Raw genomic sequence first — 123,342 nt, 5'->3', positions numbered from 1 at the left:
GATCTCTTTGCAATTCACACTTGTATTATCAATATTGACATGAATGAATTTAATATACACAAGCATATATTATCCAATGGAAGCCACCACAAACGGATAATACCCCAAATTTGAAAAACAAATGTTGTGGTTTATAGAGAATGATAACCATGGATGGTTTGATCTTGAGCTTGTTTCTGAAATAAATTTCGAATCAAACAACTGCACTTTCTTTAGCTTACCTGGAAAATGACATGCTAACCTATGCACTTTTATTGGATAGATCGGACGCTGGCTGGTGGCAGCATTTAATGAAGTTGTCTCAAGATAAGATAATGATCGATCTAGACCACTTCTTTTCAAACAGCAAAATTTAAAAATAATATTAAGGAGATCACAATTTTAAATCGAGTTTTGTAAATCAATAATATGGATTTTGTAAAGTAAGTGGTCCTTTACTATAATGGTGGAAATGTGTTGTGTTTTTACATTCTGGCATGGGTTGGAAATCTGTTGGCTCTCTAATCTAACATCTAACCACCATAAAAAAATGAATGTGATGATTAGATTATTAGTGTTGATGATTAAATTATTATTTATGTGTTGATTAATATGCTTTTGTAAATTTAGTTTAAAAATTTAGGTTCCCTATCATTATTCAAATTTAAAACTTTAACAAGAGGGAAAATATCATTTTTTTTTCTTCATAACCAATGTATCATTAGTAGATTAGATAGTTAAATATTAAAGTAAAAGAGAATTGGTAGTGATTGAACCCTTACAAGGTGCATAATTATTAGAGAATTTTAACGAAAAGTTCCATGTACTGTTTACTTTAACGAAAAACCACATTTTTACACTAAAAAGTTAATCCTGGTACTATTCACTTTACCCTTTATTTTATCCTTATCGTTAAAATTCAAAGTTTTTAAACATTTATCATTAATTTTCTTTAATTATTATTCTTTTCTCTGAAAAAAAAAAATATTCTTTTCTACCACCACAGTAAACTACAATCCGCCAATAAGGAAAGTATTTGACATTTTACTCTGTCTGCATTAGGGTTTAGGATTTAGTTTATTGATTTGGGCTTAATTGTTTAATTATTTGCAGTTTCATTTTAACTTCATTCAACGAAATGTGGTTTTTTTTTTTTTTTTTTTTGCAAAAGATTGATGACCCAAATTAATAGTTTTAAATTTGAGCGATTTGTTTTTGGCAAAGATAACCCTTGAATAAAGACTTAAAATAAAAGCAATTTCGCTTGTTTAGATACATTACGTGATAAATGATGTCTTGTACCATTAACTTTTGCTATGCGATTATTTGCAGGAACCCTTTTGGCTGGCATGGCTAATGAACCATCCTTCTTCAAACTACAAGTTGACTTTATTAAGTGACTTATAAGAAAATTGTAAACCAAAATATTACATGGATACGTTAGAGCCAAGTATTTTCGTATTTGCATGCCAGTCTCTGGTAATATCGGGAGCATTCATGCATATATCCAGCAACTGAAGAAAGAGACATGAAATGTAGCGTCCATCCTGAATTTAATTCGCCAAAAGCATCTTTACATATGAAGTGAATCTTCAATATTGAATAGCATATCTTAGATGGTTGTTTTCAACTAATAATTATAAGATTTCAGATGTGACACAACACAACCCTACCTTTTGTTCAATGATATGAAAAAAATAATTGGGTTTGACCTAGCCTGCCCAATTTTCTTCAAAACTTCACTGGCCGCCAGATGAGGTTTGGTTTAAGAACTTAAGAATAGGGCTGGGCATTTTAAAAAAAAAGAAGCCGAATCAACTGCTCGAACCGTATCGACGGCTTATATTGGTTTGGTTTGGTTTTTTTTTCTTTTTGTTTTTAAATTTTCAATGATTAAATCGAACCACATCGACCTTAATCAATTTGGCAATCGGTTCTTAAAATTCTTAGGATGTAATTAACTGAACCAACCCGCATATATTTAATTTAATTTTTTTAAGCATAATTAATACGTGTAATAATATAAATGGTTAGTTATTTATGAGTTACCGTGTTTTCACCACATGAAAAAAAAATCTAATTAGTTTAAGAGTCCCTTTGGAGAAGGACAAGGGGACCATTTGGAGAAGGTAGTTGTTGTTGCTTTGGTGCTCTTCTTGGGCTGCTTCATTTGTGATTTCTTTTAAGCAATCACTCATATTGATGCTGCATTCTGTAGCTTTTAGAGGAGAAATTTGTTATGTATTTTCGTCTTCATACAAACCGAGAACTGATCAAAACCAACCCACCAATGTCGGTTAACCAACCTGATTGGTCTTAGACCCAGCTTGGTCGATTTTGGCTTGCGATTTTGACCCAAACGACTAGATTTGTTTGATTTCAGTTTTGGCCCAAAACTCGACCACACCAACTCACGCTCCACCCCTACTTAAGATATACGGGTTCGTCTGTTTGGGTTCTTAATACTTTATATGGGAGAGAGAGAGGTCCTGGTGAAAATCATAACCCTATACGATGTGGGAGATGCATGATTTAAAGCATGAGCCTCATGGTGGAATGCTCAATAATAAAGAGGTAGGGCTTCACCCATACGTAAGATGGTTTATTGTTATCAGTTGATGCGACAATTTGTTATTTATCATAAATAATAAGATTCTAATGAATTCAGATATGCATGAACAAATGAAACCTACTACCACGTTAGTTTGGATAACAAATTGCAAATACGACTTGTACCAATTCACCACAACCATCACATCACCAATGCTAGCATATGCAAACAATTCCACTGAACTTTTTCATGGATTCATTGTGAAAACAAGTACCGAAATTAGGTAACATGTTTTAATAGAAACATGAAAGGGCGTGGCCACACATGGACATGTTCATGGAGAGGCATGCATGTAAGATTGCATGGAAAATGAGTGGACGTAGATCACCTTTGTTGAAAGGGGATGACAATTTTGATTGACTGTGAAAGTGGAAGACCAAACCATGCATCACATCTGTACGTGGGCAGACACCGTCTCTTCTGATAGGTACTTGGTGGAAAGAAACATTTAGCTAAATGTTTGCCCATCTAGGTTTTCCAGTACAGAGCTACCAATAATTACAATACATTACGATGAAGGTCTTCTCCCTTTCATTGTTGTTTATCCCCATTTAGATTTTGGATCTTGAACTTCACTTTTTCCTTTCTCGGGTTCGACTTCATACTTCATAACATGATATAATTTTTAATGTCGGTAGATTGAAGTTCCCTAATCAGGTCTTCCAATCCGCGTCAACTAAATAATTCTAATGTGAAAAAAAGTGTTTTCTCAAAAAAATTATTTTATCCCTTAATTTGAAAGAAAAAGTTGAATTCTTGCACAAGGCCGAATCATTTCCATTTTTGCTCATCGTACATATTTCTAGTGTAGTATTATCCTCTAAGTCCTCTTCATAATAGTGTCACATGTTTAAAAAATTAACCATGATTATTTTGTATTTAATTAATTCAAAATTTAAATATTTTATGCCCAGAAGGACTAAGGGCTGATTTGGTATTGTCGTGTTTTGAAAAAAAGCTGCTTCTGCTATGCTGTGAGAATAAGCAGCTGTGAAATAATGCAACAGAGTGTTTGGTAAACTTTTTTGTAAAAGTGCTTTTGGAAACAAAAAAAAAAAAAAAAGCAATATGATAGTGTTTGGTAAACTTTTTTGTAAAATAGCTGTGACTGTGTGAAATGACCAAAAAGGTATAATACTAGATGTGCTATGACAAGCCACGACGTCGTTCGCTGGCAACCTTTTCACCTTCGTCTTCCTCTCCTTCCTTGTCTTCTCTTTTCGCACGGTCGTCGAAAATGGGACCCACCTCCTCACCTCCTTCGTCGATCGCGACCCTTCTCTCAAATCCCTCATCTCCTGCCTCGACCTTGCTGGTGCCGACAATACCAACCACCGCTCTCCCAGATCTCCAACTAAGTCCTCTTCTCCGATCTCTCTCCGCCGCCGACACCGCCCATTTCTTCACCTTACCTGCATCAAAACCTTAGATGACGATTTCTTATCCGGCGATGACGACGACGCTCGCTCCTTTTTCGGCCAAATCGGATCGCCCCAATCCTCATTTTCTCCTCCTCCTCTCACTCCACCTCCAAATTAGGGTTTAATGGAACTTACGGGACAAGGGTTTCTAAAATTGTGCGCTCCAGCCTCACGTTCAAGGTTGAGAAATTCACTATTTCTGATGACAGAACTTGAGGCAAAAATGGCGACGGAGAAAGCAATGAAGGGGAGGAGAAAGGCGGTGATGAAGAAATGGACGATCGGGCCGTCGATTTGCAACTCTTGATCAACGGATTGGAGCTGGGTCGCCGGGACGTGGCGATGTTGTTCTTCCTCTTGAAGATGTGAGGAATCAGGAGAAACTTTGAAAATAAGCCACTTTTTGAAGCTGCTTTTTGCAGCTTCCACTTTTTAGCTTTTTTTCATCTGAAACTTTGAAAAAAAGCTGGTTTGGGGTGTTTACCAAACACCAAAAACTCTCCCAACTTTTTTTCATACCAGCTTTTTTTAAAATCACCTCAACCCTAAATCATACCTAAGTAGTATTGAGATTTTGACATGCACCTGCCTTACTCTGGAATACCATTATTCTCAAATGTGAAGTCTAGATTTATTGTTTGGTTTCCCTTGTCAAATATTGTAAATTGTACCATCATGCTCTAGTTAGATATAGGGTTAAAATGCTACTTTGGGATCTTGCTACTGGAAATATCGTTTCAAGAGCTTAACTTCTCACATCAAAAGTTTGTTCATTCATATGCATTTCACGCTATTATTTCCAGTTTATTCTGTCTAGTGGTTCTGCCTCGTCAAAACTTTTCGTTGTTTTCACGTGAGTTGGGCACACACTTTAAGACAACCCACGTGGGCCATCTAAAAACTTTTTCTCGAAAATGGTTTTTCAACCCTAGATCTTTCCAGATTGATTTTGCACATGACACGTGGCTTTTATGGTCCTCTTTTTTGTCTAAACATCAAGCCCTCTTTAAAAGCTAATCTAGGGTTCATTTGTTTTGGGGTTTGAGATTGGAAAATTTTTGAAAGCTTTATTTTTCATCTCCATCTCAGATCTCCTAGGAGCATTAAACATATTTTATGAGTAATGTTCTTCATTGAATATTTCTAAACCTATCTTTGAAATTGCTTGCTTAATTCGTTTTATATGCTCATTTGTTTTGGCTAGAGTTTTACATTTTCAGAAAAGAGTTGTTTTAGCTGTGAGTTGCCTCTTTGAGTTCCTCATCAGAAACCCTAGCCAAAAAATCACACTCATGCATTAAACACCCAAATTGTTGCATATTAGGTAGCATGGTCATTGTGATTTTGTTTTAAGTTTGTGGTCAAGTTTTTCAAGTTTCAAATCTTTTAACAGACCTCTTTTTGGATTCGCGTCAGTTTCATCTTTCAAATGTTTGACTGGTGAAACTGACTAGACATCGAATCTAGATTTGCATCAACTTCATTATAACATAATTTGTATAAGTTGATTTGATTTCGGTGCCATAGGGTGAAGAGCTCAGGAAGAGCTACCACTTCGTGAAGACCAAAGGAATCCATCACATGACAGGTAAGGTTGTACAAAGGTACAAGCTGCTTTGTAGATTACGATCTCGGAATTGAGCTTGTGTGGTTACTTTGTAAGAATATTGATTTCACTAGTGGATTGGACTCAGTGGAGAGTCCTCGGTTTTTTTTTAACCCAAATGTGGGTTTTTTTGGGCCAAAAACTTCTTGCGTTTTTTGTCTCTTAAGCTTGTCCACATATCTTATTTACTTTCATATGTTTCATGCATCCTATGAATTGTTATTTGATATGTGTTAGAGACTAAGTTTACACTGCATATTATGAGCAATGAATTGATTTGTTGTTGACTAAGATAACTTGTAGTGAACTAAGTTTGATCCATAGATTTGCGTTTGATTAACTGACGAGTCTGTACTTAGTTGATTGGTGAGCTTAACTAGTCAATCCAACATACTTTAATTCATAGTTGCTTTGTTATTGCTATTTGCATAATGACCCTGATATATAAATGTGTTCAAGCTTAGGAAATTGTTGTGAAACTAATCTGGGCAAACTCTGATTAGTTGAACGTACTGGTCAGTTAGGTTTTGTTCTTACAACTGCACTTTATATCACTAACTAACTCGTAACTAATTGACTAGCTCGTTTGACTAGTCTACTGTGCAAAGTTAATTTTTATTTGCAGGATATTCCGCCTAGTACCCAATTTCATCAACCCAATGATGTGTCTAAAAATTAAATAATTAATCTAAACTTTTGATTATGTCAAAATGAGCTTATACATGCATGAAGAAATGAACATGCTAACATAATGTCCTTTATTAGAGCATCTCCAACAGAAGATGCAAAATGCCCTGAATTTTTTCTTAGATAGAAAGCTCTTCAATGGCGGATGAGATTCCAAATTTTCATCTCTCTATTTGAGATGCTCTTAAATAATAGATGGGGATCTTTAATACCTTAACACATTCTCCTCCTATCGGAATGCAATGCATAGACTGATCACAGCCAGTTTTTTAGAGACCTTGGATGATTCTGGAGCCCCAAAGTGAGATGGTTATATTGCAAGAGTTAGGGGAAGTGAGCAAAACTGGACCCCCAAAGTGTCATCTAGTTCCAACGTAGATGACCATAACTTCTTTCCCAAAATGAAAACCACAAACTGAACATCTCAGTCACCGGGCCTTTACCTTGGCTTGAGGTCGGTCCTAAACAATGGCGGAGCCAGAAATTTTTTACCGGATGGACTGGTTTAAAGATTTAAATCTTTATAAACAAAGAAACTTGATACTGTATTTTTCACAATATCACTTAGCTTAAGAAAAATTTCACAAGGTGAGCCAGGAATATTTGTTATCAAACAAATAAGTGTTAAGATTCAAACAAATCCAAGTGAAGAGAAAAGGATGTAAGAAAAAAAAGATCGTTTGTAAACTATATTACGTAATTTTATATAATAAAGTGAGATAATTCGGATCAGTAACTAAATATATTGCGGGCTACATTCGAAAATCAATAGAAATTACTTATAAAATTTCAATTTTCACTGAAAGCTACCTGGGCTATAGCCTAGGGTAGCCCTTAACGTGGCTCCGCCAATGGTCCTAAACCTTTTGGAACGTAACTTTCATAGACAATTTCCAGTCCTAAAGTCATAATGTTGGAACTGAAACCTTGGATTCTAATCTGACTCACTTAAAAAATCGCCACCACGCCTTCTATACCGTGCGAAGAGGAGGATTACTACTTTAGCCAACTTGACTTAACCAAATTTTCAGTTATATGCATCAATTAATTATCGATATAACAATATCATGACACAAAATGTCCTTCCATTTTTTTTTTTTTTTTTAAATATAGAAAGTATCCCACCACAAATTAATGGTGGACTAATCCCTCTCTCCATGTCGGCCTGGTTCCACATGAGACGTACATTTGTCTCGGAAGTCAAATGTACGCCAAAGCAAAGGTAGAATTGGAGGTTCGACGCTGAATTAGGTGTTCCAAACCTTTGCACACTTTCAACTCGACGCCCTTAGGGTCAAGTAGAACGTGAGGAAAAAAAATTGTTAATTGAAAGGTCGTGATTGCTATCTAAACCATTTTGTTTCACCAAGCCCAAATAAATTGTATGTACACTTAGGCCCACGGGAGGAGTTTCCATGGCTCACACACAGAAACCATCTTCAACTACACATTTTACAAACCTAAATACCCAGGGCGAAAATATAATAGCAAAACTATCATTCTTGGCAATTTAAAATTGATGTAATTGCACAATTTTGAACTATAAAATTGTAAGCAATCAACATCCACATCCACATTTCGGAACCGCTCCTAGCACAAAAAAACTTACATGACACGAGTAGTAGTGCACAACCAACATGACTTTGTGCCATGTAAGTTGATGAGTCGATATTATACTATATATTTTACCTTAATTTTAGTATTAATTTATTAGTTATTTTCGTAGAATTTTGATACTTTGTTATATATTTTCAATATAGGACATTCGACTTCATCTGAAGCAAAAAGTGATCAAACGGATGAATTTTGAAGTGATTCTAATTGGAAGATGTTTGTGTGCCTTTCAAGATGATTGTGTCAAAATTCTAGATTTTTCTACCAAGTCGTTTGACCGTGACGATGAAATAAAGGTCCAGCGCGCAGCTTTCCCAGATTAACGTTTTTGGATGTTTTGGGTATTTTGGAGGTCAAGATGACATATTTTGAGGAAGATTCCTTCTAAGGATTTGTAGGGACGTCTTCAGCTTTCAAAAGAGACATTTTGGGACCAAATCGGAGTTGATTTGGTCGGTCAAAAATGTGATTTTCTGAGAACTCCGAATTCTAGTTCAAATAGGAAACCTTTTATTTTCTGTTTTATCATTTAATTATGTTTCCTAGTTTTATTCTAACACCTTTCCAAGGTAGGGTTTTATTTTCTAGTAGTATAAATAAAGCTTGTTAGCCATTAGGATTCTCTACGCAACAAACAAAGGGGGGAGAATGCAATACTTTGGCTTTAGAGAGCTATTCAAGTTTATTTTCAAAATGTTTTCTATCTATGTTTTTAATAATATTTTGTTTTATGGTTGTTAGTAACTAGTTTTGTTTGCTAGGGCAAGGCCACGAGCCTTAGCAAGAATATGTAGTTTTTTTTCAATTTACTTATGATATTATGCATGCAAGTTTTGAATTATTAATCATTGTGCTTTAAACTATCTATTTGTCTTGATGATTGGTCACCATTAGGATATTTAGAAAAGTAATTTGATGCAATTTTGGCGGAGGACTGTTCCTAAAATTAGCGCTGGCTTATTGTGGTTAATATGTGTAACTTTTTAAGATGGACAACACATCTTAAGGGTTGTACGGCTTTTCAAAAGGTTTTCACAAAACTTAATGAGTCTTGCATGTTCACATTCGATCTGGATGCGACGAGTTGCATGTTAGATATACGTTCTATATTGGAGGTTCCAAGTAGGGCATACTTTAGGAAAACCTAACTTTCGAAATATGCATGTCTAATTCATAAAGAATTAGAACTACGTAAGATTGTTAGGATGACGATTGAACCCTAGGTTTTACAAATTGACTTTCATTAAATTGTTCTCTAGTTAATTTCTTTAATTGTTTTATTTTAAAATTTATTTTTATTATATTAATTCTAGAATCAACATTTTTCAAACTTTGTTTTTAATAATTAATTAAGAGTTGGTTTTAAACATAAATTATTCATTCAATCCCTATAGAAAACGACCTTGCTTGAGTTGCTATACTACGACAATCTTGTACTCTTGCAAGTATTTTTAAGTATTTTTATCCCTACTTTTGCAGGTGGTAAAATACCCATCATAAGTCATCCTTCCACTGCATTTCATAGCCAACAATAACCTTGCTACAGCCTACAGAAATAATAAAGGGCACCAAAACCTAGGCAACCATTCTTGGTGGCCATAAAGATGGCAAACATAGGTACTGAGAGAAACAGCAAAACTCAAATCCATTTTGATCCAATCATATTTTACTCAACACGAGTATAAGGCAAAAAATGAGCATTATAGAAAGAATTCAAGAACCGTTGTAGAGAAAGCAGCTTATTGCAATCAAACGTATTAAAGTTGAAAGTTGGATCACACATTATTATTGGAAAACCGACTCCCAGAATATGACAACCATGAAGTAAGTCTCAATTTCGATCCTCAAATGGCCAACAATTTGGAAAAGCTTCTAGGACAGAACACAATCTTTCCTTAGGTATTGAAACATCTATCATAAACAATGCTAACATTTCATCCCAAGACTCGTTCCAACAGAGAAATAGCTACAAGAAGCAATAACATACTTATGGAATGGTGCGCTGATAGAGTGGCAAAGCTCCCAAAGCCTCACGCTCTTCTCTCTCCCTCTTGACCTGCAGACATATGCATAATTAAGCAGTTTGTGACAAATAACGTACCTAACATATTAAGCAGTAGAACATTCATCAATTTCAAATCAATCTCTATATTGGTTATTCAATGTCTTCTGTCAAGGGCATGTCAGAGAACAGAAACCATAACAAAAAGGGAAACTGATGTTTTTTTCCATCGCCAAGTTACACACATGTAGCAAATTAGCAAAAAACATGTACAAAAATACCCTTCATGTAAACAAATGAAAATGTGATACACAAAGTACTCTTCCCCATCAACTTGTTTCAAAAAATAAAGAGTCACTGGAAATTTTATGTTTTCGTTAGACAATCAAACACAGTTGGTATATAGGACTTAGGAGCTTCATGGATGATGATACAAACACAAGCTGAAGCAACCAAGAAATAATTGTAGTGAAGGAGAAAATGAACGGTACTTACCAGAGCCAGCATTTCCTGAAGGTAGCTCCTGAATGGTGTTTGCTGTGCCTGCAAAATAGCAAAACAAAGGCAGTTGTTTACAATGCCATTTCAACAGCATACAAAAATACGGTGAACACGAACTTTACAATATGCATTGGAAAACACATTCAAACACAAGACTCTACGCACACTACTACAATATGCATACAAATTCACAAAAATGATAGAATTGTTAACATAACCATTCGAAATACACAATCTTTGCTTAACATTATATCATTCATGATTCTGTTTTGAGTCGTATTAAATCATTATCGATCATAAAAATGCAAAATTGGAATCAAATTTCTCATAAGACAATCCGGTACCAATCAAATTAGGGATTCGATTCTTGAAACGAAATTAATAAGTGAAATGAAAAGAGGTAAAAGCAAAAGGCACCTGAAGATGCTCGGGGAGGTATTCGTGCTTCATGGAGAGGTCCATGGCGCGCTTCAGGCGCTGGTTACGAGCGTCCACAATCTCCCTCGGCAGACGACTCAGAGCCTCCTTTATGTCCAAATCGTAGTAGGGATCGTACAGATCGTCGTATCGAAGCCCTAAATTTTCATTACCAATTTAGCATAGTTCAAATCTAATCCAATAAAATCGGTCTATACATACACAGATACATATAGAGAGAGAGAAAGAAGATAGGGTTTGTGAAAGAGGAGGTGTACCGTAATGGCGGAGGCGTTGGGAGACGGCCTTCATGTGCTGGCGGGCGAACCAGTTCTTCCTTGGATCCACCAAAGATTTCAGCAACGATGCCATTTTTGCCTTCTCCCTCTCTTGCTCTCTATCTCTTTCTCTCTCTAGGCTGAGTTTCTGGACGAATCGTCTAGTTTCTGAGGGCTGCGATGTTGTGGTGGCTATGGCTATGATGACTCCAGAGTTGACACGTCGTCGTTTTGGGTCGGGTCCTAAATCGGGTCGTTTTATGGGCCACCGAATAAGCCTATTGGGTCATGCAAGGATATTGGGTCTCAGGAATGGTGTATGTATACATCACAACAGAATGGTGTAGCGAGACGGAAGAATAGAACTTTCACCTAGTAAATTCTAGGGCTGGGCCCAATTTTGGACGAACTGGATCGTACCCGTTTTAAACAATATCGAGGCGGGTCGAATTAGGTAAAAGGATTTTGAGTTTGGGAATCGGACCTAACCCAGCTCGTTTGAAACGGGGTAGTTCGGGACAAGTTTAATTACTCTTTTTTTTTTTTTTTTTGATACAGAGCTCCAAAACGTTCCACTGTTCCAAATTGCTCCCTTTACTCACACCAACAGTTGAATGGTGGTGAATCGGTGAAGGTGGTGGTCCCCGTCTCTCTTGCTTATCTCTCCCAATCCCAAATCAAGGTCTTTGTCTCTCGACTCCGATTAACGACGATGGCGCGAGGCGAGGAGATAATCTGGGTAGAGTTTCCTCAGTGTCATCAAATAACACTCTGGCCAAAACTGGTATATCATACTGGTACGCTCTTTCTCACTCTGGATTGCTCAGATTTTCAGCTATAGATGTAGTCGTTTAGGACACTCTGCTCCTCCACTGCCTTCCTGCGAGAGTCGTTACACTCCGGTTCTCTGTGCCCAACCTACCTTTAAGACCAATTCTCTTCTATTTATGGCCTGCCCCATCCACCAGATTAGGCACCAACAACAGCCACTCGCATCGGAAGTGGGAACACTAGGAGGGTGGTTTCTTTGGGCTACCGCACAGTGATGAGAATATTTCGTCAAACTGGTTTGCGGCACTGCAAAAGAACAAGGAATATGCTGGCCCCTTTGCAATCGCAGGGATTATCGACAACAATTCTGGGACATTCCCTGACCCTGCTGAGCCCCTTGACACCTTGGTCTCCCACGACTAAGAATTGCAAGCTGGCATTTCCCCATCTGCACAATTGCTCTCGAGTTCGGATTATGGCCACATGTGGCACCTCGACAACTTTGGGACCCTGTTTACTAATGGAACCTTAACCATTGTTGTGAATGGGCTATCGCTCGGTAAGGATTAGGTCAACCCAAAACGTCTTCCCTTGTGGGATCTTCTAAATTATTCGGGCCTTCTCCAAGCTGCTGAGGAGGTTAGGGCCATTTCAACAAAATTTACTCTTTTGGACTATTTCCCTTTTAAAACCAAATTGCAAGATTTGGATGCCTTATCCATCAAGGCCGCGTCACACATTATCAGGCAATTCAACGGTGTGGACCCAAATGTGGAGCCTTATGTTGCTCCAGGTAAAAAACTCAAATCATCTCCTAACCTTCGACGTGGCAGCACACCTAATAGGCGTGGCTCCCTACCTCATGAGACTAGATGTGATGGTGGAAAAGTAACCCGATCTTTGGCACAGTGCACTTTGCCGAATAGGGATATCCAAAATGAAATCTTGAGTGATGTCACCATTAGACCTTTAAGAGACTTGGCTGAGGCGGAAGCAAGATGAATGCTTAACAGGAAATGAAGTTCATCGTTCTCGATATCGGCGGAGGCTAATGGGTGTCAGTCTCCCCATCAGCTATGAAAATCTTAGCTTGAAACCGTCAGAGGCTTGGGAAGCTTTTGAAAGTCCAAGCTTTGCATGATCTAATATGACAACAAGGACCCACTTTGGTTTTCTTGTGTGAAACCAAAGCTAATATTGAGGCTGTCTCTATTCTGAAGTTAAAATTGGGGTTTGATAAATTTTTCGATGTCCTATCTCTTGGTTAATCAAGTGGTTTATGTTTATTTTGGGTTAATGAACTTAATCTGTAAATTCTCGGGTCATTTGATAGATATATTGATTTAGAGTTTGGCGGAATTGGATATAATCGTCATTGGCGATTCACGAGTTTTTACAGGTACTTGGCAACAGAGGACCACCACCTATCTTAGAACCTCTTTCAGTCTCTTGCCATTGCTAACTTGCTCCATTGGGTTGTTGGCGGTGATTTCAATGAACTTTTCCAGCTCAATGAGAAAGTTAAGGGCTCGAATCAACCCATAAATCAAATTCTTAGGTTTAGGGAGGCAGTTAGTGACTGCAACCTCCATGATCTTGGTTTTGATGGTCCTTCATTTACGTGGGTCATCACCAGAGGTGGTGGTATAAAAGAAAAACTGGACCGTTTTCTCGCCTCCACCACCTGGAATGATCTGTTCATCGGTGCTAGGGTTTCCCATCTCGACCCCTCCAAATCTAACCATGTGCCCCTTACTTTATCATTTGATGGTACTCGGGCCAATTGACAGAGCTTTCTTTTTAACTTCCTCTTTGAGGAATTTGGGTTAACCATGATGAATGTGAGGATGTTATCCATTCAGCATGGAACCAATCGTTCAATGGGGTACCCATGTTTTGGGTTGTTCAGAAAATTAGAGCTACTCATGTTACACTCCTGAAATGGAGCCAGTCCGTGTTCAAAGTTTGACAAACTGAAATGGTCACTATTTTCTCTAAGCTAGGTGTCTTGTTCTTTTAACCATTCTCTGCGACTGCCATTGAAGAAAGAAACAATCTTATGCTCCGACTTGACAGCTTACTTAGGAAAGAGGAATCTTACTAGAGACAAACATCTGGGTCCAATGGTTTCATGATGGCGATCGAAACATAACTTTCTTCAGTTACTGGGCTTGCAATCGTAAGACCAAAAATCGAATTAATAGCTTGTGTGATTGACATGGTAATTGGGTTTCGGGGGATTCTGCCATCGATGTCACTATTCTTAACTACTTTGGTGATTTGTTCTCCTCTATGGATGGGGGGAACCCAGAATCAATCCTCAATTTAATCGAGCCACAAGTATCCCCTAAGATGAACCACTCACTGAGCATGGATTTCAAGGGCGAGGAGGTGAGAGCGACTATTTTCCAAATGTCTCATTCCACTGCTCCGGGGCCCGACGGAATAAATCATTTCTTCTATCAACAGTTTTGGCACATAGTTAGAGCTAATGTCTTGGCTACTGTCATCTCTTTTCTGTCTTCTAGAAAACTCCTCAAGCAAATCAATTTTACCATGGTATCGCTGATTCCGAAGGAGAATAACCCGAGGGATATGTCACAACTTCATACTTACTTCGGAGCTTTCTAATTACTTGTTCAAATGGCGGAGAGGTAACAATGGTTTCTTGTCTCTCAAGTTGAATATTAGTAAATCATATGATCACATTGAGTGGGCATACCTCAAAGGTGTCTGTAGACATCGAAATTTCAGTAAAACAAATGTTCACCAATGCATTAAAGTTTTGACGTGTCAAGGCATACATGGCATACGCCACGTGTTGTACAAATTGTACACATGGCGTGTGACTCAACAAAATAGGAAGAAATACCCTTGAAGGATTAAACAAGTTTTTTCTTCTCATTTTGGGCAATGACAAGGCAAGTACATTTCAATCCATTGAGGATCAAAACAAGTTTTTCTTCTCATGTTGGGCAATGACAAGGCAAGCACACTTCAATCCATTACGGATCAAAGCAAGTTTTTCTCATTTGGGCAATGACAAAGCATACACATTTCAAGTTTAAAATGGTGTTAAGTGGGAAATTAGGCCATAAGTTACACCACTTCAAGTTTAAAATGGTATTAAGTGGGAAATTAGGCCAGAAGTTACACCACTTCAATTTCAATATTGCATTAAGTGGGAAAATTAGGCAATGGTGCTTGGAAAGGAAAAAAATATTTTTGTGGTGGTGATTCATTCTCAAAGCCTATAAATAGGCTTCTCCATCAAGGTATCAAGCATCAAAGAATTCACAAATACATTTCTCTACTCCAAAATTAGAAGAGGAATTCCCCAAATCCTTGAAGCTTTGAAACTCCAAAGCTTCCAACCATCCAAATTCCCAAGAATTCCGAAGGATCAAGAAAGCTCTCTTCGTTCTTCGTTAAATCCTCTTTCAAGATCAAGCCCCGACGGCCCTTGAAGAAAGTGTTCATCCGTTCATCCTAAGCATAAGCCCCCAACGGCCCTTTGGATCAACAACCTCAACAAATCCACACATCCAATCGTTCTTCAAGATTAAGCCCAAAAGCCCTTGAAGATCCGCTCATCCATCAACCTTTAAGATCAAGCCCAAAAGCCCTTGAAGAAATCCACACAACCATTATTCAAGATCAAGCCCTAACGGCCCTTGAAGAAAGCGTTCATCATTCATCATCCGTTCATCCTAAGCTCAAGTCCCAACGGCCCTTTGGATCAACAACCTCAACAAATCCACACATCCAATCGTTCTTCAAGATTAAGCCCAAAAGCCCTTGAAGATCCGCTCATTCATCAACCTTCAAGATCAAGCCCCGAAGGCCCTTGAAAAAACTTCCATCAACCTTCAAGATCAAAGCCACGAAGGCCCTTGAAGAAACTTACAACTGTTCATCCAAGATCAAGCATCGACGGCCCTTGGATCAACAAATCTACATCTTACGGAGATAGAATCAGAGGATCAAATTACAAAGAGATCGTAACCCCAAAATCATTAAACACAAAAAATATTATTTTGTACACGTTATTCTTGTTTCTTGTTTCAAGGAATCTTTCGTGTTCACAAATTTGGCACGCCCGGTGGGACATTTCTACCTCTCATCTCTATCCTCAAATCATCGAAAAACGCAAATGGCATCAAGAAAGGATCAAGCTGTTCCTGCAATCAAAGTAAAGAACAAGAACATCATCGCCGCAAGTGGTGATATTTCGGGCACCATAACCCAAAGTAAGGCAATAGCTCTTTTTGCCGCGGCTTCCACCCCTGCATTAACTCTGTCAAAGGAACAAGAGCACCTGAGGCATGAGCCTGTGATCACCCTAGCCTCGCTAAGGGCATCAAGAGGGGAAAGCCTGAGGAAATACTCAGAGTCCCTACTCTCCGACGCTGATTCGAGCGGCAGTACAACCATGCAAGTCATGACCACTGGAGTAACTTCAATCGAGGAGCAGCTAGCTCAGATGAATGAAGCAATCGCAAAGCTCACACGGACTGCAGAGGAGAAAAACTTGCAAACCGCCGAACTCATCAACCGTCTGGAGGCACAGCATGGCGTCAAAATGAAACCAAGCTCTCTTCCAACTAAGAAGACCGAAGAAGGCTTTAACCTAAATGCCTACGAACTCATGTCAAAGGCTAGGCATGACTTTGCTTCCTCTTCAAATCTTGGAAAGAAGGTTTCAAACACCGTCAATGACAAAGAACGTAACCTCACCAAAACTCAAAAGAAGTTGAAGGAGCATGGTTACGGAGTTGACAACAACAAAGCCGGACTTGGCTTCACACCAAATGCACCCGTGAAGATTTCAAGCAAAGTGAAGAAAGCTAGCGCTCAACACATCAGCGTGAGCATTGAACAAAATCAAGAGGAGCCTAAACCTCTTATTCGAGTGTCAGTCTTCGATAGGCTGAATCATTCAAAACCTAGAATTTCAGCACTTAATCGCATTGGTAGTCAAGACCGAACCTCTGTCTTCAAGAGGCTTAGCGCGCCAACATCCCAAAGCTCTGTTTTTGAAAGGTTGTTAAAGCCTAAGAAACAAAGCAACACAGCTGTCTCTCCTCTGTGACGATCAGCTTCGGAAAGATTTGAAGATAATGAGAAGCCTTTTGGAAAGAGGAAGACAACACCAAAGGAAGAAAAGTTTGATGGGTTAGCAGAAAAATGCGACGTTCGAAGCTTGATTCCTTCAAGGATGAAGCGCCAAGCAATCCTAGAGGTCGACACAAAAGGACCACTGAAGGTAAAGAGGCGCATCATCGTCCACACTGGCAAATCTTCATGCCAACAAACCCAAGAGGACGGCACCGAAGATGAAATCCCTAAGAAAGATGTCACTTCTGGCTCTTTCGACTCAAAGTCTTCACCTCGACTGTTGGGGGCATGCTCCAAGTCAAGTGAAATTGAAGGATGGACTCATGTCACTCCGAAGAAACTGCACGAGAAACATATGTCTTCTCCACAAGTGCACCAATCGGAAAGGGGGCAAAGCAGCTACCGTCAACCTTCAAAGCTACATGAAAATGTTGAGGATAATGAAATTACAACACAAAGATCGTTCATGCGGGATCTTTTCTTCCTCGAAGACGTCTTCAATTACTCGATCAAGGCTCCTTGCTATGAAGATTGTGAGGAATGCAGTTCGAAGATCGCTTCGAAGAAATTGGACAGCAGCAACCATCTTGTCCACAAGTTTATCAGTCGAAAATAGGGCAAAACAGCTCTTATCAACCTCCAGAACAATGTGAAAGTGTTGGAGATAATGAAATTTCGACACAAAGATCGTCCATCCCCATCACAATGTGCGACCTCTTCCCAGAAGACTTCTTCAATTACTCGGTCAAGGCTTCTTCCTATGAAGATTGTGAGGAACGCCTCTCCCAGATCACTTGACAAATCCACAACAACAACCAAACGCTCCTTGCCTGCACGAGCTGAAACTGCAAACGGCACCAAAAGCTCCTCGTTCGCACGAGCCTAAAAGGTGACAACCACGCTCCTTGCCTGCACGAGCTGAAACTGCAAACGGCACTAAACGCTCCTGGTCCGCACGAGCATAAAAGGCAACAACCAAAGCTCCTCGTTCGCATGAGCCTAAAAGGTGACAACCAAACGCTCATTGCCTGCACGAGCTGAAACTGCAAACGGCACCAAACGCTCCTGGCCCGCAAGAGCATAAACTGTGTACGGCAAAATCATCATCAAAACCATCACTCATTTGAACTACGTCATGACTTGATCCCTCCTCAACCAAGGGTACGTAGGCAACTTGAAACTTCAAAACTTCAAGTACAGTCACATCATCAAAATAAAAAAAAAAAAAAAAAAAAAAGGAAATAACACATCTTGGTGATGTATATGTTTTATCTGTATTTAGCACAATACACTGAATAAAATAAAGCATGTTCATTGATCTCCGAGAAATTACAAGTGCGTACAAAAAAAAAAAAAAAAAAAAAAGACGAAGCTTTCACAAAGGTTGTTCACGTGAAGACCCACTACGTGGCAAAACTCTAGAAGCGGAAGACATTGGAGCATAAGGCATCGGAGCGGGAGGCATTGAAGATAGAGCATTCGAGGCCTCAATACTGGGTGGAACGCTAGATGACCCAGGAAAAAGGTGCCTCTGGAGATAAGTCGCAAGCCTTTGACGGTCACTTTGAATTCGACCTTCAGATTCTTGCAGCTCATCAAGCTTCCTCTTCATGCCCGTCGAATAGTTATTTGCAAGCACATGCAAACTTCTATTCTCGTACTTAAGCTGTTTGATCTCTTGCTTAAGATTTTCCACTTCTGCCATCAATGATTCCACTTGACGGGATCGAGCAAGCAGGCGTTGGCCCATGTTGGACACAGAGCCCGCACACTGAACACTGAGAGCGAGGGACTCTTGAACGGCCAACTCATCGGACCGTCCTGAAAGCAGCCTACTATCTTTAGGAGTGAGGAGGTTCCTAGCTACTATCATAGCTGTTGTTGCATCCGTCATCATGGAGTCTTCACCTGTAAGAGGACCATTAGAAGATAAGAAAGATGGGCACCATACCTTAGCCTGACGCGGCGTAACCGGATCACTGCTGAGACTCAAATCTAAGCAAATGTTCGATGGGTTAGCCATTTTCAAAGGTGTTAAAAGAGAAGGGTGGATGGAGTTAAATCTCAAAGGGCCGGAGACGATTTTCACAAATGGGCAATCTTCAAAGCGTGCATGTTGGAGGTGATCGATACCTCTATTAAAAGGAAAGGCGACGCTCTCTCGGCTTTTCAGAAAACGCGTGCAACTTTGTCAAAAGATCTCTGACAAAGCCGCATCCGCACTACTGTTTGCCATTCAGAAATCAAAGAGGCGCTTGCTCAAAAATCGAAGAAGCATTTGTTCAGAAATCGAAGAGACGCTTGCTCAAAAATCGAAGAAGCATTTGTTCAGAAATCAAAGAGGTAACACCCTCCGAACCTCAAAAGCTGGGCCGCTTATTCAAGGATCGAAGAGTCATCACTCTCTGAATTTCAAAAGCTGGGCTCTTCCAGATTTGTCATCACCCTTCATATGCAACCCCAGCTTTGCAGAAATCACGGGCAACTTTGTCAAAGATTTCTGACAAAGTTGAGAACGCGTGAATCTTACTGTTCAATTACCCAACAATTGTCGACAATGGTAAAGGAACAGTACCACCACTTGCTATTGGGAAATCCCTATATATGTCAACCTTCATCTTTTATGGCAAGGCAGACCTGCAAAAAAAAAAAAAAAAATGCCCAACTCTTCCTCACCTCTGAGGGCGCACTCCCAGCCCTGCTCTCAAGTACTCATCTTCAACTATTGATGTACCCCCAAAGAAGATACCAGATGCCTGGAGTACAGATGAGGCAGAAGGAAACGGTAGATCGAAGCATGTGGAGATAAGCACAACAAATATATGTGCTGATTCGTTCGCTGCTTCTTCAAAAGCAAAAGTATCTCATATCATCAAGGGCGAAAGCAAAGGTATCTCATATCATGCTTTTTCCCTGTCTTTTCCTTTGCCCTTGTTCTCACCTGCCAAGACAAGAACAGAGAAAACAATATGTCGGAACCTCTACTCAAACTTGCGCTGCCACCAAGAAGTGATGGTCCATTCAAATGCAAGGTTTGCATTCCACTCCTGTATCAGAGGACAAATACTACAAGAGAAGATGCCAAACCTGCATAAGGAAATACCACTTCTGCAAGGGGAGCAAGTAAGGCAAGTGAAAATGATACATCGAAGCATGTAGAGACAAGCACAACAAATATATGTGTTGATTCGTTCGCTGCTTCTTCAAAAGCAAAAGTATCTCATATCATGCTTTCTCCATGTCCTTTCCTTTGTCCTTGTTCTTACTCGCATGGCAAAGTGAAAGAGAGCAATCAGCCGGCACTTGGAGTCAGTCTTCCGATCTGGAACCGACTACCTGGAATCTATTCCCTGGTTGCTTACCTAGCGTTGCTCTCGAGTAGTCATCTTCAACGGTTGATACACTTCCAGAGAAGGGACCACATCTGCTTGGAGAACAGCTAAGACGAGTGACAATGAAACATCAATCTTGTGGATCGTCAGCAAACGCAACAAACTGCATATGCTGAGTTATCCTCTAACCCTCTTCAATACGAATTGGAAAGATTGAACAAAGAAACAGGTCATCACCTCCACCTCGTGCTTGCCTGCCATGTGTCTGAATCCTGAAACCGCTCATGGTCCTATTTTCACTCAAGATCAAGCCTCGATGGCCCTTGAAGAAATCACAAGCCCGATTCAAAATCAAGTGTTCTCCACCCTTGAATCAAAATCAACTCCAGATAAAAGGAGTAAGTTCAGACCTTCGGGGAAGACCAAAAGAATCCTCCAGCCCAATTCAAGATCAAGCCTCGATGGCCCTTGAAGAAATCACAAGTCCGATTCAAAATCAAGTGTTCTCCACCCTTGAATCAAAATCAACTCCAGATAAAAGGAGTAAGTTCAGACCTTCGGGGGAGACCAAAAGAATCCTCCAGCCCAATTCAAGTTCAAGCCTCGATGACCCTTGAAGAAATCACAAGTCCGATTCAAAATCAAGTGTTCACCACCCTTGAATCAAATTCAACTCCAGATAAAAGGAGTAAGTTCAGGCCTTCGGGGGAGACCAAAAGAATCCTCCAGCCCAGTTCAAGACTAAGCCTGTGGAAAATCAACGATTGGAGGAAACCAGAAAATCTTCCAGTCGAACTCAAGATCAAGCCTCAATGGCCCTTGAAGAAATTTCCAGCCCAATTCAAGATCAAGCCTCGACGGCCCTTGGGTTGACATCTACATTAAAGGACTTCAAAACGCATCTTCTACACGTGTCAAGCACATGTCTACGACGCGCCTTGAAGTGGGGGCATTTGTAGACATCGAAATTTCAGTAAAACAAATGTTCACCAATGCATTAAAGTTTTGACGTGTCAAGGCATACATGGCATACGCCACGTGTTGTACAAATTGTACACATGGCGTGTGACTCAACAAAATAGGAAGAAATACCCTTGAAGGATTAAACAAGTTTTTTCTTCTCATTTTGGGCAATGACAAGGCAAGTACATTTCAATCCATTGAGGATCAAAACAAGTTTTTCTTCTCATGTTGGGCAATGACAAGGCAAGCACACTTCAATCCATTACGGATCAAAGCAAGTTTTTCTCATTTGGGCAATGACAAAGCATACACATTTCAAGTTTAAAATGGTGTTAAGTGGGAAATTAGGCCATAAGTTACACCACTTCAAGTTTAAAATGGTATTAAGTGGGAAATTAGGCCAGAAGTTACACCACTTCAATTTCAATATTGCATTAAGTGGGAAAATTAGGCAATGGTGCTTGGAAAGGAAAAAAAATATTTTTGTGGTGATGATTCATTCTCAAAGCCTATAAATAGGCTTCTCCATCAAGGTATCAAGCATCAAGGAATTCACAAATACATTTCTCTACTCCAAAATTAGAAGAGGAATTCCCCAAATCCTTGAAGCTTTGAAACTCCAAAGCTTCCAACCATCCAAATTCCCAAGAATTCCGAAGGATCAAGAAAGCTCTCTTCGTTCTTCGTTAAATCCTCTTTCAAGATCAAGCCCCGACGGCCCTTGAAGAAAGTGTTCATCCGTTCATCCTAAGCATAAGCCCCCAACGGCCCTTTGGATCAACAACCTCAACAAATCCACACATCCAATCGTTCTTCAAGATTAAGCCCAAAAGCCCTTGAAGATCCGCTCATCCATCAACCTTTAAGATCAAGCCCAAAAGCCCTTGAAGAAATCCACACAACCATTATTCAAGATCAAGCCCCAACGGCCCTTGAAGAAAGCGTTCATCATTCATCATCCGTTCATCCTAAGCTCAAGCCCCAACGGCCCTTTGGATCAACAACCTCAACAAATCCACACATCCAATCGTTCTTCAAGATTAAGCCCAAAAGCCCTTGAAGATCCGCTCATCCATCAACCTTCAAGATCAAGCCCCGAAGGCCCTTGAAAAAACTTCCATCAACCTTCAAGATCAAAGCCACGAAGGCCCTTGAAGAAACTTACAACTGTTCATCCAAGATCAAGCATCGACGGCCCTTGGATCAACAAATCTACATCTTACGGAGATAGAATCAGAGGATCAAATTACAAAGATATCGTAACCCCAAAATCATTAAACACAAAATATTATTTTGTACACGTTATTCTTGTTTCTTGTTTCAAGGAATCTTTCGTGTTCACAATGTCCTTACCAAATTGGGGTTTTCTCGGAAGTTGATTAAGTTGATAATGACTTGTGTCTCTTCCATCTCCTATTCATTTATCATCAATGGTACCCCACGAGGTTATCTCATCCCTTTTTATAAACTCCGTCAAGGAGACCCTCTTTCCCCTTACCTGTTGCTTTTCTATGCCGAAGGCCTCTCGGCCAAAATTTCAAATTTGGAACAGGATGGTCTGATTCGTGGTGTCTCTTTGCTCGGATGCTCCACCGATTAGCCATATTCTACTTGCAGATGATTGTTTGATTTTCTTCCACACAAATGAATCGGAAGGCCGTCACATTACCAATGTTCTTGTTGACTACACTCTTGCCTCGGGTCAGAAAATTAACATGGTCAAGAATGAAGTTTGTTTTAGCAGGAACGTAAGGCCCCCCCTTCGGTCTACTCTATCGCAGCTACTGGGTGTGTGGGTTGTGGGACGCCATGATAAATACCTGGGCATGCCTATGCTAGTGGGAAGAAACCGAAGTAATTACTTTGGTTTCATCAAAGAGCGACTTTGGAAACACTTCCAATCTTGGAAATGGAAGCTTCTGAGCTCGATGGGGAAAAAAATCCTTATCAAAACCATGGCCCCAAGCTATCTTGATTTATACTATGGGATGCTTTCTCTTTCCAAAAGTTTTTTGTGATAATCTCAATCATCTAATTGCTTCCTATTTTTGGAATGGGGATGTGGGGAATCAGAAAATCCATTAGTGCTCGTGGGATCGTCTATGTGCTACAAAGGCGAAGGGTGGACTTGGGTTTCGTAACATTTTGGCATTCAATTATGCAATGTTGGCCAAACAAGATTGGCGAATCCTCTCTGAGCCTAACTTTTTAGTGGTGAAGGTGCTGAAAGCCAAGTATTTCTTGAATTCGTCGTTCTTGGATGCTTGGGTCAATCCTGATGCCTTGTATTGTTGAAGGAGTATTTACTCAACCCAACGCATCCTTTCCCTTGGAATCCATTGGCAGGTTGGTAATGGTTTGAACATTCAGGTTTGGGACGACCCATGGTTACCTTTGCCTTCCTCATTCAGACCCCACACTCCTAGACCCTCGGAGTGTAATCGGTCTATGGTTTGCAACCTCATCAATGTCAACATGAAATCTTGGCTCACCGCACCTATCAATTCCATCTTCTCACCCGAGGAAGCTAGGTTGATTCGCACTATCCCCTTAAGCTTCAGGTCTCCCCCCGACACCCTTATGTGGCACTTTGAGAAATCAAGGAAGTTCTTTATCAAGAGCGCGTACCACCTTGCTCAAGGCTACTTGCATCCACCCAACGGTGGGGCATCTTCAACCTCTATGGCTTCTAGGATGTTTGGAATTGGCTATAGGGTGCTAAGGTCCCGCTAAAGGTGAAAATGTGTGTTTAGAGTCTTTGGCATGATTTCATTCCCTTCAGGGTCAACTTGGTCAGGAGGCTTATCGCCTCTGACTCCTTTTATGTCTTCTGCAATGGACCCCTTGAATCCGTGATCCACTTCATGTGATTCTGCCCTTTCGCGAAAGCGGCTTGGCTCGTCCTTCATAGGGGTGCCCCTTTGGGACCTCACTCCCTTATCATTCATGGACTGGATCGCTAATGTCACCAGGAACTCCCCTCCGAACCACTTTAAGGCGCCTCTGATGATCTGTTAGGTTATTTGGAAGGCACGAAACTTGCTTTGGGAGGGTATGTGTGATCTTTCATATTCTATCGTCTCTCAAACTCTGTCTTGGTGGTAGGACTTTATCAATTTGGAGATGTCTCGATCCCTATGCCCTGCCCCTTCCTTGATTACATGGAACCTCCCTCCATTTAGTTCTCTAAAGATAAACATCAATAGGGCTTGGGATTCTTCTGGGTCATGGGTCCCATTTGGTTTTATTGCTCGTGATGCTGATGGTCTTTTTGTGGCAGCTATGGCCGGTTCACTGAATGATGTTCCCTCTCCCCTCCATGCAAAGGCCCTCGCTGTTTGTTTGGCTATGATTTGGGTGACCACTAGGGTTTCTTATAACTATTGTTTTGAATTCGACTCGCTTCAGATCGTCAACTCACTTCGTGACTTTGCTGTTAATCTTTCCTCCATTGGTCATATCATTGAGGACATCAAAGCACCGCTCTTAACGATCACTGCAGTCTCCCATGTTCGCCGTCAAGCCAATGGTATTGCCTTCCGACTTGCTCGTTATGGTCTTTCGCTTTCCAATGACTGTAATTGGGTTGAATCCCCAACCTTTTTCATTATGGACTTACTAGTCGATGAAACTCCTCAGCCATAGTATGGCTCTTTTGTAACCCGCAACTACTTGAATCTAATAGTACTATCGTTTCTCAAAAAAAAAAAAAAAAGGTTCTGTTCTTAATGGTTCATACCCAGTCAAATTATTGCTTGTACTTTTCTCTTGAAATTTATTTAATTGCTGATTTTTTTTGTTTTCTTGTCGAGGATAGATGGTCAGCCAAAATATTCGAATTTGTTATCACTTTCAATTTTGATAAGAAAAGCACTGCTGCACTAATATGCTTGATAAACTTATGTCATTTTTTCAAGAAATTAAATAAGCTTTTCAGCAAGTGGCTCTTTATCACAGTGGTGGAAATGAGCTGAGCCCTTACATGACATCATGGGTTTGAATCCCGTTGATGGCTAATCTAACAAAAATCTATCGTTTGACAAAAATAAAAAACCATTTTAGATTTTTATTTAGAAATAATATTTTAAAAAATTTAAATCGACGACCCTTTGTTTGAACACTAAAACAAGATGATCAAAAGGCAGATGATCTTATTACTTTTTTGTTTTAACTCTTCAAACGAATAAGATATTTGTTCAAATTATCCTCTTTCAGACCCAAACACTAGTTTGGATTCTATGTGTTTTCCCTTTAGCACTTGAAAAGTAGAAATCAACCATTCTATAAGATCATAAAATATTATGTTAAATTCATCAATATACTAACAAAAAAAATCTCCTTCACCAATCTAAACTTAAATTCAAACTTCTTACTTAAATCGTTGACATTCGATGCATGCCTGGCTCATGTAAGATCACTGATGCAATTAAAGTTTACAGGAACCTGTCCAAAGACAAATTAATGGACTTAATTTGTAGACGATGCTTTAAAACAAAGAGAAAGGTGAACTTGACACTGATATCTCATTCATCCATTGGTTCAAAATTCAGATTCTTATTGCCTTCAATTAATTCATACATGTACAGCATTTATGTGTATATACTTCTCCAATCACACTCAAGAAAAATATTTTTTTAGTGTAATAGTTTTATCGTCACGTGATATTACTAGGTCATGCACGTCCTATAAGTCAAATGAACCACAACTTTTAAGTATACTATTAATAACAAATGCACGTGGGTTTTAGAATTTTTAGTGTCCAATTTGTTTTATTTTTCCTAAAGGAAAATGATTTTCACACACCTTTTTCAGCCTCTCACATCTTTTAGTCATTAATTTGAACAAATCAAATACCATCAACGAACAAAATTAAACATGAATGTGTGAGAAATAAAATAATGTAGGGTTATCATTTGCCTTAAAAGATCCAATAACTCTTTTATTTCATTTCCCTTCAATCGATATCTTTTCTATATGAATAGCAGAATATTAATTGAATTATAGTCTAGATGAATTTGATATAATTGTTTAGATCTAGAGCAGGTTACCTTCTCTCTCCACTCACGGACTCACTGATGAACACCATGTATATTAACGGGCAATTGGCATGTAACTTAAACACTGTATTGATGCCACTTAGTGCGCTACGGTCGAGTGGTGGAAAGTTTGAACCATATTATTACTAATCCATTGTAAGGCTAAGCCCATTCCTCACTTTAGTGTAAATAATATTGTTTGTTGTAAAAAAAAAAAGCACCATATTGATGGACTATTTGTTCATCGTCTTTATAAAAGCTCTTAGTTGTTGTCAAATGAAAGCGTAGGCGCGGAGCGCCAATTGGGAGGTCTTGTGGTATTACTAATATACGTGTTATTGATGAGAGTATGAATTCTACATTTTAAAAAAGAAAGAAAAAAGTTAAAATAAAATCTTGCATGTATCAGAATATGTTGTCCCACGTGTAAAGTCCAACATCAACATGTGCTGAACATCGCACAATTTATGTTGTGCACGTGTTAGACTTAAAAATTCATCACATCTGAGAGGGTGTGTCGAGAGTATAAATCATATATCGAGGAAAGAAGGAATCTTGCATTTACAAATAAGTTTGGGCCACTCCTTATATTACCAATTGGTTTTACATTCAATTCATAATTAGTCATATTACTGTGGAATCGTCTAATAATAATAAAGTGGGGATAGTAATTTCTTATTACGGTTAAGTTGTACGAGATCATCAGGGTGAGCCCTTGATCTGTGTTAGTCCTTCAGCCAACGTCGTGTAACGTTGTACACACTACAACACACAAAGGCTCTCTCCACGTAACGTCCGGGAAAAAAGAGAACAAATCACAGAGAAACCGAGAGACAGAGATAAAGTGAGCCAAGAATCCTAGAGAGAGAGAGAGGCACACACAGACTGGGAGAGAGAGTTAGCAGCTTCCATTGCTTCTCTCCTTTTCCTTCCGTGGTGGGTCTTCACTCTTGTCCAACATTGCTGATACCAAAGAGGAGAACTTTTGCGTTAAATCTTAGAGAGACAGGAAAAGTGAGCTTCAAGGGACTGAAGGGAGAGGAACATGGAAGATGATGACTGCTGAACCAAGTGGGAATAATGAGGAAGGGGTCAATGGCAATGTCGATGTCAATGTGCGGGCAAGGGTGTGGTGGAGGAAAACAGGAGAAGGCGGAAGAAATGTCGAGGGACGGCAGCCATGTCAGCCAGTTTAACCTCATCGATGGCATTTTGCCGTCTCTTGGCGCCACTGCTCCAAACCGTCCCAAACACAAGTTCCGCCGTTTCATCATCTCCCCATTTAATTATTATTACAAGTGACAAATCTCTCTCTCTCTCTCTCTCTCTCTCTCTCTCTCTCTCTCTCTCTAGCAATTTTTCAATTTTTCTTGTTGTTTTTACACGTCCATGTGTGTTATCAGTTGGGTTGATCTGATATGAATTGCACGTAGCAAGTTTTAAATTTAGGCTGTGTTTGAATCTTGGACTGTATTTGTATAAATTCATGGCGGCACAAGATCATGAAGAACTAGAATTTATTGCCCAATTTTGTTCTCTTTAAATGATGTTTCAATCGTTCATGGTTTTTTTTTTTTTTTTTTTTTTTGGTTTTGTTTTGGAGACTTTAATTTTCTAATTGTAGTTCCATTATTGTTTTATGAATAATTGCGTGATGTGCGTTAGGCCACTTGGTCAACCAATGTACCTTGCACTTAGTTTGATCCCCGCTCTATAAATCAGAGCAATTTAGAATATCGTCCTACCAAAAAAAGAAAACATTATTCGAGTATAACATTTTCTTTTGGTTTTTAATTTGCAGACTTTGGCAGTCATTTCTTATCCTCCTGGTTTTCTACACTGCTTGGGTGTGTCCCTTTGAATTTGGATTCTTGGACAGAGCAAAAGGACTTATTGCCATTGCTGATAATGTTGTCAATGCACTTTTCGCTATCGACATTGTATTGACATTCTTTGTGGCCTACCTTGATAAAACTACTTATCTCCTCATTGACAACCGCAAGCTCATCGCTCTGAGATATGCCAAAACATGGCTGGCCTTTGACATTATCTCCACAATCCCTTCGGAACTTGCTCAGCGTGTTCTGCCTCCTCCTCTCGAGACTTACGGATACTTCAATATCCTCCGCCTTTGGCGTCTCCGAAGAGTCAGTGCAATGATTTCCAGGTACAAATTACATCAATAGAAGTTCCATCACAGCAATCTTATTATGCATTTGTATTTATTTTTGAATTGTGAACTGCATTCATCGTTATTTTACTCATGTTTGAAGTCAGCTTAATCCAAAGGCAATGCAGATTATATTTTTCATATTCATTTGCAGGATCTGATCATTAAGCTCTCATGTTGTTTTATATTTTCTCTGATATTCTAGATTGGAAAAGGACAGGAATTATAGCTATTTTTGGGTTCGATACTGCAAGCTTATTTTCGTGAGTACTTTTCGACTAATATCTAGTCTTTTTTTTTTTTTGTTGAAAGAGAGGTGATTGTCTAATATAACTGTGATGTGTATCTCATGATCATCAGGCTTTTGATGTGTTTGTAGGTTACACTCCTCACAGTTCATTGCGCAGGCTGCTTCTTCTATTTCCTTGCTGTGCATTATCGTAACCCAAGAAGGACCTGGTTTGGGCTTATCGAAGAAAACTTTCAACAATTGACTTTATGGGACCGGTACGTGACCTCAATGTACTGGTCCATAATCACTCTCACAACCACCGGCTATGGGGATTTTCATCCTGTAAATTCACAGGAGATGATATTCGATATCTTCTATATGCTCTTCAATCTTGGGCTGCAAGCTTACCTGATCGGTAATATGACCAACTTGATTGTCCATGGAACTGCTCGAACTAGACAATTTGTAAGTACAAGCTTTTGTTTTCACACGAGTTTTATACTTCTTACTACTAAATTATGTAAAGTTTAACTCAACAATTTTAGATATGAACTTCATTCTTCTGACAAGTTTGCAAGTATAGCAGTTTTCATGTTTTGGTTTCCCATTTTTTGGACTTGTTTTCTGGACTCGCAGAGAGACACTATTCAAGCTGCAACAAGTTTTGCTCGTAGGAACCAAATACCTGATCACCTGCACGAGCAGATGCTTGCTCATTTGTGTTTGAAGTACAGAACTAATTCAGAAGGGCTGCAGCAGCAAGAGGCTCTCGATGCGCTCCCTAAAGCCATTCGATCTAGCATCTCTCATTATCTCTTCTATCCACTTGTTGATAGTGTCTACTTGTTCCAAGGTGTATCAAGAGATCTACTTTTCCAATTGGTAATTATTAAGATTACACTATTGGTACTAATTGGCGGTGTTTGATACAGCATTGTCGTTCTAGTCTCCTGCAATCTTATATGTAAGAAATAAACTTTGTCTAACTTCATTTTTGGTGGTTGAATTTTAAGGTCTCTGAGATGAAGGCTGAATATTTTCCTCCAAAAGAAGTTGTAATCTTGCAGAATGAAGCACCCACTGACATGTATATCGTGGTTACCGGCTCTGTGGTAAGAATCAGAAAATAGCAGTCATGCAACTCCTCTTTACACTTGAATCACAAGGCACCTATTACCTTTCTTTTACTCTTTGGTTTCTTTTTATTGGGAAAACTAGCTTCTGATTCTTGCAACTTGCTAACAGGAACTTATTATGCATAGGAATGGAGCAACACCGGCAAGTTTAATGATATAAAATATGTGATCAACGTTGTCTTCCAAAACATGAACTTGGTGCTTTGTCTATGACTGATGGACTTCTTGTTGAATTGAATGACTGCAGGTTGTTCATGAAGTGAAGACAGGAGACGTTGTTGGTGAAATAGGTGTGCTTTGTTACAGGCCTCAAATGGTCACAGTTCGGACGAAAGGACTCTCCCAGCTTCTGCGTTTGAACCGTACAGCTTTCTTAAACCTTGTTCAAGCAAATGTTGGAGATGGAACGATAATCATGAACAATTTTCTTAAGGTTTGTACGTTACGTTAATCATTTTTGGTAGTCTTTAATATATGGGAATCAGAATTTTGATAACAGTTCTTTGCGTCTTTCTTATGCATATTGATGCAGCATTTGAAAGAAATGAAGAATCCGCTGGCAGAAGGAATTTTGAGGGACATAGAGCATGTGCTGGCTAGCGGTAGAATGGATCTGCCTCTTAGTTTATGCTTTGCTGCACAGAGGGGTGATGACATGTTGCTGCATCAATTGCTCAGGCGGGGTTCAGATCCAAATGAGATGGATGATAATGGACGAACAGCTATGGTGCGCATACTCTATCATTATTGTGCAAACAGACACCATTTTGTCCGCGATAGCCTTTGAATTTGAGAGTTTGGTGCTTACTTTGTATGCGTTATTTTCTTTTGTGTTTCAACAGCACATTGCAGCATCTAATGGAAATGAACGTTGTGCCCTTTTACTTCTAGAGTATGAAGCCGATCCCAATATACAAGGTACGAACATGTTTTCTTGTCAGACAGTCTGGTGTGCTATCTTTCTATTTAGGTGACCTTTTATTTGAGATGTGGTATGAGATTGTCACGCTGAATCAATTGTTCGTTACTTTGCATGCAGATTCGGAAGGAAATATTCCTCTATGGGAAGCAATATCAGGGAAGCATGAGTCCTTGATTAAACTTCTCTTAGACAATGGAGCGAAGATAAATTCTGGCAATGTGGGAAATTTTGCTTGTTCTGCTGTTGAGCAAAACAACTTGGAGCTGCTTAAATACATTGTCAAGTATAACGGTGATGTAACACATGCCCAAGAACAATGGGACTACAGCACTTCACACGGCAGTATGCGAAGAAAACGTAGAGATAGTTAAGTTCCTCTTGGAACAAGGAGCTGAGGCTGACAAGCCAGATAGCTACGGATGGACTCCTAGGGCTTTGGCAGAGCATCAGGGACATGACAAAATAATTGAACTGTTTCAACAAAAATCGGAGAGTAAGAAACCAAGCAAGAAACAAACTGTTGTTCCTATGCCAGAGGATCCGATACTATCACGTCCTGGGAAGTTCAGAAGTGAACCTACATTACCTCCCTACGCACGGGATGGCAGGCCATCCAACTCAGATATGACATCAGAAAATACTTTTAGAATGGATAAAAGCTTTCGCAATTCACTGTTTGGTTTCATGTCAACTGCCAATACTAATACCGGTAAGCATATATCTTCAAATTCTACATAAATTCTTAGAAAGATGAGATAATTTCCTCATTTTTTTCTCTTAATAAATCACGTACATAATGTTTTGTAAATCCCATAATATTATAAGTAAACATGCGTGAGTAAATCATTACTCGACCTACTAGAAACTGAGGCCTTTAACCGAACTTTGATTTTTTTTGAACACTAGGTGATGAAAAGTTTTGACAAGGTGAATTTGAAAACATGCAGGTGAGAAAGATAGAGACAATGTCGCATCTGCAGGCAGTTTGACAAGGAGCACAAGTAGGAACAGCTATCCGGCCAGAGTGACACTTAGCTGCCCTGAAAAAGGCGAAACTGCTGCGAAGCTTGTGCTTCTGCCTGACTCCCTTCAACAACTACTTGACCTTGGTGCCAAGAAATTCCAGTTTTCAGCCACAAAAGTTTTAACCAAAGACAGAGCTGAAATTGAAGATATAGAGCTTGTTAGAGACGGCGATCATCTTGTTCTTGTTGGTGATTCTGAGAAATAATTATCCAGAAGGCCAGAAAATCATCCCCCAGATGGCATGTCTATCTTCCCTTTTTGCATACTCTTTTTGCATATTACAATTTTACATTGCAATATGTCATTGAACCGATTGGAAACGTGTAAAATGATGTAAAATTGATTAAACAAAGACGGATGGAAGGTGATTTTTTCTTACATGAGAAAACCTGTCTTCAGTCTTCACTACTGAAGCTGGTTCTGAGCTTCAACTCTCCTCTGCTTCTTGTCATCTCATCCAATATCTCAGCATCATAGAAATCATCTGTACCGTCGTCATTTCCAGGTCCGGGTGGTACTTTTTCCTGCTCACACATTTCAATGCCATGAATCAGAATCATTTAAACACATTCATACAAGCCAGAAGAAAGTAAAAGAGACTTACATATGGATCACAGGGAACTTCTTCCCACTCACAAGAATCGAGTTCTTGAAGACGGGCTGGATGAAAGAACCTGGGCAGCAAATGTTCCCTTATGCTTATAGAAGGAAGAATGGCAGAGGGAACAATATTCAAGCTATAGGTATCCATGTCACTCTGAAATATATCAGGAAGTACACGAGTTGGAAGAGCGTAAATGCAACTATGTACTTGAACGGTACTAACTCCATGAATGAAGCATGAGAACTTTCCAAAATCCTGTCCAAGAAAATTACAGAATTAGAAGACGAAACAAGATTATGATAAGCTACTAAATACTCGTAAATTGCAGTATAATGAACTTTCTGAAACTTACTTGTACGTCGGTTAGAGCTGATGGAGAGTAGCAAGAGCCTCTCCCAGAACTGATTACCTGGGAGATTATCAATCGCCATGTAGGCAAAGTATCCCCAAAGAACTGAGGTAGCAATTTTTTTATTACAATGATTGCGAATATTGAGCCTCCCACAAAGAGTGACTGCAGCAGGTTACTCACTCTGAGTTGGTTGCGTTCAGTTTCATGCATTCCTTGGCACTCTACCGTTTTCTTTCAGATCACCAGACGCCTTAGAACAGCAAGACTCTTGGTGTGCATAAGGGACTGTGGAAGAACCCCATTTGAAGGAGGAAGTCCAAGCAACTCACACATCAATGTCTGCAACATTGAAAATGTTGCAGCAGGTTATAAACATATAGATTACAAAGAAAAAGGAAAAGCAAAAGAAGATTTGAAGTCGAAAGAATACCATTATTCCCAAGAGAAGCATGTCATAGTGGTATGCAGATGGTTTCTGAAGATTAAACTACTTTTGTGCAAGCTGCGATACTACACTGTGATAAAAAATAAAAAAAAGTATAGACCCGCTATCATCACAGTCGGCATGAATGCAGCGAAGATGTACATGACGGGTACATTTGGCACATCCTGCAATTTAAACATGGGAGATGGATATACTTACATATTAATTACTCCGGTTTCAAGCCTTCGATTCCAGCTAAAGGCGAAGGGAAAAAGGTAAAAACAAAATGATTACCAGACTTGCGCTAAATCTAACAATACCTTGACCACTGTCCACTGGTAGAGTGATTGAGGGTCCCAGGGAAACGGACAAACAAGCCTCCTAGGAACTCCATGTGGAACTTTACCAGTTAAATCATAAGACAGTGCTGTCCACACCAAGACCGTATGAGGAACCCCATAATCTGCTAAATAACTTGGAAGCCAGCCTGTATCAATCACCGAAAAAGACCAGCATAAGAACTAACCAAAGCCGTTTTAAGTGCAATTTGATTGTGCATTCTTTAACTCATCTTCCGTGACCTTGTTACTAATGGCTTGACCGATCGCAATCAAATGGAACGTCATCACCGTACACTAATTCACGTCTTATAAGATTGTTTATCGACGAGTTTAAATAACATCCCCACCCTACTCACATGTTATAAGATCGGTTGTTGACTGTTAACCGACGAGTTTAAGTAACATCCTCACCTTACTCTCATGTTATAAGATCGGTTGTTGACTGAGTTGCATCTTATTGTTGGCGTAGTATTGCGGAAGCCAGGGCCATTATTCGCCCAGGTTCGAGATGGAGAGTCGGCGAGGGAGAGAAGGTTAGAATATGGGGGGACAGCTGGTTACCCCGTGCACAGTCCTTTAAAGTTCTAAGCCCAGTTCCGACGGGTGTTGCGCCTACCACTAGGGTCAATGGGTTATTAATGGACGATGAGGGTTTCATATGGACTGACTTGGTTAATAGCATTTTTAGTGAGGAGGAAGCGGCACTAATTTTGAGTATCCCTCTTAGTTATTTCCGGACTCCGGATACTTTAATTTGGACTAAAGAGAAGAATGGTACTTTCACAACGAAGTCTGCTTATCATGTGGCTCATTCAAGCGGTGAGGACTATGGGACGGGACCTGCAAGTTCTAAAATGGATGCAGGGGTTAAATGGCTATGGAAGGCTCTTTGGAAAGCTTGTGTGCCTACGAAAGTAAAGAATTGTGTCTGGCGGTGTTGTACGAATGCTTTACCGACTCAAGCGAACTTGCAAAAGAGGAAAGTTATCACCACTGCGACTTGTATTTTTTGCAAGTGTGAGAGGGAAACGGTTGAACATGTGTTACTTGAGTGTCCAAGGTCGGTCTCTATTTGGTTTTCGAGTTCGTTGAGCTTGAGAACGGGAGGCATGGGAAGTGGAGGATTCCAAATTTGGATGATTCAAATGGCGGGAGAACTTTCGAAGCAAAGTTTTGATCTTGCTTTGGTGTTGATTTGGAGCATCCGGAAGGAACGAAACTCATCTCTGTGGACGGGTAGCGGATATCCATTGTCGAACCCAAGCATGGCTCCATGAGTATAGAAAATGGCATGAAGTAAAGAAGGGCAGCAAGATTTCCGTTCCACAGCCATGGAAAAAACCTGAGGTAGGTTGGCTTAAATGTAACTTTGATGGTGCGTGGAATGAGCCGGATGGGATTGGAGCGATTGGTGTTAAAATCCGAGACGACTGGGGGATTTTTTTGGCAGCCATTGTAAGATTAAACTAGACTTAAAAGATGAATACACTAGCCAAGAATACAAGGATTAATCGACCAAATCAAAATCCTTAAATTATGTATGTAATATAAGTGCAAGAACTGTAACAATTATACCAACACATACTTGCAGACACGTTCATGGATAAGAAACCATGAAAACCTGCACACAACCTTCTCTCTGCAAAACTCAATGCTCTCCAAGTTATAGGTAATTGGAACAATAAGAGCGTGTTCTCCTCTCTACAAAACTCAATGCTCTCCAAGTTATAGGTAATTGGAACAATAAGAGCGTGTTTTTGTGAGAGCAGGGGCTTGTGGTTTTTATACTGCAAAATTTGAATTACCCTATAATAATCCTACAAGGAATACAAGAACAAATCCTTGTACGAGTTCTATTCTTAAGCTTATCAACACAAAGTTTCAATCCAAACCAAAGTCGAATTAACTCTCATAAACATATTAAGACTTCTTTATAGCAATCTAAGATAACAAGGATTATTACCAAACTGTATGAATCACACTCATACTCTAACATTCTCCCACTTGAGTATGATTCATAACAGTGAATAATCATCTCAAATTCAATATAAAGGTGATCACACAAGTCATTCTTCAACACACTAGTACATAGACACAACCAGCTTACATAAACCAAAACAATGAATTTATAATTGCCTTTGCAACACAAAATACAGATTTAACTTACAAATCACAATGTCCAATTCATGTTCATAGCAATGTATATATCTAAGCTCAAGAGTAAACCAAGACGTCTACTCCCACTCATATAGCCCAAAATTGATATCAAAAATACCAAACATTCTTGACAATAGGGTGTCAACATAAAATTATTCATAATTATATGAATAGCACAATTATATCAATCAACACCTTTATCATATCACCAAATCTTTTGGATAACAAAAGCTTAACCTCACATACAACTTACCTATGCATTTTAAAGTATTGAACTCAAGAATCTTTTTTGTTACATTGCAGAATTAACTCAAAAGTCACAACATACTTAATTTGCACTTTGTAATTATGTGAACCAATATAGCAAAACCAAACCAATTTGCTCCCACTTTTCTAGGCCATACTTAACACAACCAAGTTAAGTACAAGTTAATAGCAACTATATTAACTAAAAAATCATTCCAATACAATGAATGACTAATCAGAATCCATATGAAAACCAAATTCGTTTCCTTTTGAATGCTAACCGATATAATAATTGCTTCAATAAAACCATAAAACTGGTTTTAAGCATCCAAATGAATTATAATGGCCGGCCTAAATACTCTTAGCCTTATGCTTACATTCAAACATATGATTCTCCCACTTAAGCATAAGCAGAATGTATTGCATATTCTTAGTTTAGTCATATACACCTAAACCATTATGCAAATAGTCTATGTATCAAAAGATAGTCTCAATCCATTCGGAAAAACTTATCTCACATAAACCCAAAATCACCAGTTTCAACAATGATCAAAATCAGAATAGCAAGCACAATATTTTTGCATTCAATTTGATCGTAACTAGTTCAATATCCATTAAGCAAGATCAACCAAATTTTGATAATGTCTGGATATATATCACAACAATGTCTTGATTAAAACGAGATAATCAAGACCACTATTTGTTCTGGAGAACTCAAAGTTCATCTTCCTCCCTATTTGTGATTTCAATCAAAACATAATAGCGGAAGCATGCATCACAAATGAAATCACAAATATACATATACAATAAGCATGCATCTTAAACTCCATGATTTTCACAATACAATAAACACAGGCTTCCTTATGAATTCATAAATTAAATCAATATGCATTCGGCAATGTCAATTTGTGTTGTACAAAAATATAGACAATAGCTCACATAAGCTAATTTGTTTATCATCCTTGTATATGGATGACACAAGCAAATTCTCAAAATTTATAGCTTGATCTATATAATCATACAAGTAAATATTTGAGGCTAAGATTAATATATATCGCCACAAAATCTAATTTGGGTCAACTAATGAAAATAAGATCATTACAAAATAAAACCCAAATTACACCAATGTATACAGATCCGCCATATATGAACAATAACGATTCTACCCAAAACATATTTTACATATATATATGTTCATTCATCTGTTCATATATTTTCTTGTATGCATGCATCAATATGCAACGTATATGCACAAATGCTATCTCCATGTACATATTCAATTAACAAGAAATTCCCTACATGATACTCGAACCAAAACTGATGCATTTAGTTTATGTATCATAAATAGGAACAATGCCATCCAAATTCCATTAGTTTAATATTTAGAACCACCTAGTCATTAATCATATATACTTGCCAAAATTCATTTAGACAATACCAATTTATGGAGTACACGTGCAGTCAAAATGATTCCATCCCAAATTGATGTTCATCATATATGTCTCAACACCAAACAGACAAAATAGAACAATAGGTGCTGTATATGAACAAGTTTTATCCTCCACCAAGACCAATTTTTAATCATAACCATAGACTCTTTAAAAATAGAAGAGTATATATATAGACCAAATGCTACACTAATTAATTAATTAATTAATTTATTTATTTTATGCAGTAAAAGATGATTTCAAACATCTCACATAAATCACAAGTTGGCATCTATATAGGGATTTCAAGTTTAATCATGCGTTCACAATATATATAATAAACAGGCACACTCGAAATAACAAAAGCCCTAATTCATCATGCTCTAACTCATCACACTATAATCATGCATATAAGAGAACAATTAATCATGCATGAAATAGTGGACTGAATTACCCGAATGCATCACTGGACCCATATTCGTCAACCGAATGCACTTCCTCGGCTCCAAATCAACGAAACAAATTATCCATCAATGCTCGAGACCCATCCATGTGGATTGCCATCACCAAAGTCATCGGCCAGAATCCCATCGACACCAATTCCCAGAGAAGGACAATTCTCATTCAGATTTCAATAAAACAAGAGAAACAATAGAACAATGAGTGAGTTAACGTCAATATGTGATATGACCCAACTCTCAGATCATATAAATATGAAGGACCAGACATAAATTCTCAATATGCATATAACATGATCTTTGTTCAATGGTTCTTAATAACACAATTAGCATATCAGAATACAAGTTTATTCATTACACTAATAATACAAGGAGGATTAATAAACCAAAATTATCTCAATCCACAGACATCATAATCATCACAGCGGAAGCAATAATTTCGAAAATCAGAATTATGATGTTTACGAGAGTTGTATACTGCTAAATTACTATACTTATCATCAAAAAAGCAAGCATGAAAAAGTTCTCTCAACCCCAGATTGAGAAACACGGATTTCTCACCTTCCAAACTGACAACGGTAAAAATTTAAAAATAATGAAAATCTAGCTTCTGCCTTTTATGCAGCCAACAGTCAAAATTAAACTAAAGTTATACCTTAAACGATGTCATATCACTTGTCTTTAAAACCAATTGAACAAATTTGTCCTCCAAACCAATTCACTATTGTTTTTTTTTTTTTTTTTTTTTTTTATAATTTCTTTTACAGATTTTAGGAACCAATTTTTGATCGAATTTAGTTGTTAAATTCAATGGCTCTGATACCACATGTAAGATTAAACTAGACTTAAAAGATTAATACACTAGCCAAGAACACAAGGATTAATCAACCAAATCAAAATCCTTAAATTATGTATGTAATATAAGTGCAAGAACTGCAACAATTATACCAACACATACCTGCAAACACGTTCATGGATAAGAAACCATGAAAACCTGCACACAACCTTCTCCTCTCTGCAAAACTCAATGCTCTCCAAGTTATAGGTAATTGGAACAATAAGAGCGTGTTTTTGTGAGAACAGGGGCTTGTGATTTTTATACTACAAAATCTGGATTACCCTATAATAATCCTACAAGGAATACAAGAACAAATCCTTGTACGAGTTCTATTCTTAAGCATATCAACACAAAGTTTCAATCCAAACCAAAGTCGAATTAACTCTCATAAACATATTAAGACTTCTTTATAGCAATCTGAGACAACAAGGATTATTACCAAACCGTATGAATCACACTCATACTCTAAAAGCCATGGCTTCGAATTTGCCGGGGGTTCTTTCTGCACAGATGGCAGAGATTATGGCAGCGAGAGCTGCTGTATTTTTGGCACAGATGGTGACGTCCCATGCTGTTGAGATACAAGGTGATGCAGCAGTAGTGATTAATGCATTACAAGCCGAGACAACAAATTTGAATGGTGAGTTTTGGCATGTTATTCAGGATGCTAGACATATCTTGGCTTCGTTTTCACAATGGAAAGCTACGTTTGGTCGACGAGAGACGAACACGGCAGCACACAGATTGGCACGATTGGGCCTAACTTTGAGTAGTCAACTTTCTTGATTTGAAGAACCACCTGAAGTAATTTTTAATATTCTTCTTAAGGATAATATTAATACTTAATATGGTGCGAGACACTCTTTTTTCTTTCGATTGGGTTGAAAATCCCAACAAGATTTTTATTATTGAGACCCATTGTTAGCACCATATCCTCTGCTTTGTACGATTTATTCCAAATAAATGAATATCGTACTTCTTCTCCCAAAAAAAAAAAAAAAAAAATCTTCAATTTAATGCACTATATATAACAACATGGTATTAAATTTAAATTTAAATTTCAAAAATTTGCTGCTGTGCATTTACGAACATAAACTTGCATACTAACTACTTTTTGGTTTCCCAAAGTGTCCCCAGGCAAAGCCCAGGACCAATCCTTCGAGGTACGGTCGGGCGCATATGCGGTGACCTTTCCCAATAAAGTTTTCTGCATCCACAAGGGCTCGAAACCAAGACCACTTGCTTAAGTGACCAGAGCCGCTTCCACTCTGACCAACCTTCATTGGTTGCATACTAACTACTTTTGACAAAAGCACTTCTATACAAATTGATACGGTATAAATTTTCGGAACATTTCGGTCGAATTAATGCTACTTGAGCTTTGATCTGTATTTCATATTTTTCCGCTAAGAAACAGTCTCGGTGAAAGGGCAGAGAATAGCAGATGCCTAGCACATCAAGTGAAGGGCTTCACGATTCCGGCCAAGCAGAGTCAACGCCGTTGCTGCTATGTGGTGTCCAGTTAATCCAGCAATAGCTAGCTGTTCATTTGGCGATGCATGCTCAATGTAGTTGTCCGGTAAAACAATTGGTCGCCACTGGAATGTCGATTTCAGGCAGAGAAAACAAAATATGAGGAACGATGTGTTAACATATAATGAGCCATTGACAATCAATATTGAACTGAAAATAAATATTACCTTAATGTTTCCATCAAGCTGTCCGTCGAGAGAAAAGAACTGTGCAACATGGGATCCAAATCCTCCAATAGAACCTTCCTCAACCGTGATCAGATATGAATGGTTTCGACAAAGCTGCCTAAGAAGCTTGACATCTAAGGGCTTGCAGAACCTTGCATCAGCAACTGTTACATCAATGCCCAGTGTTGAAAGAAGAGACCGAGCCTTGAGGCAGTTCTGAACCATTGATCCATATCCAAGCAATGCCACATCTTTACCCTCCGCAAGAATTTTCCCTTTTCCAATCTGCTCAGCAGCGCAAAGAAGTTAAAAAACACATAAGAAGTAATCCTCTGTATTAAATATACCAAGTTTATATACTTACTGGGAATGATTAATGACGGTATACTCGTTTTTAAGCAATGAAGCGGAATTACCTCAATGGGGGTCCCACTGCATACGGAATGGTCCTTCACAACAATGGCGCCCCTTGGATATCGGAAGCAAACTGGACGATCATCAATGTAGGCTGCAGTGACCACCATGTTGGCAAGCTCATCTTCATTGGATGGTGCCATGACGATCATATTTGGTAAGCATGACATAAATGCTATATCGAATGCTCCACAATGCATGGGACCATCAGATCCTACCAACCCTGCACTTGTAATGACAAAACGCACTGGAATTCTTTGCCGATCTACGTCATGAACTACCTAAACAGGCCATGAGAAGATATCAGAGACATTATCATCATATTATTATATTATATCATAAATTATTTATTCCAAAACTAATTAAAATATAATTATCACCTGATCATAAGCTCTTTGTAGGAATGTAGACGGGATTATGCAAAATGGCTTAAGTCCTCCACATGCCAAACCAGCCGAAAATGTTACTGCGTGTTGTTCAGCCATTCCCACATCAAAAAACTTGTCAGGAAATCTTTCACGAAATAGCTGAAATGCTGTTTCCATATGCATTCCTGCATGAACAGTTACGATATCTTTGTCCTTCTCTGCCTCCATCACCAAAGCCTCCACAAAGCAGTCGCTATAAGTTCTACGGTGGATTTTGGACGGTAAATCATCAGAGTTATTCAAACCTGCATGTTTGGGAAGTGTAAAATAGCATATATGTCAGATCAAACTAAACGTGGCTTTTCATCCTGTACAAAATGAGAACCAATCATTGTAGTCAGCAACTTCTTATACTCGCTAAAGGCCCGAACAAAGGCAAAGCCTCAGATGAAAAATATAAAACCAAAGTATATTGGGCTGAGTTAGACTATGTTCAAGTCAACTCATGAATCCTTAAATTTAGTGCAGAGTTTTGTACAGAATATGAAATGAACACCAGAGAAGGAGGGAGATCAGCGGTAATATACCTTCTACCCCACTCTTTGGGTTGTTTTCAACTTCCCGATTTTCTTCCGTTATCACATGAACCAAAACAGGACCCATTGAATTTAGAGATGCCACTTCTTGTAGAACGCAAATCAGGTCTTCAACATTGTGTCCATCAACAGGGCCAATATAATACAATCCGAGCTCTTCAAAAAGAGTTGATCCTAGTGGACCGACCATACCACGTGCATACTCATCAACTTTAGCTGCCAATTCATGCATGCCTCCACCAATTCTTTTAGTAACACCCTGAAAAAAAAGGGGGAAGAAAAATAAATATATATTCATAGAACAAAAAGCACAAGGCACAAAATCTCGCTCATAGCAACAGAAAATGTTTGATAATTTCAAAATCACCAAAGCCCAATACATAATTCTCTCAGATGCGTGCCACACAAAACCAAATAACTTTTTTATACTCAGATTGTCTAAAGCATTGCCAAAAGTTAAATATATTTTTCTGTAAAGATATCTCTCATTTCAAAACTTCCAATATATCTAAGTTCTAAGAAATCTTTAAATAACGTTTAATGTCTCAAAATCTTCCAGTCCTAGAGGTATGATAATAAAAAACACGACAATACCTTAGCAACTTCTCTAAACCTTCGAAAGGATTTACTTGACTGGAGCTTGCTTAGGGTACTAGACAGTGCACTAATAGCTGTCTTCGGACCCTCCTCAGTCTTTGGGTGTAAAGAGTGCCGGCTGTCATTTAAAATAACTACCATATTTGAGTCCAAATAACCTGCATTACCCATTGCCTCATAGACCTGTCCAGCCATCGTAGTCCCATTGCTGATGACTGAAACAATACGTTCCCGTTTTCCTTTAATATCCCGTGCAACTGCCATGCCTGTAAAGATTATAATAGCAGTCCAGTTAAAAAATAATATAGTTTTAAATCCAATGTAGCTGGCCAAACTTGAAACAATTGCTCTTACATCATAATAAATAACGCTCCAAGGAATGACCATATACTATCACTAGCTGCATAAATGCCATCGGGTCTAAAGCAGCATATACGGTTAAGAGAATGTCCAGATAAGGGTGTTGCACGTTATTTTGAATAAAAACATGAACTTTTTCCGAAGACGGCAATTTCATCACAGGATAAACGAAAAAGAAGCATACTGGAAGTAGACATTACCCAGTCCAGCAGAAACGCTACTGCACCCATGCCCTGGCCCGAATGGATCATATTCACTCTCAGGTCGAGATGAAGGACCAGAAAAACCATTATTCCGTCGAGCTGTATGTACGAGGCCCCGCCTTCCTGTAAGTATTTTATGAGCATATGACTGCCAGAAAAAGAGAAAACTTTCAACATTTATATCATCCAGTGACAATGTATAAATGTGCAGAAACTGCCCATGACTGATTTCATTGCGTTCTGTTTTAGATGTGTAATTTCTGTTATGAACTATGAAAAGCCTAATGGAAACAGTATCGCAAGTTCTCCATAACCTCAACCGCCTTTCTTAGAATTAACCATTTCTACAAAGAGAAAGGTATATATTTATGATCTTACTTGTTCTACAACATCCCAAATTATCTTGTCCACGGAGCATGAAAAACATGGTGTATTGCAACCGTCAACTCCACCACTGCCAAACTGGCTCTGAAAGACTTTCGCGTTCTCAACATTATAGATGATAACTCTGAACGGATTTCATCAGATAACTGTTTCAGTTCCTGCACTGATCATTCTGTGATGAGTAAAGAAGTTGTGAATGGAAGTGTAAGCACACAAAGCAAGTATTAAAATGCCTCAGAACTAACTTCAACAGACAGGTTCTTCAGGTGGATAGGATTTTCAACTGAATCAAGAATGGGGGTTAACATTTCTTCCAAGAACCATTCGTCATCGTCAGGTAGAGAACATATTCGACTTGCAATTTCCTGCATCGAGGAAACAAAACACGTTACTGCCTTGTAACGGCAGAGACACTGAATAACTATTTTAATGGATTCATCAATTCAGATCAACCCGTGTATGTGCTTAGTGTGAGACTACGAAATCATACGACACATGATCTAGACTTAAATTAACTTAAAAGCAAAACACTTGATGATAATGGCGATCATAAGATTCGGGTTTTTGGGTAATCAATACTTTAGAATTGCCATTTTAACTCCAAACCATTTCAAACTACTCAGTATTAATCACTACATTGCCGTATCTAAGCATTTTCTGTTTTAAAAACAATTATTTTCTAAAATTAGTGCAAAGTTAAAAATAGTTACAAACAAAACTTAAAATTCCACTCAAGAAAAATCTCTAATTACCAAATCAATAATTAACAAGCACCTTACAAATTTACACAAAATTTAACAATTCAAACAAATCATAGATTTTGCTTACTCTGCAACCACAAATACAGTTAAATCATGAAGTCTCCAAATTCTAAATTTTTTTCCTTCTTTTTTCTCCTCAGTTTCTGCAGCATGTAAAGCAGGTAAGAAGGGAGGTGACGGAGATTACCTTGGATGCAGGGGGAAAAACGGAACTTGGGTACAATTTATGTCCTGGAAATTCCACATGCAGTGGGAAATTAGAGCCAAAGAACTCCACTTTCTGAGGAAAAGCCCCCAACTTTCCATGGCAATGGGAAGTGACTCCAAAAGGGTACCCAGCAGAAGCAGCACCCATCAGATAAAACGCAAACCCGGCAACCCAAATTCAATGAATTTCAAGAAACGAGCTGAATCTGAGAGCTCACTTGCAGAAAAACACACACCCAGCTACCCAAGTTCAAAGCATCTAAGAGCTGAGTATGTAAAGAGATGGGATTTTGAAGGGTAAAATTGTCCGAAATCGTCACATGAGACACCAGAATAGTTGCAGAAAAACAGGGCGGGGGCAGCAGAAGAAGAAGAAGAAGCTGATGGAAGGGAAGTAAATATCAACAGGAAGTGAACAGAGGATCCGGAGGAGACGCAAGAAGCATAAGTTGGGAGAGTATCATTCTGGATAAGTCCAAAATATATGTGAGGCCAAAGCATAATGACCTCAAAAATTAGAAACCTTTAAATTAATAATTAATCCCATTATTTAATTTTATAATTACAGACGATAATTTCCATTGCCAACTGAATTGTAATTTCTTAGTGTTGAGAACTCCGAAGGTATCACAGCGGCTCACGTTGGTTTTGTTAATCCAAACACAATTTTTGGTGTGTTTTGTCGATTAACTAGGAGTTGGGGGAATATTTATGTGTTCTCTTGGTTTAATTAGATTGCGAGATTCGTACACAATCATATCATTGATGTTCAATTTGTTAGAGAGTATGTCGATGGAAAAAAACCTTTCTTTGTTAGTTTATAACTGGGTTTTTGTTTATTTGTAATAACGGTTTGAGTCAGACATAGTTCGTTTAGTTAGTACACTTGTAATCTGAAATGTCTATTTCAAAATATTTTACATCTCTCATAAAATGTAAAATTGTGAATTATAAAGGAGAAGTTTAGAGTTCGTATAAATTTCTTCATTTAAATGATAAATGTGTTATGATTGTAGATAGACTTGGCATTCTTGTCGTGTTTTCCATGTTTGTGTTATTTTTTTAACATATTTAATATCTTAACAGGTCGTGTCATATAACATCCGTCAAAATAAACGGATAATATGACACAACCCATTAATATTAACCAGTAATATGACCTAACTACACGATTTACCCGTTAAAGAGAATATGTTTTTAATCAATAAATAATCAAATGAAAAACGTAAGTGATATAACGTTCAAATTTTACAGTTAGTGAAAATATTGCTCGGAGTTTAAAAAGTCTACAAAAATTATATATATTGACTCATATTTCAGTTAATCGTGAACACTGGAACGTGATATCAACGATCCGAACGGTTCATTTTTCTACATCCACTAAAAGATCATGATTTCAAAAAAGAAAATCTAAAAAACGAAATCTGGTAAAAAGAATAGATCGTAAATGACAACCGACGATTAAATTTCGAAGTTAACCCCCTTATGGAAGTTGTGAAGATTGTCACTACAAGTGATTATATGGTTTTTTTTTTTTTTTTACATTTTTCACAATTTACATTAATTATTATGATTTTTTTTATTAACTTTGCACTCAAACAATAAATATTATTCATGAAGGTTTTAAAGGGTTTTAAAAATATAAACAACAATGTCACCAACGCATATGCATGGAGGATGCAATCACGAGTGTTTTAATGTTCTTTTCATATTTTTCACACTTTTACATTAATTATTATGGATTTTTATTTATTTTGAACTACCCTAAAAACATTGTTCACGAGAGTTTGTAGGCTTTGAAAATCTAATGTGCTTTAGTATAAATGAATTAAATGAAATTTAGTATGCTTTAGTATTTTTAAATGCTTTGGTATTTTTAATGTGCTTTTGTATTTTTTAATCTCACTTATGTGCAATCAAATTCTATGACTATTCTATTAAGCTTTTTTAGTAATTTAAAAATATCAAACTATTTTTTTCTTGGAAAAATTAGGTTCTCATCCCTACTTGTCCTATACTATCGATCAAACCCTTATTCATTTTCAATTTTTCATCAAAGTTCTTAGATTTTAATAAACATCATTAATTATTTTAATAATAAAATATTTTTTATTTCTAAATATATTTATTTAGTGTTAGAAACGTTACATTTGGTATATTTATATTTATGACTAAATTTTTTATCATATATTTTTATTTAATGTGTACCCATTTTAAATTTGCAACCCTTTTTTTATGTGTACCAATTTTCTTTTTAGTTTTATTGTTTACCCATATTTAATTCCTTTTTGTGCCCATGTTTTTTAAACTTTTATTTGTATTTGTACCCATATTGTTTAATTTTTTTGTACCCATTTTAACTTTGCTAAATGTACCCATGCTAATTATATGTATTTATTTTATGTTTTAAAATATATCAATAGTTATTTTTTAGAATATGTTAATAATTATGTGGGTACATTTATTTTTTTTTTGCTATAATTTTTGTGAAGAACAATATTACTCTAAAATTGATTTTTAAGTATTTATTATATTTAAAAAATATTATTTGAATTTGTTTAAATTTCATAATTTGTGAGACATTAAATGTATAAATGTATGAGTTAAATCTCTTAAATGAGGCTAAGGACCTCGATCAAAAAATTTAAACAAACAAGGTTTCAGTCTAACAATTATGTTGATTAGGAATCGGAACCAAAATGACATTTTTTTTCTTACCGGGTTGAAACGGGTTATCCGCTGGTAAACTTGTTAATGGGGTTTTAATGTGTAATCTGATTAGTAAACATGTTAACCCGAAATCCGTTATTTTCGTGTTTACTCGGGTCGGATTAACAACTCGAGTAAGAAATTGTCAGGTCTAATTGTAAGTGATTGACTCGTGATTTGGTAAGGAGGCATACAATTTAATCTAACAAAATCTTTAACTGGCTCTTCTCCTTTTGCAAATAAGTAAAGCCAGTATGGTGTTTCGTTTTTTTTTTTTTTTTTTTTTTTGACACGAAAGCGCAAGAAGATCAGAGGGAGTCACCCCTAGAACAACCAGACCCTAGAAAGTCAAATAACAAAGCCCTATACGCAACAGCAGGATAGGGCCTATCCCATATGTGAAGGTTGCCAAACTGGAAGCCAATACTCGTAACTGCATCAGCCACAAAATTTGCTTCACGAAAAATATGAGACCAAGAGATGCAATCGAAGAAGTTGGCAATACATCTGATATCTTCAATAATAGACATGAGGCGCCAGGGAACGCTGCATTTACTGACAACAGTCTCCACCACCCGCTTCGAATCTCCTTCCACCGAGATCTTCTTTAGTCCCTTACTTCTAGCAACCCAAGGGGCATCTCTAAGAGCAAGGCATTCCGCAACATTGATAGATGTCAACCCCAACCTTCCAGCGCCAGCAACCACAGGCACACCACAAACATCTCTAAGAACAAAGCCAGCCGCCGCCATCGAGTCTTTGATTGAGCCATCAAAATTTATTTTGCAGAAACCCTCCCTAGGAGGTATCCATCTAATGATTCTTTTACTATTATTTTTAGCAATACTAAGGCTTTTATTAGCATTGACGTAGTCTTTACCCAAACTAAGGGCTAAATGACCAACTCTAGACGGGTAAGGTTTAGCATTATGGAAAGCAACCTGGTTTCTCATTTTCCAGATTTGCCAACAAATCAATAGAGCGACACTAAGCTTGGATAAATCCTCGCTATCATTAGCATCCATGGATGACAACCAATTAAGTAAATTAAGGTTTTGATTAGTAGAATGAGGGTTCCCTATTGAAAGAGAATCCCAAACCTGTTTAGCACAGACACAATGAATAAATAAATGTTTTTTGTCCTCTGGGTTGGTATTGCACAACGGACAAATATCATTGATTGTATTAATGAATTTATGAATTCTGTTTGGAGTTTGAAGCTTATTAAGAATAAGAAGCCAACTGAACAGTTTAACTTTATTAGGGATGTTTAGCTTCCACATTTTCTTTAACATCTCCGTTTTGGCATTGTCATTAACAATTGCGTTTTGCACCCAGGTTGCTGATTTAACACTAAACTTGTCGTTTGCATTAAGACCCCAGCACACTACATCATCTCTATCAGATAAAGGGAGAGGAATACTACAAACTTTTTCGACAATGTCCCCATAAACAAAGCCTCTCAACATATTCTTATTCCAATCTCCATTGATAATAAAATAACTCACTCTCAAATTTAAGTCGCAGTTGGTAACTTGATCATCACGCATGAGATATGGTGGTAAGGAGACATACAAATTCTTTTTCTTCATCTTCAGCTTAAAATATTATGACAAAAGTGAGGCATAAAATATTGGGAAATATCCCAAAATGGGACATTTTCTTAATCTTGAAACAAAAATAGGACAAACCGGCCATGCACAAGCCATGCACAAAACCTAAATTACTAAAATATCCACATATAAACAAGTTATTTCCTCACATTCTCTGATTTCTCTCTCTACTCTCTCTCTCCCTTCCTCTCTCTCTTCTCTCACTTTCTCCCTCGTGCACTCCTTCTCCCCTTCTCACTGTGCACACACGGTGCACTGTTATCCCTACCAACACTGTCCAAATCGAAGCCACCACCAATTTCATCTCATCCTCATGAGTCCAAAATACCTAGCCTTGTCACAAATCTCGTCCCCGATTGTTGGGATCGAAACTCAAGCAGGTCGCAATTTTTTTTCTGCCATTTATTAGCAACACGATAAACTACCAAGGTTCGAGACCACGACCACTAGACTTGCATAGAGGGTGGGAACAAAGCCCAGTCATTAAACGCTGGTGTTTTGTTCGAAGAGTTTTTCAGGATTTGCTCACCATATGTAAACGACATGCACATGATGTGCTCACATATCTGAGCTAACCCAAAAACCTAGAGCTCACAGCTCTCTTTTCGAAATCAAAAAAATAATGTCTTCACATGTGATGTCACCACCATATACACTATGTGCACACCACATGCACATCATATGTATAGTATATGGATATGATATGCATAGAACTAGAGATCGAGCAACAAGCTGCTTTTCTCATTAGTAAGAAACTTTAACGGCAACCTATTGGTATAGTGAATACAATTAGAACATAATTATTACGTATATAAGGTTACAGTGGCAATTTGAAAAGGCTTATTACGCTTATCAATCACCGTTTAACCGTGCAAATGGAAAACATGATACTCGTTGTCGTTATTTCGTGGACACGCATGATCCTTAACGTCCTCTAAGCTTTTTCTTAATTTTGTTTTTCGCCGGAGACCAACTAGGTTGCGGTCATACTTGCTAAAGTCAGGGGCACAACATACGTGCACCATAACAAGTGAACATTCCCGCTTCTCATATTAAGATGTAGCCATACACACCATATGCACATCACATGCATATTACGGAAAAAAATTCACAAATTTCTGAAATTGGACACTTGAAGCAGAAATTGTTCCATTCCAGTTTTGTAGCATGTCAAAACTTGAAATTTATTCCACAACTGATAGGCCCCAATATGAGACACAAACCCTATTTTAACTTCTATTAATTCATTTTACAAACAACTCATTTATTCCATAAATCATTGATGAAGGAACTTGGAACTAAACACCCTACCTTACTATGCCTGCCAAAGCTTCAGTCACTGGAAAAAATGGAATTTTCCGACCAAAATAGAAAATATGGTACAAAATCCAACTCTCTTCTCACCTCTCTCTTGCATCCCTTTGTTCAAAATCAGAGGTATGAGGTCAACCTAAACCCCAGCTCACTCTTCTCACCTCTCTTTGGACTTCACTCTCTTTGAAATCAGATGAATTGATACTTAAAATTTAAATTAGGGTTTATGTTTCATGTTGGGGCCTATGAGTTGTGGAATAAATTTCAAGTTTTGACGTGCTACAAAATTGGGATGGAACAACTTCTAGTTCAAGTGTCTAATTGCAGAAATTTGTAAAAAGTTTTCCATAATGTGTATGTGGTGTGCATGGCTACATCTTAATATGAGAAGCGGGAATGTTCACTAGTTATGATGCATGTATGTTGTTCTCCAGAATTTAGCGAGTATGACCACAACCTAGTTGGCCTCAGTGAAAAATAAAATTAAGAAAAAGTTTAGAGGACGTTAAGGATCATGCGTGTCCATGAAATAAAGACAACAAGTATCATGTTTTCCACGTGCGCAGTTAAGCAGTGATTGATATACTGTAACCTTATATACGTAACAATTATGTTTTAATTGTATCCACTATACCAATAGGTTTCCGTTAAATTTTCTCATTCATACGAAAAGCAGCTCGTTGCTTGATCTCCAGTTCTATGCATATCATGTGCATGTACTGTACATATGATGCGCATATGGTGTGTATATGTTGATAACATCACAAGTGATGATGTCACTTTTCTGATTTTGAAAAGAGAGTTGTGAGCTCTGGGTTTTTGGGTTGGCTTAAATTTGTGAGCCTATTATGTGCATGTCGTGTACATATAGTGAGCAAATATTGAAAAATTCATCCAACAAAACACCAGCATTTAATGATTTGGCTTTGTTCCCATTCTCGATGCGAGTCTAGTGCTGGTGGTTTCGAGCCTCAGTTGTTTGCCCTACTCCCAGAAAATAGCCAGCAAACTTGCAGCCTGTTTGAGTTTCTATCCCAACGATTGGGGATGAGATTCGTGACAAGGCTAGGTATTTTGGACTCGTGGAGATGAGATGAAATTGGTGGTGGCTTCGATTTGGACTGTGTTGGTCAGAATGACAGTGCACCGTGTGTGCACAGTGAAAAAGGGAGAGAGAGAGTGCATGCGGGAGAAAGTGAGAGAAGAGAGAGGGAGGGAGAGAGAAATCAGAAAATGGGAGGAAATAACGCATTTATATAGAAAGGCAATTAAGCCATTTCAATGTGTAGGAAAAATCGTATTTATGTTTGATTGTTGGGCATGTCGTGTGCATGTTCGAAATGTCCTATTTTTGTCCCAAGATTAAGAAATTGTCCTATTTCTGGGTATTTCTTAAAATATTTAGGATTTTTCTTAGAGAGTATGCATATGTAGGTATTAACACGATGAGTAAAAAGAACGAATAGAAATTATAGCTTCATTAAGATGAACTCGCATACATAAATGCGTCTTGGATGAGAACATCATAAAGATGTCAGGAGGATTCTCAAACCAAACTAAATTGTTACTAACTGAAAGAACAAATTTAGTTAAACAGTGTGTGACACCATTACAAAAATGTGACATCTAACTAAATCTTATGTTTGTCACAGTTGTAGATAGACTCTTGATGTCATATGCAATTAATCCCAGCAGCGAACCAGCCACAGCGGTGCTCACGACATCACTAATTGCTTGTGTAGAATCACGACAGCGTGCTCACGACATATGAGTAAAAAATTAATTCCATTTGTTTCATCAGAAGAAAATAGTTTGAACCAAGATGTAGTGTATATATATATTAGAGAATTGTTATTAACATTCTAAAAGTTTCATTCTACACTCTTCACAAGTGTATTTTTATTTCTAATTATGAAAATTTTGAAGTGCAAAATGAGATTTGGGAAATTTTATTTAAACACATCTAACCTCTTTCTACACTCAACTTAAATTTTAAATTTTAATAGTCTATCTTACCCTATTCCATAATTACTATTAATTACAAAATGAAATTAATAATAAAAATCAAATTTATTAATAGACCCACATACTATAATTAAACCCTAGCATCACCCTTTGTTATCTTTCGTTCATTCGACTAAAATCTTAATAGCTCTAATAGAGAAAAACAAGCTTTTCTATTGATGGATGGTGATTTTGAAGTTTGTAATCCTCTAATTAAGGTATGACTCGATTTATGGATATTTTGTTTTTTATTTTTTTTGCTTCTTTTTTGGATTAAATTTCATACTTTTTATATTATATTATATTTGTTTTTCTCTACCATCTGTATGCGCTCCAAAACACCAATGCAAGGACTTTTGATTAGTACTGCAAAGACATAAAACTTAATTCTTGGTGCAAATAAAGATTGCTCAACCTTAACCATGAACTAGCGGGTGGCATGTCTTGCACTTTTTTATTTGAAATAGCTCCAATTTGTTTATTTGTTTATTAACAGTATAGTAAAACACCCAGCCCCATGACACTATAAAGTTTCTTAAAAAGTACTTGAAAATGCTTGATTTAAAAAGGACTAAACTGGGGCTTGCATAACATTCTCTTGGCAAATTCAAGTCTATGGAATGATCTCTTGGATCCCAAGTCCATGGGTGGGTTGTGGTACCAGAAAGAAAAAAAGCAACCATGGAAATGTTAGTCCTATATGGCATATGCAATTATAAAGGGGCAAAGGATGCCTCTTTGAAAAAAAAATAAAAAATATTCAATTAGAGATGTTATTTTATAGAAGAAATGGGTGTAAGGATAATTTTACATTTTGAATTGAGTTTGAGAGAGTAGTTTAGGCAATAAATTTGGGTTTAAAGAGATATTAATTCTTTAATAAAAGAACAATATGGGTGAAGAAAGTAAATTGAGTGTAGAAAGATGTTAGATGAGTTCAAATAAAATTTCCTATAAGGTTTTTGAAGTGCCAATAACTATACAAACGATACTATCAACTTCTTTTCATAAATTCTAATTATGTTCCACCTTTTCAATTTCTCCCTATTTTACTAAATGACAATTTTCAGTATTAGAGATATATAGGTTAAACTACGAAATAATTAACTCTCCTCAAAACTGTTCAACAACCATGGCATGTGGACGGTTGCTATAATATATATATATATATATATATATATATATAAGGAAGGTACATAAAACATGTAGAATTGGATTTGGTTAGACGTATAGAAATTAGAAAGGAGTTAATGAGTAAGTTACGTTTTAAATGGGGAAACTTAACGTCCATATATATGTTTGACTCCCTTGCAAGGGAAACGCTTCATGTGGTATTCAAATGAATTGCCTTGTTTGTTGGCAACAAGTATATATGATCATATCTCCAGACCCTTTATTAAAAGGGATTTCTATTTTTTTTCCAAAAATTGGGATTAGGTGTGGGGTCCATTTTACATCGAACTTCAACAATCCGAACCATTTATTTTGTAAGTCTCAATTAATAGATCATCCTTGCGAAAATCCAATTCAATCCAAAACCATTTGCTTATTTAATTATCAAGATAAAATTTCATTAATTCTTATATAACAAAATATTCGTTAATTTCTTTGAACCCAATTAGATGTCTCAAGCATTTCCAATTTGACTAATATTTTGTAAGGATGATCCATTTCCAATTTGACTAATATTTTGATATTTTGTAAGGATGATCCATTTCCAATTTGACTAATATTTTGTAAGGATGATCTATGAGGTGAAACTTGAAAAATAGACAGTTCAGATCATTAAAGTTCGATGCGATGTGGACCACACAACTAATCCTCATTTTTATAAAAAAATAAGGTTGCTTCCCTTAAAGGTTTCCATCATATCACTATTACATATATATTTACGTCCTCCATCTTTTAATTTGTTAGTTGATCAGTTTCTAATTTGTTTCTCCTGCACTCCATCAGCCTTCAGGCCCCTATTCTTTTCGCTGATCACGCTTACCAGGTAATGCTACCTCCATCTTTTACATATTGGGCGTCCTCTTTGAGAGAGACTTCAATAAAACCGATTTACCGTCACCATGTCGTCTCTCTCTCTCTCTCTCCGACTCCCTCGATGTTGAGTACGTTGCGAGTAGGGGATGGGCGGCTGAGATTTCTAATATTCTAGTATGATTTTTATGTCATTGAGAACCTAAGATTGGGTTCTTGTCTCACCTCTTGGACTCTTACACAGAAGGTTCACAATTGTAACGTTAAAAATCCTACTTGTTTTGAGGAGTGTAGTCAAATTAGGATTTGATAGGATTTCACAAGATTTTAATAGACTTTAAAATCAAAATAGTAGTCAATTAAGATTTTGAAAGAGGATTTTAAAAGATTTTGAAATTATAGTGTAATCAAATTAGGATTTGAGAGGATTTTAAAATACATCCAAATCTATAGGTAGTCAATATAGATTTTGATAGGGATTTTTAAAGTGATTATAAATCTAGGGGTATTAAAAAAATCAAGGATTTGATAGTATTTCATTAAGTTGTGGATTTTATTTGATTTGTGAGTACAAATATACATAACCAAGAGAAAAAAAAAACCCACCTCGACCCCTAGGATTTCCAATCCAGCTTACTCACATTTTTTCACTCCCTTCTTTCCTCTCCCACTCCTCTCCCAAACCCTAGCGGGTCGTAACAGAATCTCACAGAACTCTTGCCATCCATAGATTTGATTTTTATGACTTGGGTTCTGGAAAATTGGATGAAGAGGTGTGTAGAGTTGGTGGGTGTTGGGTATTTGAAAAAAGAGCAGCGGGGTTTGTTTAGTTGTGGTGAATTGGGTCCTCCAAGTGTTTGATAAAAAGCGCAAGAGGGTTTTTGGGTTTTTTGGAGTGGGAGAATGGGACAGAAGAGGCTGAAGGGTGGAGGAGGAGGGAGTAAGAAGAAGAAGAAGGCCTTGAAAGACCATGGGGCCTGTGTTGGAGATGATGATAATTAACTTCTTTTTGAAATATCTCAAAGAAATTCAAGTTATGTTGATTTGGTCTATTTGTATTGGTTTGATGATGCCTAGAAATCTTATGAAATCCATAATCAAAATCTACACAAATCCATTGAAATCTATAATGAAAATCCATATAGGATTGAAAAGTCCATTAAAATCCTTTGAAATCTATCACTTAATAAAGTCTATTAAAATCATCTGGAATCCAAATTAACTATACCCTCCTTAATATATAATTAAGCCCACCTGAACCATTAAACTCTGGCCCTTCTCAGCCCTCCTCAAGTACTGTAGCAAACAAATTAGTTGAAACTAATTCGATTTTAATAATGAACTAATCAGTATATCTTGCTTTCTGCCCATTTTTGTTTTTACCTGTGTTTGTGTTTTCACTTTCTGCTGTTTTTACTTGCTTAGCCATATTATACATTTTCAAACTGATCTTGAAACCCTTATTGGTGTCCTACTCTGAGCTAACAGAAAACTGTCATACACCTTAAGCTAAAATTAACCTAATTTTCAGACTTTTGACTTTGAATGAATCCTTACAAATTTTTACAAAAGAATATGCAATTAATTATATTGTACCTTTATAATTATATTTCATATAATTAACTAGTTCCCTCTGATTAATTTTCCTTATTTTTTGATCAGGCAAATGTCTAAGCCTCAGAGTTCTCTTCCATGCCTGCTTCTGATCTTCTTATCCGAAGCGCTCTTTCATTCCTCTCAGGCTGACGTTGGCACTGCTGCTCAGTACAGGCCCCCTTATTTACGTAAATTCTGCATAAATTTTACTCTCGTGCATCTTAAATTCTTTCTTTCTTTCTTTTTTTATGTTTTTGGATTTTCGCTTTATTTTCTTGAACACTTTGTTGGATTATGGAAATGTCGAGGGTCTAAATTCTGAAAGTAAAGAAATGCTAATCTCAAAATTATGAGCAAACGAACTTAAGAATATCCAAAAACGATTTTTTAGCAAAAAATTGTGAAGATATACATAAATTCCAGACTATGGCTGCATAGAGTAATGCTATGAAGACATACAAAACCTTATACACAATCTTATACAGGTGATCCTAAATACAAATGCTAAGGCACACCTATTACATAGTTTATCAGTTTTGTGTGTCTAAAATAACAATTTTGTTTTTGTTAACATATCCATACTAATTAATACCTTCCATGCATATAGCTACCGCCTGTGGTGGAAGTGACCAGGGACAGTTTCCTCCGGGCAACCTGTTCGCGTCCGTTGGCGAGGGAATTTGGGACAATGGTGCAGCTTGTGGAAGGCAATATCAGGTGAGGTGCATAAGCGCTCCCGTGCGAGGAACCTGCGTTCCAGGGAACACGATTCAGGTAAAGATAGTGGATCGTGCACTCTCTTCGGTGTCCCGACCTTCAAGAAGTGATGCTACCATAGTTCTCTCTACTACTGCATTTGCTGCAATCGCCAACTCTTCCGCTACATTCGTTAACATAGAATTTCAACAGTAAGTAGTAAATATCTCTTGATTTTATTTTCTTTTCTGTCTTTTTCTTTGTATCACCATTTATTGAAAGTCAAGAGTGGGTATTCCATATGCAGCATCTGTCACCCCATATCGTCTAATAAAAGTCAAGAGTGGGTATCCGGAGCTATTGGTTAGGTAGACAATATGGGTGCAGTTGTCACCTTACTTCTAGTTAGATCTTGTATCTTCTTTCCCATACTTCTAGGGTGATTAGAAGCTTCTTGCCTTACCTTCTTTTTGCTTTTTATGGAGCTGCCGTGTAGGAGTGATTCAAGGGTGATCAGTGTGTTGATCACACCTTGCCCTCTATATCTTGTATTCTTGTGCTGTTGTTTCTCTATGAAAAGATAATACAAACAAAACACTTAAAACTCAACATGGTATCAGAGCAAGAATAACATGTCCTTATGATACTCGTTGCTTTATTCTTCAAGCTTTCTTTCATGGTTGACGAAAACCCCATCCTTGAGTCTGACACTGATAGCTCACTTGGAGTCAGTCATAAAAATCAACCGGAGATTGATGTAAATCCAAATCAAAGGTTAAGTTTTGTGCTTCTAAATGAGTTCAACTACTTACCATGGTCGAGGGCAGTTTCACTTGCCCTAGGAGGAAGATCAAAGCTAGGGTTCATAAATAGAAGTATTGAAGCTCCTGATGCTTCCTCTACCACTCATGAATCTTGGCTTAGCAAGAATCAGTTGGTCATGTCATGGCTCCTCAATTGCATGGAAAGAAAGATAGCTGAGATATTCAGCTACTCTAAGTCATCCTTTCAGTTGTGGAAGTCCGTGCAAGAGATGTATGGAAATTAGAATAATGCAGCCCGTGTGTTTCAACTTAAAAGAGATATCATGAGCATGCAACAAGATGGAAAACCTTGTGTTCAGCTACTTGGAAGTCTAAAAGGTATGTGGAATGAGTTGGAGGTATTCCGTCCATATACAACGGACTCAAACCTGCTTCTTGAAAGGGCTGAAGAAAACAAAATCTTCCAGCTTCTCACTAGTTTGTGGTCGGAATATGAAGATCTGCATAGCCATATTCTCATGAATCCAGAGCTCCCCACCTTTGCAAATGTTTGTGCAACAATTCAAAGGGAAGAAGTGAGAAAAAAGGTTGGGTTATGAACACCGGTACCTCAACAACTGCCTCAGAAGTTAGGGCTTACTTTTCTAGTGAAAATAAACACTTCTCCAGTGATAAAAAGTACAAAGGAAGAAATCCTTATCTCAAATGCAAACATTGTGATGCCACCGGACATGTGAGGGACACTTGCTGGATTCTCCACCCTGAGCTCAAACCAGACTTCATGAAGAATGAAAGGTTTATTCAGAAGAAGCTTCCGTTTCCTAGTTATAAAGCTAATCATGCCTCATCCTTGTGAACTAGAGGCTCAGAGGATCTTCTGAATTTTACCTTCAATCCCACCACACTTATAAATGAGTTCGCTGCGTTCCTTTAACTGAAGAAGGAAGTCTCTGGGAATGATGAAGCTGGTACCTCTGGTAATGGCAACTCAACTGCAATGCTGGGAAAGTTTGTAGGTTTTCTGGCTGACTCAAAAAAGCTCACTCAAGACAACATGCAAGGTATACTGACAGCTTTCAAAATTGCTCTAAATATAAATCAATTGCATGATTTGTGGGTCATAGATTCTGGTGCCATAGATCACATGACCAACCAAGTTTACAAGCTCTGTGATTTTAAAAAACTTCCAACACCTTCACATGTTTCAATTGCTAATAGGGAAGGAGCTAAAGTGGTAGGAATGGGAAAAATACATCTAGTGTATGACAATATAGAGCCTAAAGCCTTGTACATTCCTTCATTTCCTTTTCAACTTCTTTCAGTTGGAAAAATCACACATGCATTAAACTGTTCAGTTACTTTCTCCCCTTATATTGTCATTTTTTAGGACTGTATCACCAAGAAGAAGATTGGTGAAGGTTTTTTCTTAAATGGTCTCTATTACCTATCCAAGAAAACATAATTTCTCAAGGGATTTCAACGCAAGTCTAACCTAAGTCAAGATCAAACATTGTGGCATCAAAGATTAGCTCATCCTTCCGAGCTCATTTTGTCAAGATTGTTTCCAAATCTGTGTAAAGAAGTGATCCAGTGTGATACTTGTCATTTTTGTAAAGCCACTAGGTTACCTTTTGGTTTATCCTCAAATAAGACTAAACAAGTTTTTGAAATTGTACATTCAGACATATAGGGGCCATTTTTTGAACCTTTGGATGGGTATAAGTACTTTGTAACTTTCATAGATGATTTCTCTAGAGTTACTTGGTTATATCTTTTGAAATCTAAGAGTGAAGTTGTTGAAGCATTTATAGACTTTCATAATCTTGTCAAAAATCATTTCAATTCCCAAATCCAAACTTTGAGATCTAATAATGGCTCGGAATATATGTCACACATCATGAAATAATATTTAAGCAGTAATGGAATTTTGCATCAAACCAGTTGTGCTAGTACTCCACAACAAAAAGGTTTAGCCGAGAGAAAGAATCGTGATCTACTTGAAAAAACAAGAGCTCTAATGTTGCACATGAATGTACCAAAAAGATTTTGGTCCCAAGGGTTCATGACAGCTACATATATCATAAACAAATTACCAAGTCAAGTCTTGGAGTTCAAATCTCCAATAGAAGTGTTAAAAGGAAGGATGTTAGTCTGTCACACCTTAAAGTCCTTGGATGCACATGCTATGTTCATATTCAACCACAACATAGGGATAAACTGGACCCTAGGGCTAACAAATGCATGTTTCTTGGTTATTCATCTACTAAAAAAGGTTACAAGTGCTATAATCCCGAGTTAAAAAGAGTTGTAGTTTCAAGGGATGTACGATTTGATGAAACTAACTCTTTTTTCAACAAGTTGTCTAAAGATCAGTCACAGAAGGAGTCATGTTTTGAGTTTTTTCCCTTACCAAGGGTTAAGGAACTATCTTTCGAGATACAACCTCTTAATTCTCCTAATAAAACTCAAGATAGTAATCACAATCTTGACCAACAGATGCATAATGAAGAATTTCCTCATGAAGAGCCAGAAAGCTCAACAAAAGAAACACAATAGTTTCAAGGCAAAAGAAATCCAGTGCGTGTTAGGCATCCTTCTACAAGACTTCAAGATTATGTGACTTATTTTGCAAGACATCCAATCAGTGGTTTCATGTCCTACCAGAAAGTTTCAAAATCTTATGCTGCCTATTTGAACACCATCACCAGTCATTGCAAGCCTCAAACATTTCAAGAAGCAAACTGTCAAGAAGTGTGGAGAAATGCCATGAAGGAAGAGCTTCATGCTCTTACTAATCACAACACTTGGAGTGTAGTTAGACTTCCACCAGGAAAAAGGGCAGTTAGTAGTAAGTGGATCTACAAGATCAAATTCCACTCAGATGGATCGATTGAAAGGCACAAAGCTAGGATGGTGGCTAAAGGATTCACTCAAACATATGTCATGGACTACAAGGAAACATTCACTCCAGTTGCCAATATGAACACTGTGAGGGTGTTATTGTCTGTTACTGTGAATAAAGGATGGGCTTTATACCAAATGGGTATGAAGAATGCATTCTTCCATGGTGACCTTGAAGAGGAGGTTTACATGAAACTTCCGTCGGGATATCCTCAATACAATGAGCCTGGCATGGTGTGTAGGTTGCATAAATCCATTTATGGATTAAAACAATCCCTAAGAGCCTGGTACGCCAAGCTCAGCTCGGTTCTTGAAGAAGTTGGTTTTCAAAGAAGTCATGCAGACTCTTCCATGTTTGTTCGAACAGAAGTGGTTGGCAAACTTGTTGTGTTGATCATGTTGAGAATATCGCATTTAAGAATGGGAAAAGCATGAACAAGCTCTAGAAATCGAAAAACAAATAACCAAGATAAATAACACCAAGAATTTACGTGATTTGGCAATATGTGCCTACGTCTACAGGACAGCAACAAAAATCTTTCACTATATCAATAATAAGTACAACCAATAATCTTGCCAAATCCCTAGAACTAGGACTTGACGAAAAACCCGAAAGAATAAGAACAAGAAATATGCTATCTCTTTTCTTTTCTCTTGCACACACTTTGCCTTTCTAAATCAAAACTAGTATAATAGCCCCTTTATGAAGACATAATAAAGGTCTTCTTTAATAAGGATTATTAATCCTAATTGGAAACTAGTTATAAAACCTACTCCAATTGAGAAACTAACTCCAATTGGGTAAACAACTCCAATTGGGAAAACAATTTAATCCTCTAAGACTATAATTCCTTATAGACTGAAGACAACTTATCATGGGCTGGAAAAAACCCAACAATTTCCCCCTCCAAACCATGAGGAAAGTATACCAAAATAGGATTGCTTCTCTTGACCTAACTCCCATTGATCGAACTTTTCATGACCAAACTCCCCCTGATCGAACTACCCATAACCAAGCTCCCCTTGATCGAACTAATCATTAACCAAGACCCTCTTGATTAGATTTCTCTTGACCAGGCTCCCCCTGCATCGTCATTGGCAAAGGTAATTATAGACTTCTTTGCTAGAAAACCATCAATCATTTGCATTAAAGAAGCTCTTCATCATAAGTCACAACACCTGCAGTATTGTTCCCATCCTTTTATTCCTTTTTCCATTTACGACAATGCTTCTTCATGTGACCTTTTTCCCCACAATAGTGGTAGTCGCCATTGAATCTCATCTCACCAGAATTTTTGTCTCTTTTCTTTGTGACAAAGAGTTGTCCAGCAACTGCACCTGAAGCTTTTCTCCTTGTTTCTTCATTAAACATGCTATCCCTAACAGCATCTATAGACAGTATGCCATTAAAAGCCGAATTGTTTACAGTTACGACGAAGGTTTCCCAACTATCTGGCAAAGATCCCATCAATAAAAGTGCTAGCAATTCTTCTTCATATTCAAACCCATAGTGGCTACCTGATTGATCACGTTCTAAAAGTTGTTCAAGTGCTCGGTTACACTAACATCTTCCGCATACTTCACGTTGACAAGCTCTTTGATAAGGAATGCTTTATTGGCATTGGTCTTCTTCTCAAAGAGGGATTCTAACTTCTTCTAAAAAGCTTGTGCATCAGTTTCTTTAGACACATGGTGATAGATGCTCTCATCCACCCATTGTCTAATCGTACTAATAGTTTTACGATTAATCTTGGTCCAATTAGCTTCAGACATATTTGCTGGCTTGCTATTAATACCTTCAATTGGCTCATGGAGATTTTTACAATAAAGCATGTCCTCCATTCTTGATCTCCACGTAACCCAGTTGGAGTGGGTGAGTTTCATCATAATTGCACCCTCCGTTCTAAATGGATATCAGCCAAACTTGGCTTTGATACCACTTGTTGAGAATGTCGCGTTTAAGAATGGGAAAAACAAGAACAAACTTTGGAAATCAAAAAACAAATAACCAAGATAAATAACACCAAGAATTTACGTGGTTTGGCAATATGTGCCTACGTCCACGGGACAATAACAACAATCTTTCACTATATCAATAATGAGTACAACCAACAATCTTGCCAAATCTCTAGAACTAGGACTTGACGAAAAACCTGAAAGAACAAGAACAAGAAATATACTATCTCTTTTCTTTTCTCTCGCACACACTTTGCCCTTCTAAATCAAAACTAGTACAATAGCCCCTTTACATAGACATAATAAAGGTCTTCTTCAATAAGGATTATTAATCCTAATTGGAAACTAGTTATAAAACCTACTCCAATTGAGAAACTAACTCCAATTGGGTAAACAACTCCAATTGGGAAAACAACTCCGATTGGGAAAACAATTTAATCCTTTAAGACTATAATTCCTTATAGACTTAGGACAACTTATCATGGGCTGGAAAAAACCCAACAGATCTATGTTGATGACTTATTAATCACTGGGGACAATGTTGATGAAGTTGCAAACCTTAAGGGTCTGTTGAGTGATTTGGGGTTTCAAACAAAGCAACCTATGTCAATGTACTGTGATAATCAAGTTGCAATGCACATAGCTTCCAATCCAGTGTTCCACGAACGAACAAAACATGTCACTGTGTCCGTGCTCAAGTGCAAACTCAAGTGATTCAAACTCTTTACACAAGAAGTGCTAATCAGTTAGCTGACATTTTCACCAAACCATTTCCTCCAAATCAGTTTAAGCGTCTTCTATCCAAACTCGGTTCCATCAACATTCTGGACCTAGCTTGAAGGGGAGTATTGAAAGTCAAGAGTGGGTATTCCATATGCAGCATTAGTCATATGCAGCATCAGATGCAGCATTAGTCACCCCATATCATCTAATAAAAGTCAAGAGTGGGTATCCGGAGCTATTGGTTAGGTAGACGATATGGGTGCATTTGTCACCTTACTTATAGTTAGATCTTGTATCTTCTTTCCCATACTTCTATGGTGGTTAGAAACTTTTTGCCTTACCTTCTTTCTGCTCCCTGTTTTATGGAGTTGCCGTGTAAGAGTGATTCGAGGGTGATCAGTGTGTTGATCACACCTTGCCCTATATATCTTGTATTCTTGTGTTGCTGTTTCTCTATGAAAAGATAATACAAACAAAACACTTAAAACTCAACACCATTGACATTAACTTTATGACTTTCATTTGGGGATGTGAGCATGTTTATGAACACGTAATTATGGTAATTAGACAGGGGATTAGTAGGGAAACTAGCTGGTGGTCTGTTGAGGACCTTAATTGTTGTAGAAGGCACAAGAATTCAAAGATCAGTTCTAATAATGCATGCATGATGTGTATTATGTTTTGCACAACATATAGAGTTTGGTCCAGTAATATATAGAGGCACCAAGTTCTAAGTCAATGTACATGCTAATATCTAATTGTTAGTACTCAATAAAGTTCAAAGCCGAGGCAAATTTGAGTCAATTAAGTACGTTTGTCATGACATTTCATGAATAAATTTGGGTTAATTAACAAATCCGGAGTTATTAACCCTATTCAAATTGCAGTCAAATTGATAGATCGAGTCACAAAACTAACAAAATGAGAATTATATATATTTAGAGAGACTTTGAATTTGGTCCCTAGTCATTGACTCTTTGACTAAAATCTTAATGGTATTCAAATTTTTATCATATTCCCTTGATTTTGTACACCTTGTTATATTACTATCAAAATTTATATTCTATGTTTGGCATTAAATTTTTTACTATAATATGGTCACAATCATTAAATTAGAGGAAAGGGGCTGGGCTACCCTTTTGATCAATCTCCAGCTACTCAGTGCTGCTATTGGTGCGAGTTGTAAAAAGTCTTGGCCTCAAGCCAAGTTGGGACGTGATTTAATTCTCGTAATGAGAGTGAGTGTTGTGTATATATATGGCATATAAATCTCAAATTTAATATCCCTCACTATAATACAATTAGAAATGGCTACAATAATAATAATTCAAAATTTTTGATTTAATAAATGGATATTAAATGGATAAAAACAATGTAACAATACATGATAATAAACGGCAAAAGAGTATCCATAGTGTTAAAAATTGGGACATTTTTAATATATATTTTTTTTTTCAAAAAAAATTTGGTATACATTTATAAAGAAGAATGGGTACATTTTAAATAAATTATGGGTACAAGTAAAAGATAAAAAAAATTCTGAGTACAAATAGAAATTTTAAAAAATATGGGCACAAAAGAAAATTAATATATAGGTACAAATTAAAACTAAAAAGAAAATTAGTACAAACTTAAAAAATGGTTGCAAATTAAAATTGGAGACAAACTAATTAAAATAGAAATATATGATAGAAAGTTTAGCCATAAATATAAAGATACTAAATGTAACGTTTCTAACACTAAATGAATATATTTTAAATATAAAATTTAATTATGTTGATATATAAATATTTTATTATTGAAATAAATGACCTTGATCAAAATTTGCTAAGAAACAAGGTTTAATCAATGAAATAGAGAAAATAGTGATAATAACCTATCAATGGAATAGTGAAAATAGGAATGAGAACCTAATTTCTTCTTATATTTATGGTCCGCTGCCATGGAGGAGAGGGCGGAGAGAAGAAGTGGGACTTTGGATTTGAATTTCTTCGGGAAAGTTATCAATCGATTGCAAATTTTTCCATTTGGAGGGGACCCTTTGATTTTCTAGAAACTTTGAGGATGGAAGGTCGTTTAGTTTGGTTGCTTTGTGTGTACTTTCCAGGTTTGTGGTTAGTGTTTAGTTGAATTTTACTTGTATTAGGGTGTGTCTTTCTAGAGAGAGCAAGACTTTGGAAATTTTGTCATATACAAATTTGATAAAATGAGAATTATGATTAGATCCCTCTATTGTTTGATTGCGCCTACTCTCTGGTTAATGGGTAACAATGTTATTATGTAACCTCAAGGGGTAACAGTACGTCTTTCACTTGTAAGTGAGAGGTGTTAGGTTCGATTCTCGCCAAAAGCGAATTTGAATCACATTAATACTAGTTCATTGTGAGGTTAAGTCCACCCATCCCCTTAGTGTATACAATATCTCTTGTACGTACCCTTGAGGAAATAATGGCAACATAGAGTTTTTCCTTTCATTATTTGTATTGGTTTGTACTGGTTTTTAATATGTAAATGTGCTAATTAGACATGCACAAGAATATTATATATTAAAGAATATTCTACACTTAGTTGATCTTGTGTTTCTTCATGACAGTAAATGATCAGGTGTAATTTTTTTCTTTTGCAGGATATGAACTATGAAAGGGAAATTTTATGGTACTCTTTAAGAAAAGGGTAATGATGCTCTTTGTTATAATAAAATTATTAATGGACGTTATGAAATTGTGTATCATCATTATTTATTTTGGATTCTTTACCTTTACTTTTAACGGGTGTTACAACATAATGTTACACATCCAATCTCAAAATTCAAGTAAAGTACCGTTTATTGAATTACAAATAAAGTAAACTTACGCTATAATCGTCAAAGCTTACCGTTCAAAATTACCTTCTGTGCTCAAATAAGTTTACATCAATGTAACCTTACATGCATAATAATCCTAAAATTTGAAGATTATACTAAGTTTGTCTCTTATGCAATAGGCAAAAATTAAAAGTTATGCAATGAGCAAAAATTCAAATGTAGTGGTGTACGTTATAACTTATAACATCTCCAATGCATACTGAGTCAAATTTGACCTTTAACTTTTATTTAAGCAATAAAACGGGTTAAATCAATGCCTCCACACATTGGTTACATGTGTGCTTGTTGTCCGCAAGGAACACTGCATTCTCCAAACTGTTGGCTCAAGTTATCGAGCTCAAGGCTTACCACCCTGATTATTCGATCAATTCTATTCGATTGGATAATGTTAGAGAATTCACATCTAAAACTTTCGATGACTATTGCATGTCGGTTGGGGTTGAAGTTGAACATCCAGTACCCCATTTTAACATCCAGAATGGCCTGGCAGAGACATTCATTAAGCGCTTGCAAATGATTGCTCGATTGTTGGTCATACGTACCAAGCTCCTGATCGCTGCTTGGGGCCACGCAATATTGCACACAGCCATGTTGGTTTGCCTAAGGCCTGTTGCGATCCAACCATATATTTCCCTTCAGTTGGTTATTGGATACGAACCTGCATATCTCATTTGCGTGTTTTTGATTGTGCGGTCTATGTGCTAATTTTGCCGCCCTTACGAACAAAAATAGGGCCTGCACGAAGAATGGGAATCTATGTCAGATATGATTCTCTTTCAATTATTCGTTACGTAAAACCTTTGATAGGCGATCTGTTTACTGCTTGTTCTGCGGATTGTCACTTCTATGAGATAGCGTTTCCATCGTTAGGGGGAGATAAGAATGTCAATGTCCATGTAGAACGATGTGAATTATCATGGATGGCTCCCACCTTGTCTCATTTAAATCCCCACATCGCTCAGTCTGAAACTGAAGTGCAACGCATATTAGATATCTAGAACATAGCTTAGAGCATGCCAGATGTTTTCACCGATCTAGTGCGAGTGACAAGATCACATATTCCAGCTGCGAATGTGTCTGCAAAGATGAATGTACCAAATGTACGACGAACTTCCTTCCTGGAGACCCGAGAAGCCACTTTGGCTTATCCATGTACATTAGCGGCTAGTCAATCATATGCCTCTACATAGAAGTGTGGTGAACCAATAGGTTCAAAGGATTCACACCCTCGAAAGAGGAAGCCTGCAGCACAGGCTCATCTGGAGCCAACCGTGAATCCGACTGTAGTCTACTCATTCAATTTAACTTATGAGGAAATTCTAGATTATGGAAGCGTCCTTGAAGAGACTAATCCACCTCCCGAGAATTGTGAGATTTCGGTCCATTATGTTAACTTGGATGATGTTTAGTGTAGAAATGAGATAATCGTCGACGATGCATTAGCATATGCAGTAACTACTGAGATCATGTTGAGCAATGACATTGAACCCCGTTCCATTGATGAATGTCGATGTAGAACTGATTGGTTAAACTGGAAACAAGCAATCCAAGTTGAACTTGATTCGTTTGCGAAACATAGGGTGTTTAGACTTGTAGCTCCTACTCCTTCACATGTGAAGCTCTTTGGCTACAAGTGGGTTTTCATTTGGAAGCGTAATGAGAAGAACAAAATAGTGCGTTACAAAGCTCGTCTTACTGCGTAAGGCTTCTCACAACGTCCTGGGATTAACTATGATGAAACTTATTCACCCATTATGGATGTGATTACTTTTCGCTATCCTTATCAGTTTGGTAGTTTTCGAAAAACTAAGTATGCAGCTGATAGACGTAGTAACTGCGTATCTTTATAGGGATCTTGATACAGAAATTTATATGAAAGTTCTTGAAGGACTTTCATTGAATGGATCAAATATTTCCAAACCCCGGAAGACGCTTTCAATTCAGCTAAGGCGTTCACTCTACGATTTGAAGCAATCTGGAAGAATGTGTATAATCGTCTGAGTGAGTATTTGACTAGTCAAGGACAAGTGAACAACAAACTATGTTTTTGTTCATTAAGAAGTCACATTCTGGTTTTGCGATTGTTGTAGTTTATATCAATAACATGAATCTCATCGGAACTCTTGAAGAGCTTGAGAGAACTGCCATGCACCTTAAGTCGAAATTTGAGATGAAAGATCTAGGAAAGACTCGATACTGTCTCAGTCTCGAGATAGAGCACCGTTTGGATGGAATTTTAGTACATCAATCGAGCTACACCCAAAAATTGTTGTGCTGCTTTAACGAGGATAAAGTGAAGCCTTCAAGTAATCCTATGATCGTTTGATCGCTAAATGCAAAATGAGATCCATTATGTTCAAAGGAGGATGATGAAAAGATTTTAGAGCCTGAAGTTCCTTATCTAAATGCGATAGGCACTTTATTGTACTTAGCTCAATGCACTAGACCCGACATCTCCTTTGCTGTTAATCTTTTGGCAAGATACAGTAATGCACCAACACGCAGATACTGGACTGGTGTTAAAGACATCTTCCATTACCTTAAGGGTACTATGGATTTGGGCTTGTTCTATTCCTACGGATCCTTGAGTAATGCCGCACCCCCTTATCTCGAGTCGATTCTCGCCTTGTTGGTTATGCCGACGTAAGATACTTATCTGATCCGTACAAGGTGTGCTCTCAAACAGGTTCCATCTTTACCGTTAGAGGCACCGCAATCTCTTAGAGGTCAGCTAAACAGACCTTAGTTGCCACTTTATCTAACCATGCTGAAATTCTTGCCCTACACGAAGCAACTCAAGATTGCTTTTGGCTGAGAGCAATTGTGGGCCATATTCGAAGCTCTTGCTATCTTTACCTCATCGTTGACGTCCTGACGACGATCTACGAAGACAATGCAGCATGCATTGAACAACTCAAGAAGGGTTACATCAAATGAGACAACATCAAGCACATTGCGTCGAAGTTCTTCTTCTCACTTCAACAACAAGAGCATCAGAAGATTGAAGTCACACAAATCCATTCACAAGACAATCTGACCGACCTCTTCACCAAATCATTACTGAAGGCGACGTTTCAGAAGCTTGTTCAAGGAATTAGTATGTGTAAATTTTCTGAGTTGTAACATTGCTAGTTCTCTTTGGAATTATGTCAAACTCAGGGGGAATATTCTAAAGTATACTTGCTTGATCTTAATGTACTCTTTTTTCCTACGATTAGGAGCATTTTCCCACTAACCAGGTTTTGACGAGGCACCCACCCTGAGTTGATCATATCCCTGATGACGTCTCGTAGACATTTCATTTGACTTTGCATTTCTCATGCATTTTTCCTTAGACTACGGATTTTGTCCCTACTCGATTTTTTACCTTAGTCATAGGGTCTTTTGTGAGACTTACTTCCTTATGCAAGTTCCTACCTTATTTAAGACTAGCATGTTCCCAGAATCAGTGTCGACGAGTTGACTACCTCAACTCTACATGATGCCGAATCTACTTGAGTATTTACACACTCAAGGGGGGGTGTTATAAACTTCTTATTTAAGTATGATTATGTAAATCCTAAATTAGATTTGATACTAGTTATTCTTCCCTATTAGGACTTGTATTCCAAGGAGGAAAAGAATTTCTTCCCTTCCTTATTACTATAAATAATGACACTGCGTAGAGGGAATAACACATCCTCTACACAACCCTACAAACACATGTCTTTCTCTGTATTTTCTCTGTGTCGCTACCCCCTTTTGATAGGAGCATATTTAGACGACTTAGCTAGCTTATTCTTGTGCATTTGTGCTATTATTTCCTAGTTAATGTCGTATTACAACTCAATTTCATGTGTTTGTAGGTCCTATGGGGTAAAGTACCAAGAAAGTGCATTTTGGTGCATTTTGGAGCAATTTTGGACACTATGTGGATAGCTTGCATATGGGCCAACATGGATGGACGAATTTGGACTTCAAGAGGCTAGAAGTGTGATAAGAAGAGGAAGGAACTAAGCTAAAGACAAAGTGGATAAGGAAGTAGCTCAAAAGAGGAAACCCTGTCCAAAACCCTATACAAAACCTTATCCAACATTATCCAACATTATCCAAAACATTATCCAAACCTTATCATGTCTTAATCCTAGTTGCAAGGGGACCTAAATAAATAATTCTAGAACCTATTTCTAGAAGCATCCTTTTCTAGAAGGCCCAAATCAGCCACAAAACTCATTCTTTCTAGAAACCTTACAAATGTGGTGCATCAAACCCTTCTAGAAGGCCTTGCCTTGCCTTGCAAGCCATTCTACCATTTCCCTCACTTGTGCCGCACCTTCCTAGGCTTTCCCTTTGGATTCTGATTTCTTGGGCCTAATCCCTTTTGGATTTGGGTTACACAAGCCTTATATGAAACTAAGTGGGCCAAACCCCTTCCTAGGTGGATTTGATCACCTATAGCCGAACCCTAGGGCCCTAATCCACTAAATCTGTTAAGTGTAGCCCTAATCTACTTAACCCTAGGACTATATAAACATAAAATCAGCTAAAAATTCATACCACCCTTTATGCTATTCAGAAACCTTGTGCCGCAACCCCTATTCTCCATTCTTCAACCTCTATACACCTCCATACACCTCCATACACATCTGCCGCACCCCTACCACCATCATCAGCCATCCTCTATCCCTCTAAACAAGAGCACACCATCCAAAACCCCCAAATCCACCACACACACCTTGTGCCGCAACAAGGAGGAGGAAGAGGAGCCTAACCGTGCATGCTATTCATCCTGGAATTGCTGAAACGTTTAGGTGTAATCTTTCTTATGATTTCAATGTTTAAATTCAATAATCTTTGTTTTGCAAGCATGAGGAACTAATCCCCTTTTGGCTAGGGGGAATTTCGAAACCATGGTTTTATTTACATGATGATTTGATTACTTTCAGTTGTGATTTCATGAATGGTGAATTCAATTTACTTATCTGTTTTAATTAAAACTTGTTTATGTATACGAATTGAGAGTGCACACTTAATTTGCATGCATAAATCTGATGCTAGGGTATAAGGAAACTTCACCTAATCGTTGGGAACTTATATTCATGAGTAGTTAAGATTGTTGGTCACAATTATGTTAAGTAAATTCTTGGCATAAGTATCATGCGCTTCCATAGTTACAAATGCCTCATCAACACCTATGATTTCCATAGAACCTAATGATCTTTGATTGTTTTTCTATTATGCGCTTTCATATAGAGAACTTTTAAGGAATAATTTGATTGCGATGCGCTAATTCCATTCAATTCAATAACCTAAGGGAAATCTGAGAGTTAATTTAAGCGTACCTAATTAACATGGGGTGTTAAGGTTCATAATTCATTGAATAAGCAACTGGAGATTGTGTTGTATGCAAGTATGCCATGTGTGAGAAAAACCTCCTAGCTATCTCACCAGTCCACCTAATTCCATCAATTTCGTCTAAATCTGCCTAGTTTACATTATTGTTTTGTTTATTTGATTTTCATCCAAAACCAAATCCCCAATTGTCTTAGAGTGTCTAATTGGTTCAAATATGTTTTAGATTGTGTTTTTAAGAGTTTTGATTCAAGTTAGAACCAATTTTCGTCCAAGTTTGTGTTTAGGCTCAAAACTGCCCAGTTTGTGTTTTTAGGCAGTGTTGAGTGTTTTTAGCTTATTTTGAGTCTTGTGAACTTGTTTTGAGTCTTTTTAAGTGAGTTAAGTGTTTTAAAGGTTAGTTTTATTTATTTGAGTCAGTTTAAAGTGTTTAGCAATCCCTCCTAATCCCCGGTGTAAGAACGATCCCTACTTATTTCTACACTACAATTGTCAAAAGAGGGTTAATTTGTGTGTTAAGTTAATTTTCACATCACCTTTCCTTGTCAGTTAAATATAGGTCACAAAAGAATCCAATCTTTTAAATTTATAGTTCGTACTCCTCCAAAAGCCAAAACAGTTGTAAAATAAATAAATGACTTGCTTTCATGAATTTTAATACAAAGGCATACTCTTTCGCATTCATTGGGCTTAGGCACATAGATATTGCAAAAGTCATAAAAATCTTTTTCGATATAACACTTGCAAGGTGAAGAAAGTGAGAAACCCAACTTTTTCAACACAGAAGAACCCCATATATGCCCTTTTTTTTGGGGGGGGGGGGGCGGGGGTGTTTCTATTTGATAATGACTTCTTTCGTTTAGTAAGGGACGAAAGGCTACTTCAATCTAGGAAACATCTGGAAACTCGAGAGAGCCGCCTTTGGAAGCGTTCACAGGTAACCAAAACACCACTCGACCCTATTCATAAGGGAGAAACTGTTTCTTTTTTACAGCTTTCAATTAAAAGGAATTTGAATCTCCTTTTAAAATAAAATGAAATCATAATCCCAAAATGTTGGACAACATATAAATTACTTTAAAAAGTAATTATCAACAACATAGCGCTTTTGCAGGATATCGGCTTTCTGATGATATGAGTAGAGATTTAACCATTTCTGGCGCGACTTCCTACTAGTTCGGTGAGGTTAATAAATGTTCCAGCTAGGAATCTCTGTGGTGAAGATGTTTTCAAACTAGTGGCAAAATGTTTTGATCATGGGCACATTCCTGATGGTCTTGGCAGCACACTGATTACCTTGGTGCCTAAAGTGCAGAACCCCCTCTCTATGGCCCAATTCAGACCAATTTCCTTGTGTAACACCATCTACAAATGTATGACCTAAGTCATTATCAACAGACTGAGGCATCCGATGGGTAAACTAGTTAGCCCCTGCCAAGCAAGCTTTATTCCTGGAAGGCAAATCACTTACAATATTGTCATTGCCCAGGAGGTTCTCCGCACTTTCAGAAGAACCAAAGGTCGAAGAGGATTCATGGCTTGGAAGAAAGATCTTGCCAAAGCCTATGACTATCAAAGTATGGGTTATTCTATTCTCTTTTGATTTGAGAATTGAAGGATTTTTGTTTGGGTGAATTCCTTCCAAAGACGAAACCATTAAATCTCGCACTACAGAACCTTATGTTAAAGAAACACGTTGAATTTTTTCGATTGTTCCGCACGCTAGATCTTTTACTATTCTCTGTTCTTCCCGAAGTGTGCTAATCCCTATGTTGTGCGGAGCTAAGCATATTCTATTTGCTAGGATAAAGCTTTTCCTTTGTAGGGGCCTTATGCAGTAAACCCCCTACGAGCGATTGTCCGTCGTCATAAAGTAGTCCCACGAAGCTTTTGGGAAAATGGGTAGTCTTGTGTGTAAGCATAGCATTAGCATTCGCCTAATCGAGCAGAACGCCACTAGGCACTCATCCTACAATTGGTCTCGCCTATAATTATAGGTTCGAACACACATAAGTATAGGTTTTGTTGTCCACAAAACTGGAATACGAAAAAGATCCACAATGCCATTATTGTATGGCCAATAGTAGTACATGGCTTGACTTGGCATCTTTCCTATCTTTCCCTTTCTCCTTTGATTTAAGAAATTTGATTTCCTCCCCTCCCCCCCCCATGACATCGATGAAAGTAATTTATGATGAGAAGGAAAGTAAAATAAAGGGGATGGAAATTGACCATCCTTCAAAAAGTAGGGGGAAATAAGAAGATCAAGGAGAGGAAGCAGGGAAATGGAGGACAAAGAAGAAAACGAAGAGAGTTCAAGCTTTTTTTTTAGTTCCAAGGATAAGGAGGATTCAACAAGCTTACCATATTATTATAGAAAACGGAAAGAGTAAGGGGGATGATCTGTAAGGTCTGGTTCTCTAATGTTGATTTTGAATCTGGCTAAAATTGAAATTTAATTGTTCTTAAAGAAATATCCCCTGAAGACTAATTCTATAGAGAGGCAATCATTGCTAGTTTCTCCTGAGGGCATGGTCTCCCAAGAAAGAATGTATTTCAGTCATTTAAGGATGGTCGTGGTCGGGGTCAATGAAGAAAACTCCCATTGAATCATGAAGGGGATAGTTTACTACTTGTTACAGTAAGGTAGTTTACTTGCTCGACCATATGAAGAGGTAGCTTGCTTACTTAGTGATTGCACTAAGGAAAGCATTTAGGCTGCGAGGGAAAGTGATTCTTTTAGCTTTAGTCAGCTTGGCTTGAATAAAGCTTTGGTTTTAGGAAAGTAGGGAATCCAAGCTTTTCGTCATTCAGCAGTGGAATAGTTCCATGGTATTCATCAAGTATGCAGAGCATTGTCTGAGTGAATAGGCAAAGCTTTCTTGAAGAAGCCCCTTCACTCTCATTCAACTGATTCAAATACCGAATCATCTCTCATAATTCATGATAGATCAAGGGACTGACATAAACATACACAAGCGGACTAGCTTAGTCTTCTTTCTTTACTTAATTTTTCCTTATACGGTCAACACAATCTGAATTGTTCAGAGCCACTTTATAACGATTTTTTTTTTTCATGCTTGACTAGTACCACAGTCTATGCGTTGCCTTTTATCGAGAGAAAGACCAACCATCAATCACGAGATTTCTTGTTCTGATGTCTAAAACGTGCCAATTAAACTACTAGCAAGCGCTCGGATTCTTCTGATGTGCTACATTCTACATAGGAAAGTTTCTCCCTTAACAGGGGTGTCGTAAGACGCCTCTTTCTACCCATCCGCCCAAGTAAGATAGTTCAATCACTTTATCTAATGAACCGGAATAAAAAATAAAAAATAAAAAAAGCATTCTAGGATTTGAACAACTAAATTGTTATAATTTGTTTTTTAATATAGTTACTAAAAAAACTATTCTTCTATTCCTATGCTAAACCGGGCTTGGACCATTGCTCGAAGGGCGGATCCATAGAGCTACTATAACTATAAGATATAATAAGTTGAAAAAAGCCTACTTGGAGCATGTTCATCTTCCTCTCGTACGTTCATTATATTGCTTTGGCATGGCTCTTAAAGGCTCAACTAAATGAACTCTATTGGCTAAAAGTTTGCTACTGCAAGGGGCCTACTTCAACTACTAAAAAAGTGTTCGAATGTATGAGAGGGGGGGGGGGTGCTACTTTAGTGAAGACAATTGAGCTGCTACAATTGTTACAATAGTCGGGCAGCAAGCGTTGGTCTTAGCCCGGGAGGAGCCCTTTTCTCATCCTTTTTGGGACCATGTTAACTATTTACTTTAAAGCAAACTCAGTCTGCAAAAATAAATTGTTTCTCAATAAGGACTTTACTATTTTTGTAAAAGTAAACTATTTCAGCAATAAAGACTAAATTTTTTTTGCAAAATGAAAATATTGAACCCTATTTGAACAAAAAGAAGCTGAAATCTGAGCCCTAGATATACGCAGTTGATTTTTTAGTAACCATAAATTGACATAACCTCGAAAGACTTTAGAGGGTTTTAGAGTCAATATATATATATATATTGTAAATGCAAATCTCTTCCTCCTTGTTCTTTGGCAAATATGCACCTACAAAACAAACGACACCTTAGGTCAATGCTAAAAGCCTCACGCGCCCATGATGAATTTGGGGGGGGGGGGGCGAAGAACCTCCGATGTCAAAGTTAGAATTTTGAGGGAAAAGTGTTTGGAGAATTTAGATAATTTAGCAAGAGTATTGGAATTGAGTTTTGGAGAGAATGAGGGTGTTTATATAGGGGTGTGGCCGGCCCCTTTGGGAGGAGATGGACCGGCGGCTACTTGGATGGTTTTGTGGGAGAGATTCATGATTTGTAGCTAATTAGTAAATTAATTGAATAATAAATCAATTTATTAGCTAATTAATATAATTAAAAATGAATGATTTGGGGGTTACCTTGTGGAGAAGATTTGATGAGAATAGATGAAATAGGCTTTGAATAAATCCTATTTTGGACACTTTTGACTTTGATTGAGGAATGATTGTCCACTGCTCGAGCGTAGGAGTTCTGGTGTTTCTCGAGGGTAATTTTGTTCTTTTACCCCAAAATCCACGTGTCACCTCCATATTCTCCTTGATTATTTTTGGCTCCACATATATAACAACTGTGCTGTTTGTGGACGTCCAAACACTTTAGAATTGCATTAGGAAGACAAAACCCACACAGTTTTATAACCAATTGCGTGTTGTTTGAAAACCTCAAAACACTTCAGTCTGGTACAAGTACCTGGTTTTAGGAAGTAAACACCCGCATAGTTGCCACTTACGGTTTAATGGTATTCCTCTTCACTTGTAAATAAAAAGGCTTAGGTTCAATACTTGTCACAGGAAAATTTGAATCACATTATTACAAGCTCATTATGAGGCTGAGCCACCCCCTCACCCTTAGCGTAAATAATATTGTTTATTAAAAAAAAAAAAAAAACCCGCATAGTTGGTTTTTTAGTAGCAATAAATTGTCGTGGCCTTCAAAGACTTTAGAGATCTTTAGAGTCAATTAAAATATGACCAACTGCAAGCTGTTGTTGAACTTCAAACACTGCAAAATTGTACAAGTAATTGTTTTTAGGAAAAAACACTCGTGCAGTTGATTTTTAGTAGCCATAAATTTATGTAACCTTGAATGACTTTAGAGGATTTTAGAGTCAATGAATATATGACCAAATGCATGCTGCTTGCGAACCTCTAAACACTTCAGAGTTGTATGAGTACTTCTTTTTAAGGACGAGGAAAGAAGAAAAACAGATTCCAAACTATAATTCTTATTACATTGATCAAAACAAAGGAGACTACAAATTGCCAAGACCACTACATGTTAAAACAACCACATTTTCCAGACTTTATTCCTCCACTAAGATGCATTTATAAGCACCTAATTATTAGTGCATCAGATATATACGTACACATGTTGCCATGACATATCTCCTTGTGGTTTTAAGAAAAATACTTTCTTGATCATGCTCACAGACATAGGTGTTTCTGAGACATGAATTATGAGCCGGAGTTATTGATGGGGCAGGAGGCCATGATGAGTACACTTCCATGAAGTGGTTTAACTTTTTCTAAGCAGGAGTTTACTTAAAGATCTCCATCACCCAACAATTACAGACAAAACATTCATATTTAATGCCACTAAATCCAGCACCAGTTGCCAAAGCCATGAACTCTTCTCGGCTCCGCTCCTTTCCTCCCCAGTTAAGAGTCAGCATAAGCACATCAATCTGGGAGGTGCTCTTCATGGCGGTGCTAGTCTCTGGCATCGCCGGAAGAAGTGCTTCCACGATAATCACTTTTCCATCGTCTGGAATAGCGTTGTAACAATTTTTCAACAACTTTATGCAGTCTTGGTCATTCCAATCGTGAAGTATCCACTAAAAATTTATCAAAAGATACATTGTAACCATTGTTTTTATGACCTCAAACTACAAAAGAATAAAAAAATAATGCTCGAGAAATTGACAAATTACCTTCATAAAAATGGCATCCCCAGATGGAACACTTGCAAACATGTCTCCTCCAACATGTTCGACTCCTGCAAAAATAAATTGACTCCTATTTTAAGCTGCATGCTTGTGCATGATAAATAAAACTAAGAAGGAAAACGATCGCTACCAGGATATGAAGGGGCATGTTTTACAACATGAGGCAAGTCGAAATTGATACCCTTAATATGAGGATATTTAGAAGTGATTACACTAAGATTCACTCCCACATTACCGCCAACGTCAACAAGTGGAGTAAGTTTCTCAAAACCCTTGTAGAGATGAACAATCTTCTTCATGACAATAGTGGTGTGGTTGAACATTCCTGTGCTGAAAACTTGATTAAACCTGGGGTCTAAATCTAGATACTCAAAAGAATGGATACCATGGACCCTGTTAAATGGAATTCCTCCTTCAGTAACTGCTTCTTTTAGCTGGGGTCTATCAATGTCAAAGTGTACCACCCAAGTTAGAGTTAAAAAGAAAAAATTACTATTAATTAGGCTAATTAGGGAAAAAAAAAAAAAAAAAAAAAAAAAAACAAGCATGACACCAATTTATTTCATCAATGACTGAAGTGGAAATTTCTAATTTGATGTGAATAAATAAGTGGTAAGTGATTCCAGTCAAAATTCAGGATCATTGCTCCAAGCCTCCAATTAATAGGGCCAAGAGAAAAGGGTTAAGACAATGGTTACATAGTAGGGTCAAGAGAGCAGTACTAAACAGACCAGTTGTCTAGTAAGATCTTGTCTTGAATGAATGCCATCAAGGGACCTAAAGAAACACCATCTTCATTAGTCACAAAGTAGTTGGACACAGGGCCAAGGCTGTAGAGCCTTTGAGAATCAGACCCATCTTCTTCATTAGCAACAAAAGAGCAGATGAGAATAGAGTGACTGGCTAGGAGCCTTAGAATACGGTCCAACATCACCGGTGCCTCAGAATTCCTGGTGCCGCTGCCAATATGGGCTACAATCTCTGATGAAGAGAGCTTGGCACCAGGACCGGCTTTTGCTATGATGTCGAAAACGCCTAACTCGATTGCTGATTGCATAGACATGGACAGCACTGAAGAAAACGCGATCTGCATGGCATAGCAGAAGTTTTCCTCTTCTTCCGGCTGCAGGGCCATTGGACCGTCTATATTTGTATTGTGATACTTAATGCCACTTGAATGTGCCTACTTATCATCTCTATATATAAAGCCAGAGCTTCCTTTTGATTAATTCAAAAGCCCCGATAAAATCTGAGTAACTAAAATATTAAAAGTAATAATGTTAAGTTTGTTGTAGGCCTATTTGACTGAACTGTATTTAGGATAGAGAGAGAGGAGCCAGCGGCAACAGAGAGAGAAGAGAGAGATGTAATTCTGAGGTGTGCGTTGTATCACCCATTGTGCCTTTATTTATAGTAGTAGAGAAGATTAAATCCTTACCCTATGAGGATTACAACTCTAATAGGAATTAAACTACTAAAAGGAATATACAAAGATACCCCTAGATACACTAGGATTTATACAATCACATTTCTAATCCAATAGGGCTACAACAAAGTTGATGTTCTTTTCGTTTGTCTCTGTTTGAGTTATTATTATTATTACTAACAAAGGTCACACACTATGTGCGTTAAGAAATATAATTTTTAAGCATTTATTTTTTATTTTTTTTATGAGAGGAGTTATTTGTTTTTAATAGGTTGGCAGACATAAGAAAAAAACAAAAAAGGGGGTTAGCAGTTAGGAAAGAGATAGAGAATGAGTTGAGAGTAGACCTGGCATTCGTGTCGTGTTTCTCGTGTTCGTGTCGTTTTCGTGTCATACCCGATAGCTTAACGGGTCGTGTCGTGTACTACCTATTAAAGTAAACGGGTAATATGACCCGACCCGAAATCAACCTGTTAATATTATCAGGTAATATGACCCGACCTGTTACCCGTTAAGAAAATTATATTTAAATCAATAAAAATGAAAAGAAAAACATAATTTGACCCAAAAAAATGTAAAACATAATACTAAATTAGTATATACATACTAAATTTCGGAGTTGACCCCTTAATGAAAGTTGTAAAGCTTTTCATTACGAGTGATTACATTTTTCACACTTATTATTATTAATTTTTTACTCAAATAAATAACATTGTTCATGAGATTTGGAGGGTTTTAAAAATCTACACTTATTTATACTTTCATCAAGTATAACATAAGATTTTATGGTATACACTAGTGTAAATATTTTAAATTGAAGATCGAATTATTCATTGTATTCATATAGGATCAATCAGTGTAGCTGTAAAAAATCATCAAAATCGAAGTTAAAATAACCGTTAAATCGTAATTTTTCGTTTATAACCGTCGAAAAGTTTTGTCTCATTACTTGATCTCTGAATGTTTATTTTTTTGCAATTTTTGGCGTATGTGATCTCGAAGCATATATAAACAAGTTTGACGGTTGGATCGTTGAAATTAGTTTCGTAGGATGTGTATCCCGTCAAAACGATAGATTTACTAACATTTAAGAGTTTATTTATACTTTCATCAAGTATAACATAAGATTTTGTGGTATCTACTAGTGTAAATATTTTAAATTGAAGATCGAATTCATTCATTGTATTCATTTAGGGTCAAGGAGTGTAGCTGTAAAAATTCATCAAAATCGGAGTTAAAATAACCGTTAAATCGTAATTTTTCGTTTATAACCGTCGAAAAATTTTGTCTTATTACTTGATCTCTGAATGTTTGTTTTTTTTGCAATTTTTGGCGTATGCGATCTCGAAGCATATATAAACAAGTTTGACGGTTGGATCGTTGAAATTAGTTTCATAGGATGCGTATCCCATCAAAACGATAGATTCATTGACACTTAAGAGTTTATTTATACTTTCATCAAGTATAACATAAGATTTTGTGGTATCCACTAGTGTAAATATTTTAAATTGAAGATTGAATTCATTCATTGTATTCATTTAGGGTCAAGGAGTGTAGCTGTAAAAAATCATCAAAATCGGAGTTATAATAACTGTTAAATCGTGATTTTTCGTTTATAACTGTCGAAAAGTTTTGTCTCATTACTTGATCTCTAAATGTTTGTTTTTTGCAATTTTTTGCGTATGCGATCTTGAAGCATATATAAACAAGTTTGACGATTGGATCGTTGAAATTAGTTTCTAAGATGCGTATCCCATCAGAACGATAGATTCACTAACACTTAAGAGTTTATTTATACTTTCATCAAGTATAACATAAGATTTTGTGGTATCCACTAATGTAAATATTTTAAATTGAAGATTGAATTCATTCATTGTATTTATATAAGGTCAAGGAGTGTAGCTGTAAAAAATCATCAAAATCAAAGTTAAAATAACTGTTAAATCGTGATTTTTCATTTATAACCGTCGAAAAGTTTTGTCTCGTTACTTGATCTCTGAATGTTTGTTTTTTGCAATTTTTGGTGTATGCAATCTCGAAACATGTATAAACAAGTTTGACGGTTAGATCATTGAAATTAGTTTCATAGGATGCGTATCCCATCAAAACGATACATTAACTAACACTTAAGAGTTTATTTATACTTTCATTAAGTATAACATAAGATTTGTGGTATCCACTAGTGTAAATATTTTAAATTGAAGATCGAATTCATTCATTGTATTCATATAAGGTCAAGGAGTGTAGCTGTAAAAAATCATCAAAATCAGAGTTAAAATAACCGTTAAATCGTGATTTTTCGTTTATAACCGTTGAAAAGTTTTGTCTCATTACTTCATCTCTGAATGTTTATTTTTTTCAATTTTTGGAGTATGCGATCTCGAAGTATGTATAAACAAGTTTGACGGTTGGATTGTTGAAATTAGTTTTGTAGGATACGTATCCCGTCAAAATGATAAATTCATTAACACTTAAGAGTTTATTCATACTTTCATCATTTTGATGGGATACGCATTGATGTTATACTTAATGAAAGTATAAATAAACTTTAAGCGTTAGTGAATCTTATCGTTTTGATGACTTGGAATAAATATATTAATTATTTATATATTTTAAGTGTTAATTAGACTATGTTTCAAGTAGTATGTGATGATATTTAATAATAAAATTACATTTATGTTTTTTTATTACGTATTTTATTTTTATTCAAGTTAAAATGTTATAAGAGATAAAACAAAAAAAAAAAAAAAAAAAAAAAGCTGGTTATTTTTTTTCTTTGGGTTAAACATTAGGCAGAAAATGGATAGATATAGGTTGCAAAATTTCCCAAACATTAGGTGGGAAATAGATGAAACTCTTGAAATATTAGGCGGGAAATTAATTATTATAATTTTTTTATGTTTTTGGTATTTTTAAATTACTTGATATTTTTATTTTTAATGTGTTTTATGATTTTTAATCTCAATCTTTGCCTATAATATACTATAAAAATAAATAAATAAATAAAACTTAAATTTTAAAATTTATATAGAATAATAATTAATAAACAATATATACATATTGTAACATCCTACATCGCCCAGGGGACTGATCCTTAAATGTATATTCCCATCCTACCTAGCAGCGAGGCCTTTTGGGAGCTCACTGGCTTCAGGTTCCGTAGGAACTCCGAAGTTAAGCGAGAAGGGGGCTAGAGCACTCCCAGGATGGGTGACCCTCTAGGAAGTTGCTCGTGAGTTCCCAAAAACAAAACCGTGAGGGAATGGTAAGCCCAAAGCGGACAATATCGTGCTACGGTAGTGGAAGCGGGCCCGAGAAGTGATCCGCCCCGGGTTGGGATGTGACAATTTGGTATCAGAGCCTATCCCTGGCCGGAAATGTGCCGACGAGGACGTCGGGCCCCTAAGGGGGGTGGATTGTAACATCCCACATCGCCCAGGGGACTGATCCTTAAATGTATATTCCCATCCTACCTAGCACGAGGCCTTTTGGGAGCTCACTGGCTTCGGGTTCCGTAGGAACTCCGAAGTTAAGCGAGAAGAGGGCTAGAGCACTCCCAGGATGGGTGACCCTCTGGGAAGTTGCTCGTGAGTCCCCAAAAACAAAACCGTGAGGGAATGGTAAGCCCAAAGCGGACAATATCGTGCTACGGTGGTGGAGTGGGCCCGGGAAGTGAGCCAATCCCGGGCCGGGATGTGACATTGGTATCAGAGCCTAACCCTGGCCGCGAGTGTGCCGACGAGGACGTCGGGCCCCTAAGGGGGGTGGATTGTGACATCCCACATTGCCCAGGGAAGTGATCCTTAAATGTATATTCCCATCCCTACTTAGCGCGAGGCCTTTTGGGAGCTCACTGGCTTTGGGTTCCGTAGGAACTCCGAAGTTAAGCGAGAAGGGGGCTAGAGCACTCCCAGGATGGGTGACCCTCTGGGAAGTTGCTCGTGAGTTCCCAAAAACAAAACCGTGAGGGAATGGTAAGCCCAAAATGGACAATATCGTGCTACGGTAGTGGAAGCGGGCCCGGGAAGTGATCTGCCCCGGGTCGGGATGTGACACATATTCATTATATCTATTGCATTTTATAGTAAGTGTTTTTTAGTAGTTTAAAAAATTAAAATCATCAAAATAGCGTTTTTCTTATCGTGTCGAAACAGGTCACCCGCGTGTCACTCTCGTGTAAACCTGTTAAGGACCCGTTATTAGCGGGTTATTATCGTGTGACCCGATAATGACCCGATTAGTTATCGTGTTAACCCGAAACCCGTTATTTTCGTGTCGTTTACGTGTCGTGTTAACGGGTCGTGTAATAAATTGCCAGGTCTAGTTGAGAGGCTATTGATATCATAATTGTGAGGTTTAGATAAAAAAAAGTAAAAACTTATTTGTACAAAATTACTTTAATGTCCACATTGTTTTCTTTTATAATATCTTCTTCCGGTTTTATTTTAAAGGGTATAGTAGTAATTTTATTAGTTTTTGGTTGACAAACAGTTTTTATTAATATGTAATTTAGGATTTTTTTTTTTGAACAAGCAATATTATTTACACTAAGGGTTAAAGGAGGTGAGCTTAGCCTCATAATGGACTAGTAATAATGTGATTCAAATTTGCCTTTGTCGATGGAACCTAAGACCTCTCACTTACAAATGAAAAAGAATATCACTAGACTGTAGTACTAAGTGGAAAATTTAATATGTTTAGTAGATTGCCTCTTATCTACTATACGCAACCAAATCTGCACCATGATATATTTCAATGTTCATGCACTCAAACTCGCCACCACACCAAATAGTTGAAAATAGTATAATCGTAGGTTCCCACTAACTGTTCTATTTTTTCTTTAAAAAAAAAAAAAAAAAAAAAAGAAGCAAGCTGAAAATAGTACTTGTGGTTGTAAAACTGACTGTATGTGCAGTGAAATAAATAAACAAGACACAAAATTTATGAGGTTCCTCTATAGTCAATGTGACTGGAGTATGTCCTCGGAGCAGCAGCGATGCTTTCATTTATAATCTAAAGTAATAAGATACAAAGATAACTCTCTCTATTCTCTCCTCTCTTTCTCTTTTCTCTGCCATGAGCCTTTTGGCTTCTCTCTTCTTCCTCTAAAAGGATTTGGTAGTTAAAAATCTTTGGAACTTTTTACCCTTTTAACTTTAGCCCCTCTTGGCTTCATCATTACATGCGTTAACATTTAATAATCAGGAAATATAAAGTTTACAAGAAGGAACTATTAAGTGGATTTATTTTTTGGGTTGCTGTGCTTGAGTTGTAGAGATGGAAAAAATAAAAATAAAAAAAATGATGAATCTGGTAGACCAAATCAAAACCACTTAACAGAATTAAAAGAATTCAGAAAAATGTGAAGCGAATTTTGAGTTTTATAAAGTAAAATGATGATTTTTGAGTTCCACGAGGCAAATGAGATCAAAATCAAATTTCAAGTGACAAACTGAAATGAATTTGAGTTTCAAAGACTGAGCGCTTTTAAGTAACACGGAGCAAAATAAAATAAAATTTGATATCTAAAAAGCGTAGTTAAAAACAAGCCATGAATTAATCTAAGCATTAAGGAGTTTGAGATGCAATGACCTTTCCTTCTCCCAACATTATGAAGTAAACTGAATTGACACTTCAACAACATGAGAACAACATATTCTATAGCTAACGGGATTATGGGATATTTAATTCAAGAAAAATATTATTTTTCTAAGACCTAAGTAAAATGACAATATAAATTTCATTTAAGTACAATGACACCAAATAGTTGAAAACCGTAGGTTCCCACTAACTGTTCTATTTTTTCTTTAAAAAAAAAAAAAAAAAAAAAAAAAAAAAGGAAGAAGAAGCAAGCTGAAAATAGTACTTGTGGTTGTAAAACTGACGGTGTGTGCAGTGGAATAAATAAACAAGACACAAAATTTATGAGGTTCCTCTATAGTCAATGTGACTGGAGTATGTCCTCGGAGCAGCAGTGATGCTTTCATTTATAATCTAAAGTAATAAGATACAAAGATAACTCTCTCTATTCTCTCCTCTCTTTTTCTTTTCTCTGCCATGAGCCTTTTGACTTCTCTCTTCTTCCTCTAAAAGGATTTGGTAGTTAAAAATCTTTGGAACTTTTTACCCTTTTAACTTTAGCCCCTCTTGGCTTCATCATTACATGCGTTAACATTTAATAATAAGGAAATATAAAGTTTACAAGAAGGAACTATTAAGTGGATTTATTTTTGGGATTGCTGTGCTTGAGTTGTAGAGATGGAAAAAATAAAAATAAAAAAATTGATGAATCTGGTAGACCAAATCAAAACCACTTAACAGAATTAAAAGAATTCAGACAAATGTGAAGTGAATTTTGAGTTTTATAAAGTAAAATGATGATTTTTGAGTTTCATGAGGCAAATGAGATCAAAATCAAATTGCAGGTGACAAAGAGAAATGAATTTGAGTTTCAAAGACTGACCGCTTTTAAGTAACATGGAGCAAAATAAAATTAAATTTGATATCTAAAAAGCGTAGTTAAAAACAAGCCATGAATTAATCTAAGCATTAAGGAGTTTGAGATGCGATGACCTTTCCTTCTCCCAACATTGTGAAGTAAACTAAATTGACACTTCAACAACATGAGAACAACATATTCTATAGCTAACGGGATTATGGGATATTTAATTCAAGAAAAATATTATTTTTCTAAGACCTAAGTACAATGACAATGTAAATTTCATTTAAGTACAATGACACCAAAGAGTTGAAAATAGTATAACCGTAGGTTCCCACTAACTGTTCTATTTTTTCTTTAAAAAAAAAAAAAAAAAGAAAGAAGCAAGTTGAAAATAGTACTTGTGGTTGTAAAACTGACAGTGTGTGCAGTGGAATAAATAAACAAGACACAAAATTTATGAGGTCCTCTATAGTCAATGTGACTGGAGTATGTCCTCGGCGCAGCAGTGATGCTTTCATTTATAATCTAAAGTAATAAGATACAAAGATAACTCTCTCTATTCTCTCCTCTCTTTTTCTTTTCTCTGCCATGAGCCTTTTGGCTTCCCTCTTCTTCCTCTAAAAGGATTTGGTAGTTAAAAATCTTTGGAACTTTTTACCCTTTTAATTTTAGCCCCTCTTGGCTTCATCATTACATGCGTTAACATTTAATAATCAGGAAATATAAAGTTTACAAGAAGGAACTATTAAGTGGATTTATTTTTGGGGTTGCTGTGCCTGAGTTGTATGGATGGAAAAAATAAAAATAAAAAAAATGATGAATCTGGTAGACCAAATCAAAACCACTTAACATAATTAAAAGAATTCAGACAAATGTGAAGCGAATTTTGAGTTTTATAAAGTGAAATGATGATTTTTGAGTTTCACGAGGCAAATGAGATCAAAATCAAATTTCAGGTGACAAAGTGAAATGAATTTGAGTTTCAAAGACTGACCGCTTTTAAGTAACATGGAGCAAAATAAAATTAAATTTGATATCTAAAAAGCGTAGTTAAAAACAAGCCATGAATTAATCTCAGCATTAAGGAGTTTGAGATGCAATGACCTTTCCTTCTCCCAACATTGTGAAGTAAACTGAATTGACACTTCAACAACATGAGAACAACATATTCTATAGCTAACGGGATTATGGGATATTTAATTCAAGAAAAATATTATTCTTCTAAGACCTAAGTACAATGACAATATAAATTTCATTTAAGCACAATGACACCAAATAGTTGAAAACCGTAGGTTCCCACTAACTGTTCTATTTTTTCTTTAAAAAAAAAAAAAAAAAAAAAAAAAAAAAGAAGAAGCAAGCTGAAAATAGTACTTGTGGTTGTAAAACTGACGGTGTGTGCAGTGGAATAAATAAACAAGACACAAAATTTATGAGGTTCCTCTATAGTTAATGTGACTGGAGTATGTCTTCGGAGCAGCAGTGATGCTTTCATTTATAATCTAAAGTAATAAGATACAAAGATAACTCTCTATTCTCTCCTCTCATTTTCTTTTCTCTGCCATGAGCCTTTTGGCTTCTCTCTTCTTCCTCTAAAAGGATTTGGTAGTTAAAAATCTTTGGAACATTTTACCCTTTTAACTTTAGCCCCTCTTGGCTTCAACATTACATGCGTTAACATTTAATAATCAGGAAATATAAAGTTTACAAGAAGGAACTCTTAAGTGGATTTATTTTTTGGGTTGCTGTGCTTGAGTTGTAGAGATGGAAAAAATAAAAATAAAAAAAATGATGAATCTAGTAGACCAAATGAAAACCACTTAACAGAATTAAAAGAATTCAGACAAATGTGAAGCGAATTTTGAGTTTTATAAAGTAAAATGATGATTTTTGAGTTTCACGAAGCAAATGAGATCAAAATCAAATTTCAGGTGACAAAGTGAAATAAATTTGAGTTTCAAAGATTGGCCGCTTTTTAGTAACATGGAGCAAAATAAAATTAAATTTGATATCTAAAAAGCGTAGTTAAAAACAAGCCATGAATTAATCTAAGCATTAAGGAGTTTGAGATGCAATGACCTTTCCTTCTCCCAACATTGTGAAGTAAACTGAATTGACACTTCAACAACATGAGAACAACATATTCTATAGCAAATGGGATTATGGGATATTTAATTCAAGAAAAATATTATTTTTCTAAGACCTAAGTACAATGACAATACAAATTTCATTTAAGTACAATGACACCAAATAGTTGAAAATAGTATAACCGTAGGTTCCCACTAACTGTTCTATTTTTTCTTTAAAAAAAAAAAAAACAAAAAAGAAGCAAGCTGAAAATAGTATTTGTGGTTGTAAAACTGACGGTGTGTGTAGTAGAATAAATAAACAAGACACAAAATTTATGAGGTTCCTCTATAGTCAATGTGACTGGAGTATGTACTCGGAGCAGCAGTGATGCTTTCATTTATAATCTAAAGTAATAAGATACAAAGATAACTCTCTCTATTCTCTCCTCTCTTTTTCTTTTATCTGCCATGAGCCTTTTGGCTTCTCTCTTCTTCCTCTAAAAGGATTTGGTAGTTAAAAATCTTTGGAACTTTTTACCCTTTTAACTTTAGCCCCTCTTGGCTTCATCATTACATGCGTTAACATTTAATAATCAGGAAATATAAAGTTTACAAGAAGGAACTGTTAAGTGGATTTATTTTTTGGGTTGCTGTGCTTGAGTTGTAGAGATGGAAAAAATAAAAATAAAAAAATGATGAATCTAGTAGACCAAATCAAAACCACTTAACAGAATTAAAAGAATTCAGACAAATGTGAAGCGAATTTTGAGTTTTATAAAGTAAAATGATGATTTTTGAGTTTCACGAGGCAAATGAGATCAAAATCAAATTTCAGGTGACAAAGTGAAATGAATTTGAGTTTCAAAGACTAACCGCTTTTAAGTAACATGGAGCAAAATAAAATTAAATTTGATATCTAAAAAGCGTAGTTAAAAACAAGCCATGAATTAATCTAAGCATTAAGCAGTTTGAGATGCAATGACCTTTCCCTCTCCCAACATTGTGAAGTAAACTGAATTGACACTTCAACAACATGAGAACAACATATTCTATAGCTAACGGGATTATGGGATATTTAATTCAAGAAAAATATTATTTTTCTAAGACCTAAGTACAATGACAATATAAATTTCATTTAATTTTTATATTGTCGCAGTCGCATGGATATGTCCTTTGGTCAATGGCTTTTAGTCTTAGTTCTTTCATTTATTAATCTCTTTCCTTTCCTTTGTTGTCTTCTTACTCAGTATTAAAGTTTGGTAGTAGTATTTATTTTTACTTATAAGTAAGAGATTTTAAATTTGAATTTGTAGAAGACAAATTCGATATTAAATTAGGTTACTCATTGTGTGGTTTAGCCGAACTCTTCATTTCCTTAATGTATCGTTATACTAAAAAAAAAAATCTTTCATACTGTCGCAGCCACGTGGATATGTTCCTTTGTTCACCGGCAGAACCCGAACATTGGAAGTCTTGTCCTCACGCTCCTCAACCACTCCCCTTTGAATCTTAGACCAAAGTTTATAGTTTAATTTATTTTAGATAGTAATAAAATAAAATATAATTTGTTTAAAAAGAAGATAATGATCATCATCATATATTCATTAAGTAATCAAAGAATCAGACATAAACCATGAACGCATATGATACTGTAACACACAATGGCAAAGCCAAGTTTTTTCTGCGAGGAGGCCTTTTACAAATGTAAAAAAAAAATAAAAAATAAAAAATAAAAAAAATGACAGATTATAATTACAAAGTTACTAACCCAAAACATCGTAATTACAAAGATTATTAATTTTATGTCATATAAATATAATAATAGTGGTAGGATGTAACCAGACTTGGAAGTTGGAATTTGGAATTAAAAATAATAGGTTTGAATTTGTTGCATTGTTGACCAATAAGAGCATGACTGTAAATGAATGAAGTATGATAATTGGAGGAGGGTTGAAAAGAAAAGGTCAGGATAGGCCTAGGCCAATCCTTGTATCTTCAACCCTCCGCCACTCTTTTCTCTCTTAATAATCGCCTATATCATCACGGTAGATAAAGGATATCAGATGATTTCATTCATCCTTTTACGTGTTCATTATATGCTTCATCAAATGTAACTCATCACCTGACCCTTAACGACTCTTTTTGTCCTAATGTCTCCGTGTGCATTAATGTTTTCCAACCGAGAAGTCAAATCTGATGTGACATGACATGGATTGGTATCTCTTCCCTTGCTGCCAAATTTGACAACACATTCAAATTTTTTTAATTAATTATTAAATGCTTTTTGTTAATTTTTTTATTGGTTTAAACCATTATCTTTTTGTTTCTTTTCATTCCCAATGAAAAGAAAATACATATGAATTATTATTTTATGTTTAAAATTTGACATATCCGTTGAAGATCAAAAATTTAAAAGATGCCAAAGTGTCACGTAAGCCTTCAAATTTAAATTTTAGGTTTAAAATTTGACATTTCCTTTGGAGATGATATAAAGGTCTCATGTTCCATAAACAACCTCAAGTATTTCCACATATAATTGTGTATATATCCCATCATAAATGTGGGAACATGATTTTCCAAGATCAGAGTAAAGCGGATCGAAATATGAATGCCTCAGAAATCAGGTCATGAACTCAGAGTTAGTTTGGTATTGCTCTGCTTAAAAAAAAAAAAAAAAAAACTGTTTTTGTTGTGCTTTTAGAATAAAGTAGTTGAATGTTTGGTAATTTTTTTAGCCTAATCAAATAAACGGTAGTGGAGTCTGTTAGCAAATTTAGTTCAAAAATAATTTTTCCTTAAGTTGTCTGTTAAATATAAGGATAAAAATGTATTTTAACGTGCACACCTTCTTCTCTCTCATCCCTCTGCGTTCTTCTGAAACAAAAAAGGCATGGTATTTCTTTGCCAGCGTATTGTTCTTGTTTACCGTCTTCAGCCCTTCAACATTCATATAGTCCAACCCAATCTTTTCAGCCTGCAATTAAATATATAAGAACGAATTTGGATTCTCTCCTGAGCTAATGGAAAATATCCTCCTAACCAATCATCATGAGTCATTGAATTTTTATCCACCAACTACAAACAGGAGGTCTCTTTAAAATTATAATGATTGTAGCCGTTGAATAAAAATCTAACGGCCCACGATAATTGGTCAGAAGAATCCTCTCCATTATCTCAGGAGAGGATCCAAATCCTATAAGAACAACCCACTAGCTTGGAATAAGTATTCAATGAAAGCAAAATCGTAGAAATTCATCATCCCATCCAAATGGTAAAATTGACACTTAAGTTGTAACTAAAGTGGAAATCTTGGCATTTTAAGAAACAAAAGAAATTTTGTAGATAACTAGAATGGCGGAAAAGAAGAATGGGATTGCTTACTGTTTACCAAAAAAAAGTATTGCACTTTGGGAATCGTGGAAGAAATTCAAATAAAACACACGTGGACGAGGGATGTGCGGCAACCTAACATAACCACTGAAATGTTTTGTCTTCAAATGTGTTATTGCGCGGCAAAAGAAAGACCGTTTGACGATTTTGTTCTTTTTGCCGGTAGGATTTTTGATGAACTACAATTAGTTTCAGTAGCTAGTTGAGATTACTGTTGTGGATTAGAAGGAATTTGACATGAAATTTTGTTTAGTTTTTGTTTCCCATTTTCTGCAGGATCATAATTTTTATAGCCTTATCTGAAGTTCAATAGTCTTAGTGAAGTTGCGGTTTTTATGCATTCAGGATGATGGAAATACCCTATTGGAAAGTATGACTGTGAGGTTTACTGTAGTGAAATGGAAATAGTCAGAAATTGATCGTGGTTTCTGTCAGTACTACACTAATTGAAGGATGAGGATCCTCTCCTGATCTAAGGATGATGATCCTCCTGATCAAGAAATATGGGCCGTTGGATGAAAATCTAACGGTTATAATTATTATAACTTTAAAGAGACCCCCTGTTTGTAGCCGTTGAATTATCATCCAACAGTCCACACTCCTTGATCAGGAGGATCCTCATCCTCTACGACATGCTCCTCAAAGTGCTCATAGTATGGCTCAATGAATGGGAGGGGATAGTGATCCTCCCTAATTATGGTGTTTTGGTTCTTAAAGTCCATGTAAATGTTCTCACCACCTTGAAATCGATTGGGTATCTGCACCAAAGAAGGTAACAACATATTAGTTGAAATGGGATTTGGAATTGGGATTGGAGACTTACAAACATATTGTGATGGAGACTCAAAAGTGGCAACACTGCCAACAATTTTACTATGGCTGCTTTCAGCCAGATTGGGTGTGTTTAGGGCAGCCACACCAATTTTTTCTTCGATGGTGGTTCTAGATGCATCCTTCTTGATTGGTGCTGAACGTTCCTGCCCTATATTTTTAATTACACCAATGGCAAAACAAGAATGAACAACATTAGGATTCTCAAAAGATTCAGAAACTTTAAAGTTAATCATATCGCCACCAAACTCCATAGTTAAGGCTTCCTTGGCCACGTCAATCCTGGTGTGGGCTATTTTCATGAAGGTCATTCAAGTAAGATTGGCGATGGTGGAGAGTGGGCTGAATCCTCCATGTCAAGAACATAGAAATTTGTAGGAAAAATCAAGTGGTCTACCTGCACCAAAACATCTTCCAAAACTTCTCTCGGGTATGCATTTGATCAATCGGCTAATTGAATAATAACACCATCATTTTTAAGCTCTCCTAGATTCATAGATGCATAAACAGAATATGGCATGACATTAATTGATGCACCTAATTCTAGCATAGCATGTTCAAACCTTGTATTACCAATTACACAAGGGATAGTGAAACTACCTGGATTTTTGCATTTAGGTGGCAGCTTTCTTTGCAACATTGCAGAGACATTCTCACTACATGTACCACCTCTTTCTCCCGAATCTGTTTCCTTGTTGTACAAAGCTTCTTCAAAAACTTAGCGCACTTCGGGATTTGCTTTATAGCATTAAGGAGCGGGATATTGACGTGCACCTTCCTAAATGTCTCTAGAATGTCTTTTTCATCCTCCTCTTTCGTAGATTGCATAAACCTGCTAGGAAAGGGCACATTTAGTGGAATAGAACCAGAAAAATTTGAATTTGGACTTGCCTTGGTGGTTTGGGACGGTTTTGAGGCCTTAAGGGGCTGCGACAAGGATTGGTCTTCACTTGTCGTGGCCCTTACTTCTTGTTCTTCTTCTTGCAGTAGCTTTTCATCCTCGTTAAGGCCTGGTTTGGATGGTTTTGGGTGGTTTCCAAGCTCCTTGCCACTTCTCAATGTAATGGCTTTGGCGGTTTCAAAGCTTCCCTTTGGATTCACAATGGTTGAACTAGGAAGTTTGCCTTGTTCTCGAAATTGCCCAAGGAACTTTGAAATCTGCCCTATTTGCTTTTCCAATTCATCCACCTTTTTGGCTTGATTTTGCATTGTTTGGGTTTGATTTTGGACTCCCTGCGCCAAATTGGTTAATAATTGAACAATTTGATCATTATCGATGGACGAACCTGTTTTTGGTTGGGCAGATTGTGGTTGGTTTTGAATTGGTGCGTATGGCCTTGGAAACATCCCAGGGGGTGGTGGACGAAATCCTCCTTGTTGTTGAGTTTGTTGAGGCTCCCTCCACTTTATATTTGGATAATCTCTCCACCCCGGATTGTAAGTGTTGGCGTATAGATCATGCCTAGGTTGATTTTGGCATTTATAACCCACAACATTGGCAGATTCCCATCCTTCATTGTCAATCAATTGAGGGCATTGCTCAGAGGGGTGTCCTTGCATGGTGCACATGCCACATACACTAGCTTTTTGCACTTTGGATCCATCAACAACCTGTGACATAAGAATAATAAGATTAGCTAATTGAGATTCAATTTCAGAAATTGCACTTACCTCATTCACTTGTTGTTGCCGTGGGGGGTCTATTTGTCCAACTCCCTCGTATTGTTGTGCATTCAAGGCTCAATTAACAATTAAGATCTTGGCAGCCACAGGTGTTTTGTCAATCAAAGCACCCTCTGCCGAGGCATCTAGCATTTGTCTCTTAAGTGGAAGGAGCCCCTTGTAGAAATATTGAATTAAAAGCTCTTCCTTCATTTGATGTTGAGGGCACGATGCAACTAGAGTCTTGAAATGCTCATAATACACTGGAAAAGACTCCCCTTGGTTTTGTTGAATGCCACTAATTCTCTTCCTCAAGAGAATGACTCTCGAGGTTGGGAAAAACTTCTCTAAGAATGCTCACTTCATGCTTTCCCAAGAAGTGACGATTCCAGGTGCTAGTTCATAGAGCCAATCCTTAGCCTTTTCCAAAAGAGAGAATGGAAAGGCTTTCATCTTCAAAATGTTCCCATCGACATTGATGGGTGTTATGCTCAAACATACCACTTCAAACTCCTTGAGATGCTTGTTTGGATCTTCTATGGACAACCCATAGTATTTGGGAATGTGAAGCAACAAGCTAGACTTCAATTCGAACTCATCGGTCTTGCCTTGAGCTGCCCTAGGGTCTTAAATGCATAAAGGCACGACATTGTCCAAACCCGAGGCTGAAAGTTCCTTGATTGTTCGATTATCCACAGCCTATGGCTTGTTTTTCTTCTTCCACTTCTTCTTCTTTAGATTCGGCCTCAGAGCTAGATGAACTAGGTTCTGGATGCCTCATCTTTCTTCTCAACATTCATTCAAAATCGCTGTCAAACTCCAATATATTCTCACGAACAGGTTGAGAACTACGAGTCATAAACTAGTACCTAAAACAAAGCAAACAAAGAAGATAAAATCAGAAAACAAAACAAAACAAAACAGAAACAAAAGAAAGAACACACGACACTACTAGGGGAAGATTAGCAATTTTGCTAATCCCTGGCAACGGTGCCAAACTTTGATGTGAAAATTAACTTGACACACAAATTAAACCCTATTGTTGACAATTGTAATATATATGCAAGTAGGGATCGTTCTAGACCAGAGATTAACTAAGGATGCTAATCAACACAAATAAGACTTAAAAACACTAAACTAGACTCTAAGAACTCAAAACAAGCTAAATAGACCCAAAATGCACTTTCTTGCCAGCTTTGCCATTAGGACCTACAAACACACGAAAATAGCTTAAAACACTATAATAAATGGAAACTAACTATGTAAATGTAAGAAAACAAGCTAACTAAGTCGCATAAATATGCTCCTATTAATTTCAAAGCCAAAATTTGTATAATCTAGTCCCAAAAAACACCAAGAACTCACCTAGGACCTTTTCAAGATGAGGAGACGCTGAATCCACCTCGGATTCAACAGTTTAGGCTAGGTGCAACTCGCCGAAATTTGGAAACAATAGGAAGAGGGTATGCATTTCAATACATGGAGATTTCTAACCAACAACTCACATGCAAATAGGTAATCAATTACCTGATATAATATTCAAAGGAGTTTGAGTGCCAACACCTTCAAACTCACCGGAGAATGCTCAGGTTTCACCGTCAGAAACTAAGAGAAAGAGTATGGGTGCAAGCAGAGGGTTAGTCCCATAAGTTCAAGCTTAGGTTAGCCTAAACACCCATCAGAAGCTAAGATTGAGCAAAAACCAAATAAGTCAGTCACCACCTAGCTTCAAACTCAACGGCATTTGCCGGAATTGGTCGTCAGGGTGACATGCATGCACAGATTCAAAACAGGGTTTAAACCTTGGATTTTTGACATATACACACATCATAAACTAGATTATAACCCAGTAACCAAGAGAGAGATCATACCTGAGATGGAGTTCGAGAGAGCTCAAGCTTTCGACGTTAATGGCAGAGCACACGGAGGTATTCTGATGACGCATGCAAGGCTTCAGTTGGATTCCTTATGTCCCTTAGATTTTTGGGGTTTGATTTGGACAAAAATGGCATGGGTGATGGTGGTTTCTTTCTCGGTGCCAAAGATGGAAAATGAGAGTGTTTAGAAAGAGAATTGAGAGTTAGAGAGAGTGATTTCAAAAATGAGGAGGGAGGGAGACCAGAATAGGGGTGTAACTCGGGCGGGTTGGTCTGGTTAGAAGGTCAACCCAACCCTAACCCAACTTTTACAATTTGAGTTCAGGTTCGGGTTGGGTTTTAATCGGGTTCATTTGGGTTCAGGTTTAATCAGGTTTGAGTTTACTTAGGTTGGTTTCTGGTTGCCCAACTTTTTCAAGTTTTAATCGGGTTCATGCAAAGTTTGAATTAAAATACAAGAAATACCAAAGCTAGTACCAAAAGAAAAAATAGAAAAGGAAAAAGAGGAACACTTCATTGTCCAAAGCTAGTACCCAACTCAAGTCTTGTCTGCAAAAAAACAAAGCTAGTACCCAAATCAAGTCTTGTCATTCGAAACTCCTGCAGAAAAATCAAAGTGTGGCTGCTAGAAAAACAATTGCTTTTTGCAACTCCATGCACTTTTCTATCATAATCCATCAAAAGTCACTAGTGAATCCTCCACGAAGGTACAAAGGTCATTGAGAAACATGTTGCACAGCTCAACCCAATCGGGTTTGGTTAATCGGGTTAGGTCAGGTTGGGTTGGGTTGGACAAATGATCAACCCAACCCAACCCAATCAATGAACGGGTTGAAATTGGATTGGGTTTGGGCGGGTTATAACTAAAAAATAAAAATCCACTTGGTCGTGTTTAAAAGTAGGGTTGAAAATGGGTAGTTTGGGTTGGCCCAACCGAAGTTGTACCCCTAGATCAGAGTAGGTATAATCCCACTTAAAAATTGTTTTAAGTGAAATTATAAAATTGCCCCTCCAATTATTTTAAATTACAAATAGACCCTTGAGGTCTTGATTCGTAATTCATTTTCGACGTAAAACTAATGTACAAAAATAAAAGTTATGAAACTTAAGAAAGTACAAAGATATAATTATCGAGTCGAGGCTCGATAAATTAATTAAGACACACACTCAAGGGCAAAATAGTCATTTCACATGTCTAGGGAATAAAATACAATATTTTTAAGGCTCGGGTTATAATAGTTTGCCCCTGTTAAGAAAATTTCGTCCTCGAAATTTCTACCACTCTAGTAGAAGAAGAGATAGGGATATTGAGTTCTAATACTTTCTTCAGTTTCCCAATTAGCTTATTCAATCTTGTGATTTCGCCAAGGGACCTTCACCAAAGGTATCGTCTTGTTCCGAAGTGTTTTCTCTTTTCGATCCAATTAGCAACTGGTTTCTCTTCATAACTTAGGTCTTTTTGCAGCTCCGCCTGTGATGATTCTAACACGTGTGATTCATCCGGTACATACCCTTGAAGCATTGAACATGGAACACATTGTCCACACGCGACAACTCTAGAGGTAAGTCCAAACGATAAGCTACTACACTTTCACTGATAAAGTAGGGACCAATGTATTGAGGACTAAGCTTTCCTTGCTTCCCGAACTTCACCACGCCTTTCCAAGGTGACAACATAAAAAATACACGATCGCTAACATTATATTCGTGATGCCTCGTGTGACCATCCATAATACTCTTCTTTCTATCTTGAGCTATCTTTAGATTCTTCTTTATTATTTATATCTTCCGTGTAGCTTCATCTACCATTTCAGGACCCAAAATGGTTATTTCACCCATTTCATTCCAACATAATGGGGTCCGACAAGCCTTACCATACAAAGCCTCGAAAGGTGACATACCGAGACTAGTTGTCACATCCCAGTCTCGGTGAAACCCGAAGCCAGTGAGTTCCTAAAATGCCTTGTGCTATATGGAGGAGGGTATGTACATATAAGGCACATCACCCCCTTTCCGTTGGTCGATGTGGGATGTTACACTAGTATGAAAGCTATTGTTATAGGTAAATTCCATTAATAGTAGATGACAATCCCAGCTTTTTTTGAATTGCATAACGTTTGCTCAAGCGTCTGGATAGTCCTTTCAGACTGGTCGTCTGTCTAAGGATGAAAATGGTGCTATAAAGTAGCTGAGTACCCATGGCTTGGTAGAAAGCCCTCCAAAATTTGGAAGTGAATCTGGCATCCCAATCAGAGACAATGGTAATTGGTACTCCATGCAGTCGAACAATCTGGTTGATAAACAATTGAGCAAATTTGGAAATTGAGAACTTTTCACGCACCAGAATAAAAGTGTGCGGATTTCGTGACACAATCCATAATTACCCAAATACCGTCATGGTTAGCTCTTGTTCTTGGTAACTTGTAGAGAAAATCCATGGTAATTTCTTCCCACTTCCAAATAGGCATAGGAAGAGGTTGAGATAAACCAGTGGGTTTCTATCATTTTGCTTTGACTTGCTAGCAAATTAAACACTTTTTCACATACTCAGCGATATCCTTTTTCATACTCGACCAGTAGTGAAAAGGCTTCATAGTGTGATACATCTTGGTAGAACTATGATGCATAGCATAAGTTGAAATATGTGCTTCATCCAGAATTTCCTTCATCAAGTATTCATACTGAGGAAAAAAGAGTCGGGTTCCCAAAACAAGCATACCATCTCTTCGAACTTTAAGATCTTGTTGTGTGCCATTAACCACTTCTTTTATCACCTTTGACATATTGGGTCATTTTGCTGAGCTGAGCAAAATTGTTCAGCATGTATAGGTCACACCTAAAAATGTGGCACTAGTGCTCTATCAACACATTCCAGTTGAACATCGGTTTTCCTTAACTCCAAGAAATTTGGAGTATAAATTTCCACCAGAGAGGATATCTGACCATAAAACTTCTGACTAAGTGCATCAACAATTACATTTGCATAACCAGGATGTTAATCGATCGTACAATTATAATTGCTAATGGGCTCTAACCATCTTTGTTGTTTAAGATTCAATTCTTTTTGTTCAAAAAGATATTTCAAACTTTTATGATAAAAGAATATGCGGCAAGTTTTGCCTAAAGATAGTGTCACCACAACTTCAATGCGAACACCACAACTGCTAATTCCAAATCATGGGTAGAATAGTTTTGCTCATGATGTTTAAGGTGTCGAGAAGCATAAGATATCTGTTTTCCATGTTGCATCAAAATGCAACCCAAGCCTTGGTATGATGCATCAGTATAAACTTTATATTCATTGCTCTCGTCAAGAAGTGCAAGCACTGAAACATGAGTGAGCAATTCTTGAAAACTACACTCATAGTCTTTGTTCCACTCAAAAGTCACCTTTTGAGTCAACTTAGTAAGTGGAGCAACAATTGACAAGAAATCTTTCATAAATCTTTGTTAGTATCCTACCAAACCCAAGAAACTTCGAATCTCAATAACATTGTTATTGACCACAACATAGGTGCACAACTCGGGATTAAGGCCAAAAATGAACGACTTCTTCTTCTCATTGACATTATCATGAATACCAGGGCAATACTCGACCAAGCGCAAAAAGTCTCGTTCATAGTCGACAACAACCATGTCTCCTTGCTTGAGAGCCAAAAACTCCCACCTCCTAATAGCTTGAAACTCAGGGCTCAAAAAATTGTTGAACCGCTCCTTAAAGAGATCTCAAGTCTAAACCTTATCAGCCCAAAGATTAAGATGCTCCGTCTTCCACCAATTCTTGGCACTATCAACCATGAAGAAAGTTATCATTCTCATTCTTTGGTTGCATCATCCATATGCTCCAACTAAGATTCAGCTTTTGCTACGGCTCCACAGCCATCAAAAGAGTAGGCACCATGACTCACTACAATTCTGCTTGAGTGCAACCACAACTCGCATTAGGAATCAGTTGGCCAATGCCTCAATTAATTGTTGTAACCTGTATGTTTCTCCTAACCATGCTCTGATACCAAACTGATACACCCCAATCCCAATAACACAAGTTACAAGGCTGTGATATGCTGGCAGACGCTAAATTAACCATATGACCTCATCCTAAGATGACATCACAAGCCAACTTAAGGATGAAGCCATAGTAAGATATTTATGATGTGAAGGAATTTGAACCAAAAACGTTCATTAATAATAAATCCAAAGCTACTATAAGAAATCACTTATTATCCTCCCCATTTGGGGACACAAATTATCTCGGGTTTAAACCCGTTATTATCACATCATGTCAAAGCAGCTAGAAGTTTCACTTAATAGTAAACACATAAAAGTGCAATGCTATGCATAATCAAAACTATGATCATGCCATTATTACAATAAGATAAAACTGCAGTAAATGAATCATCACCCAATATCCAGAGGATGAAAGCTTCACTTCCAAGCTCACTCGTCACCACCAGTGTTCTCCTTACTTTTGTTACCTCCTGAAGGGATTAATAAAACAAAATGTGAGTGGACCAATTTTATCACAATTATAAGATCATCATTTGACATAATAACCCCTGTTTTGAAAACATATATAGCAAAAACTATTAATAATATTTACTACCATAATAGTAAAATCTCATCAATCTTTACAATCGAAAATATTCAATCCAAGTTCAAATATCATACCTTAACTCAATCAATCACACTGGGGTCCACTAGCATAAGTATAGCAAGCATGATATACTAGCATTAACTGGCTAAACACAATACCAGTAATAATCAACAACCCTAACATCTACTAGGATAAATATCCCTTACAAGTAATCTACGACCGAAGATAACTATACAACATATATAAGAGAACATGTGGTGAAAATAATCACCAATGATCTAAAGATATTGTCAAATCGTCATAAGTCTTATCAAAGACCAACATTGTAATATGCATCCGCATATAAAACATCTATAAACATATATTTATACACACACACACTTAAAAATGTTTAGTTTTTGAAGGGGTCCCTTCATAGGTAAGTAGAGCGTCCTTCGCCACTAGGCTCCCCGCCTAAATCCTTTTTGATCCTCTAATAACCTTGTGATAGTCAATATAAGCTAAATCAAGCTTTAATCATCAATTTATGGGATATTGCCCAAGAATACCATTTAGGTATTGAATTTGCACCAACGGAGGGCACCGCATTATTTAGAACATAAAAAAAACTTGGGTTAGGTCTCGGGTCAATCAAGTGCCGCCGCATACGTTGCCACACGCTACCGTGTGTGTATATATATAATGTAAAAATGTTTAGTTTTTGAAGGGGTCCACTCACAAGTAAGCAGAGAGTCCTTTGCCACTAGGCTCCCCGCCTAAATCTTTTTTGATCCTCTAATAACCATGTGATAGTCGATATAAGCTAAATCAAGCTTTATCATCAATTTATGGGACAGTGCCCAAAATACCATTTATGTCTTGAATTTGGACAAACGGAGGGCACCACATTACTTAGAACACCAAAAAAACTAGGGTTAGGTCTCAGGTCCGTTAAGCGTCGTCGTAAGTGTCCCCACACGTTGCCATGCTTCAACCACGTGCCACCATGCATTGCAAAGGTGGTGCCACATGCCGTCATGCGCTGAGAAACACGCGGCACCGTCGATCACTATCGTTGGTGAACGTGCCGTCGTACTAGCACCCACAGTTTAACAAATAGATGTCACACTCGCTGTCGCTAGAGCCACACACCAATGCAGTGACGCTTAACTAAGACTTAACGAAATATACCTTTTCCGTTGCAAGATTCTGTGAAAATTAACGGAATCTTAGTTCCTACCGTCAAAGTTAATGATGACCGTCGTTGGTCACTGTCGCTAATCGTCAGAGTCTCGCTAGAAACTGCAAAGAAAACCCAAAATGCCATCAGGGCTTTCCCAAGCTCAATTTCATCGTTTTCAAAGCCAAAATTTGTATAATCTAGTCCTAAAAATCATCAAGAACTCACCTAGGACCTTTTTAGGATAAGGAGAAGTTGAACCCACCTCGGATTCAACAGTTTGGGCTCGGTGCAACTTGTCAGAATATGGAAACAATAGGCAGAGGGTATGCATGTCAATACATGGCAATTTCTAACCAACAACTCACATGCAAATAGGTAATAATTACCTAGGATAGTATTCAAAGGAGTTTGAGTGCAATTCGAACTCGCAGGAGAATGCTCGGGTTTCACGGTCGAAAACTAGACAAGGAGTATGGGTGTATGGAAAAGGTTAGTCCCATAATTTCAAGCTTAGGTTAGCCCCAAACACACATCAAAAGCCAAGATCGAGCTAAAACCAAAGAAGACAATCACCATTTAGCTTCAAACTCAACGACATTCGTTAGAATTGGTCGCCGGGGTGACATGCATGCACAGATTCAAAACAGGGTTTAAACCCTTGGATTTTTGACATAAACACACATCAAAGACCAGATTATTACCCACACTAACCAAGAGAGGGATTAAATCATACCTGAGATGAAGTTTGAGAGAGCTCAAGCTCTCGACATTAATGGCAGAGCACACGGAGGTGCTCTGATGACACATGCAAGGCTGTAAGTGGATTTCCCATGTCCCAAAGGTTCAAGGTTCAGATTTTTGGGGTTTGATTTGGACAAAAATGGTGTAGGTGATGGTGGTTTCCTTCTTAGCGCAGGAAAGGGAAAATGAGAATGTTTACAGAGAGAATCGAGAGTTAGAGAACAAAGGGGAGTGATTTCAGAAATGAGGCGGAAGGGAGACCGGAGTGTGTTTAATCCCACTTAAAAATTGTTTAAAAATTGTTTTAAGTGAAAATACAAAATTGCCCCTCCAATTATTTTAAATTACAAATAGACCCTCGAGATCTTGATTTGTAATTCATTTTCAATGTAAAACTAACATACGAAAATAAACGTTATGAAACCTAAGAAAGTACAGGAATATAATTCTCGAGTCGTGGCTCGGTAAATTAATTAAGACACCCACTCAGGGGTAAAATAGTCATTCCACATGTCTCGGGAATAAAATACAATATTTCAAGGTATGGGTTGTAACATTAATCTTCATCAAGGTCTCCCAAATCTAGTCCATGGAAGGTGGGGGCTTGGTGATGTACTCCTCGTTGTTCCCAGGTGCAGCTACTACTTTTTGTAGGTCATTACTCGCTCCAAGAGTGGCAAAGTCATTAGGTAACAGTTATCTGTTCTTGGGCAACGGATGCATCAGGTAGTGGATTGTCCCCATTAATAGTGTTAGTGTTACCAGAGATGAACCTTAGATGGACCGACAGGGAGAGAGACCTTTTAGGATAGAATCCTTGTACTAAACCAAAAGAATCCTAGATGACACCTAAGAGTAAAGATACCTAAGAGTAAATATTGTGTCCTCTTAGGAGCGTGATTACTTACGGTGCACGCCAATTCCTAAATTGTAGGAACGCCAAGACTTATGAGGAATCTGATTGAGTCCTTATCCGAATCAGAACTCGTGTCTTTCGGAATAAGCATAGTCATTCCAGTGGAGTCGCTCGAACTTCGCCTATTACCCTGGAGCAGGGTAATGGTAGCATTACTGCTCTGTCTGATACAACTCTGCTCAAAGTTGCAGAGTTTATTACCGAACTTATGAGGTAATTGTATTCCGATCAACCTTACTTTGGCCCTGAAAAATCATGACCCCACAATGCGATTAACACTATGATGAAACCCACCCACTCTAACTAGGTTACGTGGAAATCAAGAATGGAGGACATGCTTTATTGAATGTGTTAAGAACAAGCCAGTAAGTATATCTGATGTTGATTGGACCAAAATAAAGATTAGCAAGGTTTTTTGGCAAAGAAGTCTATAATTTCCTTTGCTAATGAATGTGTGTAGTTCTAATCAAGGGGAGCCTAGTCAAGAGAAGTCTGATCAAGAGGAACTTGGTTAAGAGATGTTTGATCATGAGGAGTCTGGTTATGACTAGTTTAATCAGAAGGAGCCTGATTATAAGTAGTTTGATCAGGGGCAGTCTCGTCCTGTGTAGTTCAAGCAAGAGGAGCCTAATTATGAGAAGTTTGATTAGTGGGAGTTTGATCAAAAAGAGCAATCCTATTTTGGTATACATTCCTCATGACCTAAAGAGGGAGATTGTTGGGTTTTTCCAACCCATGGTGAGTTGTCCTCAGTCTATTAGGAATTATAGACTTACATGATTTAGTGGTTTTCCCATTTAGAGTCGTTTTCCCAATTGGAGTGGTTTTCCCAATTGGAGTTGTTTACCCAATTAGAGTTGTTTTCCTAATTGGAGTTGTTTACCCAATTTAAATTATTTACCCATTTAAGTTGCTTTCCCAATTAGAGTTAGTATCTTAACTAGAGAAGGATTCATAACTAGATTCTAATTAGGATTAGTAATCCTTATTGAAGAAAAAAAAAGAGATAAAGTGTGTATTTCTATTCTTATTCTTTCACGTTTTTCATCAAATCTTAATTCTAGAGGCTTGACAAGATTATCCGTTGTACTCATTATTGATATAGTGAAATATTGTTGTTCCTGCCCTATGGACATAGGCACATACAGCCAAACAATGTTAACTCTTGATGTTAAATTATATTGGTTATTTGTTCGATTTCGGAGTTTGTTCTGTTTTTTCTCATTCTTAAACACGATATTCACAACAAACAAGCTGAGGAATTAGTTTTGGAGCTTCAAGTTCCATACATTAGTGCAATTGGTGCTTTATTTTACGTAGCTTAGGGTATTCTACCGTACATCTCCTTCGCTATTAATCTTTTAGCAAGATGTAGCAACGCGCCTAAACAGACACTGGATTGATGTTAAAGACATCATTCGTTACCTTAAGAGTACTTTAGATTATCAAATGATAAAAAAGCGGTAATGTTATACTTATTATTTTCATCCCACATTTGTACTACATCTTTAATATAAGTAGGACTACTGACACATGTGAGTCTCATCTTTATAAAAAAAAAAAAAAAAAAAAAAAAAAAGGTGGTACAAATGTGGGATGTGTGGTATTTATTAAAATGAAAATAATCACAAAATGAAAAATAGATGGCGGCATGTAGTGCCCTTCGTGTTTGTGATCATGGATCTTACAATCTTGTTCGTTCATCGTATATTGTGCGGTCAGGTTTTGTTAGGTACTATTTATATTTGAATTTTAAATGATTTCTAACTGTACGATGTACGATGAATGGATATGATTGTTAGATCCCTAGGATTCTTAGGAAAATGATCCGACTTCTAGCTTGCTGCCGCATGTGTTTCTTTTAATTTTTTAATTAAAAAGTCAGGAAAAGTATTTTGAATATTTCTACAGACTCGTTGTCACATTGAGTACGACGATAAATTAAGTTTATGTTATGTGTAAAAGTCCTTCCTCAGTGGAATCAGTCTATGGACTTTTCTATTGTGTATGTCGCTTTACCGCATAAACTAAAGTGCTCTTCGTTTTATATAATTGTCATTCATAACCGCATTTTAAACCTACTGCAAGGATGATCTATGAGGTAAAACTTGAAAAATAGACAGTTCAGATCATTAAAGTTCGATGTGATATGGACTACACAACTAATTCTCATTTTTATAAAAAAATAAGGATTGCTTCCCTTCCATCATATCACTATTACATATATATTTCCGTCCTCCATCTTTTAATTTGTTAGTCGATCAGTTGCTAATTTGTTTCTCCTGCACTCCGTCAGCCTTCAGGCCCCTTTTCTTTTCGCTGATCACGCTTACCAGGTAATGCTACCTCCATCTTTTACATATTGGGCGACCTCTTTGAGAGAGATTTCAATAAAACCGATTTACCGTCACCATGTCGTCTCTCTCTCTCCGACTCCCTCGATGTTGAGTACGTTGCGAGTAGGGTATGGACGGCTGAGATTTCTAATATTCTAGCATGATTTTTATGTCCTTGAGAACCTAAGATTGGGTTCTTGTCTCACCTCTTGGACTCTTACACAGAAGGTTCACAATTGTAACGTTAAAAGTCCTATTTGTTTAGAGGGGTATAGTCAAATTAGGATTTGATAGGATTTCACAAGATTTTAATAGACTTTAAAATCATAATGTAATCAATCATAATGTAGTCAAATTAGGATTTGAGAGGATTTTAAAAATACATCCAAATCTATGGGTAGTCAATATAGATTTTGATAGGGATTTTTAAAGTGATTATAAATCTAGGGGTATTAAAAAAATCAAGGATTTGATAGTATTTTATTAAGTTGTGGATTTTATTGGATTTGTGAGCACAAATATACATAACCAAGAGAAAAAAAGAACCCCACCTCCACCCCTAGGATTTCCAATCCAGCTTGCTTACATTTTTTCACTCCCTTCTTTCCTCTCCCACTCCTCTCCCAAACCCTAGCGGTCGTAACAGAATCTCACGGAACTCTTACCATCCTTAGATTTGATTTTTATGACTTGGGTTCTGGAAAATTGGATGAAGAGGTGTGTTTAGTTGGTGGGTGTTGGGTATTTGAAAACAGAGCAACGGTGTTTGTTTAGTTGTGGTGAATTGGGTTCTCCAGGTATTTGATAAAAAGCACAAGAGGGTTTTTGGGTTTTTTGGAGTGGGAGAATGGGACAGAAGAGGCTGAAGGGTGGAGGAGGAGGGAGTGAGAAGAAGAAGAAAGCCTTGAAAGACCATGGGTCCTGTGTTGGAGATGATGATAATTAACTTCTTTTTGAAATATCTCAAAGAAATTCAAGTTATGTCTGTATTAGTTTGATGATGCTTAGAAATCTTATGAAGTACCCTGCCTCGATCAGGCTCCCAACGGCAGCGTGGGTCGAGACCGAGGATGCGGACCTTCGTCAACACTGGGGGTCATTCGTACTGGCTCGCGATCTCCCCCTTGGTTGCGATGCCCGCCGAGCCAGCTGGGAGGTCTACCATCCCCACTTTGTCGCCCGGTAGCTTGGCTACCTCCAAGGTTGCCCCATACCCCTGCTCGCCTCTCGTTCCCTCTTGAGTCGAGGACGCCTTTCTGGTTCCTCCGAGAGGGAATGCAGGACGACGGAGCAGGAGTTTCAGGATCGGTGCAAGAAATTTCAGCTTCGGCCTACCGTTCCTGAATCCTTGGGTACCGACACCTTTGAAGATTGGTGGGATGAGTACACCTGTGACTTCTTCGGCGCCTCGGTCGAAGACGTGGTAAACAAAGTCTTCGGCGACCGGCCCAAACCAGCGCCTGTGGCCCAACCCAATGAGTCGACCTAAGGTATATTGTCATTTCGCTTGTTGTACTTCAATTACTTGCCCCCTGTTATTAATTACTTTGCTTTTTCAGGGGGTCGTGTGTCGAGGAAGGTGGAAGCGATGGCCGCGGTGGTGAGGGTGAAAAAATTGGTTCCCACGAAGAGGACCATTGCCACCTAGCGGACAGTCTCCGCCAAACGCCCTTATCGAGAAACCGAGCCGGAGGATGACGCTCCTCGTCCTTCCAAACGTGTCAAGAAGTTGGCGAAGAAAGGTGATCGGGAGATTCATGTTGTTCCCAGTGACACCACAAGGACAATTGCTCCTGCCGCATCTCCTGTCCCGGCTGCCCCAGCTTCAGCAAACCCGATTCCTCCAGCCGTCTCCCTACCTGAGGCTACGGCCGATCCGGCCGTCGTATCAGCTCCAGCTTCGGAGCCGGTCATGGCGCCTGCCGTGGGGGATACGTCCGCACCTGTCGAGGCATCCTCCATTCAGCGACCGACGGTCCTTCTGGAAGAGGTATAATTCTACTGCCATCTTTTTGTTTATTTAGCCTTCTAGTCATAACAAAAGTTTTCTCAGGACGTCGAGAGCGAGAGTGACAAGGTCCCGCTGGAGCGCCGTCCTAGACCAGCCAACTCGCTTCCTGTTCATCCTCCTCCGGTGGTCGAGGCAGCCGTTCAACCGCATCCCCTAACGATGGATCGTGGAAAGAGGCCCCTGGCTGATCCTGAGGCGACGGTCGAAACGTCGCTCCATCCGCAGGATGAAGACCTTCCCATTCCTCCTCAAGAAGTCTCATCAGCCTTTGTAAGTTTTATTTCCTTTGTGTTGATTTTATTGTGACACATGTTCTTAAAGAACTATTAAATGTCAGGTGCCCGAACGTTCATTTCACCGACAATTCTATGCGCCGACAGGTGTTGTCTATATTTTCTGGCCACCGTCGTGGCCATCAAATGTAGATAACCTCCTCGGCCGTGTGAATTGAGAAGCGGTCTAAGGCACTGGGCTCGGCCATTAAGTTCCCTAGGTTCGACCAATGACCAAGAGGGCATGGCCGAGGTCTCCTCCCGGTAGGTCTAAAAACAATCCATCTGTTGTGTATTCCAATACGACGTCTTAATTTCCTTCACAAATTTTTTCTTTATGTGCAGCCTTCGTGGGAAGTAGAGCTCGACGCTCTCCTTCAGAGTACGACTGGTGAGGCCGGCTCCTCTGCTGCTCCTGCCGAACCAGTGGGGACCGTGCCCGAGGCCCAAGCCTTCGTGAAGCTGCACGAACTCCTGTCCTTCTCTGCCTCCCAAGTTCTCCAATGCAAGGGTCTTGACTTTGTTGGGGAGTGCCTAAATGACCTTGCCAGCGGCGGTTACCTGAGCACGGAGAATATCTCATTCCTTACCGACCTTCTGGAGCGGACTCGGCAACACTTCAACATTTTTGAATGAGCTCTACAGGCCGAGGACGACTTGAAGGCTGCCAAGGTGGCGCAAGAGGCTGGCCGAGCGGAGATGGAGGTGATAAAAACCAAGAAAGTGAAGCTGACCGAGTTTGATCGCCAGATCTCTGACCTCCAGCGTCAAATTTTCGAACTTCAACGGCAACAGTCTGCTGCTGCTTCAGAGCTTGAAAAGGACTTTAAGGCCAACAGGGTTTGGCTGACGGCCTTGGCTGCCGGCGAGCGGCACATCTAGCAACTGCAGTTCAACAGAAAGACGAGGCAGGCTGAGATAATTTTGACCGAAGCGAAGTGGCTGGAGTTAAAAGCTGCCTTCGAGACTTTCCTCCCCTCGACCCTCTAGAAAATAATCTTTGTATCTGCTTACTTGTTATTAATACAATGGTCTTTTACTCTTGCATTTCCCATGTGACTGGATAGTATTTTTTTATAAATTTTCCATTAATTGGCAATTTGTGAATTGAACCGGTCCGATCTCTGAGAAGATATGCCCCCTTACCGAAAACCTTGTGAACAATGAATGGCCCTTCCCAATTCGGCGACCATTTTCCAAACTGGGGGTCTTTAATCCTGACAGGCAACACCATTTGCCAAACTAATTCTCCTTCGCCGAACGTTTTCTGTCTTACACGCTGGTTATACGCTCGCTCGGCAATTTTTTTTTGTGCTATCAATAAGTTACCCGCGTCGATTCGATTTTCTTCTAAGTCTTCTAATTCTTGTCGCATCGCTTGACTATATTCGACACTGAACAAACTACTCTGCTCGATTACTCGTAATGAGTTTATACTCAACTCGACCGGTAACATAATGTCGTGTCCATAAGTTAACGCGTAAGTAGTAGTTCCAGTGGCCGACCGGGGTGAAGTTCGGTATGCCCATAATGCTTCATTTAACTTCAAATGCCATAGCCCAAGCCTTTCTCTTACCGTTTTTTCGAGGATGCCGATCAACACTTTATTGCTTGCCTCGGCCTGTCCGTTTGCCTGAAGGTAGTACGGTGTAGATTGCTCAAGTCGGATATTCAGACTTGCCGTGTATTCCTTAAACCTATCGGCCGTGAATATGGTGCCATTGTCAGTTATGATCGTTTCTGGCACGTCGAATCTGGTCACAATATTTTCCTCTACGAAATTGCATACCTCCTTGGCCGTTAATTCGGCGTATGATCTTGCCTCGACCCACTTAGTGAAATAGTCAGTCGCTACAATTATCCACGCGTGTTTTGCCGCCCCCGACGATGGTGTGATTTTGCCAATTACGTCCATTACCCATCCCCTGAATGGCCATGGTTTAGTAACCGAGTGGAGTAATTCGGCCGTGGCTCTCTGCACGGGTCCATGAATTTGGCATGGTACACATCTTCGTGCATATTCGATGCAATCCTTTAATATACTGGGCCAAAAATAACCGTGTCGTCGAAGCAACCAGCGCATCTTTCGTCCAGATTGGTGTGCCCCACAAGTTCCTTCATGTACCTCGGCCATTGCTTGAGCAGCCTCGTGCGGGCCGAGGTACAATAGTAGTAACCCATCCTCATCCTTGCGGTATAATTCATTTTGGTATGACACGTAATTCGTGGCGAGAACCTTCGTTCTCCGGTCGTGTTTCCCATTGGGTTTATCGAGGTATCGTAGCATCGTCTTTCTTCAATCGTCTGGTTCCACCTCGAAGGCACATACTTCTACGGGGTCTCCCCGTTCTAGTAGGGATGAGCGACATCACCCTTATGCGTATTACGTGTGCGCGCTGGAGAGTTTACCGATTGATTAAGGCTGGGTACGATCGCAGACTTGTGGCTGCTATCTGGCCTAGCTTGCCCCCCGTGAGTTGTGCTCCGGAGGCGATCTGGGCGAGTTCGTCGGCGTCCGTGCTGTGAATATGTGAAATATGTTCAAATGTGATCCGTTCAAATGACTCGGCCAGGTAGGTGGCGACCATGTGATAGGGCGCTAAAGTACAACTCATGCAAAGAAACATGCCGTTCAGTTGGTTAATCACAAGTTCGGAATCACCAAGGACAAGAACGCGGGAGGCCCGTAGATCGTGTAAAACGTGGAGGCCGATGATGAGGGCTTCATATTCGGCCTGATTATTTGTACAACTGAAATCCAACTTGAGAGAAAAATACCAGCGGCAGTGGTCGGGCGACTGAATGGCAATACCAACACCCGCCGAGGTCGAAGTACTGGAACCATCAAAATGCATAGTCCAATGGTTATCACGTGTTGTGACTAAACCGATGTCGACGTCGCTTCCCCCAAAACCATAAGGGGAAGGGTGTTGGGCCAAGAAGTCGGCGAGAGCTTGCCCCTTGACGGCCTTTTGGGGTACGTACTGAAAGCTAAACTCGGATAAAGCGAGCGTCCATTTCCCGATTCGGCCTTTGACGATGGGCCGAGTGAGCATGTAACGAATTACGTCTGTTTGGGCGATGACCTGCGTAACTGATGGGAGCATGTAGTGCCAAAGCTTTGATGCGGCAAAAAACAAAGCTAAGCAAAGTTTTTCGACAGGGGAATAATTGAGCTCTGGTGAATTCAGATTACGGCTGAGATAAAAGATAGCTTGTTCACGCCCTACATTGTTATCTTGCGCGAGGAGACAACCAATGGATTCAGTAGTTGTCGAAATGTATAATTTAAGGGGTTTACCGCAACAAGGTGGGATTAGCACGGGTGGGGTGGAAAGGGCCACCTTGATTTGCATAAATGCAGTTTGATGCTCTTTGCGCCATTCAAATTTGTCGGAATCCTTAAGTTTAAGGAGCGTAAAGAATACCTTCATCTTACCGGCCAAATTGGCGATGAAACGGTGGAGGAAATTTATCTGCCCGAGTAATGACTGGAGCTGTTTTTTTGTTGTCGGAGGTGGGGCGCTAATGATTGCGCGGGCTTTATTTTCGTCGACTTCAATGCCGCGATGGTGCACCAAAAATCCTAAGAAATTACCGGCCGAAACACCAAAGGCACACTTGGCCGGGTTCATTTTGAGATTATTCTTGCGCATGCAAAGGAACGCTTGCCGCAAATCATCCAGGTGCGTTTGGCGGCGTTTAGACTTTACCACCACATCATCGATATAAACTTCGACGATTGTACCGATTAAGTCGTGGAATTTCATATTCATGGCTCATTGGTATGTGGCGCCGGCATTTTTGAGGTCGAATGGCATGACTACCCATTCGTAAGTACCGAGTGCCCCAGGGCAGCGGAAAACCGTCTTGTGGACGTCGGCTTCGGCGATGAAAATCTGGTTGTAACCCGCATGGCCGTCCATAAAAGATAGCAATTCATGATTAGCTGTAGCATCAATTAGCAAGTCTGAGATTGGCATTGTATATTCATCCTTGGGAGTGGCCAGATTTAGATTACGGAAATCGATGCAAATGCGAAGGGCTCCATTTTTCTTTAACACTGGGATGATATTGGCCAACCATTCGACGTACCGAGCGGTCATAATAAACCCAGCTTTTAGAAGCCGAACTAATTCCTCTTTGATGCCAAGTTGTACCTCGGTTGAAAATCGGCGTGGAGGTTGTCGAAAAGGCTTACACCCGTCCTTGATGCATAGCTCATGCTCTACAAGGTTTCGATCGAGGCCTGGCATTTCATGGTAGTTCCACGCGAAGCAATCTCTAAATTCCTGAAGTAATTTACAGAGTTCGACCTTCATAGACGGTGGGAGTAACGCGCTGATAAACAATGTTCGAGGATCATCGGCCGTGCCTACATTGACTTCTTCTAATGGGTCCTTAACCTGGGGCCGATTGTCTTCGAGTTCGGCTGGTGCGGCCTGAACTTTATCAAAAGATAGAATGGGGCCGTTATCCGTTTCGGCCAAAAATTCGATTAAATTGATGCTGGAATTTAGTTGCTTGGTAATGGCGTACCAATGGGCCAGCAGACGTTCCATTGTTGATGAAACCGCGGCCTAACGTCGTTCTTGCTTGGTTGTATCAATGATCGGCATTGGTGAGTAAATCTGCTGAGCCAAGTTTCACCGAATCCTGTTAGACAGTCTCGGCGCTGACCTTAATAACTTTCTGGACTGAAATTCTCGTCGGCCGCCCATCCTCGTTAAGGCCTTGGAGGGTGATATAGCTGACGTGATCATCGTAATAGCGAGCCTGAATCATGTTGGTTTCAAATGGCTGATTATCGGCTGGGTGTACTACGACCGATTTGCCATCCCAAAAGATAAGGACTTGGTATAGTGATGAAGGAATGCAACTGGTTTGGTGGATCCAATCGCGGCCAAGTAATGCGTTATAGTTGGTCTTGGAGTCAATTATAAAGAATGTCGTCATGTGGTGACGACTGGCAATGCTGACTTCCAACGGGAGCACTCATTTGGTCTGAGACTTGTCGCCGATGAAGCTGCTCATAGTGATACCTGATGGGATGAGCTCGTTATCAGAACGGCGTAAGGCCTTCATGACGGACATCGGCATAATGTTGACTGTGGCTCCACAGTCGACAAACACTTTAGAAATAGAAAATCCTTCGATGTGAGCCGTGACGTATAACGGCTTGAGGTGTTGGAGATTAACCGAGGAGGAACGGGGAAATAATTCGGCCAAAGCCGCCTTAAGGTTGTCCCCGTTTCGGACTTCCCTATCGTCGTCGTTTGCGACGAAATCCACTTATGTTGCTTCCTCAGCAACCACGTCCCCATCCAAGAAATTTGACTAGTAGGTACTTGGTTGGAACTCAGCTGGTAGGACGTGGACCATACTGATCTCCATATGTTCGAGGACAGAGGGACCCATTGGATCGTGGTCGTCGTTTTCCGCAGAAGTAACCATAGTATCGATCGGCGGAACATCCTCAATCGAACTTTGGAGTGCCTTGGTGTGAACCGGCATCTGAGGCGATTTGACCGAGTCTAGCTTATTTTGGCTGTTTTCCTCGACTATGTTTACTGCCGAAGATTTATTTTGGTCCTGCGTTACACGAGCTCGTTCTTCATAGGCGATACGGGCGTTCCTCGTGTCTAGATATGTATCCAACCGTGCTATCCTTTTTTCCTCGTCGGCTGTGAGGCCGAAGAAAGATACAGCCGAGAAAACTTCAAAATGATAGCGCAAATGCTGAAGGTCTTCGAGTGAAAAGGGTAATTCGTTGGCGTCAATATCTGTGTAAGGATCGTCCTCAAAACAGGGGACCCGAGCCTCCAGTATATGTTGGAATCTAGCCTTTATCGCTGGGTCGGAAGTTTTCTGAATAATTTGCTCAGCATCAGGGCAAGTTAGTGCTAGGTCGAGGGCTTCCTGACATACCTTGGTAGTCCGTACAAGTCATTGGCGGAATATTTCTTATGAAACTCTCGCATGTACTCTAAGGAGTCACCGAGGAATGGAGGGTGTAGATTACGTCGTATTTTGATGAACGTTTCTCAGACTGAAGAAGAAGCTTGATACATTTCTCAGACTCTTCAATAGGGGTCTCAAAGTCGAGAGCCGCTACTTTTCTCCCTTCGACTAACTCGGTCATGATAGTCGGGGTTGGCTGTTCAATCTATCCGTTGGCGACGACGTTTTTGAGATTTAGACAACGCCGTATATAGGCCAGTCGGAGAATTGTAAATGTACCAGCGTTGATCCGATGTCCTGGGTGGTTTAAAAGTTTTTCGATCGGCTGGTGAGCCCGAACTGCTGGTATTGCGCGAGTAATAATCCTCATTATAGAAAGGTACATCGAAGTCAAGACGCCGCCTAACCGGGGCCTGGTCTTTTGGCCGTACCTGTGGGCCGAGTCTATCAAACACTTGGCGTTGTGGACCGTCACCAAGTCCCCTTGGCGATGTTGTAGGGGTCGTGGATGGTGTCGAAGATGTCTTCTTCCCAGGTTCGACTGGTGTTTTACAATGGTCGCATAAAACCCTTGATTCATGAGTTTCGTCGGAACTCGACCCCGTCATAGACTCATCGATGGGTGGCCCCGAGCATTCCGTAGGTGGTGCATTTGAAAATAAATCAATCTTTAGTCTTGTTTGACCATTCCGTTTACGGATATGCTGCACCGGGACGTATTCGGCCTTCCCTTTGTTTTTAGGAAGATGAGCATCCACCATACCAATTGTTGTTTAAGGGAAGGGATTGACGTCGACCGCCATCTGCTTTTCCGGGAATTTCAACTTTCCTTTCTCGATCCAACTTTGAATTGTGTCTCAGAACACAACACAATTATTGGTTGCATGCTTATTAGAATTATGATACTTGCAGTATATCTTGCCCTTCAATTCATCGGCCTTAGGGATAGTATGCCCCGGCCGAAGCTTGATGATTTTTGCTGCCAATAATTGATTGAAAATTGCATCGGTTTTGGTGATATCGAAAGTGTATACTTTCGATGATTTACTCATCTCCTCGGTGGCCGAACGGGTCTTGGTGTCTTTGGAACTCACTTGAGCTAAAACCTTGCAGACGTAAGGTTTATTTATTACTATCTCGGCCGCATCCACACTAGCATACTAAGGGTCCTCGCTTTCGGCCAATGCATAGCTAACCGTGGGATTCTTATACAACGTCCCCCGGGATGGTGACTTCGATATCTTTTCTTCTCGGAGCAGATAATCATACTGTTCAACGTGTTGAGCAAGTTCATACATATCTCGAATATTTGCCCCCAGAAACTTCTTTTTGTATTCCACGTCCATTCCGTTGAGGGCGATCCTGACGAATTCCACTTCGGGGAGAGGTACTCGGCACCAATTCCTGGCCGACTTAAACCTTGTTAGTATTCCATTGGAGATTCGTTGGACGCTTGAGCCATCCTGGCCAACGATGATACGAACATTTCCATCCCTGGCCGATAGAATTGTTCATGGAACTTCTCGACTAACTCTTCCCAACTCTGCACGGAGTTTGGTGGGAGATTAATGTACCAAGTGAAAGTTGAGCCTGTCAGTGAAAAATTAAACAGCCGTAATTTATAGAAGTCACGATTGACGTCTCCACACTACGCTGTGAACCGAGCCACATATTCTAATAAGGATAAAGACGATTCCCCGGCGAAGAGACTGAAATCAGGGATCTTAAAACCTCGCAGGTATTCAAACCTTTCTACATAAGCCGGGTATGGATGGATGAATTTTGGAAACTTCGAGCCCTTCTTTACGGCCGAGTCAATCATTCTCTGGACTTCGGTCATGTTTACGGAGGCGGCTTCTTCTCCCTGGCTTGGTCCCTCAGATCTATTGCCCGGTCCACCTCTTTTATCTAAGGTAATTGGTTGTGGCCGGGCGGACCCTTTCTCGGCTTGTATTAGAACATTCGTAGAAAGCTGCCGAGGCTGGCCGACCTGGCCATCTTCGAAGGCTTTACTAACCAACAGTTCAAGCATCCTGGCTTGTGTGTCGTTGTTACTTCATATTGCATCCAGTAAATCATTCATCTTTTAACCAATCGACTGCTCGACCTGTCGATACTGTTCATCAAGTCGTCTCTGAAGAAACGACCTAGTTGGTGGATCAGAACCCTCCCCACCATTGTCGTCGCAATCTTCCACTATTCCTTCGACAAACATGCCTGTTGTTTGGTTAGGGACTTCTAAGTTGCGAGGTTGTCCGCCGAGATAGATTTCATTCTCTCGGCGTGTCGCGCTTGTGGCCTCGGGCGGCGTAATAATGATCGGATTTTTTGCAGGGTGTAAATCCTGCCCAAGGCCTTGCACTGGTAAGTCAGCTGTTGACTTTCCCATGATTGTTTTCTTCTTTACAGACTGTGTCTCAATGGTCATGAACTCCGAAGGTTTAGCACAATGGTCCCACTGGGCGTGCCAAAATGTTGACTCTAAAAATTACAAAACCTACGTGGCGCGCAGGCCGAGTAACTAATAAGCTAACTACGTCCTTTGGTTGAATGCGGGGCGTGCCAACTCGTCGGCCGAGCTCGACCGAGGAGTAAAATTCGTTGATGTCGCGTTGAGCGCGTTGTTGACTTCTTTATCCTAAGTCTGTGACCGAGGAAGGAACACTCTCGGTCTTTGGGTTCTAGAGCCTGAAGACAAGGCTACTAATTCTGCGAAGTTCACAAATCGTCGGAGCCCGATTCGGTCACTGTGATAATATTCGTAAGAGTATAAGCACGTCGAATCGAGATCAAACTATATGGACACAGGTACTCAAATGTGATGTATGTCTTGATGGTGAATGTAGTTCGGCCGTCGGAATGCCGAACTCTGAAACTCACTTGTGAGTATCCAATCATAAAATCACTTGGCGTCTAGTACGCTGAGTAACGCAATTCGTAACACCTGGCTACGCCGAGAAGGCTAGCAAGGTGACCTCTACCAACAAGGGTACGAAAACCCTTCTCGGCCGAGACTTAGATAGATAACCGGTCGGCCTTGACGCAATGCTATTTATCCAAACTGAAGGTGCTTCTCGGTCGGCTGATTCTGCGGCAACAATGCTGTTTATCCAAACTGAAGGTGTTCGCCGGGTGCCTTCACAGTGTTGTTTATCCAAACTGAAGGTGTGTCGGCAGAAAAAGGAAAGGAAAAATCTCAAGGTATTTGAGAGGTTTTGCGCAGGGCAATTGTATGCTGAATTGAAGGTCCTTTTTTGTTGCATGATTTCTTGTATTTATAGCACCCCATTCCTTGAGACCGAATTGCATCCTTATCTGGATTGGGAGTCCTTGTCCCGTTCCAACTCTACTTCGAACATACCTACTCCCACTAGGACTTTGAACTTTCCCCTCTTCCGAGGCTTTATTCTTTGCATGCCGGGAATCCTGGTCGCACCAGGACTTCCTCGACCCTTTCTGTTTATCTGGACTACTTCTTAGGATAGGACTCGACCGACCCTGCCAACTGGCCCGGGATTTATCACTCGGCCCATAGCATTTGACACAGCCTTGGGCCGAGCACAACTTGCTGCTCGGCCCAACAATATTATTTTGGGCCCAAACAGAAATCCATAATCAAAATCTACACAAATCAATTGAAATCTATAATGAAAATCGATATAGGATTGAAAAGTCCATTAATATCCTTTGAAATCTATCACTTAATAAAGTCTGTTAAAATCATCTGAAATCCAAATTAACTATACCCTCCTTAATATATAATTAAGCCCACCTGAGCCATTAAACTCTGGCCCTTCTCAGCCCTCCTCAAGTACTGTAGCAAACAAATTAGTTGAAACTAATTCGATTTTAATAATGAACTAATCAGTATATCTTGCTTTCTGCCCATTTTTGTTTTTACCTGTGTTTGTGTTTTCACTTTCAGCTGTTTTTACTTGCTTAGCCATATTATACATTTTCAAACTGATCTTGAAACCCTTATTGGTGTCCTACTCTGAGCTAACAGAAAACTGTCATACACCTTAAGCTAAAATTAACCTAATTTTCAGACTTTTGACTTTGAATGAATCCTTACAAATTTCTAGAAAAGAATATGCAATTAATTATATTGTACCTTTATAATTATATTTCATATAATTAACTAGTTCCCTCTGATTAATTTTCCTTATTTTTTGATCAGGCAAATGTCTAAGCCTCAGAGTTCTCTTCCATGCCTGCTTCTGATCTTCTTATCCGAAGCGCTCTTTCATTCCTCTCAGGCTGACGTTGGCACTGCCGCTCAGTACAGGCCCCCTTATTTACGTAAATTCTGCATAAATTTTACTCTCGTGCATCTTAAATTCTTTCTTTCTTTCTTTATGTTTTTGGATTTTCGCTTTATTTTCTTGAACACTTTGTTGGATTATGGAAATGTCGAGGGTCTAAATTCTGAAAGTAAAGAAACGCTAAACAGAATATCTCAAAATTATGACCAAACGAACTTAAGAACATCCGAAAACGATTTTTTAGCAAAAAATTGTGAAGATATACATAAATTCCAGACTATGGCTGCATAGAGTAATGCTATGAAGACATGCAAAACCTTATACACAATCTTATACAGGTGATCCTAAATACAGATGCTAAGGCACACCTATTACATAGTTTATCAGTTTTGTGTGTCTAAAATAACAATTTTGTTTTTGTTAACATATCCATACTAATTAATACCTTCCATGCATATAGCTACCGCCTGTGGTGGAAGTGACCAGGGACAGTTTCCTCCGGGCAACCTGTTCGCGTCCGTTGGCGAGGGAATTTGGGACAATGGTGCAGCTTGTGGAAGGCAATATCAGGTGAGGTGCATTAGCGCTCCCGTGCGAGGAACCTGCGTTCCAGGGAACACGATTCAGGTAAAGATTGTGGATCGTGCACTCTCTTCGGTGTCCCGACCTTCAAGAAGTGATGCTACCATAGTTCTCTCTACTACTGCATTTGCTGCAATCGCCAACTCTTCCGCTACATTCGTTAACATAGAATTTCAACAGTAAGTAGTACATATCTCATGATTTTATTTTCTTTTCTGTCTTTTTCTTTGTACCACCATTTATTGAAAGTCAAGAGTGAGTATTCCATATGCAGCATCTGTCACCCCATATCGTCTAATAAAAGTCAAGAGTGGGTATCCGGAGCTATTGGTTAGGTAGACGATATGGGTGCAGTTGTCACCTTATTTCTAGTTAGATCTTGTATCTTCTTTCCCATACTTCTAGGGTGGTTAGAAGCCTTTTGCCTTACCTTCTTTCTGCTTTTTATGGAGCTGTCGTGTAGGAGTGATTCAAGGGTGATCAGTGTGTTGATCACACCTTGCCCTATATATCTTGTACTCAACATGGTATCAGAGGAGGAATAACATGTCCTTATGATACTCGTTACTTTATTCTTCAAGCTTTCTTTCATGGTTGATGAAACCCCATCCTTGAGTCCGACACTGATAGCTCACTTGGAGCCAGTCATAAAAATCAACCGGAGATTGATGTAAATCCAAATCAAAGGTTGAGTTTTGTGCTTCTAAACAAGTTCAACTACTTACCATGGTCGAGGGCAGTTTCACTTGCCCTAGGAGGAAGATCAAAGCTAGGGTTCATAAACGGAAGTATTGAAGCTCCTGATGCTTCCTCTACCACTCATGAATCTTGGCTTAGCAAGGATCAGTTGGTCATATCCTGGCTCCTCAATTGCATGAAGAGAAAGATAGCTGAGATATTCAGCTACTCTGAGTCATCCTTTCAGTTGTGGAAGTCCGTGCAAGAGATGTATGGAAATCAGAATAATGCAGCCCGTGTGTTTCAACTTAAAAGAGATATCGTGAGCATGCAACAAGATGGAAAACCTTTTGTTCAGCTACTTGGAAGTCTAAAAGGTATGTGGAATGAGTTGGAGGTATTCCGTCCACATACAACGGACTCAAACCTGCTTCTTGAAAAGGTTGAAGAAAACAAAATCTTCCAGCTTCTCACTAGTTTGGGGTCAGAATATAAAGATCTGAATAGCCATATTCTCATGAATCCAGAGCTCCCCACCTTTGCAAATGTTTGTGCAACAATTCAAAGGGAAGAAGTGAGAAAAAAGGTTATGAACCCCGGTACCTCAACAACTGCCTCGAAAGTTAGGGCTTACTTTTCCAGTGAAAAGAAACACTTCTCCAGTGATGATAAGTACAAGGGAAGAAATCCTTATCTCAAATGCAAACATTGTGATGCCACCGGACATGTGAGGGACACTTGATGGATTCTCCACCCTGAGCTCAAACCATACTTCATGAAGAACGAAAGGTTTATTCAGAAGAAGCTTCCGTTTCCCAGTTATAAAGCTAATCATGCCTCATCCTTGTCAACTAGAGGCTCAGAGGATCTCCTGAATTTTACCTCCAATTCCACCGCACTTATAAATGACACGCCTCGACCCCGATATTCCCCGAATACCAGGATAGGTACATGTCGGCCGACACCCGAAGGTGACAAAAGCCATTTATTGAGTGCAAATGCTGAAAACAAGGGATAAATAAGACTTATAAATATAAAAGAATAATTAATATGCAAATAAGGACCGTGTTCAGAGCACATCTCTAATCTAGTACACTAAAAGAAAATAATATAAACTTGAATGAAACAAAGGAGTGGGTCCTACACCACGAGGACTCGAAGATGCCGAAGCGGAAGTGCTTGGACGTCGGGATTGTATGCCTCGATTCTAAGTCCTGAAGGGGGCGCAAAACAAACATGAGTGGACCAAGTTGATATATATATATAAAAAACAATTATCAACATACTAACCCGCAGGTTTTATGAAAACACATATATTATTATAAACATAGGTTTTCCGAAACCTAGCATGTCGTGCAATGTCTCAAATCATAATTCGCATAAATAATAAACACTAGTGAATGTTCGATACAACTCTCCAGGCCCCATGCCGGCTCCCCGTCTCTGAGCAGACAGTCAGAGGAAAATACACTTCAGGCCCCATGCCAACTCCCCGTCCCTGCGCTAAATAGCCAGAGGAAACACACTCCAGGCCCTATGCCAACACCAAACCGTCGCCCGGGATGGACCGGATCTATCCCTACGTCCCGTAGCGGAAAGGATCACTAGGTAAGTACAAAACCAGTGAACATACATATATTGAAAATCAACTTCATAGTATAAAGTCATGCATCATCTATACTATAAAGAGGTGTTCTAAACATGTTCTAAATATCATATCGTCATCCATCAGATATTCTATAAGAACATGGGTTATAGGAAAAATAGTAATAATTCAAACTAGCTTCAGTAAGCATGTTATCTCTAAAACGTTTCATAAAACATAATCATCAAATCATGCTTTTCATGTATGCATTTATACTATCAAAACATGCATTTTTAGAAGGGGTCCACTCATAGTCCTTCGTCGTCGAAAAGCCACGCCATCTAGCGAAGAAGGAAACGCCACAGATGAACACCCATAAGCACATAAAGGGTACACTTAGTCAAACTCTACTCAAACGACTGAATTTGGGAAAATAGACATCTGAAACGGGTTCAGGACGTCGAAATTAGCCTAGGAGGGGTCCCGCACGAAAACCCAAAAAGTCAACGGTCAAAGTCAACGTTGACCGTTGACTGGTCAAAGTCAACGCTGACCGTTGACCGGGTCAACAGTCAGACCGGGTCCGGGTCCGGGTCAACAGGTTAAATGGGTCTGGGCTTGGATCCGGATTGGGTTAAAGGGTTTGGACTTGGGTTGGATCCGGGTTTGGGTTTAATGGGTTTAGGGTTAACGGGCTGAAGGCCCCTAAAGGAAACGGCCCAAAGGCCTTTAAATTAATAAATAAAAAAGTAAAAAATTAAAAAGGTTGGGTTGGGCTGCCTAGGGTTTTGGGCTTGGCAGGAAAGGCCCAAAGGCCTTGGGTTTGGTGGTTCACCGGATTCCAAGGAAGGAGAAGGCCGGATTTCGGCCAAAGAATTCCCAAGCTCCGATGGAGCTCAAAACTCAACCACAACATGTCATTCAATATACCAAATTGAAGCCCCGAAGGTAAGGAATCGAAATATACCCTTGGTTCTCGTCATAGTGGCCGGAGTTGGCTGGAAAACAGCCCGGAAGCCACGGGTGTTCGTCGAAAACTGGGTAAGATTCAAATGAGTATAACTTCTTCAATACTCAATGAAATTGGGTGAAACAAAAAGGAAAGTTGTAGTACTCAGTGAGACAAAGAGATTGATACCTTGCACGCCGGCCAACTCGCCGTGGTTTGGCTGGAAATTTCCTCAAAAAGGGCGGTGCTCGCCGGAAAACAGGGAAATGTCTCTGAGGTGGTTTCTTCATGGTTTGACGTCCAAAACACAACCACAGGGTCATAAAAGAATTATAAGGATGAAAAAAGAAGCATTTGGAGTGTTTTGAGGCTTACCCAAAATGGAAGGACGAGGAACTCGTCCGAGTTCCTCTGTGCTCCACAGAGACGAAGAGAGGGAGAAAGTTGACATGGTGAAGATGGTGATGCTGTCGTCGTTGATGAGGTGTGGGCACGGGTGTGTGTGTGTGCGCGTTATTGTCGGAGAAAATAACACTGCGAGGGGGGATGGAGAAATCACAGAGGAAGAAAGAGAGAAGAGAGAAGAGAGACTTTTTAGAAGAAATAAAAGAAAGGGAAAGGGAAAGAGAAAGAGAACCGGGGAACAAAACAGGGGGTGGGCCCCTTGGGCTCACCAATTAAGACTCAAAAACAATGTAAATCCCCCAAACTTAGTGAAAATACAAAAATACCCATTTTCTTACGTAAATCCCAAGACGGGTTGTTACAATAAATGAGTTCGCTGTGTTCCTTCAACTAAAGAAGGAAATATCTGGGAGTGATGAAGCTGGTACCTCTGGTAATGGTAACTCAACTACAATGCTGGGAAAGTTTGTAGGTTTTCTGGTTGACTCGAAAAAGCTCACTCAAGACAACATGCAAGGTATACTGACAGCTTTCAAACCTGCTCTAAATATAAATCAATTGCATGGTTTGTGGGTCATAGATTCCGGTGCCGCAGATCACATGACCAACCAAGTTTACAAGCTCTGTGATTTTAAAAAACTTTCTACACCTTCACATGTTTCAATTGCTAATGGGGAGGGAGCTAAAGTGTTAGGAATGTGAAAAATACATCTAGTGTCTGACAATATAGAGTCTAAAGCCTTGTACATTCCTTCATTTCCTTTTCAACTTCTCTCAGTTGGAAAAATCACACATGCATTAAACTGTTCAGTTACTTTCTCCCCTTATATTGTCATTTTTCAGGACTATATCACCAAGAAGAAGATTGTTGAAGGTTTTTTCTTAAATGGTCTCTATTGCCTATCTAAGGAGACATCATTTCTCAAGGGATTTCAAGTCAAGTCTAACCTAAGTCAAGATCAAACCTTGTGGCATCAAAGATTACCTCATCCTTCCGAGCTCATTTTGTAAAGATTGTTTCCAAATCTGTGTAAAGAAGTGATCCAGTGTGATACTTGTCATTTTTGTAAAGCCACTAGGTTACCTTTTGGTTTATCCTCAAATAAGACTAAACAAGTTTTTGAACTTGTACATTCAGACATATGGGGGCCATTTTTTGAATCTTTTGATGGGTATAAGTACTTTGTAACTTTCATAGATGATTTCTCAAGAGTTACTTGGTTATATCTTTTGAAATCTAAGAGTGAAGTCGTTGAAGCATTCATAGACTTTCATAATCCTGTCAAAAATCATTTCAATTCCCAAATCCAAACTTTGAGATCTGATAATGGCTTGGAATATATGTCACACCTCATGAAACAATATTTAAGCAGTAATGGAATTTTGCATCAAACCAGTTGTGTTGGTACTCCACAACAAAACGGTCTAGCCGAGAGAAAGAATCGTGATCTACTTGAAAAAACAAGAGCTCTAATGTTGCACATGAATGTACCAAAAAGATTTTGGTCCCATGGGGTCATGACAGCTACATATATCATAAACAGATTACCAAGTCGAGTCTTGGAGTTCAAATATCCAATAGAAGTGTTAAAAGAAAGGGATGTTAGTCTGTCACACCTTAAGGTCCTTGGATGCACATGCTATGTTCATATTCAACCACAACATAGGGATAAACTGGACCCTAGGGCTAACAAATCCATGTTTCTTGGTTGCTCATCTACTAAAAAAGGTTACAAGTGCTATAATCCCGAGTTAAAGAGAGTTGTAGTTTCAAGGGATGTACGATTTGATGAAACTAACCTTTTTTTCAACAAGTTGTCTAAAGATCAGTCACAGAGGGAGTCATGTTTTGAGTTTTTTCCTTTACCAAGGGCTGAGGAACTATCTTTCGAGATACAACCTCTTAATTCTCCTACTGCAGCTAATGAAACTCAAGATAGTAATCACAATCCTGACCAACAGATGCATAATGAAGAATTTCCTCATGAAGAGCCAGAAAGCTCAACAAAAGAAACATAATAGTTTCAAGGCAAAAGAAATCCAGTGCGTGTTAGGCATCCTCCTACAAGACTTCAAGATTATATGACTTATTCAGCAAGACATCCAATCAGTGGTTTCATGTCCTACCAGAAAGTTTCAAAATCTTATGCTGCCTATTTGAACACCATCACCAGTCACTGCAAGCCTCAAACATTTCAAGAAGCAAACTGTCAAGAAATGTGGAGAAATGTCATGGAGGAAGAGCTTCATGCTCTCACTAATCACAACACTTGGAGTGTAGTTAGACTTCCACCAGGAAAAAAGGCAATTAGTAGTAAGTGGATCTACAAGATCAAATTCTACTCAGATGGATCGATTGAAAGGCGGCTAAAGGATTCACTCAAACATATGTCATGGACTACAATGAAACATTCGCTCCAATTGCCAATATGAACACTGTGAGAGTGTTATTGTCTGTTG

The 123,342-nt window shown here is 38.4% G+C and overlaps 6 protein-coding genes, 1 long non-coding RNA gene and 2 pseudogenes across 8 annotated transcripts; 4 read left to right on the top strand and 5 right to left on the bottom strand.

The window, feature by feature from the left end:
• Positions 1-9,675: 9,675 nt before the first annotated feature.
• LOC125475550 (cytochrome b-c1 complex subunit 7-2, mitochondrial) lies at positions 9,676-11,306 on the bottom strand. Its single transcript, XM_048580453.1, has 4 exons — positions 11,117-11,306; positions 10,839-10,996; positions 10,416-10,463; positions 9,676-9,974 (listed from the first exon to the last, which is right to left on the bottom strand). Exons 1-4 carry the CDS (start codon positions 11,208-11,210, stop codon positions 9,906-9,908), a joined length of 369 nt encoding a protein of 122 aa, XP_048436410.1. The 5' UTR covers positions 11,211-11,306; the 3' UTR covers positions 9,676-9,905.
• Positions 11,307-27,084: 15,778 nt separating this feature from the next.
• Positions 27,085-32,200, top strand: LOC103927568 (potassium channel AKT1-like). Its single transcript, XM_048580452.1, is given in 13 exon segments — positions 27,085-27,634; positions 28,138-28,503; positions 28,712-28,769; positions 28,886-29,203; positions 29,375-29,620; positions 29,752-29,850; positions 29,984-30,016; positions 30,122-30,307; positions 30,407-30,601; positions 30,717-30,792; positions 30,914-31,098; positions 31,100-31,505; positions 31,744-32,200. Coding segments are annotated over 13 exon segments (2,670 nt in total). The 5' UTR covers positions 27,085-27,416; the 3' UTR covers positions 32,028-32,200.
• LOC125475584 lies at positions 31,827-33,828 on the bottom strand (annotated as a pseudogene).
• A 353-nt stretch (positions 33,829-34,181) lies between these two features.
• Positions 34,182-34,820, top strand: LOC125475583. Its single transcript, XM_048580553.1, has one exon. It carries the CDS (start codon positions 34,182-34,184, stop codon positions 34,818-34,820), a length of 639 nt encoding a protein of 212 aa, XP_048436510.1.
• Positions 34,821-39,976: 5,156 nt separating this feature from the next.
• LOC125475549 (probable 1-deoxy-D-xylulose-5-phosphate synthase, chloroplastic) lies at positions 39,977-44,488 on the bottom strand. Its single transcript, XM_048580451.1, is given in 11 exon segments — positions 39,977-40,267; positions 40,370-40,654; positions 40,786-41,064; positions 41,164-41,456; positions 41,739-42,006; positions 42,342-42,610; positions 42,905-43,055; positions 43,286-43,317; positions 43,320-43,449; positions 43,537-43,656; positions 44,240-44,488. Coding segments are annotated over 11 exon segments (2,145 nt in total). The 5' UTR covers positions 44,408-44,488; the 3' UTR covers positions 39,977-40,117.
• A 9,303-nt stretch (positions 44,489-53,791) lies between these two features.
• Positions 53,792-65,286, top strand: LOC125475548 (EG45-like domain containing protein). The gene is made up of 4 exons (XM_048580450.1): positions 53,792-53,895; positions 55,545-55,666; positions 56,086-56,386; positions 65,145-65,286. Exons 2-4 carry the CDS (start codon positions 55,549-55,551, stop codon positions 65,149-65,151), a joined length of 426 nt encoding a protein of 141 aa, XP_048436407.1. The 5' UTR covers positions 53,792-53,895; positions 55,545-55,548; the 3' UTR covers positions 65,152-65,286.
• A 10,704-nt stretch (positions 65,287-75,990) lies between these two features.
• Positions 75,991-77,905, bottom strand: LOC103935025 (annotated as a pseudogene).
• Positions 77,906-98,580: 20,675 nt separating this feature from the next.
• Positions 98,581-101,154, bottom strand: LOC125475422. Its single transcript, XR_007256812.1, has 2 exons — positions 100,915-101,154; positions 98,581-98,903 (listed from the first exon to the last, which is right to left on the bottom strand). It is a non-coding gene; the product is annotated as an uncharacterized LOC125475422 (long non-coding RNA).
• Positions 101,155-116,355: 15,201 nt separating this feature from the next.
• LOC125475453 (EG45-like domain containing protein) lies at positions 116,356-117,606 on the top strand. 2 transcript variants are annotated; one of them, XM_048580181.1, is made up of 3 exons: positions 116,356-116,720; positions 117,144-117,444; positions 117,540-117,606. In XM_048580181.1, the coding sequence occupies exons 1-3, from the start codon at positions 116,603-116,605 to the stop codon at positions 117,598-117,600; spliced, it is 480 nt and encodes a 159-aa protein (XP_048436138.1). In that variant the 5' UTR covers positions 116,356-116,602; the 3' UTR covers positions 117,601-117,606. The 2 variants fall into 2 exon arrangements, with proteins under 2 accessions (XP_048436138.1, XP_048436139.1); XM_048580182.1 differs by lacking the exon at positions 117,540-117,606 and having other exon boundaries at positions 117,144-117,490.
• Positions 117,607-123,342: the final 5,736 nt, after the last annotated feature.

Source organism: the organism of the source record quoted next, unplaced genomic scaffold (genome assembly GCF_019419815.1).
Source record: "Pyrus x bretschneideri cultivar Hongxiangsu unplaced genomic scaffold, Pyrus_bretschneideri_v1 Contig15, whole genome shotgun sequence".
Taxonomy (NCBI): domain Eukaryota; kingdom Viridiplantae; phylum Streptophyta; class Magnoliopsida; order Rosales; family Rosaceae; genus Pyrus; species Pyrus x bretschneideri.
This window is presented reverse-complemented; position numbering and strand designations above follow the sequence as displayed.

What these genes read in the sequence shown, in the direction of transcription:
- LOC125475550 (XM_048580453.1), bottom strand. Translation starts at nt 11,210, where the DNA reads ATGGCATCGTTGCTGAAATCTTTGGTGGATCCAAGGAAGAACTGGTTC. An exon ending in ACCTCCCCGAGCATCTTCAG is followed by an intron (nt 10,464 to 10,838) that starts GTGCCTTTTGCT and finishes GCTATTTTGCAG; the next exon opens with GCACAGCAAACACCATTCAG. An exon ending in TTCAGGAAATGCTGGCTCTG is followed by an intron (nt 9,975 to 10,415) that starts GTAAGTACCGTT and finishes ATATGTCTGCAG; the next exon opens with GTCAAGAGGGAGAGAGAAGA.
- LOC125475583 (XM_048580553.1), top strand. Translation starts at nt 34,182, where the DNA reads ATGGACGATGAGGGTTTCATATGGACTGACTTGGTTAATAGCATTTTT.
- LOC125475548 (XM_048580450.1), top strand. Translation starts at nt 55,549, where the DNA reads ATGTCTAAGCCTCAGAGTTCTCTTCCATGCCTGCTTCTGATCTTCTTA. An exon ending in GTACAGGCCCCCTTATTTAC is followed by an intron (nt 55,667 to 56,085) that starts GTAAATTCTGCA and finishes CCATGCATATAG; the next exon opens with CTACCGCCTGTGGTGGAAGT.
- LOC125475453 (XM_048580181.1), top strand. Translation starts at nt 116,603, where the DNA reads ATGTCTAAGCCTCAGAGTTCTCTTCCATGCCTGCTTCTGATCTTCTTA. An exon ending in GTACAGGCCCCCTTATTTAC is followed by an intron (nt 116,721 to 117,143) that starts GTAAATTCTGCA and finishes CCATGCATATAG; the next exon opens with CTACCGCCTGTGGTGGAAGT. An exon ending in GTTAACATAGAATTTCAACA is followed by an intron (nt 117,445 to 117,539) that starts GTAAGTAGTACA and finishes TTCCATATGCAG; the next exon opens with CATCTGTCACCCCATATCGT.